The sequence below is a fragment of the Oncorhynchus nerka genome, linkage group LG13 (genome assembly GCF_034236695.1).
Source record: "Oncorhynchus nerka isolate Pitt River linkage group LG13, Oner_Uvic_2.0, whole genome shotgun sequence".
Taxonomy (NCBI): Eukaryota; Metazoa; Chordata; class Actinopteri; order Salmoniformes; family Salmonidae; genus Oncorhynchus; species Oncorhynchus nerka.
In genome coordinates this window covers 54,931,410-55,075,588 of record NC_088408.1, presented here as the reverse complement: position 1 = coordinate 55,075,588, position 144,179 = coordinate 54,931,410, and the positions used below count along the sequence as shown (strand labels likewise).

Below are 144,179 nucleotides of genomic sequence, written 5' to 3'. Positions count from 1 at the left end.
TGACAATGTCTTTACATGGTTGATATGTTCCTTTTTGCTTGGCAGTGGAGCGGTAATGTGATAATGTCAGCGTTTCACCATTTTGTGTTGCCTTTCCTTTCTCCATATCTTTTGCAGAACCGCACCTGTAAGACAGATACCTATTCAGTCCGGGTAGCATTCTTCAAGACAACTGTGTTTGAATGTGCGGGCATGGGCTATTCAGGGCTTTCTTTGGTGAACACACACCGCCTCTCATTCATCACATTAGTGTGACCTGGTTTCAAATAATGTGTCTGAAAACACTCTTTGTCAACCACATCGATGTGACCAGACAAGACATTAGAAGGTCATGGATTCTACTGTCATTACGGGAACTCATAAAGGACTTAGTGTTTTTCTATGCCACAATTTGCCTGGTCTTTGAAGACGTTCATACCCTAGAAATTCTTGACTACATGGCAATGAATTGACTATGAGCTAAATGGGTTAATTGTTTACACAGTTAGATGTATATGGCTCTGTAGGCTATTTGGCATGTCTGGGCTTGTGCAAAAAGTGTTCCCTTAACTCACAATTACTCCTGTGTTACTACTCTACATAGGCATTGGCATAAGTCAATTCCCTAACAAATCACCTTCTGCTGATGTTTGTTGAACAGCCAGTGGCTTGTTTAGGGTCATTCGCAGTTCATGGGAGCCCTTCTGACTGAAGAAGCAGATGCAACAGACAGAGAGCAAGGTTTAGCTTCCATCACTTGATTAAATTAACCGGAATCTAAAGACTAAACATGTACAGTGTTACTGTACTCTTTAATCTTTTCACATTGAGGATTCTATTGCCACTGCCTGCACCTGATTTCTGAGGTTAACAGTTCATTCACGTCAGTTGACGTGAAAATAAATGTTATATCGTATCGAAACGGTACAGGAAAAACTATAGAGGCATGGAAGTTCAGTTGCCAAGGCACATGTCACGGTAGCTCTAATCCAGTGCGGACCAGAGCTAATTTCATAGTATCTTGATGACAATACAACCAGCATATACTGTAGAATCAGGCTCTTTCAGAGAAATGATTGGATAAGCACTTAAGTTTTACGACATGCTCTGCTCTTAAGAAAGTAGTCTGTAAAACGTCTATGATTTGTGCTTCCTGTAAAGCTCGTGTCACCCCTTCATATTACGAACGGGCCCTTTGACAGCTAAAGGATCCCTGTGTCTCGGAACATCTTTCTCAGAAAAGGGACCCCCAGAAGCAAACTTCGCTGGGGTCACAGAGTCAGTGCTGTGTGAATGTAGGTCAACTTAGAGCTTTTACAACCCCACTGTGACGGGAAGGGACCGGCGCAGGATGAGAACCCACAGGTTGGTAGGAGACGAGTGGCTCTCTAAGTCTGCGACGTGCCTGTGTGTCTGCTCTCCCTGGGTGATTGATGTGTTCTGAAAGCAAGCAGGGCCTCATTAAGGCTATACGATCACAGGCTGTACTACCAATGCATTCCTTACCTCACAGTCACATGCCAATGGCTTTGAAAGCAGTTGAAAGAGCAGGTTAGAGGGGCGGTGGAGGATGTGAGGGGGAAGCATTAGTCCAAATGCACATCAAAATGAAGAGCACACAAATGTGAAAAGGACTGTGCTGTGTAGAGTACTGTTCTATCACGATGTCCCGTACACTGACATCATCACTAGAGTCTTTTCTCTTGCATGTCGTCTAGTTCTGGTCCTGGGGGTCGATCTCATTGGCCCTCAAGGACTCTGGTTGTCGCAGTGATCCACTAGGTCCTATTAACTAGATACCAGGTCAGCCAAGTCAACATGGTCATGCCTAGAATGGTGAGGGGGGGGGCAGTAAATAGGAATGTTGGCCATAATGGCGAGGATGGCTGAGCAGCAGAGGGATCTCAGTGAGCACTGGAAGACGAGGGTAGTCCAGCGAGGGTTTTCAGAGGAGAGGCTATGGGGCGGGGGGCTGTTATCCAGTGCTTACAAAGAGAGGGGGGTGCAGTATTGAAGGGGGTAGGTTTGATAGCAGGTTGGATGAGGAGAGAATAAAACAGGTGACAGAGGATAGGATATAGATCAGGCTATGATTTAGATGGTTCAGTACAGGCATCTGCATTTTTATGAGATGTGTAGTGGCCAATGTATTTACAGTCAGACAATACTATATAGTATGTATGTACCTCAGTCTGATAACGTGACCTTTAGGCACTTTACGTACCACCCCATCAAATGTCAAAGGGCTTTTTGATTGACATGCCTTGGTGAGGGCCAAAACGCCACAGACGCCCGTGAACGTCTTGAGCCATGTTGAAACACAACCCTCTCCGACATTGGCCTAATTGGAGGGGGTGGGGTCGGAATCTAGCCGAAGTCACTGGAACATATGGTGTGCGAAACCCACCGTCTGGTTGGCAGAAACCCACAGCGGTGTGTGACAGGGACTGGTTAACCCTTTCTCACACAGGAAGCCAGGGTCCTACATGGACAGCTTGGCTTTAATGTTTAACCCGTCCGCGGGCTGGGAATAGATACTAGGTTTGGCGGGCCTACACTATGAGTTGTATTGCTATAGCTGTTGACCTTAGCTCTTCGACTGAAGCGGTTCAACTTACTACTACCACACATGGCTCAGTCTATAAACAGTTGTGTTTCATCCGGCACTGCTTTAGGTTATGAGGACCCATAATGAATATATATTTTCAATGTGGCAGTACAGTGTATGCATGTCTCACTGCTATCATAGAGGACTGAACTGGCTTTACCCCTGGCCCTCTTGTATGATTGTGTCCTGCTCGTCTCCATGTGACACAGGGTGTGTGTGTGTGTGTGTGTGTGTGTGTGTGTGTGTGTGTGTGTGTGTGTGTGTGTGTGTGTGTGTGTGTGTGTGTGTGTGTGTGTGTGTGTGTGTGTGTGTGTGTGTGTGTGTGTGTGTGTGTGTGTGTGTGTGTGTATATATGTGTGTGTGTGTGCGTGTGTGCAGTCGCATAGTAGCAGATGACATGCAGGGCCCTGATAAAGCATTCCAACCCCAACAGCTATCTGTGCCAAGGAGAACACTGAGTCACAAAGTGGTCTCTAAGCGTGGTCATCGAGCCGGTCTCAACCAGTTTGGTTTATCATTCGCCACTTCTGCTGCCCGCGACAAGGAGAGACACGCCTTAAGGAACAGAGCTATTGATATGGAGGAGGAGAGACCCTGAGCAGACTGCACTGGGTTTGCACACCCTGATCCACTGTAAATAGGTGAGCGCAGGGGCTGAATATCTTTCACATATCTAGTTTGCTGCTTGGTTGGACTTCTAGGTAGAGTCAGTATTGCTCTTCCTCTGGGTGAAAGGAACAGACACTACTGGTTAGCATGATAGTGGGAAAAAATCAGCAGTGACCACAGTGAGAGGCCATGTGCAACAGGATGTGACACATCAAAGAGCCACTGTCACAATGACTCAGCTGTGTGCCAGACACAGCCGGTCTTACCCGGTTAGATCCAGCGGCTGCAACTGTGTCTCAGAAACCGGTCCAGTCACGTTTTTTTTCTGCAAGTTGGCCCACAACATTTCTTTTAAACACAAAAGGCATATCCCATCTAGGGCCTTAGGGTGGGTTGTTGACTGAGAACAAAGAAGCCAATGTGAAGTTAACAAGGAGAAGTAGCATGAAGTTCGGAGTTAGAGGCCTCCTGACATCAGAGCTGCAATGCCAGGCTCCTGAGAGTCACCTAAATAGTTTAAGGAGTGCACACAATCACATCCAGGTCATACTATAGACAAGTTTAGTACAGTTTATCCAGGGTAACGGTGCTGGTTTGCATAATCTTTGTTTCATAAGTCTCAAACACTAGGCCTTATTATTGAGTTTGCATATCAGGTCAATATTGGTCATCCTTAACTGCCTGTTGAAAAATAACGTTTTGCGCAATGAACATAACCCTGCTTCTCCAATAGCAATCCAGCTAACAATGAAGCTAACAACGAAAGAATGAGAGAGTGTTCTTTTAAGAGTCTCATTAGGTCATTTCCATATTAATGTTCCAGTGATATCCAAGGACTGTTTCCAAGAAACAATTCCCTCAATGTCAAACAGAACTTACCCAGAACGTGGTTACCATGTTCTCAGAATATTCCATGTTAAGGTTCTAGACATGTTTCATTGGAATGTTGCAAGAATATTCCAGTGTCCAGTCTTCCTGAGGGTTAGGAGAATTTCCCATCAATGTGACACCAAACAAACGCAGAACATGATTGCCATGTCCTCTGAAGAGAAGTTATTCATGCTCTAGTCACATTTCATGGGACGTGGCTAGAGCGCTAATGTGTTAACGTAGGTTTTTTTTTCGTCTGGAGGTTTTTGTCTAGTTCCCGGCATCCCTAAAGACATAGTGTTTCATTGCACATCACTCCTTGTTACTGTTGCTCAGCTCGACTTGAGCACCACAGAGGTATTTACCAGGAAGTGTTTTTCTATGCTAATGTGACCTTTTTATACTCTACATACTTCTTAGGTCAACCTGTTTGTAACGCACCACCCGTAGTGACATTCCAGCCGCGGTGGGAAAAGAAAGGGAACAGCTAACCCACTGGGCACCCACTGGTTGAATCGCTGTTTCCACGTCATTTCAATTAAATGACTTTGAACCAACTTGGAATAGACTGAATTAACATCTTTGCCCAGTGGGACATGCTTTAGCTTTGAGATAGTTAGCAGTTAGCTATCTGGCTATTCTGATGATGTCTGAGATCCTTATCAGAAAAAGGTGTTCATGGCTCAGGGTCCAAGCCAATAGCCTAAGGATCAGTCTCCTTTAACACATGGTGATTTGAAAGGTGTCTCAATATTGACTTAGGTTGTTGTTATTGTCTCCACAAGCAATCACACACTGACCTGCAGGATTACTGCAGTAAATTTGAAATGAATCATGCAAGGCCTCAAAGCTCAGCTAGAAACGTGGCAGAGGAAATGCGCAAATAACTGGGACACAGAACTTTAGGGTAGGCTTGAGTAAACCCAGATTCTGCAGTGGCCTACTTCTAGTAGGCCTACTTCTAGTAGTCCACTAGGCCTTCCCATCATGCTGGCTCTGAGGACCAGTATGGTGTCCTGTTGTACTCTCTATGACATATTCACATTCTGAACAGAATACGTTTAGGTTTCAACTCTATTGTTCTGCTTTGGTGCTGCTGCACTAGAACAAATGGCCTTGAAATGGATTTCAAAGTCCCACCCTGCCTCTTGTAGAATCACATCATCCTTTTCAGGGAAATCCTCCCCTCAAGAGTGTAACTAAGACATGGGCGAGTCCAAAATGGAAAAATATTTCTTTCTTTTGATCAGGGCCCTAGGGCTCTGGTAAAACGTGGTGCACTATATAAGGAATAGCGTGCCTTTTGGGACACCATGTAAATCTACCAGGCCAGCCATTATTAAATAACCTGCTCTATATAAATCAGAAAACTTGTAGAAGTATATTACACTGACTATAACGTGCATCAATCCACGTATTATCCATGTACAGTTCTTGACACAGCAAATAGTTTCACACATCATCACCCATCTGATTTAACTGTGTTAAGTAAATGGGTAGGATGAGAAACGCTTTTCTCAGAATCCCCAGTACAGTCATTCACAGTTCACCCACCCACACTAGCCTGAGTGCACTCAGTCAGTGGCGTGAAACGTGGTCTGGACTGGCACATGGACAGATTGAAGGTGTCTGGAGAGGATTGCACTGGTATGTGTAATACATTCCTCACAAGCAACTCAGCAAGCGATGATGTTTGAGCAAGCCTGCCAAAGTCTTTTGTCTATCTATTGTGGTCTCCTGAAACTGGCTGCCAAAAACTGAGTCAGATGAGAGGCTTTTTTTATTTGGCACTTCGTCCCAGTGCTCACAGTGAGTCACAGAACTGGAGTAAACTGGACTGCTCTTGTCCCAAAGTGACTCTAACTTTCACTTCTCACTGTGTGTGGGGATGGATAAAGACCATAGGAGACAGAGAGACAGATGGGTTCACAGATGGACAAATGTTACGTCCCCCAGTTTCTGTGTTGTTGTGGGTTTGTATGTGTGTGTATTTCAGGAAATGGCTTCCTGGAATCCTAAAGCGGCTGATTGGTCGGCCCCATCGCTGATTGGAGCTCTGACACCTCCCTCTCGTCAGGGATTCAGCTGTCTCTTCATTAGCAACTCCTTCTCCAGCTTGATAAAAGCCAGTGTTCCTTCGTCAGGGGAGAGCTTCTTTTTATGTCCTGTGTTGATTGTTGTGGTGGTCAGTAAAAGTTTTGTGAATACTATTTTGTAGCCGCTCCTTCGGAGGTATGTGTATGCCAATAGGACTTAGTGTTTTTGGTTATTGAACTTGTTAAAGTTAGGTAAGAAGTGGGAAGGCAGTTAAGGTAGGAGAGGGGACTCAACTGTTACTTTTACTTGCTTTGGTTCCGTCCAGACCCTTTCCCCCACATTACCGTGGTAAGGAATAATACATTCCCTGTAAATGGTATTTTTCTCTGCCTCTGTTGTTCACATACTTTTTTTCACTCCACGGGGAGTTGAGATGCAGCGGGGTGTTGCGTTCCCTCCTCCAAGAGATGTACGTAACAACAAAGACATGTATTACATAGAGGGGGGCCCTGAGAGAGAGAGAGAGAGAGGGGGAGAGAGAGAGAGAGAGAGAGCATTAGAGGCTAAACTCTGGTCTCGATGGCGCGCCATGGAGCTTCTGTCAGAAGACGGACTAGAGTTCCCCAGCCACATCATAATTCACACAAGCACAAACGACTAGACAGCCCAGCAGGAAAGGGTGGCCACAGCGCTCAAGGAAGTGATTGAAAAAGTTTCTTCCTCATTGTGTAGTCATCTCCACCCTGCAACCACGAAAATACATCCACCCTGCTACCACGTAAATACATCCACCCTGCTACCACGTAAATACATCCACCCTGCTACCACGAAAATACATCCACCCTGCTACCACGAAAATACATTCACCCTGCTACCACGAAAATACATTCACCCTGCCACCATATAGCGGGTGAATGAAAGAATTTCCCAGGACTGTACCTCAAAACCTAACGTCTGCCTGGCACACCACCCCACCCTGGACTTGAACTGCCTCTACAACCAGTCACAACTATACAAGTCAACAGTCCCCACCTTTGCCAGGACCCTGAAGGACATCAGCCTCACCTGGAGCCCCAGCACCTCACACAGGAGCAACAGAGAAATGGACACCCCGCCAACACCAGCAAGACACCCTCCCAGAGGACCTGCACCAAGTGGATCCACACCAAGAGTACCTACACCCAGACCACAGCACCACCAGCCACATCCCCACCCCAACCAGTTGACCCCCCCCCCCCCAAACAAACCCTAGCCACACCCTATATAGCCCTCCCAGATCAGGCCTATGCCCCTTCTGGAGGGTAGTGTAGAAACCTAAAAGAAAAAAATTAGCCAACAACAAATTCAATCCCTTTTAGACAACTTCCTGGACAAAATGTTTCACTGCAATAGTGATGGTGTAAACCTGGCAGTAGAAAGCCTAAACAGTACACCTCTCAGCTTCCCTATCAAATCTAAACATTTCAACCTGAAAAAATGTACATGATGATGAAGAATGCAAACACTTAAGAAATAAATTGAGGAACCTATCCAACCAAAAACGCAGAGACACAGAAAACCGCAGCCTATGCCTTCACTATGGTGAAACACTAAAACAGTACAGAAATACACTACGGAAAGAAAGAACAGCACATCAGAAATCAGCTCAATGTAATTTAAGAATCCACTGAATCTAACCACTTCTGGGAAAATTGGAACACAATAAACAAACAACAACATGAAGAGCTATCAATCCAAAATGGAGATGTATGGATAAACCACTTCTCCATTGGTTTCTGGCTCTATAACAAGAAGCTAGAACAAACAGCAAAAACCTATACATGATCAATTAAAAATCATAGAGTCCGCTGTTAAAGACTTCCAGAACCCACTGAATTTTCCAATTACATTGAATGAACTACAGGACAAAATACAAACCCTTCAACCCAAAAAGGGCTGTGGTATTTATGGTATCCTAAATGCAATAATAAAATATTCAGACCACAAATTCCAATTGGCTATACTTAAACTCTTTAACATCATCCTCAACTCTGGCATCTTCTCCAATACTTGGAACCAAGTGGATCACCCCGATCCACAAAATTGGAGACAAATTTGACCCCAATAAATACCATGGGATATGCGTCAACAGGAACCTTGGAAATATCCTCTGCACTTAGATTAAGAAAAGCTTTGACTATGTATAGACTCAGTGAGCATGGCCTTGCTATCAAGAGAGGCCACCATATGCAGACCTGGCTCTCAAGAGAAGCTGCACTTCCTAACCACCTGCCAAATGTATGACCATATTAGAGACACATATTTCCCTCAGAGGAAGCAGAGATCTGTGGGTTGGCAGCGCACTACATTGCTACCTGCCATAAAACAAAGGGACAAATGTCCTCTATGCTATTGTTATTTTTATCGTGCAATGTATGGTTATTTTGACCTTTGATTATTGTTGGTACTGTTGTCCTGTTGGCAATATTGATAATTATTATTTTAATTATGTTACTCCCTTTGGCAATATGTACATTGTTAGGTCATGCCGATAAAGCAAATTGAATTGAATTGAGAGAGGGTACAATGGAGTTTCAGCGACTGAGAAAACAAAAGAGCAATAAAGTGACTGAATGTATGTCAAATGAGACCATGTGGACTGGAACAGTACAGAGGAGAATGTCTGACTGAATAGATAACGCAAAGGAACAGTGTGTGTGTGTGTGTGTCGTTAGGGGACGCGTACATGTGTGAGTATGCAGAGGGGTGGAGCTGTAAGGGTGTGTGTGGCCAAGCCTCTCGCTGGTCATTGGCTTGGCTGAATCAGCTAAAGTAATTTGGTACACCCCCCCGCAATGGAGATTTCATGAGTCAGGGCCTAATCATTGCACAGAAGAGAGAGGGAGTGGAAGCATGAGAGGGTCATAAAGAGGACATTTAACTAGGCAAGTCAGTTAAGCGTAAATTCTTATTTACAGTGACAGCCTACACCGGCCAAACTGCACACCACCCTATGGGACTTCCAATCATGGCCAGTTGTAATACAGCCTAGATTTGAACCAGGGTGTCAGTAGTGACACCACTAGCATTGAGATTCAGTGCCTTCGACTGCTGCGCCACTCGGGAGCCCGATAAGAGAGAGGGAGGGAGGGAACGAGGGGGACAGAAAAGAGAGAGGCTTAAGAGAGAAAGTAAAAGGCAGGGCTGTGAGAAGAAAAGATAGAAAGAGAGAGAGTGGGAGTCGGTGGCTTCAGTACAGCAATGCTTGCAGTCAAAACTCCCATTTCTCTCTCCCTAACTCACCCTTTTTCTCTACGTGAGGTAGCTCTCACTTTCTTCACTGCAAACACCATTCTAATCATCCCCAAATCCTTGTTTAATCAGTGACAGCAAGAGCCCAAGAGCCTGGCAAGTACAGCCAAGTACAAGAAGAGCTGCAGTTTGCCCCAATTTCCTCCGCCTCCCTATCTTTTTCTCCCCTATTGACTCAATTATAGAACAAGGGAATACAGAAAATGAAAGTACCATGCTTGCTGTTAGGATTCGACACATGGGCAAGAAGAGATATTTTTTTTTTTAAATGGTGTGCATAAATCATAGCTAAATCAAAGGTTCTGGAGATAAACATTTAGCTGAAACACTTGTATAACATTGGCCTTTTGAGTTTGAAAACATCTTCCATCCGATCACCATCTCAAACACAAATTTTGTTTAGGATTCTGATCCCCTTGGTGGCTTTCATCAAATTGTAATTTAACCAAAACCAAGGTTGTTGCTGAGTGATTATGGGAAACACAAGCCACGGACTTACATAGTAGGCACAGTCCTGGGAGTTTACTGTGCATCACAATGAGGGCAAGATATCATGAATGTATTCATATATTCATGTGAGCAGCGCATTGCAATATACATGCTGAAGACGTATTTATACATTTTTATTTTGATGCGGCGTGTCTTGGGTGTTTTCCTATTGTGGATCTGACCCATCTGTTTAGTAAGGTGATATGGTGAGTACCCTAATTATTTTAGTGCAACAAGTAAATGATCAATGATGCTGATTCCCAGAAACAATTGTGTCCCTTGTTGTTTCTTTAAGGCATTTTACTTGCCTATTGTTCCCAGGCCATTCAGTACAGAGACAAAGAGCAGGTCATGTACAGGCCCTTTATGATCAGCTGATAAGCTGTGGTACCACACTTAGGAGTGTTTGCCTTTCGCTAAGGTTCATTCAGTTTCAGTCTCTCCACAGTGCCTCAATGAAACCCCATTGGCCAGTGGACACACTCCTCCACCATGCTTTCTTTTTTTTTTAGCTTTTGCATGTCGCCAGCATTAATGCTAGCCTAGTCCCAGATCTGTTTGGTCAACTCCATTGTCATTGCCTATTTGTCAAGTTGGTGAGAGAGCAGAAACAGACTGGCACCCAGGCTACATTAATGCAATGAAGGGACTGGAATGATTGGGGTTCAGATGTACTAGCTGGGTAAGCGACCAAACAATGCCTGCACAACTTTGAAATTGTCTCTCTGGTTCCATCAGCCTTTATTCAGGATGTCAACAGGCAGTGTCCCTGTCCTATTTCGGGCGAGGCCAGAGAGCTGGTTTTACCGCACCATAAAGGTTGCTAAATGCCTGGCAGAACAGGGGAGATTTACGGCGGTGTGTGTACAAACTGAGAGCAAGTGGCAGGAGAAAATATGGCCGATACACACCCCTAGCCTTTGGTCCATTTATCCCGCAGCTTTTAAGGCTGTGCTCTGCTATAGACAGGGATTGATTTTAATGGGTTTGTTATTGAGGGTTTTCCTGAGCAGTGTCCATAAAAGATGCATTTCCTGACAAATTCCTGGGCAGAGGAAATCTTAAAAGACATAGTTGTCAGCATGTGGGAATAGTGTGCCGTGTCCCATTTGCAGTGGGTCACCCTGCTATTTTAGACTGTGTCAGCTCTTCTAAGACGGTGTTGTACAGAGACCTGGAATAGAGATGTGGAGGCATGTGGTAGTGGTCTCCATACACAACACCCTGACCCCGACCTAGAGCTTGTTCAAGTTCACATTGCGCAAGTGGTGTTCAATACCAGATACCAGATTGTCACACACAGATGCATTTACAAATGCCTTATTTTATGTGAGGATAGCTAACAGAGAATGATAAGATAGAAAAGTAACTGACGGCTAGACGGACTGTAAAGGCACTAGAATGGAGAACGCTGCGATGTGCCATGAATCTCCAGTGGGACAGAAAGAGGGAATTGGTTAGTGGTCCACGTGGGGCCTTGCTAAGCATCTGCCACACGCTCTCAGATCCATAAAGCAGGCATGCTAGTGAGTGCTTTCTTTCAGAATATGTGCTGTTCGTGCTAATTTTTCACAGGCTGCAATCAGATAGAGGGGGAGGGGGGCAAGGTCTTTGTGACTAAGGGAGAAAAACATTTGTGCTGCCGAATGCCTGTGCGGTGGGGTGAGGAGTGAGAAATGGGGGGGATGTACTTGTCTGGGACTGGCAGGCAGATCACTCAGGTCCTGCTGCACCTGCCTTTTTGCTGTACTCAGCCACGGGTGGGGGTGGTGGGGGGTCATGGTTCATTGTGACTCAGGAAAATGATCGGGTAGAGAGGGCACGAGCCCAGAGGGGAGGCTGGGCACTGAGTCAGCCATGTCTAAAAAAGGAAGCTCACTCCCCCGGAGGGAGGAAGTTAAAAAAAGAAGTGAAGTACTCCCCAGTCTCCCTACCTTAGACTCTTTGAGCAGTTGTCAGTGTTAAGTGACACCATACTAACATTTAGGGCCTAATGAAAGCACAGCATGAGCAACTTAATGCCTGCCCTATGTAATCGTTTGCGTGTCATCCATCCCAAAGTGCACAGATTTGAAACAGAGCAACATATCCCACTCAAAATGACAAGGAAGGTAGTAGACACAAGCAACGCATTCCTTTGCGCAGCTTTTACCTTTGCTCCCAAAGGCCTTCGCGGAGAACAATTTTTTGAAAGGATGATTCCACGATTGTCATTTGTTTTAGTCATAATGATATGCCACCTGCAAGAAACACTCCCGAGAAATCTCTATGTTACGGTGCAAATCCTCATTAACCTAACAACCATAATACAGTGGGGTAAACCGCAATGTCTCCCCCTATCCAGATCAGAATAGACTTGACCCACCGTGGAGAAGCTAGGGTACACTAAAACATGAGTCGGGCAGACTGAAAGGGTACAGCGTGTTGCACCATATATTCCCACATACAGCAGCTATGTCAGCTTCGTGTCACACTGACACTGACTTTGTTTTGCTCTCTTAACCAAAATCAGAGAGTGCTGGGTCTGCCTGCCCCTCTCCTATTTACTCTGTTAATAACTCTCTGTTTGACTCCGTTATTTTGCAGAACACATCACTCTACCTAGGAACAGTTGTTTCTGGAGACATCAAAGTCCACAATGGACCAGTGTGGAACACATCTGCTCTGGAAGGAATGTTAAAAGAGAAACCCCTAAGAGAAGGTATCGCACAAGGTGCAAAGTAAGGGAAGGCATCTGTCCAAAATGCAATCTGTTCAAGTCAAAAATGAATTCTGGGTGACTTTTAATGGTGGCCTCCCATTAGGGATATTTAATCAGGCCTGATTAAGCCTTTTGTTTACCTCCAAGCCCTCCTACACCCGCCACTGGCAACCCACACTTATAATCCCTGCCTGCAAAACTACTGAAATCAAATCAAATCAAATTTATTTATATAGCCCTTCGTACATCAGCTGATATCTCAAAGTGCTGTACAGAAACCCAGCCTAAAACCCCAAACAGCAAACAATGCAGGTGTAAAAGCACGGAAATCAACACACGGCTAATCCACCAACAACAAACGTCATACCATATTAATCTCTGCTACATTATAGTGTGTGCGTGCGTGCGTGCACAAGTTTGTGTGCATGAATATATACGTGTGAAAGTCTGAGGGCATGATTACGAAACTACAGACAGGAATGGAGGAATTGTTGTTAGAGCTGTTATGTAAAGAAACATCATGACAGTTGTTGTAGTGAGTTGTCACAGTGAACCAAGGAGGAGAAAAGATTCACTAAATGCATTTCAGACTGGAACATGTTGATAAACTAAACCAGATATTCAGCGAAACCATTCTGCATCGTCCCCTTTTCAGGACCCTGTCTTTCAAAGATAATTTGTAAACATCCAAATAACTTCACAGATCTTCATTGTAAAGGGTTTAACCTCTCTGGGATATGTGGGATGTCCCACCTGGCCAAAAGCCAGGGAAAATGCAGAGCGCCAAATTCAAATAAATGACTATAAAAATCTAACTTTCATTAAATCATACATGCAAGATAGCAAATTAAAGCTACACTTGTTGTGAATCCAGCCAGCATGTCAGATTTCAAAAAGGCTTTTCGGCGAAAGCAAACAATGCTATTATCTGAGGATAGCACCTCCGTAAACAAAGAGAGAAAAGCATATTTCAATCCTGCAGGCGAGACACAAAACGCAGAAATAAAAATATAATTCATACCTTACCTTTGACGAGCTTCTTTTGTTGGCACTCCAATATGTCCCATAAACATCACAAATGGTCCTTTTGTTCGATTAATTCCGTCGATATATATCCAAAATCGGTTCCAACTTGCGCAACGTGACTACAAAATATCTCAAAAGTTACCTGTAAACTTCGCCAAAACATTTCAAACTACTTTTGTAATACAACTTTAGGTATTTTTTTACGTAAATAATCGATAAAATTGAAGATGGGATGATCTGTGTTCAATACAGGAGGAAAACAATCTGTAGCTAGCTTTCTGGTTACGCGTCTCTATCTAACAGTACACTTCAAGTGACCAACGCTCAAGATGGCCATACTTCTTCATTACACAAAGGAAAAACCTCAACCAATTTCTAAAGACTGTTGACATCCAGTGGAAGTGATAGGAACTGCAAGAAGGTCCCTTAGAAATCTGGATTCCCAATTAAATTCCATTGAAAAGAGAGTGACCTCAAATTAATTTTTAAAAATGGTATGTCCTTGGGGTTTCGCCTGCTAAATAAGTTCTGTTATACTCACAGACATGATTCAAACAGTTTTAGAAACTTCAGAGTGTTTTCCATCCAAATCTACTACTAATATGCATATCTTCTCTTCTAGGGATGAGTAGCAGGCAGTTGAATTTGGGCATGCATTTCATCCAGACGTGAAAATACTGCCCCCTGTCACCAAGAAGTTAAACACTGTTTCCCATGCATGTTCAATGAACCATAAACAGTGAATGAACATGCACCTGTGGAACGGTCATTAAGACACTTACAGCTTACAGACGGTAGGCAATTAAGGTCACAATTATGAAAACTTAGGACACTTTCTACTGACTCTGAAACACATCAAAAGAAAGATGCCTAGGGTCCCTGCTCATCTGCGTGAACGTGCTTTAGGGATGCTTCAATGAGGCATGAGGACTGCAGATGTGGCCAGGGCAATAAATTGCAATGTTTGTTCTGTGAGACGCCTAAGACAGCGCTACAGGGAGACAGGACAGACAGCTGATCGTCCTCGCAGCGGCAGACCATGTGTAACAACACCTGCACAGGATTGGTACATCCGAACATCACACCTGCGGGACAAGTACAGGATGGCAACAACAGCTGCCCGAGTTACACCAGGTACGTACAATCTCTCCATCAGTGCTCAGACTGTCCGCAAATAGGCTGAAAGAGTCTTGACTGAGACCTTGTAGGCCTGTTGTAAGGCAGGTCCTCACCAGAGATCACTGGTAACAATGTCGCCTATGGGCACAAATCCTCCGTTGCTGGACCAGACAGGACTGGAAAAAGGTGCTCTTCTCTGACAAGTCGCGGTTTTGTCTCACCAGGGGTGATTGTCGGATTCACGTTTACCGTCGATGGAATAAGCGTTACATCGAGGCCTGTACTCTGGAGCGGGATCGATTTGGAGTTGGAGGGTCCGTCATGGTCTGGGGCGATGTGTCACAGCATCATCAGACTGAGCTTGTTGTCATTGAAGGCAAACTCAACGCTATGCGTTACAGGGAAGACATCCTCCTCCCTCATGTGGTACTCTTCCTGCAGACTCATCCTGACATGACCCTCCAGCATGACAATGCCACCAGCCATATTGCTCGTTCTGTGCGTGATTTCCTGCAAGACAGGAATGTCAGTGTTCTGCCATGGCCAGCCCGGATCTCAATCCAATTCAGCACGTCTGGAACCTCTTGGATCGGAGGGCTAGAGCCATTGCCCCCAGAAATGTCCGGGAACTTGCAGGTGTCTTGGTGGAAGAGTGGGGTAACATCTCACAGCAAGAACTGGCAAATCTGGTGCAGTCCACGAGGAGGAGATGCACTGCAGTACTTAATGCAGCTGGTGGCCACACCAGATACGGACTGTTACCTTTGATTTTGACCCCCCCCTCTTTGTTCAAAGACACATTATTCCATTTCTGTTAGTCACATGTTTGTGGAACTTGTTTAGTTTATGTCTCAGTTGTTGAATCTTATGTTCATCCAAATATTTACACATGTTAAGTTTGCTGAAAGTAAATGCAGTTGACATTGAGAAGACGTTTCTCAGAGTTTATCTCAGTTGTCACTTAGTAAGATCAGTAGGCTATGCCTTCCTCCACTTGGCTCAGCCTGCCTGGTCTCATAGACAATACGTAACATAGTAAATGTAAATGTTGGACACTCAAATTAATATGATATGCTAATTTTGGTATGGTTACATGAGACAGATTGTTACTTAAGGCAAAACCAAAAGCTGGGTGGACGGATGGATGTATAACATGAATGTCTAGCAACCCAAAGGTTGCACCCTAACCTTAACTCTTTCAGCTAACCCTTCCCCTAACCCTAACCTTAACCCTTTAGCTAACCCTTCCCCTAACCCTTTAGCCATCTCTTCCCCTTCCCCTAACCCTTTAACCTAACTCCTAATCTTAACCCCAACCTTAACCCTTACCCCTAACCCTAAACCATGGCCTAGCTAACGTTAGCCAGGTAGCTAACCTTAGCTACCTAGCCACCTAGCTAGACTTCTTAACAAATCATACATTCAGCAAATTCATAACATAATGTAAGTTTAGCAAATTCTTAACATACGGTATGTTTTGCAATTTCATAACATTTCATATGAATTGTAATTCGTAACATGTCATATGAAATGGGTGATGGACATCCACAGATGTCCATACAAAATGTAACACATCATAAATGGCGTAGGTCAGATTTACGTAGAGACTAATACGAAATGCTCTGAGACCAGGTTGCTGGGCTTGCACAGTTTGATGCTTGCCTTTGAGCTTGTTATTTTTTCTTTTGAGGGGGGGTGCAAACACACACAACCCTAATACTATGCCTATTGCCTGTGTTAGTGAGAAGGGACTTGAACTTGTACTGCTTTGGCAGTGGTGCCGACAGGTCTATATGTGTGAAGGAATGCTGAACATGCTGGTCTTTACTGTAGAGTATAGAGCCCCAGCATGGGAACATGGCTTTGTGACTCGGGCTATCAGGTTCCTCCATAGCACACACAGGCCCAGTGTGGTCAGGGCAGGCATCAGCAGGTGTCCATTTCTCCCGCTTGCAGCTGTCACCTCTTCCTTAATGTGTTTTTCTCACGCATTGCCATGGTGACAGGTGTTGACGATGTGGCAGCAGAGGAGGAGTGTCTCACCAAGGTGCAACACTGTTTCAGTGTTTGACTGTTTTCCTGCGCCTGTTCTTCCTCAATGCCTACGCCACATCAAAGCTGACAAGGTGCACCAGGCTTCTGCTCTTTCTCCTGTCCTTCGCCGGCCGGTTCACTTCAACATATTGCATCGCGAAGGTAAACAACTTGTCCTTCGCAAGGTTGTTGAAAATCCCTTGCAGAGTACTTGTCACAAGTGACGTCTGTTGTAATAGCTGCACCTGGCAGAGAGAGTCAAAGGGCTTCAAACTGGAATGAGCCAGTCTTCTCTTTGTTGTGGAAGATGATGAAGAGCTCTTTCTCTCTAAAAGGTTTGGGAACATTATGGCCTCGCTGTCTAACAAACAAAACAGAGCAGAAAAACATGTGTATTTATGTCAGATATGAATAGCAGACTGCTAAGCATGGTTTTTGAAGGAGAGTGTTTGAGCTGAGGTGTGTGCAGTACGGATGGCAGAAAATAACAGCTCTGCGAAAATACATCTAAACACAATGACTCCTTGTAATAGACTATGCCTGCAGCCTTCTAACAAGGAGAGACTTGATCAGACTGGATTTATCCGTCGTAACTAGGGGCATGTGACCTAAGCAGGAAAAACTCCTGGCCCTTGTCATAATGTTAAAACAGAAAGGAAAACGCTGTGCACTGCTGCTCATGCTACTAGGTTTCGACCCTTAGGTCTTCATCAGGCATCCATATCCTTGTCATAATGTTGCCTTCTGGTCCCTATGCTCTTAGTCCATCAGGCTCTAAGACGCTATATTGTGCAAGCAATGTATTTGATGGAAATAAATACTTGGGGGAATTTAATTTATAAAGCACTTTGTCTTTTCTCTAGGTTGACAACAAAAATTTGGTTACTCAATGTTCCCTATCATAGATGAGGCCCTTTTAACTTTTAGTTTTCAATAGGAACATGCTACTGGGTATTGGAGTAATATGATATTAAGGGTTGGATTCAATCCCTGTCCCGGAGGTATCGCAGAAGAGCCGCGTTGTAGCTCTATTGAAATTTTTATGTTCCCATGTTCGCGGAGCCTGTATTCACGGACTAAGTTGCATATGTCGGCTCAATCAAAAATTACTTTTAAATGTCTATGTGGATCTTCCGCGATACTTCCACCCTACCGATTGAATCCAGTCGTTAGGCCCAATAGGCCTGATGACAGACAACTTAGAGCTTGAGGCCAATAGGTCAAGGCTCAAGAAGAAACAACCATTTGATAGTGACCTTTACTATTAACTTTACAAGGAGCAGCATGCTACAATCACAATGACTGTAACGATCCTCTTCGTCTGATGAAGAGTAGTCAAGATCGGACCAAAACGCAGCGTGGTAAGTGTCCATGTTAATATTTATTTAACTCAGAACACTAAGACAAAATAACAAAAATAGACCAACACGAAACAGTTCTGTCCGGTGCAGACACAGAGACAGAAAACAACTACCCACAAACACAGGTGGGAACAGGCTACCTAAGTATGGTTCTCAATCAGAGACAACGATTGATAGCTGCCTCTGATTGGCCAAACACATAGAAGTACAAAACATAGAATGCCCACCCCAACTCACGCCCTGACCAAACCAAAAGAGACATAAAAAATGAACTAAGGTCAGGACGTGACCCCCCCCCCCCCCTGAACCTGAACCTATAGGGGAGGGTCTGGGTGGGCATTTCTCTGCGGTGGCGGCTCTGGTGCGGGACGTAGACCCCACTCCACCTTAGTCTTGGCCCACTTAGGTGGCGCCTCTGGATTGACGGGCGGCTCTGGCGCTTCCGGACTGACGGGCGGCTCTGGCGCCTCCGGACTGACGGGTGGCTCTGGCGCCTCCGGACTGACGGGCGGCTCTGGCGCCTCCGGACTGACGGGCGGCTCTGGCGCCTCCGGACTGACGGGCGGCTCTGGCGCCTCCGGACTGACGGACGGCTCTCGTGCCTCTGGACTGACGGGCGGCTCTGGTGCCTCTGGACTGACGGGCGGCTCTGGCGCCTCCGGACTGACGGGCGGCTCTGGCGCCTCCGGACTGATGGGCGGCGATTGACAGCTGCCTCTGATTGGGAACCATACCAGGCCAAACACATAGAAGTACATAACATAGAACAAAACATAGAATGCCCACCCCAACTCACGCCCTGACCAAACCAAAATAGAGACATAAAAAAGGAACTATGGTCAGGATGTGACAATGACAACATAATTTCACTAGAAAATAGGATTAAAAAGAACAAAGTGGGCATGGGAACGGTAACCTCATGGCAGTCAGCCTATTAAAATCATAACAAAACCTCTTGCCAATGTTAACTTTCTTCTTGTTTCTATTCGACTGTGACAGACTTTCAACAATAATGTTGACTTTTCCGTCTGAAACGTGATTCACTTAGTTATGTCTCACATAAAAGCTGGCTGAAACAAGAGAAGCCAATAGACATGAAAGTAATTTACAGAGAGAGACATGTAAACCAAGACTTTGAAAACTAGTCATTGAAACCAAATCAGTAGTGAGCAGTCAGTAGGGTAAGAGGAGTCAACTTTCTTGCTGTTTTTTGCTCTGTTCCATTGAGCATTCCCATAAGGGCAGACAGGCACTTAAGATATTCAGACAGTTTTTGTTAAAGCATTGACCTAGCATAACTATTGTGAATGGTCATTTTCGCCAAACAACTACATTTTTAAACTTCATTTAATGGCTTCATTATCCTCTAATGCCAGACAAATCAGTATAATATTAATTTGTATTGTGCTTCTATTATGGCAACTAAGCTATTAGACTTTATTCACGATCTTAACACTTATCTCTCCATGTGGGCTGCAGACATCCGTATGAGAATTGGCTGACATTTTTTGGGATTATACAGCCAATTCAAGTAAGAAATTCCATCCTTCATTGCCTCCATTTGCATGAGCTTTTATCACCTCAATTGTTCTATTGGCTAAAAATTACATTCGCAAATCCCGTAGTTCAAGTTTCACACTATAAAACTGCTATGTAGCAACACCCGGGGAGGGGAATGCTGGTAACCTGATCCCACATCTGTTTGTCATGTCAACTCCTTGTTCCATGATTTGGGACCAGGCTAGAATGCTGGGGCCAGTGGGTTCTTCACTCTGGTTCTGTGCAGAAATGTATATGTGCATCTAACTGTGACAGTGACAGTGATGTCACTGTCACAGTGATGATGAGGCAGCTAAGTCTCTCCCATTGAGGCCTTGGACGTGCTTGGTCACAGGTCTCTATGGGCTGACTGACTGACTGGAGCAGTGGTTGCGGTGTCTGAATTAGCCTGTGAGAGGAAACAGCTGAGGCCTGCGTAGCGTCAGCACTAGCTAATCAGCGTGCTGCTCCCCCCAATAATCCCACCCTCCTTTATCCCTGTCCCAGGGGTCAGCCAGGCACAAAGGGCCAGACCCACAAGTGTCAAAGAGACCAGGCCAGGGGGAGCGGGGCCCAGGGGAGCGGGGACCGGGGGACACACACAAAGGGACACAAAAGTGCTAGGTCAAAGCTGAACAGGCCGCTGACTCATCATGGAAAAGAAACCTGGCACTTCTATGACAGTGATGCGTCAAATATGGTTAGCATCCATACTTTGAAGAGCAGAAAATCATTTGAAATGTTCTGCTGGAGGCCAGATTTATGTGCAGCTGGGTGTAATAAAACATACTGCCATAATCAGTTAACTTCACTCAGGCTCGAGTAGAGCCAATAGCCTTGCCTGAGAATAAGTGCATTTTTCATTGCTCAGAATGATCCCATCATTGTGCGTAATATTCTACACTCCTCTTCTTGCTTTGTAATCAATGATTACAAAACACAGCTGACGTAACGCAATGGATTGTCTACGTATTGCATTGATCGTTTTGTTACCTCACAGGTCATGTATCTCTCACCCATGCCAACCATGAAAGGCATTTGACTCCAGGACAGCGGAGTCAATCACCACCTTCCGGAGACACCTGAAACCCCACCTCTTTCAGGAATACCTAGGATAGGATAAAGTAATCCTTCTCACCCCCCTTAAAAGATTTAGATGCACTATTGTAAAGTGGCTGTTCCACTGGATGTCTTAAAATACTAATGGATCCAAACTTGCTTTGTTTCTTCTGAACTAACAAAAATAAATGTACTGATTTGTCTTTCTTCATTTTGCTCAGTACATTGTATGTCGAAAATACTAATGAATTAAAACTTGCTTTGTTTCTTCTGAACTCTGGATAAGAGCGTCTGCTAAATGACTTAAATGTAAATGTAAATGTAATTTAAAATGGATTCAATTTAGATTGTTTTGTTGTCACTGGCCTACACACAATACCCCATAATGTCAAAGTATAAAATATGTTTGACATTTCTACAAATTAATACAAATTAAAAGCTGAAATGTATTTAACCCGTTTGTTATGGCAAACCTGAATAAGTTCAGGAGTAAAAATGTACTTAACAAATCACATAAGTTACATGGACTCACTCTGCGTGCAATGATAGTGTTTAACATGATTTTTGAATGACTACCTCATCTCTGTACCCCACATATACAATTATCAGTAAGGTCTCTCAGTCGAGCAGTGCATTTCAAACAGATTCAACCACAAAGACCAGCGAGGATTTCCAATGCCTCGCAATGAAGGGAACCTTATTGGTAGATGGGTATAAAAAAAAAGCAGACATTGAATATCCCTTTGAGCATGGTGAAGTTATTAATTACACTTTGAACGGTGTATCAATACATCCAGTCACTACAAAGATACAGGCGTCCTTCCTAACTCACGTGCCGGGGAGGAAGGAAACCGCTCAGAGATTTCAACATGAGCCCAATGGTGACTTTAAAATATTTAGAGTTTAAAACTAACCTAAATGACAGAGTGAAAAGAAGGAAGCCTGTACAGCATCCAAATATTCCAAAACATGCATCCTGTTTGCAATAAGGCACTAAAGTAAAACCGCAAAACAAATGTGGCAAAGAAATGAACTTTGTGTCCTGAATACAAAGCATTTGTTGCAAATTCAACATTACATTTACATTTTACATTTAAATCATTTAGCAGACGCTCTTATCCAGAGCGACTCACAAATTGGTGCGTTCACCTTAAGACATCCAGTGGAACAGCCACTTTACAATAGTGCATCTAAATCTTTTAAGGGGGGTGAGAAGGATTACTTTATCCTATCCTAGGTATTCCTGAAAGAGGTGGGGTTTCAGGTGTCTCCGGAAGGTGGTGATTGACTCCGCTGTCCTGGCATCGTGAGGGAGTTTGTTCCACCATTGGGGGGCCAGAGCATCGAACAGTTTTGACTGGGCTGCGCGGGAACTGTACTTCCTCAGTGGTAGGGAGGCGAGCAGGCCAGAGGTGGATGAACGCAGTGCCCTTGTTTGGGTGTAGGGCCTGATCAGAGCCTGGAGGTACTGAGGTGCCGTTCCCCTCACAGCTCCATAGGCAAGCACCATGGTTTTGTAGCGGATGCGAGCTTCAACTGGAAGCCAGTGGAGAGAGCGGAGGAGCGGGGTGACGTGAGAGAACTTGGGAAGGTTGAACACCAGACGGGCTGCGGCGTTCTGGATGAGTTGTAGGGGTTTAATGGCACACCACCTTCCGGAGACAGGGAGCCCAGCCAACAGCGAGTTGCAGTAATCCAGACGGGAGATGACAAGTGCCTGGATTAGGACCTGCGCTGCTTCCTGTGTGAGGCAGGGTCGTACTCTGCGGATGTTGTAGAGCATGAACCTACAAGAACGGGCCACCGCCTTGATGTTAGTTGAGAACGACAGGGTGTTGTCCAGGATCACGCCAAGGTTCTTAGCGCTCTGGGAGGAGGACACAATGGAGTTGTCAACCGTGATGGCGAGATCATGGAACGGGCAGTCATTCCCCGGGAGGAAGAGCAGCTCCGTCTTGCCGAGGTTCAGCTTGAGGTGGTGATCCGTCATCCACACTGATATGTCTGCCAGACATGCAGAGATGCGATTCGCCACCTGGTCATCAGAAGGGGGAAAGGAGAAGATTAATTGTGTGTCGTCTGCATAGCAATGATAGGAGAGACCATGTGAGGTTATGACAGAGCCAAGTGACTTGGTGTATAGCGAGAATAGGAGAGGGCCTAGAACAGAGCCCTGGGGGACGCCAGTGGTGAGAGCGCGTGGTGAGGAGACAGATTCTCGCCACGCCACCTGGTAGGAGCGACCTGTCAGGTAGGACGCAATCCAAGCGTGGGCCGCGCCGGAGATGCCCAACTCGGAGAGGGTGGAGAGGAGGATCTGATGGTTCACAGTATCGAAGGCAGCCGATAGGTCTAGAAGGATGAGAGCAGAGGAGAGAGAGTTAGCTTTAGCAGTGCGGAGGGCCTCCGTGATACAGAGAAGAGCAGTCTCAGTTGAATGACTAGTCTTGAAACCTGACTGATTTGGATCAAGAAGGTCATTCTGAGAGAGATAGCGGGAGAGCTGGCCAAGGACGGCACGTTCAAGAGTTTTGGAGAGAAAAGAAAGAAGGGATACTGGTCTGTAGTTGTTGACATCGGAGGGATCGAGTGTAGGTTTTTTCAGAAGGGGTGCAACTCTCGCTCTCTTGAAGACAGAAGAAGAAGAAGAACATCACAGCATTGTATGAGATCTTCAGTTTCTTGGCAATTTCTCGCATGGAATAGCCTTCGTTTCTCAGAACAAGAATAGACTGACGAGTTTCAGAAGAAAGTTCTTTGTTTCTGGCCATTTTGAGCCTGTATTCGATCCCACAAATGCTGCTGCTCCAGATACTCAACTAGTCTAAATAAGGCCAGTTTTATTGCTTCTTTAATCAGGACAATAGTTTTCAGCTGTGCAAACATAATTGCAAATAAATGCTGATCAATTAGCCTTTTACAATTAGAAACTTGGATTAGCTAACACAGCGCGCCTTTGGAACACAGGAATGATGGTTGCTGATAATGGGCCTCTGTACGCCTATGTAGATATTCCATTAAAGATCAGCTGTTTCCAGCTACAATAGTCATTCACAACATTAGCAATGTCTACACTGTTTTTCTGATCCTTTTGATGTTATTTTAATGGATGAAAAATGTGCTTTTCTTTAAAAAACAAGGAAATATCCACTGTAAGTGACCCCACACTTTTGAATGGTAGTGTATGTAAATGAGAGATTTCTGTATTTCCTTTTCAGTAAATGTGCAAAAAATTCTAAAAACATGTTTTCACTTTCTCATTATGTGGTGTTTATAATGTGTCAATTGGTGAGAATTTTGGGGAGATTTACTCCAATTTGAATTCAGGCTGTAACACAACAAAACATGGAATAAGTCAAGGGGTTTGAATACTTTCTGAAGGCACTGTATGTTCTTCTGTGTTTCCATGCTGCTGTAGCCGTGTTGGGTGTCAGCGGCTGTTCTTGGAGAGTGGGGTCACCGTGACTTCGCAGTCCTATTGTACCTGTCCAATTTCTGTACTCAAACCACTGTGTGTGACCTATGACCTTCACATAGGTCATGACCCCTGGAGCTCCGAGAGAGGAAAGGTCATTGAGTAACTGGAGTCAGTGTCCCTGGTGTCTGTATGTCCAGCACCTCAGATATCAGCTTTGGCATGACCCCTGAGCCCTAATACCCTGCCAGAGGAACACATCCATGGTCTCTCTAGAAGATACAGCCCACGTCAGCATTTCACATCCCTATAAGTAAACACATTGTATTAGACTAGAGTAAGGCCGGGATTCAATCCAAGGCACATTATAAAGCCACGCTTCGAATTTGACTTTTAAAGGTAATTTACACTTGCAGCATTTACAGTGAATGAGAACATCAAGAAAAATGCCATTAAAAGGCGCCTCTGTTCAGCTCTATAACGTGGAGATAAGTTGGGTGGATATAAACTTCTGTTTTGGGTTGGGAGGCCTTACAACAAGCTCACTTTACAGTAACATACACAACTTTGACCAAGACAAGTAAAACCATGTACATGTGGATATAACCGTCATGCCTGCATTGGCATTCCTTATTTATTTTGATTGTTTATAGCTACTTCCTTGACATTTCTTTCTAGGAATCCACTAACAAGGGCTCTATTCAATTCGTAGCGCTGAACAGCGATTGAAATTTAAAGGCAATGTTCCCGCATTGGCAGAGACTGCATTCACGGTAGACGTTGCATATGTCGGCTCAATCGGAAATTGCCTTTACATTTCAATTCATTTCTTCAACATACGGATTGAATCGAGCCCCAAGTCTTGTGTCAGGCTCACACTATAAAATTGTAATAGTGGATGCAGTGTAGTGAAGTCTATGTTTTTAGGAACAACCAGCAGAGGCGCTGTTGCACTAGTTTATGGAAGCTTGGGCTGCGTGTGTAGTGACCATGCTAGTGATGTCTTGCCTTCATTCAAAATGTGGGACTGCTGTACTGATATTGAGCCCTTCATCTTTATATAGTCTATGGTTGGATGAGCCTAACTAAATTGATTTCAGATAACTTACCTGATCTAAGTTTTCCGATTTTTTTTAAACCCATATGCTGAAAGTTTAATTAGGTCTCATCAAGAAGAAATTACTGATTCCCACAACAATGTACATTTTTAACAAAAGTTTATTAAACTCAAAAGAAATACTAGACAGAAGGTTACAATCATTCAGGACATTCATACAATATCTATATATGATCGTGATTAAGAAACTATAAAAAGACAAAAGGAGAAATTAGACATACAAATAGTGAATGAAACTAATTCAAATGAGTAATATTGCACTTTGTTTCTAAAACATTTCAGATGCACTCTCCCATTTCTAATGTTTTAATTCCTCACTTTAGTAAGTCAGGAATTTAGCTTTTAAAAACTGGACTACACTGAGGCCCGAACAATGGACTATAGAATTGACCAACCTGAAACAGATTTAAGCTTATTCATTTGTACTTTAGCTTGATACATATTCCCCAAGATAAAAATCAAAACAAACAAAAGTGATTTTATCTTAGAATTAGCGGTCTATTCCATTTGTAAGCTAATTCGTTCTCTGTGGAAAGGGAGGGTTGCTGATCCACAGCTGTTCCCTGAAGCTGAAAGGTGAGTAGAAATGGGGTTGTCTGACTGGATAACAAACCATCAATGCCCAAGTACATAAACTAGCCCAGTCATCACTAAACACATTCAGAAAAACACACAAAGAGGCTTGTCCAGGGATCGTCATTAAAAAAAATATTTCTTTTCTTCCCTTTTTGTCCCTTTGAAAAGCATAAAAGGACTAATCACACATACAAAGAAAAGAAAATAGCTAAAAGAGTAAGGTTGTAAATTATATCGACACTTGATAATGAAGCATCATAATTATGTCAGTTGTGTCAAGGCCACTAAGATAAGATCACTTTAATTTGTAGTTTTTTCTGTCACTGTAAGCAATATTCTTATAGTTGCTAGCTAGATCTAAACAGAGCACACAAACACATACAAACTTGTCAACTAATTATAACTGTAAACTTTCAAAAAACGTCTTAGAAGATGAAATAATGCATTTATGTCCAACAAAAACACTGCTTGACTAAATGTCTCATCAAGAAATGATGTGGGATGCCCAACTTTTTACAGACCTTCACTGTCAATGCAATTTTAAAATGTTTTCCTTATCAAAAAGTGCCTCATGTTTAAGACAATGCCAAATCTCCACTATTACTGGTCTAGGTGTTGAATGAGTTTGAAAACCAATGTATTACTCATTTCAACCTACCACTACTTGTTCTGGCCAGTTTGAGCGGAGCTTTAGCAACGTCCAATTCTTCCCCAGCATTTAGCCAGGCTGGGTTTTTGTCTGCCCCATTATTTGAAGCATTTCATATCATGTAGTCTTACTTTTTTTAAAAAAAATTATATATAATTCTAGCATTTCAGGCTTCACTGGTCTGGAAAATAACACAGTTGGTGAATGAAGTTGGCAAGTGGAGCGATGGCAAAAAGGGAATGTCGTTCATTTTGGAAAGCTGCCTTGCTGCTCTGTGTGTATGTCTCTTCTCTCTTGTTATGGTAATATACTTTTTTTTTTTTTAAAGAAATCCTCCTTTCACTATTTCAAACAGTACAATTAAAACAAAACATTTTATTTTTCAACCGTTTGGCAAGTGAGAAGATCACCTGAGACAGTGCTTTTTTTATAGGCAGTATGTAAGCCTCTGTGTTATGAGTAAGAGGGGCTGCAGACACAGAGTGTGCGAATTCTGATATGTCCCACTCTTTCCGTCTCACTCACACACACACACACACACACACACACACACACAATTATCTGCGTTTCATGCTTTACTTGAGTGGCAAGCTCTAGCCTGTGGCTCCTCTACTCCAGAACAAGCACAACATAAACACGAAGCAAACAATGCTTGGCATAAAAGGCATTCTAAGTTTGGAACTAAATCAAAGGACAAAACATAGTACGGAACCAGAAAAAAGGATGCCACACTTTGAACCAAACTGAGGAGGCAATATCGAAAAAGAGCTTTTGGATGGAGAGTGTTCTGCTGCATTCAAGTCCAGTCTACAAGTCATTAAGGAAATGTAATAAGGAAAAATAACATCTTAAAACAGCTTAAACAAGGTCAGTGCATTGTTTTTGTCCAAATATGTTCTCTGCGTTGTTCGAAGTTGTGCGGATAAGGAGTTTATGAGTTAAGCCTGCAGTCTCTTTAGTCCAGCATTATTACTAGGCAGAAGAAAAACAATTAGTGCTGATTTTCTTCTTCTTAAAATGGAGCCACACAACTCAAGCAAAGAATAACATGTGCAAAAATCCCAAATGAGGCAGGAGGAGGCCAGTCTTGCTCCGTTGCCGACTGCCGCTGAACGCTTCAGACAGTGGTGGTTATATTGTATTCTCTTCTTCCTGTTTGTCTTTTTTTCCTGCTCAGGTCTCGACATGATAGTTCTGCTCTATGTGAAAGCCATGTCCACAAGTGCAGTGGTTACAGAAAAGATGAGGTCGATTAAGAGCCATAGGCAGAGATGGCCCTGGCGTGTCATCACTCACTCCACCAAGGCTGTCTCCACTAAAGATTTTTTCTTCTTCTCCCCCCTCACAGGTTAGGTGGATGTTCGACCGGCCTTTCCCCGGACCAGGCAGGAAGGCAGACTTCCTGTGCCTTTCTCTGTGGGAGGGGGCAGGGCTTTGTTCCCCTGTGGTATTTGTTTGTTTGTTTTTTCTCTCCTCTCGACGTCGCGGGCGGAGTGCGAACGCTGTCACCGGGGGGAAGAAAAATACAAAAACAGAGTTGACTTAGAAACGCCCAAAACGTCTCCGGGCGGGGGCTCTGTGTTTCCTTCAACGTGATGGACAAGTGTCAGGTCTCCGCTCCTCCGTCCGGCTGGCTTGATCGGGATTGGGATCAATCTAGAGGAAGAGGAGGAAACACTGCTTTAACGAAAACACCAAGACCTCTTGGCTACCAGTCTTTAGTGTGATCACTTACTGCAGTGTGTAAAAGCCGAGGGGTGTACGCTGTGCTGATGCATACCTCAGAGTAGAGCGGAGGAGGCTGGAAGCGGAACTCCTGGATGTAGGCAAAGAGTGGTCCCTCGAACTCATCCCTGGCTGAGGTCACCTCCAGGCTCCGTCTCTGCTCCTCTGTCACGACCTCTGAATAGCTTGGTGGGGCTTCAGGGCGCTCTGGCAGGGCCATGCCTAGCCAGCTCATGGTCATGCTGCACTGGCTGCTGACACTGGAGGTGCGGCTGCCGAAGGGGTGCAGCGGGATCGTGCCGATGACCAGTGGCAGGTTCAGAGACAGGTTCATAGCTCCGGGGATGTCCACGTACACCTGGAGAGGGTGAGCAGCACACAACAGAGGGTTAGAACTGAAGGTCCACCTTCATTGAACAACAAACCTGTGTGTTCAACAGTGTTAAAGACTTGGGCAAGGGGAAGTCGGATGACAGGGTAAAGAGGTCATTAGCACCTCTAAGACATGGCGTCGCCACTAATATTCTAGACTGATCCTCTTAACTGCGTATGGAGAGAACACAAGGTATGATGGGAGTGTCTTTGCCATGACTGCCTAGGTCACAGGCTTTTATGGGAACCATCGAGAGCTTTCTAGGAACCACTCAAGAAACCTATTAAAATGTGCCTAGTAACCATGTGGATCCTAATGACGCATATTCTCATTTTACAGCACACTATACTCCATATTTATATGGATGATAGCTACAGATTTCTCTCAACCTGTTTGAATTGGTTTACAAATGTCAGAGCGAGAAAGAGATGGTCTCTTCAGGGCAGTAGCTGTACTAACCATGAGAGAATACTCCACTCGGATGATGCTGCAGTCCAAGATGGAGGGAGAGATGGGGGGGATCTTCAGCATTTTGCCATTCCACGTCTCCGTCTTGCCCGAGGACAACGACTCTCCTCTGAGGTTGGCCACCAGCTGTTTTACCTCCTTCATTTTCCCTTTGGCGTAGAAGGTCTGCGTTTGGTAAATGGCTGCCTTTGGCACGACCATGCGAGACGAGCAATTCTCAATCTCAGCGAAGATCTGAATAGACTCTCCTGCAAAGACAAGTAAGAAGGGGTTCAGTTAAATCAGTTAAAGGATCCTTTGATTGAGATGGCATCAAACATAATACGGCAGTCATCTACAGTCATTCATCTACAAGAGTGCCAAATGACTAATCAATACGAGTGACAGAGTCAGGGTGTTCTCCTCACCTGGGGTATATCCTTTCCTTTCGATTTTGGCACTTAAGGAGATTGGACCTGAGGTGCAGAACCAGCAGCATAAAGTCTTGTCTTTTGTGCCTGCCTGGGGCGACTGAAACAGAGAGCGAAAACAAGGAAACGTAAGTGTTTGGAAAATACTTTATTCCTCTACCCAATCGTCCCTAGGGGGAAAATACATGTTATTGGCCCCCTGGCAGAAACTGCACCCTTGTGCAGCTAGCATAATGACATACAGTGCCTGAGGCCTGTCATTCAAATACAGGGAGATACCAGTTTCGCTTTCCATATACCCGGAAGGCATGTTTAGACAGCAGGTGGCTCTCACAGACAACCCAATACTTAAAATAATTTCCCACTCAGCAGTAATTTCACACACACATAAATCAACATCATCGCTTCATTTTAACCATGTGCTGTATGTCATCATTTTTCTACTATACCAACTGATCAGGAAATACTCTGTTAGGTATGGGGAAACCGTGTTTTTCACAACCAATGTCCACTGGTGTCCTCTGTGCTTTGTGTCAGTTGGTACAACAACATCAACAACATGTGGGACAAGCACATTCTGGGACCACAATAATAGGCACTGGCAGCCACTACACCAATCAGATTACAACGGATGAAAAGTAAGGGGCCTGAGTGCTGGTACTGGCTAATTCTTTCTATATATAGGCAACAATTGCGGCTAGAAATTAGTCATACTTCTGCCTTTAAGTCACTCTCTTGGCTGCCAATGACACTCGATCGCCGTTACCAAATGAACCATTGAACAATTCTAAAGACCCTGAAGAGATTAGGGGTAACCAAGGAAGTGCCTATAGTCTACTACACATACAAACACTGTACAGGAGAAAGATCCTTAAACTCACCAGCAGTAAGGGAGTGTTGATGTCGATGTGTTCGAAGACTGTGAATTCTTTCTTGGTCTTCATGGGCAGAAGCCATGGCCTGTGTAGCTCGGCCTTCACCCAGTAGCGCACACTGCCATGTTTCCCTTCGAACGAGGTAGCCAGGGGTCTGAGAGGAATAAGAGAGGGGAAAGAGACAAGTGTGGGGGGGAACAAAGCCAGACGCTATTTCAATCTTCAACTAAGGACAGACATACGGATATTTAATATAAGTATTTGTCCTTAAAAAAAAAAAAGATGTATTTTTATAGGTAAAGAGGAGGTACTTACATCTGTGGAAGCTCAAGGCTGAATGCATACTCATGTCTTCCTGAATGGATAGTGGTGAGTCCTTCTTCTGAGTTGTCATCATCTGAAACAAGAGAGGGACAATATTCCAACACGTATGCCATACCTGGAAAATATACAGTACGGTGTCACCTACGTATCAGAACACAGACATAAAAACAATACCGCCACAACAGAGGGGAACAGAGCACAATAGAACTTCATTTTTGGACACCAGGAAGGCACAGCTTGTAATGACAATGACAATGAGGAGAAGAAGAAAATGAAATTATGATCTCTGTGATTATTGACCCTTCTGGAAACACATTTTTACCCATGTATAAAAAAAAAACTTGAACCAAGAATAATTTGACACATTGTTTAAATCAGTATTGAAATTAAAATATTGTTTTTATAAAAGCACATAAAAGTGATATAATCTGTCCCAATCAATGATTAACTGCAAAATAGAGAATCTAATAATTATTTCTCACATTATGTATTATTATTGTGTGATAGGCGCAGGGGAGTGGGGGGGGGGGGGGCGTTGCGTTATTGAGCATTATGTGATCTGTAAGAAAATGTTGATTTTTTTTTTTCTTTACATAAACTCTACCCTGCTGTGTATTATTTAAAAGTTACGCGTTATGGAGCGGGAGCTCCGTTTCTGCCAGCTCAGCCTTAAGCAGCGGCAGAGTCGCGGTAAACAACTGCCGAACTGTCACTCAAAAGCAGACTGGAGCAGGAGAGGACCGGCCTAAACCGGAGCGAGCAGCTTCCCCAAGCCGGCTCTCTCATCACGCATTCACTGTGTGCAGCATTCAGTCCGTGGCTCAACCCAACGTGCTCACTATCAGGCACAGCCCTCTCAAGACCTGACGCGTGTACTGCACCGCGTCCCAGAGAGACTTCACCCACTCAATATTACACGTCAGAAAATATTGTAACTGATAGAATAGAGGAACACACACAGTTATTGAAAAAGAGGACAGACAAAGAAGTAAATTATATTACTTAAACCTTTATTAAATGCCACGGATACCCTTAAAAACTGCATACATGATTGCAATAGAGACACATAGTAAGGCTTTGACCATTTCAAGAAACTTAAAACTATTCAACAATTGATATAAAAACATGAGCAACATGCAAACATTAATTCCCCATACATAGACAGATCAAATACATTATTTTCACCATCAAGAAACATTCAAATCACAGCCAGTAACAAGGAAAAGGTAACTAAGGTACAAAATAGTTGATGGCATAAATTCCCACCCCACGTTAAATTAATCTACTTCAATTCTCGGACTGACCTTTCTATCCAATCAGTTGAACGATCAACTACCTCAGGAACAAGCTAACAAACCTGTTCTAGCGACTAGGACTACCAAGTTTCAGTGATGTGTAATTCTGAAGTGAACAAAAAGTAGTAGCCTACATTTATTATCCGCAAATAGGCTAAATTGTTATGCCTTCAGATAATCATATTCCAATATCTAGTTCATAGCCAATTGCAGGCCTTGTTATGCACCATTCATTAGGCTACACACAGTAGGCGATCACTAAATCACTAGATAAAAGCATAATAGAATAGGCTAAATGGAACGAATGACATTTCTTTTCATGCGACTTTGTAACATTGTGCTGACAGGTCCGATACAAAGTTGCCGACTTTTTTTTCTGTCATTTTCTGCAAAAGCATGAGGTCATTTGAAGACGCATGAGCACTTCAGCCAATCAACGGAGAGAAAGCCCAGTCCCTTCACCCCACACAACCAGTTTCTGAACAGGATTGAACCAGCTTCGAACAATGGTGGAAACTTAAGAATAGCTACACAACGTTCAACTTTACATGATCGCTCGATAACAATTTTTTGGATCAAACTGCACACATGTAGACAGACTGCTATGCACCTTCATGTACTGCGTTTTGAGAAAATAGTGTAATTCATATAATAGTTATATAGGCTAAAATGAAGGAAGGATAGAGAAGACTCCCATTCAGGATATGCAGCCTACAGCCGACTTGATAGGCTAAAGATACACTTTAGAATGATGTGTTCTATATGCCTACATGATTATGAAGTATCGTGCTTAAATACATTCCCATATGTCAAATATAAAAATTAATTGAAGAATACTGTAATTGACATGTCTCAAGACATAGCCTACAAAATGTGTTATAGACGGCTGTATAGCCAGTAGTAAACCAAATAAAAGGTATCGTTGTAAGCTGCTTCATAGATCGTTCCCAAATCGTTATCTGTTATACATTCAATTGTGTTTATTGTTAGCCTATAGTATAGGTTGACAACACAACAGCATTCTCTGTATGGAACCTCAAGAGCCACTATGACTAGACTACACCGAGCACGTCAATAACAAAGTTATTTCTTTACAGATAAGGTTGTATATTCTTACCTCTTTCATGTCCAATTAGGATGTCTCTATGGTTTAGATATTCTACTTCTTCAGTGTAATTTTGCGTATAGGCAGTGTTGGAGCCAGCATTTCGCGATTCAGTCCAACGAACTTTCGCAAATCCTTTTGCATGAATTTTAAGAGATTTCACACGGATTTCTCCAGTGACTTCGATGATCACCCTCCCTGAGACCGAGTCCCCACTTGCGAAAACGGGGACATTACTGTCATTGAGACAGTCGTAGCTGACTGTGAAGCTCTTCACCTTTCCTAGCACCATGGTGTAAAAAAAACACAGGTAGCCTACCGAAAAATGAAAGTATATGAAAAAATAATCTCATAAGAAAAAAAAATATGTATTTGAAACGCCGATCAATATCTTTGCCCTGCAAAAGCAGTGGGCATGATCAGGGCTTTCTTTGACAAAAGTTCATTTAGATGTAAAGGCTTAATAACAGCAGTGGATGCTGTTATCGTCCGCCCGTCTGCGCGTTGGTCTCTGGTCAAAGACAAGGAACTTTCGTCGCTCAGCTCACTTTAAGCGATGATTTTGTGGAAAACAACCTATAGAGCATGCGCAGAACTTTATCAGCCCCCTCCTTCCGCCTTATGGAACAAGGTAGAGAGTGGCAGTCAGCCAAATAACAAGTTTGGTTAAACAGCTGATGGTATTACAAAAGCAGGCGTGCATCCACCGTAAACAATTAGAGTTTAATGTTCACCCTACAAAACAATAGTCAAAGTCAAATAAGTAAAACAAACCTGTCACTACAGGCCTATATTATGTTGGTAGGCATTCAGTCTAGCCTACATTTTACAGGAGATTTCCACAGGGGATTATGCATCACATAGCCACACTGACTTCGCCCAGACAGCATGCTAGGTAATCAACAGCGAACCCACTCGTATTTAAAAAAATATTTTACTTAAATCGTTTTTGGGGGGGTATCTGTACTTTACTATTTAATTTTTTTTTTTTTACAACGTTTACTTTTACTCCACTACATTCTTAAAGAAAATAATGTACATTTTACTCAGTACATTTTCTCTGACGGCCAAAAGTACTTGATACATGTTGAATGCTTTTAGCAGGGCAGTAAAATGGTCCATTTCCTGCACTCGTCCAGAGATGATCCCTGGTCATCCCTACTGCCTCTGATCTGGAGGACTCACTAAACACAAATGCTTAGTTTGTAAATTATGTCTGTCTGAGTGTTGGAGCATGCCTCTGGCTACCCGTAAAGAAAAAAAAGTGCCGTCTGGTTTGCTCAATATAAGGAATTTGAAATTATTTATACTTTTACTTTTGATACTTAAGTATTTTTTGCAAGTACACTTACTTGTGATACTCAAGCATATTCGAAACTAAATTGTTTTAGACTTACTCAAGTAGTATTTTACTGGATTACTGTTACTGGAGTCATTTTCTATTAAAAGGTATCTTTACTTTTACTCAATTTGGCAATTGGGTACTTTTTCCACGGTTGGAAGCTATAGTGGGCTTCGATTGGTCAATAACGCCGTGATATCGCAGTGCTTTTGGATAAATTCGGTTTCCACAACTTTGGTCCCTCCCTGTTCACGCTCCCTCGCCTATGCTATAGCATTGTCGAATGAACCCGGCCCACCTCGCTTCCCTCTAATGAAAATGAATGTCTTCTGAAATGTAATCGCCTCTCGTCGTCTCCTGTGAAAATCCACTGTTAAATTTTACGCTATTATGTATTTATGGCTATAGTAGGGCCTACACACCTGTGCACAACTAAAAATAGGCCTAAACCCATTGCTGGTGGACATATAATCCTGATTCAAATCTAAATAATACACAAAGGCTGTGTTTACACAGGTTGCCCAATTCTGATCATTTTTTCCCACTAATTGGTATTTTAACATCATATCTTGTTCACAGCTGATCTGATTGGTCAAAATACCAATTAGTGAAAAAAATATCAGAATTGGGCTGCCTGTGTAAATACAGCCATAGATGCTTGGTTTGAGTCAAAAAATTGTGATCTGGCATCGCAGACTTTGAGGCTTGGGTCGCCATCTCGTGGCTATCTTGGATATTGTTGTCAATGGGTGCAAGTGAGCATGACACCTGTTGCATTTAGACTTCACATCAATTTCAAGGAGAGATAGAAGTGGCACAAGGCATATTTTTAAAATCCCTAATTAATAAATAAGATAATGGATCATTTAAGTAAAATGCCAACTGATGGAGGCGGCAAACATTATACTTCCACAAAGCAATGTACGATTAGACTTCTTGTAAATACTTCAATCCCGATACAACATATGATCAGTGGTGTAGTGGGAGCTATTTGCTGGTATATGCCGTAAACCCACTTTTTCTTTAGTGGGCATTATGTAGGCTATACTCACTTCTTAATCCTCACTGATGTGTATCAAAGTAGTATTAGTGGAGGTATACGCCATATCATTTTACTATCTGAACTAAATGCATGTAAAAATAAATAAATATATATATATACACACACACTTGAGCCTTTTTTTGCTGCAGCTCTCTGCCCCCCTGACTGCTGAATCATTAACCCATATTTTCTTACCTGATTATCTCTGGTACTAGCCCCAAGGTTTGGAAGGAGGTCCATGTACTCCCCCTTCACAGGGGTGGTGACTCTTGGGACCTTAATAATCAGCTGTCCGTGCTTCTACACCTGCATTGCTTGCTGTTTGGGGTTTTAGGCTGTGTTTCTGTACAGCACTTTGATATATCAGCTGAAGGGCTATATAAATACATTTGATTTGAATAATAAAATCGGCCTTCTTGCCTAGCTAAAATATTAGAATCCTTGATTAATTCTCAGCTAAGATCTTTCGTCTTTGAAATGTATTCTAAATGTACATCCGTCGAGGTTTAGACCAGGTCATAGCACTATCTCTGCTGCATCCCTAGTTAACTGTATGGATAAGAGGCAACATTGTGCTGCCCTCTTCAATGACCTGTCAAATGCTTTCAAAACTGTTGATCACTCACTGCTAATTCAGAGGCTTTCCTCAATTGGCCTAGACCTGGCTGCATGTAACTGGTTTAGATAGTACTCAATGTATATCTACTGATGGTGTTAAAAATCAGGTTTCCTGGATGTTACTAAAGGTGTCTCGCAGGGGTCATTTCTGGGTCCTGTACTTTTTACATTAACAATATCGACTTGTCTGTAAAAAAAATTTAACCTACACTTGTATGCTGATGATACTGTTGTGTATGCATGTCCCCACAGTTGACCAGGCTCTATCTGAACTACACTCTGCCTTCATTGTATTACAGAACAGCTTTACTAACCTGAAATTAGTACTGAATGCAGGTGAAACAAAGTATATGTTGTTTTCTAGAGCGCATAAAAATAAGTCTGATGATTGAAGCATATGTACTTTGGATGGTGTCCATATTGATCGTGTCCCTTGCTTACAAATATTTGGGCATCTGGATAGATGAAAATTTGAGAATAAAAAAGGCTTCTTCTATGGAAATAGTCCCTGCCTCTCGCTTAATGGTAGAAAGCAGATTATTCAGTCAACGTAACTTTCGGTCCTAGACTATGGCAACATCAAATCAAAAATCAAAATCAAATCAAATTTTATTTGTTACATACACATGGGTAGCAGATGTTAATACGAGTGTAGCGAAATGCTTGTGCTTCTAGTTCCGACAATGCAGTAATAACCAACGAGTAATCTAACCTAACAATTTCACAACTAACTTATACACACAAGTGTAAAGGAATGAAGAATATGTACATAAAAATATATGAATGAGTGATGGTAGAGAACGGCATAGGCAAGATGCAGTAGATGGTATCGAGTACATTATATACATACAGTATGAGATGAGTAATGTAGGTTATGTAAACATATAAAAGTGGCATTGTTTAAAGTGGCTAGTGATTCATGTACTATGGCAAGATGCAGTAGATGGTATAGAGTACAGTATATACATATGACATGAGTAATGTAGGTGTATGTAAACATTATATGAAGTGGCATTAAATGAAGAGGCATCATTTACATTTACATTTAAGTCATTTAGCAGACGCTCTTATCCAGAGCGACTTACAAATTGGTGCGTTCACCTTAAGACATCCAGTAGAACAGCCACTTTACAATAGTGCATCTAAATCTTTTAAGGGGGGGAGGGGTGAGAAGGATTACTTTATCCTATCCTAGCTATTCCTGAAAGAGGTGGGGTTTCAGGTGTCTCCGGAAGGTGGTGATTGACTCCGCTGTCCTGGCGTCGTGAGGGAGTTTGTTCCACCATTGGGGGGCCAGAGCAGCGAACAGTTTTGACTGGGCTGCGCGGGAACTGTACTTCCTCAGTGGTAGGGAGGCGAGCAGGCCAGAGGTGGATGAACGCAGTGCCCTTGTTTGGGTGTAGGGCCTGATCAGAGCCTGGAGGTACTGAGGTGCCGTTCCCCTCACAGCTCCGTAGGCAAGCACCATGGTTTTGTAGCGGATGCGAGCTTCAACTGGAAGCCAGTGGAGAGAGCGGAGGAGCGGGGTGACGTGAGAGAACTTGGGAAGGTTGAACACCAGACGGGCTGCGGCGTTCTGGATGAGTTGTAGGGGTTTAATGGCACAGGCAGGGAGCCCAGCCAACAGCGAGTTGCAGTAATCCAGACGGGAGATGACAAGTGCCTGGATTAGGACCTGCGCTGCTTCCTGTGTGAGGCAGGGTCGTACTCTGCGGATGTTGTAGAGCATGAACCTACAAGAACGGGCCACCGCCTTGATGTTAGTTGAGAACGACAGGGTGTTGTCCAGGATCACGCCAAGGTTCTTAGCACTCTGGGAGGAGGACACAATGGAGTTGTCAACCGTGATGGCGAGATCATGGAACGGGCAGTCCTTCCCGGGAGGAAGAGCAGCTCCGTCTTGCCGAGGTTCAGCTTGAGGTGGTGATCCGTCATCCACACTGATATGTCTGCCAGACATGCAGAGATGCGATTCGCCACCTGGTCATCAGAAGGGGGAAAGGAGAAGATTAATTGTGTGTCGTCTGCATAGCAATGATAGGAGAGACCATGTGAGGTTATGACAGAGCCAAGTGACTTGGTGTATAGCGAGAATAGGAGAGGGCCTAGAACAGAGCCCTGGGGGACGCCAGTGGTGAGAGCGCGTGGTGAGGAGACAGATTCTCGCCACGCCACCTGGTAGGAGCGACCTGTCAGGTAGGACGCAATCCAAGCGTGGGCCGCGCCGGAGATGCCCAACTCGGAGAGGGCCGGCCTGGAGGATAGGGGACATAGAGAATCAAGGGATGCAGAAAGGGAGGAGAGGAGGGTTGAGGAGGCAGAATCAGGAGATAGGTTGGAGAAGGTTTGAGCATCATCTATATGAATGAAGCTGCCACTTCATTAAAGCCATTAGATGTAGTTTATCATAGCGCACTGCGCTTTATTACCGGCGACAGTTTTAGTACTCATCACTGAATTCTCTACCAGAAAGTTGGTTGGCCCTCTTTGATGTCATGTAAACTCGGCAAAAAAAGAAATGTCCCCTTTTCAGGACCCTGTCTTTCAAAGATAATTCGTAAAAATCTAAATAACTTCACAGATCTTCATTGTAAAGGTTTTAAACACTGTTTCCCATGCTTGTTCAATGAACCATAAACAATTAATGAACATGCACCTGTGGAACAGTCGTTAAGACACTAACAGCTTACAGACGGTAGCCAATTTAGGTCACAGTTACGAAACCTTAGGACACTAAAGAGGCCTTTCTACTGAAAACACCAAAAGAAAGATGCCCAGGGTCCCTGCTCATCTGCGTGAACATGCCTTTGGCATGCTGCAAGGAGGCATGAGGACTGCAGATGTGGCCAGGGCAATAAATTGCAATGTTCGTACTGTGAGACGCCTAAGACAACACTACAGGGAGACAGAACAGACAGCTGATCGTCCTCGCAGCGGCAGACCACGTGTAACAACACTTGCACAGGATCGGGAACATCCAAACATCACACCTGCGGGACAAGTACAGGATGGCAACAACAACGGCCCGTGTTACACCAGGAACGCACAATCCCTCCATCAGTGCTCAGTCTGTCCGCAATAGGTTGAGAGAGGCTGGACTGAGGGCTTGTAGGCCTGTTGTAAGGCAGGTCCCTCACTAGACATCACTGGCAACAACGTCGCCTATGGGCACAAACTCACTATCGCTGGACCAGACATGACTGGCAAAAAGTGCTTTTATTTGACGAGTCGCGGTTTTGTCTCACCAGGGGTGATGGTCAGATTCACGCTTATCGTTACACCGAGGGCTGTACCCTGGAGAAGGATCGATTTGGAGGTGGAGGGCGGTGTGTCACAGCATCATCGGACTGAGCTTGTTGTCATTGTAGGCAATCTCAACGCTGTGCGTTACAGGGAAGACATCCTCCTCCCTCATGTGGTACCCTTCCTGCAGTCTCATCCTGACATGACCCTCCAGCGTGACAATGCCACCAGCCATACTGCTTGTTCTGTGCGTGACTTACTGCAAGCCAGCAATGTCAGTGTTCTGCCATGGCCAGCGAAGAGCCGGGATCTCAATCCCATTAAGCACGTTTGAGACCTGTTGGATCGGAGGGTGAGGGCTAGGGCCATTTCCCCCAGAAATGTCCGGGAACTTGCAGGTGCCTTGGTGGAAGAGTGGGGTAACATCTCACAGCAAGAACTGGCAAACCTGGTGCAGTCCATGAGGAGGAGATGCACTGCGGTACTTAATGCAGCTGGTGGCCACACCAGATACGGACTGTTACTTTTGATCCCCCCCCCCTTGTTCAGGGACACATTATTAAATTTTTGTTAGTCACATGTCTGTGGAACTTGTTCAGTTTATGTCTCAGTTGTTGAATCTTATGTTCATCCAAATATTTACACATGTTAAGTTTGCTGAAAATAAACACAGTTGACAGTGAGAGGACGTTTCTTTTTTTGCTGAGTTTAGGTTGATACATTGCTATGTTTTCATTTATAAAGTACTTTTACAAAAAGTCCCATTTGTACCTAACATCATTACTAAACTTTAGACATACGAGTTACCACACCCGAACTCAGGGCTGGCTAATTCTGGAAATTGCTTTGGTCTCTACTGAGTTAGGTAAATTAATTTTTAGTTTTCTTGCACCTTATTTGTGGAACAATCTTCAAAATGTTCTTAAACAAAATGTTCTGGTGCCTTGAAGGCAATTCAGAAAGTTGATTGAGGACTTTCTTACTGATGAATGTGATTCTTTTTTATTGTGTTTTTCTTTCTTCTTGCATTTATATTTTGCTGTGTGTATTTTCTGTAATTTATGTAATCCAGGGCTCATCTGTAAAATAGATTTTGGTCTCAGTAGGACTTCCTGATAAAATAAATGTTAAATAAATAAAATAAATAGTGTAGTACAATAGAGAAATCATGCACAAAGCCTACACAATCGCAAAGTACGTGAAATATATTAACATGCGCACTGCACACATACACAAATGGAAACCCTTTCATATTAGTGGATTCGGCTATTTTAGTCACACCCGTTGCTGACAGGTGTATAAAATCGAGCACATAGCCATAGACATTGTCCATTGTCAGTAGAATGGCCTTACTGAAGAGCTCAGTCAATTTCAACGTGGCACCGTGACAGGATGACACCTTTTCAACAAGTCAGTTCGTCAAATTTCTACCGCGCCAGAGCCGCCCCGGTCAACTGTAAATGCTGTCATTGTGAAGTGGAAAGTCGAGGAGCAACAATGGCTCAGCCGCAAAGTGGTAAGCCACACAAGCCCACAGAACAGGACACCTGAGTGCTGAAGCACGAAGCGCGTAAAATTAGCCTGTCCTTGGTTACAACACTCACTACAGAGTTCCAAACAGGGTTTGTCGAAATCAGTGTGGAAGAACTTGACTGGCATGCACAGAGCCCTGACCTCAACCCCATTGAACACCTTTGGGATGAATTGGTACGCCGACTGCGAGCCAGGCCTAATCACCCAAGATCAGTGACCGACCTCACTAATGCTCGTGGCTGAATGGAAGCAAGTCCCTGCAGCAATGTTCCAACATTTGGTGGAAAGATTTCACAGAATAGTGGAGGCTGTTATAGCGGCAAAGGGGGGACCAACTCCATATTAATGCCCATGATTTTGGAATGAAATGCTCAACGAGCAGGTGTCCACATTTTAGAACACCCACTCATTCAAGGGTTTTTCTTTATTTTTTATTATTTTCTACATTGTAGAATAATAGTGAAGACATCAAAACTGTGAAATAACACATATGGAATCATGTAGTAACCAAAAAAAGTGTTAAACAAATCAAAATATATCTTCAAATAGCCACCCTGTGCCTCGATGACAGCTTTGCACACTCTAGGCATTCTCTTACCCAGCTTCACCTGGAATGCTTTTCCAACAGTCTTGAAGGAGTTCCCACATATGATGAGCACTTGTTGGCTGCTTTTCCTTCACTCTGCAGTCCAACTCATCCCAAACCATCTCAATTTGGTTGAGGTCAGGGAATTGTGGAGGCCAGGTCATCTGATGCAGCACATCATCACTCTCCTTCTTGGTCAAATAGCCCTTACACTGCCTGGAGGTGTGTTGGGTCATTGTCCTGTTGAAAAACAAATGATAGTCCCACTAAGCCCAAACCAGAGGGGATGGCATATCGCTGCAGAATACTGTGGTAGCCATGCTGATTAAGTGTGCCTTGAATTCTAAATAAATCACAGACGGTGTCACCAGCAAAGCACCCCCACACCATAATACCTCTTTCCTCCATGCTTTATGGTGGGAAATACACGTGGAGATAATCTGTTCACCCACACCGCGTCACAAAGACATGGCGGTTGGAACCAAAAATCTCAAATTTGGACTCCAGACCAAAGGACAAATTTCCACCAGTCTAATGGCCATTGCTTGTGTTTCTTGGTTCAAGCAAGTCTCTTCTTATTATTTGTGTCTTTTAGTAGTAGTTTCTTTGCATCAATTCAACCATGAAGGAGTGATTCACACAGTCTCCTCTGAACATTTGATGTTGAGGTGTCTGTTACTTGAACTCTGTGAAGCATTTATTTGGGCTGCAATTTCTGAGGCTGGTAACTAATGAACTTATCCTCTGCAGCAGAGGTAACTCTGGGTCTTTCATTCCTGTGGCGGTCCTCATGAGAGCCAGTTTCATCAAAGTAATTGAAATGTTCCGTATTGACTGACTTCATGTCTTAAAGTAATGATGGACTGTTGTTTCTCTTTGCTTATTTGAGCTGTTCTTGCCATTATATGGACATGGTCTTTTACCAAATAGGGCTATTTCTGTATACCCCCCACCTTGTCACACACAACTGATTGGCTCAAACGCATTAAGGAAGTAAATTCCACAAATTAACTTTTAAGAAGGCACACCTATTAATTGAAATATATTCCAGGTGACTACCTCATGAAGCTGGTTGAGAGAATGCCAAGAGTGTGCAAAGCTGTCATCAAGGCAAAGGGTGGCTATTTGAAGAATCTCAAATAAAAAATATATTTTGATTTGTATTAACACTTTTTTGGTTACTACATGATTCCATGTGTAATTTCACAGTTTTGATGTCTTCACTATTATTCTACAATGTAGAAAACAGTAAAAAAAAAAGTAATACAACCCTTGAATGTGTAGGTGTTCTAAAACGCTGCAAGATTATAGCTTTTTTCTGTTTTGATGATAAGGTTATAAAACTGTCAAATAATGCACTGTGCCAAATTGTGATGTAAATGTGCATACTATGTACTGGTGCATTAAAATACATAACAAAGTTGACAATTTTCATTTGTTTATTTGTTTCCACTTTACCGACTATAGCTAGCTAAAGTAGGACAGCATGGAGTAGCTAAAGTGGGACAGTCTTATAGGCTTTTCCAATGGAGGAAATAGATCCATTGGGCTCTGGTTCTTGTAGTACTATATCCTGTATTTTTTTGTATTGTAGTACTGTTATTAGTTCTGTTATTTGAGTGAATTCAGTGTGGGACACTTATTGCATTTCTGTCTTCTGTAACCTTTTCAGACATCCTATCCCACATATTAGCCCAACACATGATACATTTATGAAATTCTCCGATGTTTCCTAAATCACACAAAGTTGAATTGTCATTGGGACTATAATAATGGTGTCCCAGTTTATCTAACCTGCTGTCCCAGTCTACAAAATGCAAACTGAAATTATGGTTTTGAGTCATGACTCCTGTGAATATGATTAAAAAATATATATATTTTGTGTTTGATTATGAAACATCTTGAGGATTTCAGAAATGTATTGTGTTGGGCTAATATGTTGGACAGATGTTGAAAGAGATCACAGAAGACGGAAATGCAATAATTGCCCTACTTATCCCGAATTCACCCTACAGAAGTAATGCTAGCTAGGTATCTTGCTAGGTGTGCAATTGAATTAAAGGCCAACTACACACTGTTACGTGGTTTAAATATTGTTGTGTACCTAATTTTTTTTGTCTTTCTATAAAAGAAAAGGTGTGGTTTTCAGAGTGAAAACCTGAAAAAAATATGGGAAAAGTCATAAAAAATGTATGGGAAAACAGGGCGTACAAAGTAACAATTTTAGAAAAAATTGAGGAGATTGAGGTAGATTGAAAATATTTTCTACAAACATGCACATCTTAGCCACCATTAAAAAAATGTTTCTAGGACATAGCAGTCGTTTACAATTCAACCAAAAGTGACAGACGTAAAATGGACTCCCCTATACTCACTACTACACCACTGATGATCAAGATACAACGTTGCAAATCAAATCTTATTGGTCACATACACATGGTTAGCAGATGTTAATGCAAGTGTTGCGAAATGTTCCGACAGTGCAATAATATCTAACAATTCCTCAACAACTACCTAATACACACAAATCTAAAGGGATGGAATAAGAATATGTACATATAAATATATGGATGAGTGACAGCCGAGCTCCATAGGCAAGATGCAATAGATGGCATAAGATACAATATATACTTCACATATGAGATGAGTAATGTAAGATATGTAAACATGATTAAAGTGCTATTGTTTAAAGTGACTAGTGAGTTTCTATGTAGGCAGCAGCCTCTCTGAATTAGTGATTGCTGTTTAGCAGTCTGATGGCCTTGAGATTGAAAAACAGCTTCGATCTCTCGATCCCAGCTTTGATGCACCTGTACTGACCTCGCTTTCTGGATGGTAACAGGGTGAACAGGCAGTGGCTCAGGTGGCTGTTGTCCTTGATCTTTTTGGCCTTCCTGTGGATGCTGTAGGTGCCCTGGAGAGACCACCCTCTGGAGAGCCTTGCTGTTGGGCGGTACAGGGCAGTACAGTTCCCGTACCAGGCGGTGATACAGCCCGATAGGATGCAATACGTCAGTGTCCGTGACGTGGCTGGTTTTCTTTTTGTAGTTTTTTTTGTAGTAATTGCCTGTAGACCCTGCCACATATGTCGTGTCTGAGCTGTTGAATTGCTGAGCTGTTGAATTGCGGCTCCACTTTGCCCCGACATTTGGCTTGTTTGATTACCTTGCGGAATGAATAACTACAGTGTTTATATTCAGCCATATTCCCAGTCCTCTTTCCATGGTTAAATGCAGTGATTCGCGCTTTCAGTTTTGCGCTAATGCCGCCATCCATCCACGGTTTCTGGTTAGGGTAGGTTTTAATAGTCACAGTGGGTACAACATCTCCAATGCACTTCCTTATAAACTCACTCACCGAGTCAGCGTATAGATCGATGTTATTCTCTGAGGCTACCCGGAACATTTCCCAGTCCGCGTGATCAAAACAATCCTAAAGTGTGGATTCCGATTGGTCAGACCAGCAGTCATACATACATTGTTACTTTTATAGCCCTTTCCAAAGAATCTGAAAGCGCATAAAAAGTAAAACAACAAAGGCAACAGTAAACATGACACCGCGCACGAGCGATGCTGCTCCCCCTGTGCTAATTAGTAACAAGTATTCAGTCTAATTTGCAGGAAATGTAATACGTTCTTATGGGAAACATACTGCACATGAGGAGCTGCATATCTGCACAGAATCTCATGACTGTAGCTCAAATGGGACAGGATATATGCTTGTTCAAATTTTGGAATTGCAGTTGATTACTATAGTGCCACCCTTGGGCCAACAAGTGTAATTGTGTAAATACGTTTCATTCAACCAAGTTTGTGCAAAATCGGGGCAGTGTTGTCTGAAATTTTGCGTGTGACTAATTTAAGAATGTATGGAGATAGATCCATAGTCCTCCTCGGATTTAATTGTGGGGGACAAAAAAAAAAGTACTATTAAATGATGTAAAGTCTCTTCAGATGAAGGGTTTCCGAGTGGTGCAGCGGTCTAAGGCACGGTATCTCAGTGCTAGAGGCGTCACTACAGACCCTGGTTCGATTCCAGGCTGTATCACAACCGGCCGTGATTGGGAGTCCCATAGTGTGGCACACAATTGGCCCAGCGTTGACCGGGTTTGGTCAGGGTAGGCCATCATTGTAAATAATAATTTGTTCTTAACTGACTTGCCTAGTTAAATAAAATAAATAAATAAAAGTTGAGGCAGTGATTGCTGTCATTACTACAGTGTTGCAAAAGTAGACCTCTGTCTCCCTCTACTGACGTGAACCCATTTGCATATGCCTTCCTGAGACCAGAGTTCGCCATCACCGGCCCGTTTTGTCTTGTAGAATATTTTTTTAGGCAACTGGGCCACCATAGTTACTTTGCCGACGGAAAGTGGTGAACGTGTGGTATCTAGCTAGCTAACTACTTGAACAGGTGAAAGTATGTTTTGAATTACATTTTTGGTTTATTAATATTTTCCCCTCAAACATTCTCAATGCAATATTTAATGAACTGATTTGATTTCCAAATTATAAAAGCATGAGTTTCATGTAAACGAACCATAATACGAGCTAGCTACTTAGCGGCGTTAGTTTACAGCTGCATATGGATATGGCTGCAATATATGTAGCTAGAGCTGTTTTATCGGACTTAGCTAGCTAGGCAACGACATTCGATGCTTTCTTTGAACCAAGCTAATCGGACGACACGGTTTCTTTCAGTAGCATAAGTTAATTTATCTAGCTAAAGTAACGTTTAGTTATCCAATTACCGAATGACCACTCCCCTCTGCGCCGAGTTATACATTTAGTTTGAAAGTGTCAACCGACTATAAAGGCAACCCAGTTAGCTAAATAAGTGACATGCCATTTACGAGACAGGTAGACCAGTAGTAGCCCTTCATCGTGACTCTGTTCCATTCCACATAGCTAAATCATTGGACGAAGTCGTCGTCTTTACGGGGGAGTTTTTTTTTAATCGCCCCGACGCTCTGTCTGAACATTAACACCATTTTCGGTACGGTTTTTGGAAGCATAAGGACCTTATTTAATATCAGCGAGAAATAATAATACAAAATAAAAAAAACGTTACACACCTTAATCGGGTTAGAGTTCCCACACGGTTTTATTTCCATGTTACAGCGCATGTTTACGGACAGTGGACTGACTACCTGTCTCCCCGAACAGCCTGCCCTCATAGACTAGACGTAACGTGGTCAACGTAAATCCGGTGTAATCAAATAGGTATGTTATGTTTGGTATGGTTACTTAAGGCGAAAGGGCGGTGGTTGGTCGGGCGTATAACGCAAACGTTCGAATCTCATCATGGACAATTTGATCAAATTAACACATTTTCAACTGCTTACCTACTTTTTAGATACTTTGCAACTACTTAGCATGTTAGCTAACCATAATCTTATCATTTTTAGCTAACCCTGAACTTCTAGCAACCCAATGATTTCTTCGAATCTCATCACGGACAACATTTGCATTTAGAGCAAATTAGCAACTTTTCAACTACTTACATTTTACTTACATTTTTTTTGCTACATTACAACTACTTAGCATGTTAGCTAACCTTAACTCTTTTAGCTAACCCTTTAACCTAATTCCCAAACTTAGCCCTAACCCCTAGGCTAGCTGATGTTAAGCTAGCGTATGTTCGCATTAGCCACAACAATATAGAATGTAACATATCATACATTTAGCAAACATACATTTTTCAAATTCGTAACATATAAGAATTGTAATTTTGTAATATATTATATGAAATGGTGATAGACATCCCCAAATGTAATACATACCATATCATACATTTAGATACATTTAAAGTGTTGGTAAATGGAGTGACACAGATTTTCATAAAGAAAAATTCAAAATGCTCTGAGACCAGGTTGCTCCGAATACCTGTGTGTTAACTGAAGACAGATGACACAAAAGTACTGTCGACTTTCACTGTGTTAAAACGGACTTAACTGTGTACATAAGTGTGTATTTAGCATTTGTGAAATTATTCTGATGTGATCTTTTTGTTTTTATTACAGCATTGATTCAAGTTTAGATGAAGTATTTGTCTGTTTTGGCTTCTAGAGCCAATTCACCTTCAGACAGAATATGTAAAGTCCTTGGACTATAAGGAGTAAGGGTTAGGCACCTTTAGTCCATTGGGCAAGTGCAGCAGCATCAAGTGATATGTAAAACGAATCTCCATCCAGCTAGCTAGCTAGCCAGCAAGTGTTTTACTACTTTGATTGCTCGCTATAATGTAGGCTCATAGGCTACATAACAAAAGTTGTCTTTTAGTTGAAGATCAGAAGTAGGCAGGCTAGCTAATTGTAGAACCAGGCATTCACATTGTATTGGGCATATAATTAGGAATTAGAATACTATACTGATCAAAAATATAAATGCAACATGTAAAGTGTTGGTCCTGTGTTTCATGAGCTGAAGTAAGATCTCAGAAATGTTCCATACACACACAAAGCTTATTTCTAATGAATTTAAGCAATTTATCTGCACTGTATGTTTGTTAGCTAGCTAGCCAGTTTTAGAATAATGATTCATTTGTTTTTACATTTGTATTACCTGCAAATACAGTGCATTTGGAAAGTATTCAGACCACTTCCATTTTTCCACATTTTGTTACGTTACAACTAGTGATGCACCAATATTACATTTTTGGCAGATACCAATATCCAATATTTTCCTTGACAAAAATAACGATACCGATATTTACAATTTTAGCGGCCTTTTAAGCATTCTAGTACAGTTAAATAGTTAACACACACACACACATGGATGCAACGGTCTAAGGCACTGCATCTAAGTGTAAGATCCAGCCATGTTTGGGAGTCCCATAGGGCGGCTCACAATTGGCTCCAGCATCGTCTGGGTTTAGCCGGGGTAGGGCGTCATTGTAAATAAAAAATGGTTCTTAACTGACTTGCCTAGTAAAATAAAGGTTACACACACACACACACACCACACAGGCCAAAAAGTAATTTTGTTGGCATTTACGTATGTCCCCATTACCAGTAAAACATAATCAAAACCTATTTCTTTCACTTATTTGCTGTTTCGTTGTTCATTTGTTCAGTCATTTCATTCTCAACCAGGATTTCTAAGGAACGGCGTTTGGTTCATTGCATGTCAAAAAAGATACAGGTCAAATAACACTATTCGACGTGTCAAATAATCTTGTTGACCAATCAGGACCTGAATATGACTGCACGTCACAATTTTTTACGTAGTTATTACACATTGATTACACTTGGATCACTCGTATTTCATATGTCACAACGATTCATCGATACATATGCTATGATGCTGGTAAAGTTGTCTCGCGCACCTACAGTGCTGGTCATAGAAAAAAAGCTAGCTAGCTGATGGATGCAAACAATATTCTTCCCCAAAAACATAGCAAAACGACAATCGGCTTTCAGTAGCTATAGTTAGCTAGCTAACGATATAGCTAGGTGTCATCTAAGTTAGCCGTCAAAATAAAAATGTAATTGACAGTGATGCAAACGCATACAAATAGTAGAATTATTCCATAATTGAATAGATCATGCTAAATGAGGTTGGATTGTTGTTGTATAGCGTCAACAAAAGACAATAATTTGTTAATTTGACAAATCTGTTGAAATCACAGTGGATGTATTATACTTTAGAATTGTATTGGGGGATACTTATTTTTGTGTACAGTCTTACCTATGGATTGTGGATCAATGACATGGGGTATCAGTCTACTCGGTGACACCCAGAGAACATTAGCATCATTGCTCTTATTGCAGGACTCTTAAACAATTGTGAATTGAGCCACATTTATTGTCAACCTATGTGTATTGAACACTATTTCAGAGGGAAAACAATACTGCGTGGATTAGAGGTCGACCGATTAATCGGCAATGCCGATTTAATTAGGGCTGATTTCATCGATTCATCCAGTCGATGCACTTTCGTTGCACAAATGTACCTAACCATAAACATCAATGCCTTTCTTAAAATCAATACACAAGTATAATGTTTTAAACCTGCATGTGTTGTTAAAATAAATTAATGTTAGCAGGCAATATTAACTAGGGAAACTATGGAAAATCTTGCGTTCAAGTGCAAGCAGAGTCAGGGTTTTTGCAGCAGTTTGGGCCGCCTGGCTCATTGCGAACTGTATAAAGACTAATTAATTTTCCAGAATTTTACATAATGATGACATAACGTTAAAGGTTGTGCAATGTAACAGCAATATTTAGACAATGGAACAGTTCCATATTTCACTGAAAGAATAAACGTTTTGTTTTCAAATGGATTGTTTCCAGATATGACCATCTAAGGCTCGCATTTCTGTGTGTTTATTATGTTATAATTAAGTATATGATTTGATAGAGCAGTCTGACTGAGCGGTGGTAGGCATTAGCAGGATCATAAGCATTCATTCAAACAGCACTGTACTGCATTTGCCAGCAGCTCTTAGCAATGCTTGAAGCACAGCGCTGTTTATGACTTCAAGCCTATCAACTCCCGAGATTAGGCTGGCAATACTGAAGTGCGTATAAGAACATCCAATAGTCAAAGGTATATGAAATACAAATGGTATAGAGAGAAATAGTCCTATAATTCCTATAATAACTACAACCTAAAACTTCTTAACTGGGAATATTGAAGACTCATGTTAAAAGGAACCACCAGCTTTCATATGTTCTCATGTTCTGAGCATGGAACCTAAACTCTAGCTTTTTTACATGGCACATATTGCACTTTTACTTTCTTCAACATTGTTTTGCATTATTCAAACCAAATTTAACATGTTTCATTATTTTTGAGACAAATTTTCTTTTTGTATTATATTAAGTTAAAATAAGTGTTCATTGTTCATTCAATTTTGTTGTAATTGTCATTATTACAAATACAGTTGAAGTCGGAAGTTTACATACAGTTAGATTGTAGTCGTTAAAACTCATTTTTCAACCACTCCGCAAATTTCTTGTTAAGAAACTATATTTTTGGCAAGTCGGTTAGGACATCTACTTTGTGCATGACAAGTACTTTTTCCAACAATTGTTTACAGACAGATTATTTCACTTATTCACTGTATCACAATTCCAGTGGGTCAGAAGTTTACAAACACTAAGATGACTGTGCCTTTAAACAGCTTGGAAAATTCCAGAAAATTATGTCATGGCTTTAGGAACTTTTGATAGGCTAATTGGCATAATTTGAGTCAATTGGAGGTGGACCTGTGGATGTATTTCAAGGTCTGCCTTCAAACTCGGTCCCTCTTTGCTTGACATCATGGAAAATTAAAAGAAATCAGCCAAGACCTCAGAAAAAAATTTGTCTGGTTCATCCTTGGGAGCAATTTCCAAATGCCTGAAGGTACCACGTTCATCTGTACAAAAATATTACGCAAGTATAAACACCATGGGACCACGCAGACGTCATACCACTCAGGAAGGAGACGCGTTCTTTCTCCTAGAGATTAACATAGTTTGGTGCGAAAAGTGCAAATCAATCCCAGAACAACAGCAAAGAACCCTGTGAAGATGTTGGAGGAAACGGGTACAGAAGTATCTATATCCACAGTAAAACGAGTCCTATATCAACATAACCTGAAAGGCCGCTCAGCAAGGAAGAAGTCACTGCTCCAAAACCACCATATAAAAGCCAGACTACGGTTTGCAACTGCACATGGGGACAAAGATCATACTTTTTGGAGAAATGTCCTCTGGTCTGATGAAACAAAAATAGAACTGTTTGGCCATAATGACCATCATTATGTTTGGAGGAAAAAGGGGGAGGCTTGCAAGCCGAAGAACACCATCCCAACCGTGAAGCACGGGGGTGGCAGCATCATGTTGTGGGGGTGCTTTGCTGCAGGCGGGACTGGTGCACTTCACAAAATAGATGACATCATGAGGTAGGGAAAGTATCTGGATATATTGAAGCAACATCTCAAGACATCAGTCAGGAAGTTACAGCTTGGCAGTAAATGGGTCTTCCAAATGGACAATGACCCCAAGCATACTTCCAAAGTTGTGGCAAAATGGCTTAAGGACAACAAAGGCAAGGTATTGGAGTGGCCATCACAAAGTCCTTACCTCAATCCTATCCTAAAAGTTTTGGGCAGATTTGAAAAAGCGTGTGCGAGCAAGGAGGCCTACAAACCTAACTCAGTTACACCAGCTCTGTCAGTAGGAATGGGCTAAAATTCACCCAACTTAACTTATTCACCCAGCTTGTCGAAGGCTACCCGCAACGTTTGACCCAAGTTAAACAATTTAAAGGCAATGCTACCAGACACTAATTGAGTGTATGTAAACTTCTGACCCACTGGGAACGTAGTGAAATAAATAAAAGCTGAAATAACTACTATTATTCTGACATTTCACATTCTTAAAATAAAGTCTTGATCCTAACTGACCTAAGACAGGGAAGTTTTACTAGTATTAAATGAAAAACCGAGTTTTAATGTATTTGGCTAAGGTGTATGTTAACTTAAACTGTGTGTGTGTGTGTGTATATATACACAGATCGGTTTTTTTGGTCCTCCAATAATCGGTATCAGCGTTAAAATCATAATCCAAGGACCAGAATCCTCTAGCGAGGATGTTTTGGAGTCTGATAACTCTGAATATCTTGGGTATTGAGTAGACTGTTACTCCATTTCATTGATCACCAATCCTTATGTAAAGCTGTACAGTGCAATATGATTGTCAATACACACAATAGGCTGTCTGGGAAGTTGATTTCACACAGTCGCAGTCTCGCGATAATATTTGCATAAACTCTAAACAGTTGTGTTCTGTGGGTGTCACTGAGTCGACTGATACCCCATTTCATTGCTTCACATTCCAACCTTGTTTAACATTATCTAGTCTAAATATGGCATTCCACCAATTATAACTTTCTGCATCACTTTCAAATAGGTACAATTATTTTGAAGGCAAACAGCAAATTCCGCTATTGTGCCTAATCCTTATTGTGGCTAACTTTACAACACAAGCCGGTCAGGTCGAGCCTCACTAGCCAGAAGAAGCTAGCTGGCTGCTTATAACGTTAGCTTTGGGCAACAGGGTTAAGTAGCTGGCTAGCTGTTCAATTTCAATAGGTGAACAACAAGTGGCTACCTAGCTAATACTTACTCACAAGCATTCCTAAATCATTGCTAAGAATAGTGAAAATGCCTGCAGTTTCTACTGGTCATTGTTTTCAGGCTTGTTGTATTGGTGCTAGCTAGCTACCCCAGAAGTTTCAGTCGAACAAATAATGCTTTATTACCAACGCGGTATTGTAAACGCATCGTTTGTTGCCGGTGTTTGCTTGTTTGCAGACTTTTTTTTGTACAGCTTTGACAGGGCTACTGATAGTAGTGGTGGCACTTGGCTTGCACGTGCAAATTCAGAACACACAACATGCAAAAATAGAACTGTGTTATTTGACGTGTCAAATGAAAAGCATATTTAACACGTTAAACAGTGTCATTGTCAAATTGTGTTATTTGACGTGTATCTTTTTTGACATTCAAAGACCCGTAGTATGTCTTGAAGCTAATAGCAGTGACACTATTACTGTGTAACTCCGGTAGGGCAACATCTGAACAATAACGTTAGTATGTACTGGCGCTCGATCAGTTGCCACCATCACCCAAGACAGAGAACGGTTGATTGTCAAGGGCAATGAATTCCATTATCTTGGCGTTAATGGATTTTGCATTTGAGTTATCTCGCAGAAATTCTTGCTCATTCAAATGACTGCTCAACTTGTTTGCTCGATCCACACAGCAGACATTGTGGCTAGGTTAGGAATGCCGTGTCGCAGGTGTAGTGCAAAATGTTACGCGTCATTACATCATGTACTTACATTATATAGGTATGCACATCAGCTTTGACATCAGTTTTTCACATCGGCATTGCACTAGACATTGGGCCGATACCGATCTTGGCATTTTTCACTAATATTGGCCAATTCTGATATATTCACCGATATATCGTGCATTCCTAGTTACAGCCTTATTCTAAAATGGATGAAATAAAAAAATACCCATCAATCTACAAACAATACACCATAATGACAAACCAAAAACAGGTTTTTAGACATTTTTGCAAATGTATTAAAAATGGAAACGGAGACCTTATTTACACAAGTATTCAGACTAGGGTTGCAAAATTCCAGGAACTTACAATAAATCCCCTGCATTCCTGGTTGGAGATTTCTGGATTTCCTGCTTATTCCCTTCTTATTCTGGGAATCCACCAACTGGGATTTCAGGAAGTATTGAAAATTCTCAGAATTTTGCAACCCTAATTCAGACCCTTTGCTATGAGATTTGAAATTGAGCTCCGGTGCATCCTGTTTCCATTGATCATCCTTGGGATGTTTCTACAATTTGATTGGACAAGGCCCACACCTGTCTATATAAGGTCTCACAGTTGACAGTCCATGTCAGAGTAAAAACCAAGCCATGAGGTCGAAGGAATTGTCCGTAGAGCTCCGAGACAGGATTGTGTTGAGGCATAGATCTGGGGAAGGGTACTAATACATTTTGGCAGTATTGAAGGTCCCCGAGAACACAGTGGCCTCCATCATTCTTTAATGGAAGAAGTTTGGAACCACCAAGACTCTTCCTAGAGCTGGCCGCTCAGCCAAACTGAGCAGTCAGGGGAGAATGGCCTTGGTCTGGGAGACGACCAAGAACCTGGTGGTCACATTGACAGAGCTCCAGAATTTCTCAGTGGAGATGGAAGAGACTTACAGAAGGACAACCATCTCTGCAGCACACCTCCAATCAGACCTTTATGATAGAGTGGCCAAACAGAAGCCACTCCTCAGTAAAAGGCACATGACAACCCACTTGGAGTTTGCCAAAAGACACCTAAAGGACTCTCAGGCCATGAGAAACAAGATTCTCTGGTCTGATGGAACCAAGATTGAACTCTTTGGCCTGAATGCCAACCGTCACATCTGGAGGAAATGTGGCACCATCCCTACGGTGAAGCATGGTGGTGGTAGCATTATGCTGTGGGGATGTTTTTCAGTGGCAGGGACTGGAAGACTAGTCCAGATCGAGGGAAAGATGAACGGACAAAGTACAGAGATTCTTGATGAAGACCTGCTCCAGAGCGCTCAGGACCTCAGACTGGTGTGAAGGTTCACCTTCCAACAGGACAATGAGAGAGGGAGAGAGAAACTAATCGCTGCCAAAGGCGCTTCAACAAAGTACTGAGTAACGGGTCTGAATACTTATGTCAATGTGATATTTCAGTTTTTTGTGTTTGTCATTATGGGGTATTGTGTGTCGATTGAGGAAAAAGTAAATGTCAGTTTTAGAATAAGGCTGTAATACGCAACCCAAACGGGCTGCGCGCGTGTGCCATAGTGCATACATTTATTTTGCCCCCCCCCACACAAAACACGATCACGACACGCAGGTTAAAATATCAAAACAAACTGAACCAATGACATTAATTTGGGGACAGGTCGAAAAGCATTGAACATGTATGGCAATTTAGCTAGCTAGCTTGCTGTTGCTAGCTAATTTGTCCTGGGATATAAACATTGAGTTGTTATTTTACCTGAAATGCACAAGGACCTCTACTCTGACAATTAATCCACACGTAAAACGGCCAACCGAATCGTTTCCAGTCATCTCTCCTCTTCCAGGCCTTTTCATCTTTGAACTTATTTGGTGATCGCATCTAAACTTTCATAGTATTACCACGACAACCGGCAACAAAGTTCGTCTTTCAATCACCCACGTGGGTACCTGCTTCTATAAACCAATGAGGAGATGGGAGAGGCAGGACTTTCAACGCGATCTGCGTCAGAAATAGGAATGACTTCAATTTTAGCCCTTGGAGTCGCAGACGCTCATTGACGCGCAATAATTGAATAACATGGATTTCTAAATTTATTTTGCGACGCTCACGCACGTGACGTGTCCGGTATGGTCAGCATGTTACATAACAAAATGTGGAAAAAGTCAATGGGTCTGAATACTTTCCGAATGTACTGTATGCCAAACAATCCATTCAAACAATCCATTCAAACAATGCATTCAGTTGATGATAGGACTTAGACAAGTTGTAAATGCAACAAGAACTGATATTATATCATCGTATTCACAGCTTTCTAAGAACCAAAATGTAGACATTTCTGGTCTGTTAAACTATATTTTAGAGGCTATTTACACATAATACCCCCTTGTATAATCTGTATTTATAAGTACAGTACCTTAAAAGTATTCACACCTCTTTACATTTTGTGTTAGTCTGAATTTGAAATTGATTGTCACTGGCCTACACAATAATCCATAATGTCAGTGGAATTATGTTTTTAGACATTTTTACAAATTAATTTTTATAATGAAAAGCTGAAATGTCTGGAGTCAATAAGTATAGTATTCAACTCCTTTTATGGTAAGCCATAATATGTTCAGTAGTAAAAAAAATAGTTTAAGTTGCATGCACTCTGTGTGCAATAATAGTGTTTAACATGATCTTTGAATGAGTACCCCATCTCTGTACCCCACACATACAATTATCTGTACGGTCCCTCAGTCTAGCAGTGAATTTCAACCAAAGACCAGGGAGCTTTTCCAATGCCTCGCAAATAAGGGCACCTATTGGTACATGGGTAAAAATATAAAAGCAGACATTGAATATCCCTTTGAGCATGTTTAAGTTATTAATTACACTTTGGGTGGTGTATCAGCACACCCAGTCACTACAAAGATACAGGCGTCCTTCCTAACTCAGTTGCCGGAGAGGATGTAAACTGCTCAGGGATTTCACCACGAGGCCACAGGTGACTAAAACTGACAAAAAACTGAGGATGGACCAACAACATTGTAGTTACTCCACAATACTAACCTAAATGATGAAGTGAAAAGAAGGAAGCCTGTACAGACTAAAAATATTCCAAAACTGCAAAAAAAGTGTCAAGGAAATGAACTTTATGTCCTGAACACAAAGTGTTATGTTTTGGGCAAACACTACACATCACTTAAGTACCACACTTCATATTTTCAGGCATGGTGGTGGCTGCACATGTTATGGGTATGTTTGTCATTGGCAAGGACTAGGAAGTTTTTTAAGATAAAAAGAAATGGAATAGAGCTAAGCGCAGGTAAAATCAGTCTGCTTTCCAACAGACATTGGGAGACAAATTCACCTTTCAGCAGGATAACTACATTAAACCCAGGGCCAGATATATGCTGGAGTTGTTTACCAAGACAACATTGAATGTTCCTGAGTGGCCTAGTTAAAGTTTTTATTTAAATCGGCTTGAAAATCTATGGCAAGACTTGAATGGCTGTTTAGCAAGGATCAACAATCAACTTGACAGCTTGAATGATGCAAATATTGTACAGTCCAGCTGTGCAAAGCACTTAAGAGACTTACCCAGAAAGACTCGCAGCTGTAATCGCTGCCAAAGGTGATTCTAACGTATTGACTCAGGGGTGTTAATACTTATGTAAATGAGGTATTCCTATATTTAATCTAAATAAAAAAAGGAGGGCAACAATTTCTAAAAACATGTTTTGGCTTTGTCATTATGGGGTATTGTATTCGGGCTACAACACAATGTAGATTAAGTCGAGGGATATAAATACTTTCTGAACGCTCTATTTGACAATATTATAGGTTAACAATAATTGTAATATACAATATATGTTACCTCACATGCCTGCCTTTTATTTTCCTACATCGGTAAAATCAGGATTATGCATCTACTGTCATTCTTTCCAATTAGACTGGTTTGGATTTCTTCCTGACCAATATGGCTGCAATTTTCATCCCATTCTGGAAGTTTGAGGCTTCATTACGTAGTCCTCTAGTAATTTAATAGGATCTCTATGGTATTGGGTCTGTTTTTATGGCTTTCTTTTTGTTTATTGTTAGGGTTGCACTGGAGAGGTTCAGATTAGAAAGGTTTTGTTATGCATTGCCTAATTTGACGTGTTTTCTTTCTGCGTGTATCTTGTTTGTTGTGCATAGGTCAGCAGATGGCATCAGCAATGATCTCCGTCCACACCACAGCTTCTCGCTTTGCCCTGCTTCAGGTTGACTCTGATTCGGACTCCGATTTGGAGTCAGGAAAGACCAGAGGTGGCCGGGACTCTGGAAAGGGTCGGCCTGGGAAGGCAACCGAGGGGAAATCCACCGCGAGCAACGGCAAGAAGGAGAAGAGGAAGAAGAAGCGAGAGCAGCAACAGAGCGAGGCCAATGAGGTGACTGGCAGGGGCATTTAACCTCCTCGCTGAACCCAACATCAGGTCTCAAAGGTTTCAGTTTTACTATTTCACCTGACCTTGTGGACTGATGATGACTCCTGTCTCCTGTCCCCAGTTAAGGAGTCTTGCCTTTAAGAAGCTCCCTCAGAAGTCCTCTGCCCCACCCCCCTCCCTGTCTCTGCAGGGTGTGGCCAATGAGCTACTCCATCCCGCAGCAGGGGACCAATCCATGCCCCCGGAAGGCTGGCAGCAATGGAAACAGAGGGACTACCAGGTAGAACCTGACAGATTCCCCCCCCCCCGATCTGAGAGGATCAAATAGGTTTTAGAGATATGGTGAAATATGGTCCTACAACTACATTTATTTTCTTCATATCTACATGATTGTTTAGGGATTGTTTCTGAAGAGGGCTCATGGTAACACCTGACATGGTGGGCATGAATGGGCATTATAATTTCTTATGGATGTTACCCTTACCTGATATCCCCCAGCTAATCCCATCCTTAATCTTCGTCTTTGTTTCTGACCAATGCAGTTAACGAGTGAGCTGTATGAGGCAGACCTGGAGAAGGCACTGATTATGAGTAAACTGGAGTTTGAGGAGCACAAACAGGTACCATACTGCCCCAATGCAGCACTAGAGCTCTGCTACCCGAGCCCGATGGACCCCGACATTATACAGTCGTGGCCAAAGGTTTTGAGAATGACACAAATATTAATTTTCACAAAGTCTGCTGCCTCAGTTTGTATGATGGCAATATGCATATACTCCAGAATGTTATGAAGAGTGATCAGATGAATTGCAATTAATTGCAAAGTCCCTCTTTGCTATGCAAATGAACTGAATCCCGCAAAAACATTTCCACTGCATTTCAGCCCTGCCACAAAAGGACCAGCTGACATCATGTCAGTGATTCTCTTGTTAACACAGGTGTGAGTGTTGATGAGGACAAGGCTGGAGATCACTCTGTCATGCTGATTGAGTTTGAATAACAGACCGGAAGCTTCAAAAGGAGGGTGGTGCTTGGAATCATTGTTCTTCCTCTGTCATCCATGGTTACCTGCAAGGAAACACGTGCCGTCATCATTGCTTTGAACAAAAAGGGCTTCACAGGAAGGATATTGCTGCTAGTAAGATTGCACCTAAATCAACCATTTATCGGATCATCAAGAACTTCAAGGAGAGCGGTTCAATTGTTGTGAAGAAGGCTTCAGGCCGCCACCAGTACAGAGCTTGCTCAGGAATGTCAGCAGGCAGGTGTGAGTGCATATGCATGCACAGTGAGGTGAAGACTTTTGGAGGATGGCCTGGTGTCAAGAAGGGCAGCAAAGAAGCCATTTCTCTCCAGGAAAAACATCAGGGACATACTGATATTCTGCAAAAGGTACAGGGATTGGACTGCTGAGGACTGGGGTAAAGTAATTTTCTCTGAATCCCCTTTTTCGATTGTTTGGGGCCATGGCCAGGAAACTCCCCAGACCTTAATCCCATTGAGAACTTGTGGTCAATCCTCAAGAGGCAGGTGGACAAAAAAAATTCTGACAAACTCCAAGCATTGATTATGCAAGAATTGGCTGCCATCAGGACGTGGCCCAGAAGTTAATTGACAGCATGCCAGAGCGGATTGCAGAGGTCTTGAAAAAGAAGGGTCAACACTGAAAATATTGACTCTTTGCATCAACTTCATGTAATTGTCACTAAAAGCCTTTGACACTTATGAAATGCTTGTAATTCTACTTCAGTATTCCATAGTAACCTCTGACAAAAATATCTAAAGACACTGAAGTAGCAAACTCTGAAAATTAATATTTGTGTCATTCTCAAAACTGTACATCGTGTTAGGGCCGGGGTAGTGCCTGTTTTTTCATCAATAACTAGGTTACTGGTATCACTAAAATGATCATTAACATTTTGAAGCCTAGCCATTTGGTTGTGCTGTGCTGCGCAGTACATGTCAGAACTTCAACCATGTCAAATATAAGACCAGAACATTGTCAGATTCCACAGGAGAGATTATTTTAATGAAAATAGTGATGTTTCGTTGGTTTAGAGTGATGAAAAGTAACTTGTTTTATCAGTAACTGTTCTCTGTCTCATCATTGAGCAGAACAGCAAGCAGAGGCGTTTCTATAGATACTCACACCATCAGAGATATGCACAGAGTGCATGTAGTGGAGGAAGCAAGGGACAGACAGATGAGCAGCTAATGGATACTAACAGAGGAAGTTATTTCAGGGTTCGGCCAGGGCCGGTCCTTAAATTTGTCAGTAGCAATCAGGCATGAGTATACAGCACCCTGTCACAAAACATCTGTCATTAAACAATTAACAGAAATCAGAACCATAGAGAGAGAACTACACACACATGGCTCGGACCAAAATGTTTATTTTTTGATGAGGAAATGAATGTTCCATTAAAGCAGATGCTGTTCTTTTAAATTGCCTCCTGTCAGGATGATGACGGAACAGATACTCCCTCTCCCAAGTCCAGAGGAGGAGGAGCAGCGGCAGGGAAGAAAGACAAGAAGAAGAGCCAGCAGGGAAAAGACAAGAAGATGACAGTGTCTCTGAAGGACTTCCAGGCAGAGGGGGGTGAGACCAGCAGTGGCTAGAGCTACACTTATGTTAAGGCCCACTGCAGTCAAAAAATTACTGATTTTCCTGTGTTTTATATATATTTCCACACTATGAGTTTGGAATAATACTGTGAAATTGTGAAAATTCTAATAATGCCATCTTAGTGTAAGAGCTGTTTGAAAAGACTGCTTGAAATTTCTGCCTGTTTTGGTGGGATGGAGTTTTGGCCTGCCTGGTGACATCAAGTGGTAAATTTGTTAATATATAACAATAACGTATTTGAACAAACAGTGAACTTTCTGTACCCCCTCGTCTCTCTCAGTAACTTTCCATACACATATTTCCTGTTCCCCTTAATCAATAAATGATTATATAGTGACAGTAATAAGTATAATTCAAGTTAGAACCCAACAAGACCAATAAGAAAGAGTTCCAAACCTCTGCCAATAATAATAATACATTCTAGTAAGAAATCATTAGGTGAGTGCTTATATTTGTCCTATTTCAGACATGTACAAGTGTGAATTGGAAATGTTTTTATTTTTTTACATACCACAACTCTCCCTGAGACAGCCTTTGGAGAGTGGGGTCACGACTAGGGTCTGTCATTATCAATGGCGACTTTGGAGCAATTGGGGTTAAGTGCCTTGCTCAAGGGCACTGTTTTTTCACCTTCGGTTCATGGCCCTCCACGCGCTAACTGCTAGGCTACCTGCCACACCAATAACCGCTAGTTTTCAGTTTTCCACTCCCCTCTCAGACCAGTACCAGACAGTCCTACCTACATTTTTGCTTAAGAAATTACACTTGTTTCTTTTTTTTACCATTTTAATTGAAAACCATCACAGTAAGGTACTAAATTGTTACCCAGAAAGGATTTGACATTCAGGGAAAAAAAGGCTGCATTGGGTCTTTAACATTGAGCACCGCCCCATTTCATCAATACAATACCAGCATAGCAGTAACACTAGGACTACTTGTTTAACAGTCAACTTTGAGCAGGTGCTGCGTATAATGTGCTATAATTGTCTGTTTTCTCAATGGCCTCACTCATGTTATTATTCTGTTTTTTAACGACGTTCACTTGACTTGTTGAATTCTCCTTAAAAACCACGATTCTCCGTTACAGATCAGCTTAGTAAGAAGCAGGAGAAAGAGGTGAGGTATGGCATCATTGTTGTATTCGGTGTTTGGCTTGCAGTGCTTCGGTCGAGGGTTTTAAACCCTGTAATGTAAGGATAAATGTAATGGACAGGTGGTGATATGACGTGAACTAGCGCAAATTGTGTAGGTTGTGTGTGTGATTTTAATAATTCAAATGCTGAATCCACTCTCCAGGAGACCAAACTGCCCACACCTCCAGAAGACAAGTTCTTCAACAAGCTTGAGGATGACGTTAGCAAAATTGTACAGCAGGAAAGAAGACGGGAGCAGTTTTCTAACAGCACTGACGCCGAGGTCACGAATTCAACAGAGCATGAACCGGTGAGACGGACGGCAAATCAGTTCATTCCAAGTATAATGGCTTTATGTTCAAATTATATTCGACCATTGAGTGACTGCTGATGAGACCATGGAGGAAAGGGTAACTCTATCTCTCAGAGCCTAACTGTGCCTCCCATCACACCTCCCAGGACCCCCGAACTGAGCAGCTAAAGGACGACTTGGAGAAGAAAGACCAAGAAATCGAGAAGTTAAAGAAGGTCATTTCACAATGGGAGGTGAGTCGTTGGATGGATACTGTACTGGGCTTTGGATGGAGCATGTCAAGAAGACAGAACAGCGCCATCTGGCATCTACAGTTGGTGTGAACGTGTTATTGTTCTCGATCCTCAGGTGAAGTACAAAGAAGTGAAAGCCAGAAACTCCCAGCTCCTGAAGATGTTGCAGCAGGGAGAGAGTACAGCTACTGCACTCCTAATTCAATCTGAGACGATACAGTAATCCATTACTGATGCATTAGGTAGGCCTACTTGTTCTCATTCATTCTCTTCCTCTCTCCACAGTGAAAGATAAAGCAGAGATCCTATTGCAGGTGGAAGAGCTTCTAAATATCAAAGAGGAGCTGTCTTCACAGGTGTGTGTGCTGTGCGTGTGTCTCAAACCATTAAAGCCATGCAAAGCTGTCATCCTGGTTGAATGACATTTATTTCTCTCTCCAGGTGACATCACTACATGCCTCACTTGAACAGGAGAAGTCGAAAGTGAAAGGTTTGCAAACAGATCAGCCAAAACACCATCAGGTAAGACGTCACATAAATACTCCTCGCACTTGCAAGTAAAACTCAATACAACACACATTTAGTGTATCTCATAAAGTGTCCCTGTCTAAAATCAAACCAACAGCTCACGCCTGGTTCAGAGAGAGGGGTAAAGGCTGCAGTGTAGAATGACCCCAGTTTGTTGTGCTGTTCAACCTGTGTAAAGCTGTGAGTCGAATGGGATGTCTTTTTAAATATAAGGTGTGTGTGCGTGCGTGCGTGTATGTTCCACTCTTAGATCAGGCAGGAACTCACCTCTAGGAAGATTACCAAGTTAACAGTGCAGCAGCAGTAGTCCTCACTCTCCAGAATAGTTCACAAAACGGAACCATTCACTCTGTCCAGCTCATTACTATATGAGTGATTGAACATTTTGTTTTTTTATTTAATGTATGAATATTGACAAATCTAATCATCATTATTGAAAACAAACCACCATTTTAGATTTGGAAATGTTTTCTATATATTGTTGAACATAATATACTCTATGATCATATCAAAGTTACAGAGTGGGATCTCTGCTACTTTTAGAGTTATGATCCAATTTGTAAGTGTTACCAACCGAGTGAATGTGAAAATAGATTTAAAATGATCGCCCTCTTCTGGTGATTTGCAGGATGTGCAATTATACAAGTTATTAAAGAAGGACTGTGATTGGTTACATTGCCTACCAATTTCGCTGTGAAGTATGGGCCAAATCTTTAAAAGTAGCAGATTTCCCACTCTGGAATGTTGATATACCTGTATAGTATATCATGTTTAGGGCTGTCAAACGATTCAAATAATTAATTGCGCTAATGGCATTAGTTAATTTGCTCAAATGTGTCCCTAAAGAAAGATTTTTCAATTTAAAAAGTAATGCATTGAGTTACAGGCATACTTTGATTTGATTGTAAGGGATGGAAACACTGAATTATCTAGGCTACATCAGAATGTTTTAATAGCATTTTCACCATAAACAACACAAGTCACTGTAACATACAGCTGGCTATTAATGCTCCCAATGTTTAAGTAGGCCTACTCCCGCTTATCAATGTTCTTGAAGGTTAACACTTGCTCACACACACACACAGCTTTAAGTTCTGTTAAATCTTCAGGCATTCTAAATGAGTGTGACTACAGGGGAAAAAAGGACTGGCTCTATGGATACAAAGAGCTATTAAACCATCTGTACGGTTCAGAGAACTTTACACACAGGCCTACACCCTCTCCCTCCTCACACCCACTCTCTCTCACTTATGACCTAAACTCACAAAATACGAGCGTGCAAGGCGTGCGTTTTAGAATGCATTGTTTTGTTTTGAATTATAATGTTCCAACCGAAGCTGGGTGGGCGGGTTGTCAGCTTTGATGCCTCAATTAGAACATGTCTAATTTTTTGCGTTTTGTCGCTGTAGGCACACACAACAATAAAAATGTCGTCATTTTCAAGCTCATTTGAATTGGAAAGGTAGGGAAGGGTTGACCACACATGCTAAATTAGACCAATTCATCCACTAATGGAAACAACATCGCTATGTGCAAAAGATTGGAGATATGGACTATCCTGCTAGCATACAGTCACTGTTCTGCCTGTCCCGTCTTTTCCACCCGCCTCACTCTTCTTGCGCCGCACAACACTTATGGTGAGTTTTTGAGAAGGGTGAAACTGCAGCCCACAATTTGGGGCGTTCCTGTATCTGCATAAACCCCTCTTTATACTTCCATTGGTCAATTTTTAAGCTATGACTCCAGTACATAGGCGTGAGGCATGGGCGATCTACTACCATAACTTTGGATGCCAACCGCCAATAAACCCCACAGAAGAAGAGGCAGGAACTTCAACGTTAGTAGGGGGGCTGGAATTTTGCGGGCTGCACACTATAGGAGTTTTACTGCCGCTTTACACCTGCTCTCACATGCATCCTTTAACACAGTGGTTCTCAACTGGTTTTGCCTGGAGACCCAAATTTGACCATGACTATTGAGTCGCGACCCAATATTATGGACTGTTACTTTTTATAATGTTGTGTTGCAGCTGCCTTCTTGGGCAGGTTTCACTTGCAAAATAGACTGTCTCAATTATGGTATTAAATAAAGTCATTACACAGCCATGTTAACTGAGAAAACACTTGTTATCAATTCAGGAGAATAAGCCATTTTAATTAGGAGACCAGTTCAGGAGTGGGGTGTAATAAATTATCAGACTCAGAACATAACATCAACACCAGTCCAATAATATTAATGAACAGTAACATGTACCAGTGTTTAAAATTGTTTTGTTTTTCTCCATTCATTAGGAATTCTTAATCATCAATTATCATGATAATCTTAGTGTTTGGCCTTGTAAAGTCATCAACAATAAGTGGTGCAGCGGTATCCTTTCAAAATAAGTTTCGGTGCGAAGGTTACCTTTTTAAAATCCCCCCCAGTTGAGAATCACTGCTCTAACACAAAATCATACACACCCCACTCTTACATATGCAGCCTACAGTACTTTGAAGCAGTAGCCTATTCGTTTTCAGTTCTTGCAATCAGAATGTGTGCATAGTCAATGGTCAAGTTATCATGTTGCTGGGTAACATGACTAGCTAAACAATGTAGTTTGTTATAAAACCAAAACATACTGACTCCAGAATAGTTTAAAACGACCTGCGACATGCACACGAATCCTAGGCAAAAAGAAATAGAAAATAGCTTTGGGAATATTGGGCAAAATTTTTACAATTATTTTGTAGAATAGCACATGGTCTTTAGTGATGTTAAAGGCGCCAGCATTGACTGGTAGGGCTGCTGTCCAAACTCCTATGAGACACACCCTCGTCCACTTACCCTCGCCTTATGCCCTTGGGGGAATCCCCATCGCCATCTTGGCGGGCGGTCCTACTGATAAGCCAAGCAAGGGAAGTTTGCAACGTAAGCCCCTCAACCCTAGTTTTTTGTTGCGTTTGCGAGTGTACAATTATGTTCACTCCGAAGGCCTGAAACTCCCCTTATTTCAAATTGCGACGATTGTACATCCGATTGAACTTAAAAACAACATCAATGGAGAAGTCAACAACAAGTGTAAGTAAAAACGAATGCAAATAAGTTGTGCAAATAATGTACATGACGGCACAAACACGTCTATAGCTGTACTCTCTCCCTGCTGCAACATCTTTTGGAAATTGTAGAAATAAAGCATTTTCCTTCTACAGAATTTCCAGCTAGGTTAGCTAATTAATTTGCTAGCTTTCATACAGTAGGTGTATATTATTCATTATGTATTTTAAAATAAGTAGACATGCACTCATAATTGACTGTAGTGCATTTAAAAAACACAATCGTCGCGGGATGAACGAGTGATGAATTTCCGGGCAAGGGCGGTCCATTTTTAAAAACCATTCCTTCCTCCCTCACCCCTTTTTCCTGCAAGTGTATACTTGTCATGATACCTCATCAGAAGTGTCTACTTACTTTGAGGGCTGAGGGGATAGGGTGTCTTTTAAATGTTTGGACTGTAGCCTAGATGTGTTCCGTGTTGGTGTTCTGCGCTTAAAGGGGGCTGTACGGATAACATGTGCTCTTGAAAGGTTCCATGCGGTGATGAAATGGAGAAGTGAATAACGGCATTTGGAAAAATTATGCCCATAAACAGGTCACGCCTTACCATGTTATTAGGGCTTTAACGCTATTCGTGTTTATTTGTCAATATTCTTCTTTGTTGTTTTTGAACTCAAAATGCTACTCATATTACCAAGTAAGCGGTAAAGCTTCATATAACACCAATTTTTGCTTTGTAACACCTACAGATGAAATATTATGGAGTCTTAAAGGAGGCCTGGGTAATGCCAAAATGTCATAAATATACCAACTTTGATTAATTACTTCTCAAGTATGCTGAACTGTTAGTGTATTTCAGTTGAAGGATATTGGGTTTGGTAACAAGTTATCATGAAATGTCAAATCTCCTGAGCTGTCTTAAGCCCTTGGAGACAGTCAAGCCCCAGACAAGCGGACCAACAAACTAACACTGTAAAACTTTCTGTACTCACTCCATACTTCCTGGTCTCCTCTGATTGGCAGGGAAACAGGAAGGGGAAAAAGGGTTCAGAGTCTGATCTATGAAGACTGCAGAGGGAAGAACATTGACTGCAAAATACAACGAAGCAAAGCACTCCTATTCTTCAGGGTCTATTTGTTTGTATGGTTACTCTTTACTCTCTTGTCTTCATGCACTATGCATGCCTTGTATACCACACACACCAACTCCTGGATGTGCCGCACTGCAGAAGTTATTAAAAGGCGTGTAAATGAAGGCTGTATGTTTTCTGTTGACTGACATCGCAGCTCCTCTTTTTGTTCTGGTCTGCCCCCCGCCTTCTCTGGGGTGATGCCAAATGACAGGTGTGATTTTTTTTTTTCACTGCAAGTTAAATAAACTACTTTTTCAGTGTAAAATCATGTCTCCTTTTGTGATATTACTATGTGCTAATGGTACACAAAAGATGTAAAACTGTTTTTGGTGCTGATGAGACTTTAGCATCTTTTAGTGGAGCCTCTTCATGACAAATCATATACAATTGAAATCTAAGTTTACATACACCTTAGCCAAATACATTTAAACTCAGTTTTTCACAATTCCTGACGTTTAATCCTAGTATAAATTCCCTGTCTTAGGTCAGTTAGGATCACCACTTTATTTTAACAATGTGAAAAGTCAGAATAATAGTAGAGAATGATGATTTATTTCAGCTTTTATTTCTTTCATCACATTCCCAGTGGGTCAGAAGTTTACAAACACTCAATTAGTATTCGGTAGCATTCATTGCCTTTAAATTGTTTATCTTGGGTCAAACGTTGCAGGTAGCCTTCCACAAGCTTCCCACACTACGCTGGGTGAATTTTGGCCCATTCGTCCTGACAGCTGGTGTAACCGCGTCAGGTTTGTAGGCCTCCATGCTCGCACATGCTTTTTCAGTTCTGCCCATACCTTTTCTATAGGATTGAGGTCAGGGCTTTGTGATGGCCACTCCAATATATTGACTTTGTTGTCCTTAAGCCATTTTGGATTTATGCTTGGGGTCATTGTCCATTTGGAAGACCCATTTGCGACCAAGCTGTAACTTTCTGACTGATGTCTTGAGATGTTGCTTCAATATATCCAGATAATTTTCCTACCTGTGAAGTGCACCAGTCCCGCCTGCAGCAAAGCACCCCCAAAACATGATGCTGCCACCCCCGTGCTTCACGGTTGGGATGGTGTTCTTCGGCTTGCAAGCCTCCCCCTTTTACCTCTAAACATAATGGTCATTATGGACCAAACAGTTCTATTTTTGTTTCATCAGACCAGAGGACATTTCTCTAAAACGTATGATCCATGTGCAGTTGCAAACGGAAGTCTGGCTTTTTTGTGGCTGTTTTGGAGCAGTGGCTTCTTCCTTGCTGAGCGGTCTTTCAGGTTATGTCGATATAGGACTCGTTTTACTGTGGATATAGATACTTTTGTACCCGTTTCCTCCAGCATCTTCACAAGGTCCTTTGCTGTTGTTCTGGGATTGATTTGCAGTTTTCGCATGCTGTTTATACTTGCGTACTATTGTTTGTACAGATGAACGTGAATACTTCAGGCGTTTGGAAATTGCTCCAAGGATGAACCAGACTTGTGGAGGTCAACATTTTTTTTCGGAGGTCTTGGCTGATTTCTTTTGATTTTCCCACGATGTCAAGTAAAGAGGCACTGAGTTTGAAGGTAAGACTTGAAATTCATCCACAGGTACACCTCCAACTGACTGTAATGATGCCTATCAGAAGCTTCTAAAGCCATGACAATTCCTGCAATTTTCCAAGCTGTTTAAAGGCACAGTCAACTTAGTGTATGTGAACTTCTGACCCACTGGAATTGTGATACAGTGAAATAATCTGTCTGTAAATAATTGTTGGACAAATTACTTGTGTCATGCACAAAGTAGATGTCCTAACCGACTTGCCAAAACTATAGTTTGTCGACAAGACATTTGTGGAGTCGTTGAAAAACGAGTTTTAATAACTCCAACCTAAGTGTATGTAAACTTCCGACTTCAACTGTATATGGGGCATACATCAATCTCAGCTCTGTAGATTTTGCTGCGAAGAGACGTAATCAATAGATCATATATTCTGGTATTGCCCCTATGTAGCTTGTTTCTGGTCAAAGGTTTAGGAATGGTTAAAAAATAATAATAATCACAACATGCATTTAAAATTAACCTTACAAATAGCAGTGTTGGGTGAGTTGCGAAAGCCATAGTCAGTCAAATGATACTCGTAGGGAAGGTTTTCATCTTAAGCTCACATTCTGTGGATACTATATGAATAGAAATATATAAATAATGTAAAACATCACAAATTAAAATTATATGGCACATGGAAACTAAACTAGGGTGGTCTATGGTGATAGGTGGGATGGGCTGAGGTTTGGGATTGAAGAGTTTGTTTGGTAATGTATTATTGTTATGACTGCTTTATATCAAAAGTACCATGTATGTATATGTAACAAAAGCTGTAAAACAAACAAAAAAAATGTATATTTGTCCTCTGAAGAGGGGGATGGGTTAATAAAAAAATAAGAGGCAGACAAAGGGTCATAATCCAAATCGGAGTCAGGCAGGTACAGGACTGCAGGTGGGATCAGGACAAGCAGGAAGGTCAGAACTGGGAAGACTAAGAAAAACTAGAGCACAGGGAACACGCTGGTAGGACTTGACGGGACAAGACAACTTGGCAACAAAACTCAGGTATAAATACACAGGGGATAATGATGGGAGACATCTGGTGGGGGGGTGGGGACAAGAACAAAGACTGGTGAAACATCAGGGTGTGACAGAAATCATTTCAACATTGCCTACAATGATGACTAAGATACTAATGAGGTAGACCTATATAAGCAATATAACAATTGAGATGTACAAACTACGGCATAAGGGAACGATGAGCGGATAAGAGGCAAGCCATAATTTCAAATAAGACAATGAGTGAGTAGTTCACTATTTGTTCAGCGTCAGTGAACTTCAGGTCGGAGCTCTGGAAAGCGGCCAGAGTTCCGGACTTGGAATTCCTAGTTGGATGACTGTTCGAAACCTATTTTCCCAGCCCGAGTTCCCAGTTATCTTGAACGCAGCAGACATTATGCTGGATTGACAGCATGGCCAATGTATTCAACTTTTTCTGGCCCATGGTGTTGCGTATGAATATTTATCATTTTAAGCTTGGAAAAGAGGCCCTTTCAGACAGAAGTTTTAAACCCAGACCTGGACCACACACCCTCGCCACCGAATAGGAGGCAGGGGAAGCAAAATAGTGATTGATTTGCCACGCTTGCAGTTAGCTAGGACATCTGGGTTGGCAGAGTGTGCTAAAGCAGTGAGTATAACAAACTTAGGAAGGAGGCTTCTAATGTTAACATGCATGAAACCAAGGCTTTTACGGCTACAGAAGTCATCAAATGAGAGCGCCTGGGGAATGGGAGTGGAGTTGGCACTGCAGGGCCTGGATTAACCTCTACATCAACAGAGGAGGAGTAAGATAAGGGTACAGCTAAAGGCTATAAAAACTGGTCGTCTAGTGCGTTCGGAACAGAGAGTAAAAGGAACAGGTTTCTGGGCGCAGAAGAATAGATTCAAGGCATAATGTACAGACAAGGGTATGGTAGGATGTGAATACAGTGGAGGAATACAACCTAGGCATTGAGTAATGATGAGAGGTTTTGTCTCTAGAGACATGATTTAGACCAGGTGAGGTCACCGCATATGTGGGAGGTGAAACAAAAGGCCTAGCTAAGGCATATTGAGCAGGGCTGGAGTCTACACTGACCAATAAGACAATCACAAACAGCAATGGACAAGACATATTGACATTAGGGAGAGGCATGCGTAGCCGAGTGATTATGGGGACCAGTGGGAGGGTAGGCGAGCTGGAGACAAAGTGAATCAGATAGCTCGCGGGCCGGTGCTAGCAGAAGGGCCTTAGTGGGATGTCGTGACGGAAGAGTCGTTTGTAGCCCCCTCTGAAGGTTATGTCTTTAGTGTTGGATTGGCAGGGCTCCGTGTAGGCAGTAAAAGGGTCCAGGTGTAACAGGGTTATATTGGTGATTCCTGTTGCATCTTGGTTAATAAGCCAATGGGTTTTTGGTTTTAGTTTTGTCTTGCCTTCACCTACTCAACATGGCATCTTATTGGCTGGTTTGCGTAGCTTGCTTACGAGGGAGGATGTTTCAGTTAGAATCGTGCCAGTGAACAAGCACCAAACCAGCATGCGTGAGTGCAGAGTTGGATGGTGAGCCGTGCATTGCATGACGTGCAATTTTGTGCTGTTTCTATCAGAATAAATCTCCATGGCTGGTGCTACAAGTTGGAGCTTGTGTCAATGATTGATTGTACACAACGCAAGAAGAGTAGTGTTACACAGGCCAATTGGTAAAATAGTTATTGTAGCCCAAGAAATTGGCTGATGGTCTTCTTCAGCTAACAGTCCGATATGCTCTAGACAGCTAGCGGGCCGCGGCTAGCAGGCTAGCGGATGGGCCTTCAGGGGACGTCGCAATGGAGGAGCCTGTTGAAACCCCTTGGGCGGGTTACGTTGGTAGACAAACGTAATTGGCGGGGCTCCATGTCGGCAGTAAAAGGGGTCCAGGCGAATTGGCAAAATATATATTGTAGCCCAAAGAGTGGCTGATGGACCTCTTCAGCTAGACGGGAGTTGGGCCTAGCACAAGGCTACTTCCAGGCTCACTGGTGCTTGCTTCGGACAGAGACGTTAGCCAGGGGGTAGCCACTCGGATAGCAGCTTGCTAGCTGCCAGGATCCAGGTGAAAAGGATCAGAGTTTGTGGTAGGAAACCGGAGATGTGGAGAAGAAGCAATCTGGTATGCTCTTGGTTGAATCGCGCTGTGCAGACTGGCAGGACTTGACCGGGCTATGGTTAGCTGATGATCGCTAACTGGCTATTAGCTAGTTAGCTGGCTAGCTTCTGTTGGGGGTTCCGGTTCTAAAGTATAGAAAATAGCAGATCCATACCACATTGGGTGAGGTGGGTTGCAAGAGAGAATGTTGAAACTGAGGTAAAAAATATGAAAGAATATATACGAAGGCGGAAAAAATTATATACACGGGACACGACGAAGACAAAGACGTCTGAACTGCTACGCCATCGTGAAATCAAGGCGAGCAATGTCATAAATACTTGAGCAGAACCTTTCGTCCGAGAGTTTTGCCTCCTCCCTGGAAGACATGGAACGGTGCACATCCCTGTCATTGCCGTTGGCTGTGTTGATCAAACTCTGTCAAACTTTTGGTAAACTAACTTCTGTGTCATTCTCTGTGAATGTTTTAACCCTTACTCGCGTTAACAACAGCCATGTAAGACAATGATTTGTGTTTCAGTGACGTGTTTTATGCAGTTTGGGAGAGGCGTTCAATGCTGTCGGAGACTGCATTGATTCCATATGATAGTTGTGTAGGCCAGAAAAGAGTATGGCTTACCAACTGTAAAGGTACAGTGGCTTGCGAAAGTATTCACCCCTTTGGCATGTTTCCTATTTTGTTGCCTTACAACCTGGAAATAAAATATATTTATTTCTTTGGGGGGGGGGGGGGGGGGAGAATTTTGTATCATTTAGCACCCTCAAGATTAACACAACATGGCTACCACTTTGAAGATACTTTTTCTTGTGAAACAAACAAGAAATGACAGAACTTGAGGGTGCATAACTATTCACCCCCCCCCAGCTGCAAGTCTCTTGGGGTATGTCTCCATAAACTTGGCACATCTAGCCACTGGGATTTTTGCCCAATCTTCAATTCAAAACTGCTCCAGCTCCTTCAAGTTGGATGGGTTCTGCTGGTGTACAGCAATCTTTAAGTCATACCACATATTATCAATTGGATTTAGGTCTGGGCTTTGAATAGGCCATTCCAAGACATTTAAATGTTTCCCCTTAAACCACTCGGGAGTTGCTTTGGCAGTATGCTTAGGGTCATTGTCCTGCTGGAAGGTGAAACTCCGTCCCAGTCTCAAATCTCTGGAAGACAGAAACAGGTTTCCCCCAAGAATTTTCCTATATTTAGCGCCATCATTCCTTCAATTCTGACCAGTTTCCCAGTCCCTGACAATGGAAAAACATCCCCACAGCATGATGCTGCCACCACCATGCTTCACTGTGGGGATGAGGTTCTTGGGGTGACGGGAGGTGTTGGATTTGCACCAGACATAGAGTTTTCCATTATGGCCAAAAAGCTACATTTTAGTCTCATCTGACCTTCTTCCATATGTTTGGGGAGTCTCCCACATGCCTTTTGGCGAACACCAAACGTGTTTGCTTATTTTTTTCTTTAAGCAATGGCTTTTTTTCTGGCCACTCTTCCATAAAGCCCATCTCTGTGGAGTGTACAGCTTAAAGTGGTCCTATGGACAGATACTTCAATCCACTGTGGAACTTTGCAGCTCCTTCAGTGTTATCGTTGGTCTCTTTGTTGCCTCTGATTAACACCATCCTTGCCTGGTCTGTGAGTTTTGGTGGACAGCCCACTCTTGGCAGGTTTGTTGTGGTGCCATATTCTTTCAATTTTTTAATAATGGATTTAATGGTGCACCGTTTTATAACACAATCCTGATCTGTACTTCTCCACAGCTCCTTGGTCTTCATGGTGCCATTTCTTGGTGGTACCCCTTGCTTAGTGGTGTTGCAGACTCTGTGGCTTTTCAGAACAGGTGTATGTATACTGAGATCATGTGACAGATCATGTGACACTTAGATTGCACACATATGGACTTTATTTAACTAATTATGTGACTTCTGAAGGTAATTGGTTGCAGCAGATCTTATTTAGGGGCTTCATGGCAAAGGGGGTGAATATTTATGCACGCACCACTTTTCCGTTTTTAATTGTAATTGTAGTTTTTTTTCTTCTTTTTTTTCACCTCATCAATTTGGACTATTTTGTGTATGTCCATTACATGAAATCCAAATAAAAATATATTTAAATTACAGGTTGTAATGCAACAAAATAAGAAAAACACCAAGGGGGATGAATACTTTTGCATTTACATTTACATTTAAGTCATTTAGCAGACGCTCTTATCCAGAGCGACTTACAAATTGGTGCATTCACCTTATGACATCCAGTGGAACAGTAGTGCATCTAAATCTTTTAAGGGGGTGAGAGGGATTACTTTATCCTATCCTAGGTATTCCTGAAAGAGGTGGGGTTTCAGGTGTCTCCGGAAGGTGGTGATTGACTCCGCTGTCCTGGCGTCGTGAGGGAGTTTGTTCCACCATTGGGGGGCCAGAGCAGCGAACAGTTTTGACTGGGCTGAGCGGGAACTGTACTTCCTCAGTGGTAGGGAGGCGAGCAGGCCAGAGGTGGATGAACGCAGTGCCCTTGTTTGGGTGTAGGGCCTGATCAGAGCCTGGAGGTACTGAGGTGCCGTTCCCCTCACAGCTCCGTAGGCAAGCACCATGGTCTTGTAGCGGATGCGAGCTTCAACTGGAAGCCAGTGGAGAGAGCGGAGGAGCGGGGTGACGTGAGAGAACTTGGGAAGGTTGAACACCAGACGGGCTGCGGCGTTCTGGATGAGTTGTAGGGGTTTAATGGCACAGGCAGGGAGCCCAGCCAACAGCGAGTTGCAGTAATCCAGACGGGAGATGACGAGTGCCTGGATTAGGACCTGCGCCGCTTCCTGTGTGAGGCAGGGTCGTACTCTGCGGATGTTGTAGAGCATGAACCTACAGGAACGGGCCACCGCCTTGATGTTAGTTGAGAACGACAGGGTGTTGTCCAGGATCACGCCAAGGTTCTTAGCGCTCTGGGAGGAGGACACAATGGAGTTGTCAACCGTGATGGCGAGATCATGGAACGGGCAGTCCTTCCCCGGGAGGAAGAGCAGCTCCGTCTTGCCGAGGTTCAGCTTGAGGTGGTGATCTGTCATCCACACTGATATGTCTGCCAGACATGCAGAGATGCGATTCGCCACCTGATCATCAGAAGGGGGAAAGGAGAAGATTAATTGTGTGTCGTCTGCATAGCAATGATAGGAGAGACCATGTGAGGTTATGACAGAGCCCTGGGGGACACCAGTGGTGAGAGCACGTGGTGTGGAGACGGATTCTCGCCACGCCACCTGGTAGGAGCGACCTGTCAGGTAGGACGCAATCCAAGCATACAGTGCTTTTGCAAGGCACTGTATGCACTTTTAACTTTGTAATTGGAATCAAATCTGTTTGATAATGTATTTTAATAAAGTATTCAAGTTTTGATATAGCTGTTGCATAAATGAACCAGTGTTGTAATTATGCTTGTGTTTTTCAGATAAAGCCTTTGTATGCTTTTTCTGATTTAGTTTGTGAAAGCTTAGCTTTCTGCCAAAAGAGCTTGCTAAGACTAATATGTATATGACATAAATACAATGGGAGATGGCTGACTCTCATAGCCATGGTCCTGGGCAACCGCACCCTATTTCACAAGTGAACAGGGTTTAGGTAGGTTAGGCCTAAATATGGGAAGATGAAGTGTTTTCTTTCCAAACCCCATCAAATGTTTCATATTTTTCCATGTCAAGTTTAATTGAGATTAAGGCTATTAATTGTGTGTATCGCTGAAACTGCCAAGAGTGCACCTGGCCTGTGACAAAAACAATGTGCTCTGTCCACCACTGGAGGGGGGGCACTGTTGACTAAACTCTCTTCTGCCTAGAGAGAAAATTGAAAATTCAGGAGCCATTGAAGTACATGTGAAACTTAAGCAGGGATCTCAGGGCTCGGTTAAATCCGTAATGCTGAAGTTCAGATTCAATCAGTAAAGCCTAAGCTCAGCATTGTAGAGTGGTTGAAATGTAAAGGTCATTTTCGATTGAGCCGACATAGCCTTTGCAGTATTTACCGTGAATGCGGTCTTCCCAAGCACCGAAACATTGCTTTTAAATTTCAATCACGCCACATCACTGATCTTCTGCGTTATGGAATAAATCCAACCCTAGTCAGGAAAGCACTTGTTTTGTATCAGATAGGTGTTACTTGAGGAGGATGTTTGTGTATGAGAGAGAGTCATGAGCCTTGGAGTGTTCATTCCCTCTCTGTGTCCTCCCTTACATGCTGACTACACCGCTCTCATTGCGTGTGTGAGCGTTGCAAAATAAATTTAAACATACATGTTATTAAATTATTGCACCCACACTGCTCGCGCGCGCCAACGAGCATCTGTGTTGCCAAGCACTAAAATAGAAGTCGGTTCTATTTGTGACGCTGAACGCGGTGCAAGTTCTGCCCCTCCCATCTCCTCATTGGTTTATAGAAGCAGATACCCACGTGACATCTCCTCATTGGTTATACCCACGTGGGTGATTGAAAGATGAACTGAGTTCGGTCGGTCGTCGTGTTAACTATGAAAGTTATATGCCAATCGCCATATATAGTCCAAAAAATAAAAAGCCTGGAGGAGAGATGACTAGAAATATGTGTGGATTAATTGTCAGAGTAGAGGACCTTGTGCATTTCAGGTAAAATAACTCAGCTAATTTGTCCTGGAATATAAACGTTAGCAGCAAGCTAGCTAGCTAAATTGCCATAAATGGTTAATGCTTTTCGACCTGTCCCCAAATAAATATAGTTGGTTCAGAGTTTGTTTTCATATTTCAACCTGCGTGTCGTGTATAAAGTTACCCCTAGATGAGGGCCGTGGGTCAGTTTTGCATTTCACCCACTATGATTGGGGGAGAGGGGACGTCAAGTAGGGGAACCTTCAGTCCAGAGCTGATGAAATACTGCGAAACTGTCATTTATGGACACAGTCAGAGTTGATGTTTGACTTTGAGTCACAGTCCAATATTTGCATCCCCCGGTGTGCCGGAGCACATAACAGAGGATTTATGTTGATATCAGCAGCAAAGGAAAAGGGGATTTAAAAAACACCCTCCACAAAATGTTTAGTAAACTTTTATTTTTAGTTGATCAGCAAAAGAGGAACTGCAAAAGGGATCGTGTAAATTGATTTCAGCTGTGAAAGCTGCAGATTCTACCATATGTGATACAACCAAAACATCCTCAAATAAAGATAGTTAAAATAATTTGATAGTTTTCATCAAGGATCAAGCCATGCAAAACTATTTACATTCAGCGAGCTGGAAGCCTAGGCCTATTTGGGTGTGCAAAAGCCTGTAGGCCTATTCTGAGGCACATTCATAACCCGACTCCCAGACTAAAAGGAACATAATTCCGTCTCAACAAGCACATTGGATCTAATAAGATATTTCTGATATTATTGCGGACTCCTATTTTACCAATAAAATAACATGGACTTGCCCAGATAACATCTGACACTGCACATGAAGCCTAGTTGGCCTTTAAGAACCTGGTCCCTGGCAGTGTCTGTCCAATGTGCTTTTTTTTTGTATGTTAAAATGACAATGCACTGCTCTGAAAACAGTTTGCACCCTGCAATTTCCAGACTTGACTATGGTGCCAGGTGATATTGTGCAATGAGATGAATTGCTCATGACTCAAGAGTATAATATCATTGTGACATTTTGGAACGTTCGCCGTCATTGACTAGTAGGAACAATGGTAAAAAGCAGGAGACGAGGGCTATGTCCCAAACGGAACCTTACAAAGGTCCAATGCAGCCATGTTTATCTCAATATCAAATCATTTATGGGTAACAATTAAGGGTCCTTACTGTGATTTATTTTCTGACCATTTTTAATTGAAAACAAACAAAGGTAGCTTCTTAGCAAGAATTGTGCTAGACTGTCTGGTAGTGGGGAGGGGAAAACTGGAAACTAGCTGTTATTGGCAGAGAGGTTTGCAACTCTTTCAGGTGGTCTTTTCAAACTGCTCTTACCCTAAAAGAGCATCATCATAATGTTCACAATTTCACAGTATTATTCCAACCTCATATTGTAGAAATATATATAAAACACAGACAATTCCCATTTTTCACCATACCGAGCCTTTAATCCCCAAAGGGCTTTGGTCAAAAGGTAATAGGGAATAATAGGGTGTAGTTTGGGACCCTACCACGGAGTTTAGAGTGCTTGATGAGTGTGTGACCTTTTAGCTGTTGCTCCCTGTGCATGACTATTCCGAAGGCTTTCTGACGTCAGCTTGGTGATGATAATCAGCTACAGGCTGACTACAGTGTTGTCACTGTTCTGTTTATATCTCCCTGCCATGAGAACATGGGTGTGCAAAAGCTAGACAGATATCTTACTGTGGAGGCGCTCATGGATTGGCGAAGGAATCGGAGGAGAAGAGGGCAACAGAGAGGGAGGAGAGCGGGATGAGGCAGATGGGCTGAGTGTTTCGTCCTCGTCCAGTCCAGCTGAGGGCCGTACGGCCGGCGAACAGCAGTGGAAGAGGGGAGCGGGGAGGGAAGTGGGAGAGAGGGGCAGCGGGGGTGAACTGGAGTAGGGCAGGGGTTCCTGGGGCAGGCTGGGAGAGTGGAGGAGAGACTGAGTGCTCTCCACCCACCGAGATATCTCCTGGAACAGGTCCCCAGGCGGCTCCTCGACAGGCAGCTCCTCCAAACTGGCCCCTCTAGGCTCAGGCACCTGTCTGTTCCTCTTCCAGTGAGACAGGTCTAGGATCAGTTTGGGTTCGGAGTAGTGCTGCGGTTTGTCTTCCCTCCACGCAATCTTATCGAGATAGGAAGGAGAGCCCACTTTGTAGTCACAGGAATGGTCACAGTCCAGCTCAGTATAGGCCCCGCCCCCACAAGCACGCTCCAGAGAGGAGTGGGAGTGGTCCAGGAAGCGTTCGGCGGAGCTGCTGTGGGAATACTTGCGAGGGTCCACCTGGGCCTCCTCCAACAAGGGGTTAGAGCCTGCCTTGGGATCCCTCAGGACCTCCTCCTCCTCTGGGTCAACCACCTCCGAGACCCCAGGCAAGCACTGACACCCACCCTGCTGCTGCCAGCACAAGTCTGATGACAGGCTGGTCTCATACCTGCACAGTGGAAACAAAGTGCTTGTCAATGAAACAACTAAGTTGCCATTTCGATCGATTGTTGTGAAGTAAATATTTGTTACCTTTATACCCGTTACATTTGCTCCTAATTTGTCTACATACACGTACACACACACACACACACACACACACAAAATGAAAGATAAATGAATACGAAACTGAAACCACCTGGTAGACACTACAACTTATATTGAACAAAAATATAAAACTCAACATGTAAAGTACTGGTTCCATGTTTCATGAGCTGAAATAAAAAATCCCAGAAATGTTTCATATGCACAAAAGGCTTATTTCTCTAATTTTGTGCGCAATTTTGTTTACATCCCTGTTAGTGAGCATTTCTCCTTTGCCAAGATAATCCTTGACAGGTGTGGCATTTCAAGAAGCAGATTAAATAGCATGATCATTAAAGGTGCACCTTGTCCTGGGGACAATAAAAGGCCATTCTAAAATGTGCAGTTTTGTCACACAACAGAATGCCACAGATGTGCAATTGGCATGCTGACTGCAGGAATGTCTACCAGAGCTGTTGCAAGATAATCAAATTTTAATTTCTCTACCATGAGCCACCTCCATTGTTTTAGAGAATTTGGCAGTGCGTCCGACCGGACTCAACCACAGACCACATGTAACCACGCCAGCCCAGGACCTCCACACCCGGCTTCTTTACCTGCGGGATTGTCTGTGCACAAATGGCCAGAAACTGTCTCAGGGAAACTCATCTGCATGCTTGACCTGGCTGCAGTTCTGCGTCGTAACCGCCTTCTGTCGGCAAATGCGCACCTTCGATGGCCATTGGCATGTTGGACAAGTGTGCTCTTCACGGCTGAATCCCAGATTCAACTGTACTGGGCAGATGGCAGACCGTGCATGGCGTCGTGTGGGCGAGCAGTTCTTCCATGGCCTGCATACTCAGACATTTCACCCATTGAGCATGTTTGGGATGCTTCGGATCACGTGGACGACAGCGTGTTGCAGTTCCCGCTAATATCCAGCAAATTCACACAGCCATTGAAGAGGAGTGGGACATTCCACAGGCCAAAATCAACAGCCTGATCAACTCTATGCAAAGGAGATGTGTCGCACTGCAAGAGGCAATGGTGGTCACACCAGATACTGACAGGGGCGTGGATCAGATTTTTTCTTTTTACTTTTTAATGTATCCAACAGATGCATATCTGTATTCACAGTCAAGTGAAATCCATAGATTAGGGATTAATTTATTTATTTAAATTGGCTGATTTTCTAACATGAACTGTAAAATCAGTGAAATTGTTGCAGGTTGCGTTTCTATTTTTGTTTAATGTACTATGACAGAATAAACAACAGCGGGATGCAGGTGAAGTGTCTGCCAGGAGATTTGATTAAGAGTAAGAATGAATTAGCTTCTATATATAACATCCATGCAACATTTTATTCGGCTTCATCTTACTCAACTTTATTTCTACTTTTCTTTGGTGTATTTATTGTGCACAGCATGTCACAGTTCCTTTCATAATCTCTTTCTGTTGCTTTGCTGTGTTATTTTTCACTAAGTCTGTTTGCGGCTATGTCTCTCTGTGTGAACGTTAGCTGACACCACAGACTTGTCACTAACAGAAATTGAATAATGTGTCCCTGAACAAAGGCGGGTAAATCAAAAGTAACAGGGCCTCCCAGGTGGCACAGTGGTTCAGGGCGCTGTACTGCAGTGCCAGCTGTGCCATCAGAGACTCTGGGTTCGCGCCCAGGCTCTGTCGTAACCGGCCGCGACCAGGAGGTCCGTGGGGCGATGCACAATTGACCTAGCATCGTCCAGGTTAGGTAGGGCTTGGCCAGTAGGGATGTCCTTGTCTCATCGCTCACCAGCGACTCCTGTGGCGGGCCGGGCGCGGTGCACGCTAACCCAGGTTGCCAGGTGCACAGTGTTTCCTCCGACACATTGGTGCGGCTGGCTTCCGGGTTGGATGCGCGCTGTGTTAAGAAGCAGTGCGGCTAGGTTGGGTTGTGTATCGGAGGATGCATGACTTTCAACCTTCGTCTCTCCCGAGCCCGTACAGGAGTTGTAGTGATGAGACGAGATAGTAGCTACTAAAAAACTATTGGATACCACGAAATTGGGGAGAAAAAGGGGTAAAAATAATTTTAAAAAATCAATTTAAAAAAGTAACAGTCAGTATCTGGTGTGGCCACCAGCTGCATTAAGTACTGCAGTGCATCTCCTCCTCATGGACTGCACCATATTTGCCAGTTCTTGCTGTGAGATGTTACCCCACTCTTCCTTCAAGACACCTGCAAGTTCCAGGACATTTCTGGGGGGAATGGCCCTAGCCTTCATCCTCCGATCCAACAGGTCCCAGACGTGCTCAATGGGATTGAGATCCGGGCACTGCGCTGGCCATGGCTGACATTCCTGTCTTGCAGGAAATCACGCACAAAACAAGCAGGTGGCATTGCTGGAGGGTCATGTCAGGATGAGCCTGCAGGAAGGGGAGGAGGATGAGGGAGGAGGATGTCTTCCCTGTAACGCACAGCGTTGAGATTGCCTGCAATGACAACAAGCTCAGTCCAATCAATGATGCGTGACACATCGCTCCAGACCATGACGGACCCTCCACCTCCAAATCGATCCTGCTCCAGAATAGGCCTCGGTGTAACGCTCAGGCCTCGGTGTAACGCTCATTCCTTCGACGATAAACGCAAATCTGACTATCACCCCTGGTGAGATAAAACCGTGACTCGTCAGTGAAGAGCACTTTTTGCCAGTCCTGTCTGGTCCAGCAACGGTGGGTTTGTGCCTATAGTCGACGTTGTTGCCAGTGATCTCTGTGAGGACCTGCCTTACAACAGGCCTACAAGCCCTCAGTCCAGCTTCTCACAGCCTATTGCGGACAGTCTGAGCACTGATGGAGGGATTGTGCGTTCCTGTTGTAACTCGGGCAGTTTTTGTTGCCATCCTGTACCTGTCCCGCAGGTGTGATGTTCGGATGTACCGATCCTGTGCAGGTGTTGTTACACATGGTCTGTCACTGCCAGGACGATCAGCTGATAGTCCTGTCTACTTGTAGCGCTGTCTTAGGCGTCTCACAGTACGGACATTGCAATTTATTGCCCTGGCCACATCTGCAGTCCTCATGTCTCCAGAGTCAGTAGAAAGGCTTCTTTAGTGTCCTAAGGTTTCATAACTGTGACCTTAATTGCCTACCGTCTGTAAGCTGTTAGTGTCTTAACAACCGTTCCACAGGTGCATGTTCATTAATTGTTTATGGTTCATTGAACAAGCATTGGAAACAGTGTTTAAACCCTTTACAATGAAGATCTGTGAAGTTATTTGGATTTTTATGAATTATCTTTGAAAGACATGGTCCTGAAAAAGGGATGTTTCTTTCTTTTGCTGAGTTTAGATGAATCTCTATGGCTGACACACACTAGCCTGGTCCCAGATCTGTTTGTGCTATCATGTCAACTCCTTGTTGCTAGTTGACATGACAGCACAAACAGATCTGGGACCAGGCTAGACACACACCTGTCCCAATGAGAGCTAAAGGCCTGGCTGTGACTGTGGCCAGGCTCCGTGATTAGGCTATCATCCAGCTCGTCCTCTATGCGGAAGGGCTGGGGCGACATGGGCTCGTCCTGAGGAAATGAGTACTGCTGCAGGAAGGGATGAGACAGGGCCGCTTCTGCCGTCAGCCGGTCCATGGGGTTAAAGGTCAAGATACGCTCCAGAAAATCAATGGCTAGTGGAGAAAGAGACGTGAACGGAGAATAGAAAATGGTTTCAAATGATGAGCATACGTGGCTGCAAGTAATGCCATATCGAATCAGGAATAAATCTTTTTTTCTCTGGGAATAGTAGGCAACAAGTTAATTAGACACGTGTGTTCATGATTTTTAGCATAAAACAGTTATCGTTTAAGAGAGAACAAAGGCTCCATCTAATTCTCCACCCTCCATCCCGCTCACCATCCGCCTCCACCTCCACCTCAGGGATCAGCTCCCTAAATGACCTCTTGATCTTCCAGCCATGGCTGACATAAGTGGGCATGACCTGCAGAAGGTCCAGGCGGTCCTCTTCCCTCAACACAGGCACCGTGTCCAGGATCAGCTGCATCTGTTCCAGTTCATGGGCTCCTGCAGAGCAGCCAGGAGGAACCAGCCAGGAGGAACCAGGCAGGAAGACGCAGAGTACCAGGAGTAAAGAAGCATATCAATCAAATCATGATTCCAAAACTAGAAAAGGCCATTTTCATGAAGAAAAAATTAGGTGCCTTGTTTAACTGTCCAAAAGTATTTCTGTGGTACATTTACATTACATTTACATTTAAGTAATTTAGCAGACGCTCTTATCCAGAGCGACTTACAAATTGGTGCTTTCACCTTATGACATCCAGTGGAACAGCCACTTTGCAATAGTGCATCTAGGTCTTTTAAGGGGGGGGGGGGGGGAGTTAAGAAATTGTTAAAGGCTAGTGTTGAAATTTTGAAGACTGTAATTTTTAAAGACTGGTATTAAGATGGTTGGAGCAGGCTACTGGGAAAAGAAAAGCTGCGCCCTCATGACTAATGACAAGGTCATGGACCACATACTGAATAAATTAGGTCTGGATAAAAGTATCTGTACGTGATATTAAACAATGACACCAAAATCCTAAAGAAACTGCCTTAAAAATGCTTATATAATGTGAGCACAAAAAGCATTTTTTTCTGTTTTGTTTCTGTTCAAGTCTCCAAATGATCTGTTTTTTGTTTTTTTACTTCAGCCAGTGTAATCGTAACAACAGTGGGAGTTATAATGACACTGTCACTGCGAGACAACATAAAAGCTCAGCTCTGTCCCAACTGGCACCCTATTTCCTATAGTGCACTACTTTTAACCAAAGCCCTATGGGCCCTGGTAAAAGAATGTGTGCACTACATAGGAAGTAGGGTGCCATTTGGAAGACACCCCATATCATTTTGCTTCTAATAATTACACTTATTGACACTGTTAAGCAGGTCGGATAGAGAACAGACAGGCAAATGGACATGTCTGTATTATGCATCCTGGTAAACAAAGTATACTATCTCTTCACTACATCAAAAAGATCCTGGACAGACAAATAGACTGTACTGCCCAACAGCATTAAAAACAAAATGGGCACAACCCAGTTTATCTGAATCATTAAATCCATATCTCTCATATCATATTCATACCCACACCTCTCCACCTCAATAGACCTCTTACCTGCAAAGAGCATGCGTCCTGTTAGCATCTCTGCGAGGATGCAGCCAGCTGACCACATATCAATGGCCTTGGTGTAGTTGTTGGGAGAGAGCAACAGGCGTGGAGACCGATACCATTTAGTCACCAAGCCCTCTGACAGGTAGCCCTGGCCAATACACACAGACGACAGCACACACAGGGTAAGCATAACAAGTCAATTAATACGTAGAAGGTTCTCTAACTTTGTTGTCTAACTTTTTAATGGCTCTTTCGCTAAGATATTTTGAGGGCATTTTTACAGCTGCCCCCATTTCTTTACGCTCACACTTTACAGGCTTATAGAAGACAGTATTCTTCTCCATGTCAGTTACAATGTTGAGAAATATATCTAAGTATGGTGGAACAGAATGTCAGAGAAAAAGCATTTGTGAAAATGTATTCCTGCACCTTCCTCCTTTGGAAGTGGCCATCTTTCACTATTCTGCCTAATGACACACCGGCTTCATCTCGTTAGGATAGCACGACTTGACCACTTTATCTCCTCTTTTTTTTATTTAGAACATCCTTTACACCCACACAAAGCCGATGCTTTACTATCATTGTGGGGACATAACATTGATTTCCATTCAAAATCCTATCTTCGCTAACCCCTAACCCTAAAATAGCCTTCGTCTTCATGGCGACCAGGGAAATGTCCCCATGAGGGAGAATTTTCCTTGTTTTACCATCCTTGTGGGGACTTTTCCGGTACCCACCCACCCAGCCACACCTGATAGATGTAGAGAGATGAGATTATGAAACACACAGCCACTGGACTGAGACCAACATCCACTGCGACCAACCTCTGCAGGATCTTGAATTGAATTCAATGATTGCATTACACAACCCCCAGTGCAAGGCAAGCATCCCCTGTCCTCTCTGTCCCTCCCCTCCACTCTCTGCCAATGGATAACGGAGCACTGTTCAATGATTGATGAGAAGCAGCCAAGACAGCCTTAGGACCACACAACCTCCCCCTCTCTCGTCAACTGTCCTTCGTTTCACTCCCTCCCCACTCTCCAGGTGATTAATAATTGAATAGGGTTAGCTCAGCAGCCGGAGAGATTCAGTTAGGCCTCCTCCTGTCACCTTTGCTGCAGCCTCTCTTCTGTGACTAAGCAACCTGTCAAATCTCTGCTTATTGTCCAAAAGCACAGTTGAGTCAGTCACTGATGGTTCCAAGAGTCAGATTTACAATTATAGGTGCATTGTTGCGTTACTATGGGCCCTGGTCAAAAGTAGTCCACTTAATAGGGAATACGATGCCATTTGGGACACATCCTGTGTCTATCAGTAATGTTGTTTGGCATTGTTAGCACTTCAAATCAAAGCATCCGTCATTATGACAAATTCTGCACAAAAAAAAATTGGTATAGCACCATTGAGGAGAGATTGGCACTGATAATGAAAACCGACGCAATGCTCAAGGAAACCTGCCAACACTCTGTCACAGGCTGACATGCTTACTTTCACGAGCGCAGCAGCACACTCACAGGTCAATTGAAACGATATGAACAATGCAAACAGCCTGTCAACTTCCTCTCCACGACAGAGGCTGACGACAAAATACCTGACGTCTTCTCGTTGCTGTGTCTGCTGCTAAGGCCTTTGTAACTTTACATTTAGGATGAAATGTCATGTATCCTCCACATTTACCAAGCAAGGACTATCCCAGCAGCTGTAGTGAGCATTGGCCTGTTAGCCTCTCTCTAAGTAAGCATGGCATAGGAAGAACCGGAGACGGTAAGGTTGCGAAAATGACACCCTATTCCCGATATAGCGCACTACTTTTGACCAGTCACATATGACTAAAGCCTAAGTAATACACTACAGGGAATAGTTGTGCTGCACTACTGTACTATAACGGTGTTGAAGTCTAGCTTGAAATACACTTATTCATGTTAACATAATATAATGTATTGATTCCTTTACATGTATAATGAATGTACAGTTGAAGTCGGAAGTTTACATACACCTCAGCCAAATACTTTTAAACTCAGTTTTTCACAATTCCTGACATTTAATCCTAGTAAAATGTATTTGTCTTAGGTCAGTTAGAATCATCACTTTATTCTAAGAATGTGAAATGTCAGAAAAATAGTAGAGTGATTTATTTCAGCTTTTATTTCTTTCATCACATTCCCAGTGGGTCAGAAGTTTACATACTCAATTAGTGTCTGGTAGCATTGCCTTTAAATAGTTTAACTTGTGTCAAATGTTTCGGATAGCATTCCACAAGCTTCCCACAATTAAGTTGGGTAAATGGCCCATTCCTCCTGACAGAGCTGCTGTAACTGAGTCAGGTTTGTAGGCCTCCTTGCTCACACACGCTTTTTCAGTTCTGCCCACAAATTTTCTATAGAATTGAGGTCAGGGCTTTGTGATGGCCACTCAAATACCTTGCCTTTGTTGTCCTTAACTTCTTTGGGACTGGGGGGCAGTATGGAGTAGCTTGGATAAAAAGGTGCCCAAACTGCCTATATGCATATAATTAGTAGATTTGGATGGAAAACACTCTGAAGTATCTAAAACTGTTTGAATGATGTCTGAGTATAACAGAAATCATATGGCAGGCAAAAACCTGAGAAAAAATGCAACCAGGAAGTGGGAAATCTGAGGTTCTTAGTTTTTCAAGTCAATGCCTATTGAATATACAGTGTCTATGGGGTCATATTGCACTTCCTAAGGCTTCCACTAGATGTCAACAGTCTTTAGAACCTTGTTTCAGGCTTCTACTGTGAAGGGGGAGAGAATGAGAGCTGTTTGAGTCAGGTGTCTGGTAGAGTGCCATGAGCTAAATCATGCGTGTGGCTGTGATAGGTAGCTGGGTTCCTTTTAATTTCTAAAGACAGGAATTGTCCGGTTGAAACATCATTGAAGATTTATGATAAAAACATCCTAAAGATTGATTCTATACATCGTTTGACATGTTTCTACGAACTGTAATATAACTTTTTGGACTCGTCTGAACTTTCACCTGGACTTGCCCGCGCTTCGTGAGTTTGGATTTGTGAACTAAACGCGCAAACAAAAAGGAGGTATTTGGACATAAATTATGGACTTTATCTGACACAGCGGTTGCATTAAGGAGAAGTTTATCTATATTTCCATGCATTACCCTTGTATCTTTTATCAATGTTTATTATGAGTATTTCTGTAATTTGATGTGGCTCTCTGCACTTTCACCGGATGTTTGTTTGAGACAATGCATAACACACCAATTTTAAATGAGGTTTTTGGACATAAAGATTAACATAAAGACAAAGTTTGTGGACATAAAGATTAACTTTATCGAACAAAACACACATTTATTGTGTAACGAAGTCCTGATCATCAAAGGTTAGTGATGAATTTAAAATCGCTATTTCTGACTTTTGTGAGCCCTCTCCTTGGCTGGAAAATGGCTGTGTAGTTCTGTGACTAGGTGCGGACCTAACATAATCGTTTGGTGTGCCTTTCGCCGTAAAGCCTATTTGAAAACGGACACTGTGGCTGGATTTACATGAAGTTTATCTTTAAAATGGTGTAAAATACCTGTATATTTGAGGAATTGGAATTATGGGATTTATGTTGTTTTGAATTTGGCGCCCTGCAATTTCACTGGCTGTTGGCGAGGTGGGACGCTAGAAGTTAAGCCATTTTGCCACAACTTTGGAAGTATGCTTGGGGTCATTGTCCATTTGGAAGACCCATTTGCGACCGAGCTTTAACTTCCTGACTGACGTCTTGAGATGTTGCTTATGGTATAGGGGACCGCTTGCGTTCCACTTGGCCAAAAGCCAGGGAAAATGCAGCACGGCAAATTCAAATAAAATGATATAAAAATCTAACTTTCATTAAATCACACATGTAAGATACTAAATTAAAGCTACACTCGTTGTGAATCCAGTCAACATGTCAGATTTTTAAAAGGCTTTTCGGCGAAAGCAGAAGATACTTTTGTACCTATTTCCTCCAGCATCTTCACAAGGTCCTTTGCTGTAGTTCTGGGATTGATTGGCACCAAAGTTTTTTATTTTTTTTATTTCACCTTTATTTAACCAGGTAGGCTAGTTGAGAACAAGTTCTCATTTGCAACTGCGACCTGGCCAAGATAAAGCATAGCAGTGTGAACAGACAACACAGAGTTACACATGGAGTAAAAAATTAACAAGTCAATAACACAGTAGAAAAAAAGAGAGTCTATATACATTGTGTGCAAAAGGCATGAGGAGGTAGGCGAATAATTACAATTTTGCAGATTAACACTGGAGTGATAAATGATCAGATGGTCATGTACAGGTAGAGATACTGGTGTGCAAAAGAGCAGAAAAGTAAATAAATGTAAACAGTATGGGGATGAGGTAGGTAAAATTGGGTGGGCTATTTACCGATAGACTATGTAGGGCTGCAGCGATCGGTTAGCTGCTCAGATAGCAGATGTTTGAAGTTGGTGAGGGAGATAAAAGTCTCCAACTTCAACGATTTTTGCAATTCGTTCCAGTCACAGGCAGTAGCGAACTGGAACGAAAGGCGGCCAAATTAGGTGTTGGCTTTAGGGATGATCCGTGAGATACAGCTGCTGGAGCGCGTGCTACAGGTGGGTGTTGCCATCGTAACCAGTGAACTGAGATTACCTAGCATGGACTTGTAGATGACTTGGAGCCAGTGGGTCTGGCGACGAATATGTAGCGAGGGCCAGCCGACTAGAGCATACAGGTCGCAGTGGTGGGTGGTATAAGGTGCTTTAGTAACAAAACGGATGGCACTGTGATAAACTGCATCCAGTTTGCTGAGTAGAGTATTGGAAGCTATTTTGTAGATGACATCGCCGAAGTCGAGGATCGGTAGGATAGTCAGTTTTACTAGGGTAAGTTTGGCGGCGTGAGTGAAGGAGGCTTTGTTGTGGAATAGAAAGCCGATTCTAGATTTGATTTTAGATTGGAGGTTTGATATGAGTCTGGAAGGAGAGTTTACAGTCTAGCCAGACACCTAGGTACTTATAGGTGTCCACATATTCTAGGTTGGAACCATCCAGGGTGGTGATGCTAGTCGGGCGTGCGGGTGCAGGCAGCGAACGGTTGAAAAGCATGCATTTGGTTTTACTAGCGTTTAAGAGCAGTTGGAGGCCACGAAGGAGTGTTGTATGGCATTGAAGCTCGTTTGGAGGTTAGATAGCACAGTGTCCAAGGACGGGCCGGAAGTATACAGAATGGTGTCGTCTGCGTAGAGGTGGATCAGGGAATCGCCCGCAGCAAGAGCAACATCATTGATATATACAGAGAAAAGAGTCAGCCCGAGAATTTAACCCTGTGGCACCCCCATAGAGACTGCAAGAGGACCGGAGAGCATGCCCTCCGATTTGACACACTGAACTCTATCTGCAAAGTAGTTGGTGAAACAGGCAAGGCAGTCCTCAGAAAAACCGAGGCTACTGAGTCTGCCGATAAGAATATGGTGATTGACAGAGTCGAAAGCCTTGGCAAGGTCGATGAAGATGGCTGCACAGTACTGTCTTTTATCAATGGCGGTTATGATATCGTTTAGTACCTTGAGCGTGGCTGAGGTGCACCCGTGACCGGCTCGGAAACCAGATTGCACAGCGGAGAAGGTACGGTGGGATTCGAGATGGTCAGTGATCTGTTTGTTGACTTGGCTTTCGAAGACCTTAGATAGGCAGGGCAGGATGGATATAGCAGCTTTCCAATCCTTGGGGATCTCAGACGATATGAAAAAGAGGTTGAACAGGCTGGTAATAGGGGTTGCGACAATGGCGGCGGATAGTTTCAGAAATAGAGGGTCCAGATTGTCAAGCCCAGCTGGTCCAGGTTTTGCAGCTCTTTCAGAACATCTGCTATCTGGATTTGGGTAAAAGAGAACCTGGAGAGGCTTGGGCGAGTAGCTGCGGGGGGGTGGGGGGGGGGTGGAGCTGTTGGCCGAGGTTGCAGTAGCCAGGAGGAAGGCATGGCCAGCCGTTGAGAAATGCTTGTTGAAGTTTTCGATAATCATGGATTTATCGGTGGTGACCAGCTGGGCAGCTGGGAGGAGATGCTCTTGTTCTCCATGGACCAACATTTTCACTAGGTTTAAATAGTGCAGGAGGTTTGAATGTGGAATCTAATTCCACTCACTTAGCAGCCGTGCGTGCGTGCGGTTAATACAGCCACAGTGGAGGTCACTAACAGTGGTTTAACTAGAGGTCGACCTAGGCATGGCCGATTAATTAGGGCCAATATCAAGTTTTCATAACAAATCGGTAATCTGCCTTTTTGGATGCCGATTACATTGCAATCCATGAGGAAACATGTGGCAAGCTGACCACCGGTTACGCAAGTGCAGCGTCAAAAGGACCTTGTGGCTGCAATGAGCCAAGGTAAGTTGCAAGCTGGCATTAAACTTATCTCATAAAAAACAATCAATCTTCACATAATGACTAGTTAACTACACATTACCATGTGATGATTGATGATATTACTAGGTTAACTAGCTTGTCCTGCGTTGCATATAATCAATGCGGTGCCTGTTAATTTATCATCAAATCACAGCCTACTTCAACTTTTCCAAACGGGTGATGATTTAACAAATGCGCATTTGAGAAACAAACACATTTGTTGCACAAATGTACCCAACCATAATATCAATACACAAGTATAATGTTTTAAACCTGCATATATTTATTTAAAATAAATGTTAGCAGGCAATATTAACTAGGGAAACTGTGTCACTTCTCTTGCGTTCAGTGCAAGCAGAGCCAGGGTATATGCAGCAGTTTGGGCCGCCTGGCTCGTTGCGAAATGTGTAAAGACTAATTAATTTTACATAATTATGACATAACATTGAAGGTTGTGCAATGTAACAGCAATATTTAGACTTAGGGTTGCCACCCGTTCGATAAAATACGGAACGATTCCGTATTTCACTGAAAGAATAAACATTTTGTTTTTGAAATGATAGGTCATTAATATGGTCAAATCCGGAAACTAAGGCTCGTATTTCTGTGTGCTTATTATGATTAAGTATATGATTTGATATGATATTTGCTTTTGATAGAGCAGCCAGACTGAGCGGTGGTGGGCAGGAGCAGGCTCGTAAGCATTCATTCAAACAGCACTTTGCTGCGTTTGCCAGCTTATAGCCAGGCTGGCAATACTATAGTGCCTGTAAGAACTTTCAATAGTCAAAGGTGTAAGAAATACAAATGGTATAGAGAGAAATAGTCCTATAATAACTACAACATAAAACTTCTTAACTGGGAATATTGAAGACTCGTGTTAAAAGGAACCACCAGCTTTCATATGTTCTCATGTTCTGAGCAAGGAACTTAAACGTTAGCTTTTTTACCTGGCACATATTGCACTTTTACTTTCTTCTCCAACACTGTGTTTTTGCATTATTTAAACCAAATTGAACATGTTTCATTATTTATTTGAGACTAAATTGATTTTATGTATATTAAGTTCAAATAAGTGTTCATTGTTCATTCAGTATTGTTGTAATTTTCATTATTACAAATACATATATAAAAAAAAGCCTTTTTTTGGGCCTCCAAATAATCGATATCGGCGTTCAAAAATCATAATCGGTCGACCTCTAATTGAGACACTGATCGGTCATGAACAATCTAAGACGGGGACAAACGGTGGCTGTGATGAGAAGTTAATGCTGGTAATATAAGTAGCACATACTGTAAATATATTTTCTCCTGTCTGTAAATGTACATTCTGCCAGTGTCGGTGTGTGCGAAGTTGTGGGTCTTAAAATGATAGACTCAACGTGAAACACTTAGGACTGTCATTCTAAATTTGGGATGGATCATTTATCAATAGTTCTAATTATGATTCGGAAAGGCGAGAAGGAGAGAGAGCGCTGCCCCTAAACTGTGAGGAGAGCACAGATTGAGGGGAGGGTGTACTGCTCATCCTGCATGTGGCTTCTGAAACTAATTCATATTGAGTCTAAGGAGGGTTTACTCGCAGGAAACCTGATCTTTTCCTTTTCCTCCAAGAGAGATTTTATGAAAGAACGCACTAGATTTGACCTTGGGCTAACCGTAATAGTACATTGATAGCAGGGGTTGTGTTTTACCATGCCACCAGTATATATGGCTTTTTGGATGATACAGTACACCTAATTACGTACAAGGCTCATAGTTCGTCTTGCTGTGACACCCAAGGATGAGGATGAAGACGACTGGGTAAAAGGGAGCGGGATAACCAACAGGGAACTCATTTTCATAGGGGCCCAGTGAAGATCCAGCATCCATTGGCATAGAACAGAACGGATTAAAGGTCCTTGCCCCAATCTCATCAAGGGTGGTGTGAAAGTAATAAACACCTATTCTCTCTCTTCACTGTTCAAGTCAATATGTTTTCTAGGTGGCGCGGAACATGTGAGTGATCATTGTTCCAGAAAAGGGATTGTTGGAAACGGACTAATTGAATTGAGCCCGTTTTAGTATGTTTATAAGTGGACTAGCAGTAGTTATTAACGTGTATTGGTTAGATGGAATGTGCTATGTGCAAATGTATTTGTGGCCAGAGGAAAAGTACAGTACCAGTCAAAAGTTTGGACACACCTACTCATTTAAGGGTTTTTCTTTATTTTTACTATTTTCTACATTGTAGAATAATAGTGAAGACATCCAAACTATGAAATAACACATATGGAATCATGTAGTAACCAATTTTTTTTTTTTTTTTACAAATCAACATTTGTTTTATATTTGATATTCTTCAAAGTAGACACCCTTTGTCTTGATAACAGCTTTGCACACTCTTGGAATTCTCTCAACCCGCTTCATGAGGTAGTCACCTGGAATGCATTTCAATTAACAGTTGTGGCTTGTTAAAAGTTCATTTGTGGAATTTCTTTCCTTCTTAATGCATTTGAGCAAAATCAGTTGTGTTGTGACAAGGTAGGGGTGGTATCCAGAAGACAGCCCTATTATGGCAAGAACAGCTCAAATAAGCAAAGAGAAACGACAGTCCTTCCCTTACTTTAAGAAATTAAAGTGTCAATGCGGAAAATTTAAAGAACTTTGAAAGGATCTTCAAGTGCAGTCGCAAAAACCATCAAGCGCTATGATGAAACTGGCTCTCATGAGGACCGCCACGGGAATCGAAGACTCAGAGTTCCCTCCTGCAGAGGAGAAGTTCATTTGAGTTAACTGCACCTCAGATTGCAGCCAAAATAAATGCTTCAGAGTTCAAGTAACAGACACATCTCAACATCAACTTTTCAGAGGACACTGCGTGAATCAGGCCTTCATTGTTGAATTGCTGCAAAGAAACCACTACTAAAGGACAACAAAAATAAGAAGAGACTTGCGTGGGCCAAGAAACACGAGCAATGGACATTAGACGGGTGGAAATCTGTCCTTTGTCTGAGGAGTCCAAATTTGAGATTTTTGGTTCCAACCGCTGTCTTTGTGAGACGCAGAGTAGGTGAACGGATTATCTCCGCATGTGTGGTTCCCACCGCGAAGCATGGAGGAGGTGGTGTGATGGTGCTTTGCTGGTGACACTGTCAGTGATTTATTTAGAATTCAAGGCACACAGCATTCTGCAGCGATGTTTGATCCCATCTAGGTTGCGCTTAGTGGGACTATCATTTGTTTTTCAACAGGACAATGACCCAAAACACACCTCCAGGCTGTGTATGGGCTATTTGACCAAGAAGGAGAGTGATGGAGTTCTGCAGCGGATGACCTGGCCTCCACAATCACACGACCGCAAACCAATTGAGATGGTTTGGGATAAGTTGGGCCGCAGAGTGAAGGAAAAGCAGCCAACAAGTGCTCAGCATATGTGGGAACTCTTTCAAGACTGTTGGAAAAGCATTCCTCATGAAGTTGGTTGAGAGAATGCCAAGAGAGTGCAAAGCTGTCATCAAGGCAAAGGGTGGCTACTTTCAAGAATCTAAAATATATTTTGATTTGTTTAACACTTTTTGGGGTTACTATGTGATTCCATGTGTTATTTCATATTTTTGATGTCTTCACTATTGTTCTACAATGTAGAAAATAGGACAAATAAAGAAAAATACTTGAATGAGTGGGTGTGTCCAAAGTTTTCACTGATACTGTACATAGGGGGCCTGTGTCTGAGAATGTTTCCATAACGGTTTAAGTTTCAGATTCTGGCAGGACCGATATCAGTGCAAAAACCAAAGTCCCAAAAACCAAGGCGTTAACATTATAGGGAATTGGGAAAGCAGAATTGAATATGACTGGGGCGGAGATTTGTGAGGCTCATAAATTAAGGAAGTGGGTAACTCTGGGTAATGATACCACTCCTCTGTGTATAGTGATACAGGGGATAGCTTGTAGTAGATGAAAGGAAATCTAACTGTGCACAATTTAGAGACTACTATGAAGACAAGTTGAACGTCACGCATACCCAGATCATGGTGGGAGTAGCAGAGATAGTGGTATGATTTCAGACTCTATTGTCAACTTTTAGTGAGGGGTTCATGGAAGGTACAACTCTTGAAAGACTAGCTACAGTTCCCTGTATACAGGAAGCCACCTAACCAGAAGGGAGTTTCGCTGTGATAATAGCGTCTCGAGCAGTGTGATTAAGAAACATGTGACTCATGGTTTAGAGTCCAGGCTATGTCGCAGCCGGCCATGACCGGGAGACCCATGGGGCGGCACACAATTGGCCCAGCGTCGTCCGGGTTAGGGGAGAGTTTGGCCAGCAGGGATGTCCTTGTCCCATCACGCACTAGCGATTCCTGTGGTGGGCCGGGTGCAGTGCACGCTAACACGGTCGCCAGGTGCACGGGGTTTCCTCCGACACATTGGTGCGGCTGGCTTCTGGGTTAAGTGGGCATTGTGTCAAGAAGCAGTGTGACTTGGTTGGGTTGTTTTTCGGAAGACGCACAGCTCTCGACCTTTGCCTCTCCCGATAGGTAAGCAGCTTGGTTTGAAGAAATCAACTGTGGGAGCAATTATTAGGAAATGGACGACATACAAGACCACTGATAATCTCCCTCGATCTGGGGCTCCACGCAAGATGATGATCACAAGAACGGTGAGCAAAAATCGAAGAACCACATAGGGGGACCTAGTGACTGACCTGCAGAGAGCTGGGACCAAAGTAACAAAGCCTACTATCAGTAACACACTACGCCGCCAGGGACTCAAATCCTGCAGTGCCAGACGTGTCCCCCTGCTTAAGCCAGTACATGTCCAGGCCCGTCTGAAGTTTGCTAGAGAGCATTTGGATGATCCAGAAGAAGATTGGGAGAATGTCATATGGTCAGATGAAACCAAAATATAACTTTTTGGTAAAAACTCAACTCGTCGTGTTTGGAGGACAAAGAATGCTGAGTTGCATCCAAAGAACACCATACCTACTGTGAAGCATGGGGGTGGAAACATCATGCTTTGGGGCTGTTTTTCTGCAAAGGGACCAGGACGACTGATCCGTGTAAAGGAAAGAATGAAAGGGGTCATGTATCGTGAGATTTTGAGTGAAAACCTCCTTCCATCAGCAAGGGCATTGAAGATGAAACGTGGCTGGGTCTTTCAGCATGACAATGATCCCAAACACACCGCCCGGGCAACGAAGGAGTGGCTTCGTAAGAAGCATTTCAAGGTCCTGGAGTGGCCTAGCCAGTCTCCAGATCTCAACCCCATAGAAAATCTTTGGAGGGAGTTGAAAGTCCGTGTTGCCCAGCAACAGCCCCAAAACATCACTGCTCTAGGAGATCTGCATGGAGGAATGGGCCAAAATACCAGCAACAGTGTGTGAAAACCTTGTGAAGACTTACAGAAAACGTTTGACCTCGGTCATTGCCAACAAAGGATATAACAAAGTATTGAGATAAACTTTTGTTATTGACCAAATACTAATTTTCCACCCTAATTTGCAAATAAATTCATTAAAAAAATGTGATTTTCCAGATTTTTTTTTCTCATTTTGTCTGTCATAGTTGAAGTGTACCTATGATGAAAATTACAGGCCTCTCATCTTTTTAAGTGGGAGAACTTGCACAATTGGTGGCTGACTAAATACTTTTTTCCCCCACTGTATAATGAAGGTATTTGTTGGGGTCAATGAAGAGGGGATAAGAACTAGGTGTATGGAAAGTTACTGAGTGAGGAAGGGGGAGTGCAGAAAGTTTACATTCTGTTAAAACATGGTATTGTTAAATCTCATGGCTTCTAAAGAGGGGGGGGGGGGGCAACAATCTGGTTTCAGTCTGATAAGGTAGGACAGCCGGAGTAGGGAGGAGTGAGGAATTTGGGCCAAGGTCAGGACAGATGCTGTGAGGAGAAACAGTCAGTCCTGTCACACACATACATTTCCACACCCATGTATGTTCTAGCAGGAGGCTACACCAATGAGAGGAACCAATTAAGTTCCTGACGAGCAACAGAGATGCATTGGCTGTATAGAAGTGCAAGGAGTTGACTCCGGCTCGTAGGAGGGTATAAATATATGTGTTTGTGTAAACATGTCTTTGTATTTGCAGCTGTTTGACCCAGTGGGGAATACACTTGGTTTGAGCTTTGTCTTCGTCATCTGTTTGAATTTTGACACTGTGTTTGTTTAGAACCTAACAAAGGGAATAGGGTGCCATTTAGGACACGCCCTGTATCTCTCTCCTCTGAATCAACACAGGCCTGTCAGAGGAGTTCAGTGCTGAACATGCTGTTCCACTCAGAGAAAGAGAGGTAGCTAGATACACATTATGTACAATGGTTGTCTGGACCGAGGAGTAGCTACGGTGCATTCAGAAAGCATTGACCCCTTGACTTTTTCCAAATCTTGTTACGTTACAGCCTTATTCTAAAATGTTTTAAATATTTTTTTCCCGTCATCAATCTACACACAATAACCCATAATGATGAAGCAAAAGGAAACCACTTTTTTTTTTAAAATCTTTGCAAAATTAGAAATCACATTTACATAAGTATTCATACTTTTACTCAGTACTTTGTTGAAGTACCTTTGGCAGCGATTACAGCCTAGAATCTTCTTGTGTATGACGCTACAAGCTTGGCACACTTGTATTTGGGGAGTTTATCCCATTCTTCTCTGCAGAGCCTTTCAAGCTCTGTCAGGTTGGATGGGGTTCGTCGCTGCACAGCTTTCAGGTCTCTCCAGAGATGTTAGATCGGGTTCAAGTCCGGGCTCTGGCTGGGCCACTCAGGGACATTCAGAGACTTGTCCCGAAGCCACTCATGCGTTGTCTTGGCTGTGTGCTTAGGGTTATTGTCCTGTTGGAAGGTGAACCTTCGCCCCAGTCTGAGGTAGAGGTCGACCGATTAACCGGAATGGCCGATTAATTAGGGCCGTTTTCAAGTTTTCATAACAAATCGGAAATCTGTATTTTTGGGCGCAGATTTAAAAAAATATATATATTTTTTTTATATAACTTTATTTAACTAGGCAAGTCAGTTAAGAACACATTCTTATTTTCAATGACGGGTTAGGAACGGTGGGTTAACTGCCTTGTTCAGGGGCAGAACGACAGATTTTCACCTCGTCAGCTCGGGGGATCCAACCTTACAGATAACTGGTCCAACGCAATAACGACCTGCCTCTCTCTCGTTGCACTCCACAAGGAGACTGCCTGTTACGCGAATGCAGTAAGCCAAGGTAAGTTGCTATAGCTAGCATTAAACTTATCTTATAAAAAACAATCATAAATCACTAGTTAACTACACATGGTTGATGATATTACTAAATATGATCTAGCGTGTCCTGCGTTACATATAATCTGACTGAGCATACAAGTATCTAAGTATCTGACTGAGCGGTGGTAGGCAGAAGCAGGCGTGTAAACATTCATTCAAACAGCACTTTCGTGCGTTTTGCCAGCAGCTCTTCGTTGTGCGTCAAGCATTGCGCTGTTTATGACTTTAAGCCTATCAACTCCCGAGATGAGGCTGGTGTAACCGAAGTGGCATGGCTAGCTAGTTAGCGCGTGCTAATTGCGTTTCAAACGTCACTCGCTCTGAGCCTTGGGGTGGTTGTTTCCCTTGCTCTGCATGGGTAACGCTGCTTCGATGGTGGCTGCTGTCGTTGTGTTGCTGGTTCGAGCCCAGGGAGGAGTGAGGAGAAGGACGGAAGCTATACTGTTACACTGGCAATACTAAAGTGCCTATATGAACATCCAATAGTCAAAGGTTAATGAAATACAAATGATCGAGGGAAATAGTCTTATAATTACTATAATAACTACAACCTAAAACTTCTTACCTGGGAATATTGAAGACTCATGTTAAAAGGAACCACCACCTTTCACAACCCCCCTTGGGTTGTGCCGTGGCGGAGATCTTTGTGGGCTATACTCGGCCTTGTCTCAGGATGGTAAGTTGGTGGTTGAAAATATCCCTCTAGTGGTGTGGGGGCTGTGCTTTGGCAAAGTGGGTGGGGTTATATCCTTCCTGTTTGGCCCTGTCCGGGGGTGTCCTCAGATGGGGCCACAGTGTCTCCTGACCCCTCCTGTCTCAGCCTCCAGTATTTATGCTGCAGTAGTTTATGTGTCGGGGGGCTAGGGTCAGTTTGTTATATCTGGAGTACTTCTCCTGTCCTATTCGGTGTCCTGTGTGAATTTGTGTGCTCTCTCTAATTCTCTCTTTCTTTCTCTTTCTCGGAGGACCTGAGCCCTAGGACCATGCCTCAGGACTACCTGACATGATGACTCCTTGCTGTCCCCAGTCCACCTGGCCGTGCTGCTGCTCCAGTTTCAACTGTTCTGCCTTATTATTGGACCATGCTGGTCATTTATGAACATTTGAACATCTTGGCCATGTTCTGTTATAATCTCCACTCGGCACAGACAGAAGAGGACTGGCCACCCCACATAGCCTGGTTCCTCTCTAGGTTTTGGCCTTTCTAGGGAGTTTTTCCTAGCCACCGTGCTTCTACACCTGCATTGCTTGCCGTTTGGAGTTTTAGGCTGGGTTTCTGTACAGCACTTTGAGATATCAGCTGATGTACGAAGGGCTATATAAATACATTTGATTTGATATGTTCTTATGTCCTGAGCAAGGAACTGAAACGTTAGCTTTCTTACATAGCACATATTGCACTTTTACTTTCTTCTCCAACACTTTGTTTTTGCATTATTTAAACCAAATTGAAGATGTTTCATTATTTACTTGAGGCTAAATTGATTTTATTGATGTACTGTATTATATTAAGTTAAAATAAGTGTTCATTCAGTATTGTTGTAATTGTCATTATTACAAATAAATAAATAAATAAATAAAAATTGGCCGATTAATCGGTATCGGCTTTTTTGGTCCTCCAATAATCGGTATCGTGTTGAAAAATCATAATCGGTCGACCTCTAGTCTGAGGTCCTGAGTGCTCTGGAGCAGGTTGTAATCAAGGATCTCTCTGTACTTTGCTCCGTTCATCTGTCCCTCGATCCTGACTAGTCTCCCAGTCCCTGCCGCTGAAAAACATCCCCACAGCATGATGCTACCACCACCACCATGCTTCACAGTAGGGATGGTGCCAGGTTTCCTCCAGACGTGATGCTTGGCATTCAGGCCAAAGAGTTCAATCTTGGTTTCATCAGACCAGAGAATCTTGTTTCTCATGGTCTGAGAGTCTTTGTGCCTTTTGGCAAATTCCAAGTGGGCTGTCATGTGCCTTTTACTGAGGAGTGGCTTCCGTCTGGCTACTCTATCATAACGGCCTGATTGGTGGAGTGCTGCAGAGATGCTTGTCCTTCTGGAAGGGTTTCCCATCTTCACAGAGGAATTCTGGAGCTTTGTCAGAGTGCCAATTGTGTTTTTGGTCACCTACCTGGCCAAGGCCCTTCTCCCCCAATTACGTATTTTGGGCAGGCTGCCAGTTCTAGTCTTGCAGGTTCCAAACTGCTTAAATTTAAGAATGATTGAGGCCACTGTGTTTTTGGGACCTTCAATGCTACAGAAATGTTTTGGTACCCTTCCCCAAATCTGTGCCTAAGCATACTGCTAAAGCAACACTCGAGTGGTTTAAGGGGAAACATTTAAATGTCTTGGAATGGTCAAAGCCCAGACCTCAATCCATTTGAAAATCTTTTTTTGTCTTATTTATTGTTTGTTTCACAATAACAAATGTTTAGCATCTTCAAAGTGGTATGTTGTGTAAATCAAATGATACAAACCCCCCAAAAATATATTTTAATTACAGGTTCTAAGGCAACAAAATAGGAAAAAATGCCAAGGGGGTGAATACTTTCGCGAGGCACTGTATAGACAGGCGTGCGCCTTTCCAAATCATGTCCAATCAATTGAATTCACCACAGGTGGACTCCAGCCAAGTTGTACAAACATCTCAAGGATGATCAAAGGAAACAGGATGCACCTGAGCTCAATTTCGAGTTTTTTTTATTTATTTTATTTTACCTTTATTTAACCAGGCAAGTCAGTTAAGAACAAATTCTTATTTTCAATGACGGCCTAGGAACAGCGGGTTAACTGCCTGTTCAGGGGCAGAACGACAGATTTGTACCTTGTCAGCTCGGGGGTTTGAACTTGCAACCTTCCGGTTACTAGTCCAACGCTCTAACCACTAGGCTACCCTGCCGCCCCAGTCTCAAAGCAAAGGGTCTGAATACTTTCCGAATGCACTGTATGTGAATAGACGTTTGGACATGAGGGAACGAGGGCAGGCTGAATGGAACAGGGAGAACAAAGTTGTGTCCCAAATGACACCCCATTCCCTATACAGTGCATTACTTTGGACCAGGATCCAAAGGGCACTTATGTAGGTATTGGGGTGCCATTTGGAACACAACCTTGCTCTTCCTGTTCCATTCAGCCTGCCCTCGTTCCCTCATGTCCGAACAACGTCTATTCACATAGCTACTCTGAACTCCCCTGACAGGCCTGTGTTGATTCAGAGGAGAGACATACAAGGTTTTTTTCCTGCTTCCTAATAGGAATCGTCCCAGGTTATTCCTTCTTTTCACTCTAGCATCCATACAACCTGATTTTTATCCTGACAAAGGCGTGAAAGTTTGATGTCCAAGTCAGCTGTTGCAACTAACACATTTCATCCATACGCTGATGATGGGTAAGGGAGGCCAGATGTGTAGTTGACACACAGAATACTCTATAGCTGGCCTGTCTCAGCCCAACTATGCACAATCCACTGCGTAAGAGCAGCATAGATGCTTTTTTTTTCTCTCGACTTCACGCAGAGCACAGCACTGCCCATTGGTATTTTGGCTACACTCCTGCTCACAGCCTGAGCCATCTCTTTCCCCTGTCTACACCGTGCTGCCCCGAGATCAGATCTCTGGGTCTGGGCCCGGCCAGGACAAAGCTCCCCTTCCACTGGGCCCTCGCTGGGCTACTAGTGTTACAGTGTTCCACCACAATAATAAAGCAGTACAATAAATCAGTCCATTGTCACATGAATCTCCCAGAATGCTTATCCCAAAAACAAAACAGACAGGGAAATCATTCAATTTGATTACTGGGTAACTTAGATCGGGTTAGGTTATGAAAGCGCGTCTCTAGCACTAGCTATAGACGGACGATAATGCAGTCATTTCCATTTATGCAAAGCAGAGAATCATCAAAGTCTACACAAGGCAACAGAGTTGATGCATGTGACTTGGTGCAAGGATATATTCATACACGCACCACGACCACACAGAAGCATGCACAAAGAGGCATCTTAATATGGGTAGAATGCTGTATCGTTTGGAAATGCAGTACAATTGTCGTTTTTTTATGTCTCCGCCTTACATGTAGGACAGGAGTTTTTCCCTAGCACTAAGGACTACGCTTTTTCTGGTCAGGTCACATGGTTAGGAAAAAAATCCTGGGCCCTGACTCATGAAGCGTCTTAAGAGTGCTGATCTAGGATACATTTTGCATTTCAGATAATGAATACAACACGGACAGCTGGGACCTGATCCTAGACCAGAACTCCTACTCTGATGCTTCATGAATACTGATCCCGAGCTAGCTGTTCCCTTCTAACTGCAGCCCACTTTAACTATAGTCTCACCTTATGGGAGTAGTGTGGGTCAACGATTCTGGCCAGGCCAAAGTCGCCGATCTTGAGCAGTAACTGGTCTGTGTTGAGGAAGATGTTGGCTGGTTTGAGGTCGCGGTGCAGCACGTTGGCTGAGTGGATGAACTTAAGTCCTCGAAGGAGCTGGTAGAAGAGCAGAGTGGTGTGCCCGCTAGGAAGTGGCCCCTGCTCCAGCAGGTGAGCTAGGTCCATCTCCATGCACTCCTGGACGATGTACAGGGCGCTCAGCTGGGCTGGGTCGCGATGAAGCGGGCGGCCATAGGGGCCCAACACCTCGTGCACGCGCACCACGTTCTCGTGCTGCAGGCGCCGCGTGATCTTGACCTCCCGCAGGGCGTGCTTCACGCTGACCACGTCACGCATCACCAGCTTCTTCACAGCCACCCGTTGGCCGCTGCGCTTGTCCACAGCGGACAGAACCAGACCAGTGGTCCCGCTGCCCAGGGGCTGGGGGTCTATGAAGATATCCCCCAGGTCAAAGCCGTGGAGGAACAGTGGGGAGTCCTGTTTGGCCATGGCTCCTGTGACCTCCACCAGTTATTGCATGACGAGGTAAAAAAATCTGAAAGGATGGTACATGATTTGACAAAGCAAATAAAAGGAACTAGAGTCATACATAAACATAAGTAAATAATCCAATCTGTAAAATTGTCATTATTTCAAATAGAAATGTGTTTTATAATAGCAGAGATCAACATGCATGGATTTGATTGCTTTTCCTGGAATAGGCTCCATAGAATTTCAAGTGTATCACTCTTCAACAAAGTGAATATAACAACGTGTACAGTAGTCAAGCTTGTTCCATCTACCTCAGGTATCAGAGATAGTAGAGCAAGTGATGAGACAACTCTACACCCCGGTGCAGGGCAAGTGTTGCCATAGCAACGCCCCAACTGTGCCTGCTACAGATAGAAGCACGGGATGACAGAGGCAGACACTCGGCACTGGTTTCTAATCCTAGCTGAGCGATCCCAGCTCAACTCCCCCTGGGGAAATGAGCCGAGAGTTACATTCACAGAGATTCTAGTGGATCTCGCTCCTTCCATAGCAGTCTATCAGTCAGTTAGTGACCCGCCCACTCAGTCCTCCCCTGGCCGATATTCCCAAACTTCCCACTCAATCCCGGTTTTGTGGCATTGAGTTAATGAGTGTCCATGGAATCCCTCAGCCTGTGGCTAGAGCTGTAGCCTGGCCCTGCCTGCCCCTGGACTCTGGATACTGCCGTTTGCCACCATTGCCACCTGCTGCTTCTGCGACAGAGGGGGGAGATGAAGCAAGTTATGCATGAAATACAAAGATGATATCCTACCTGCTGCATTTTAATGTGGACTGCATGGTGATAACACACAATTCACTTTTTTGGCCTCTCATTCACACAGAACTCCTACTTGGTGTCATGTTATCCCTACCTAATATAATAGATGCAAGGAACAGATAGCATAGCTTATGTATAGGCCTACCTGATGCTTATATGGGATGTCAGAGCCCCTCTATTGCATACCATAGTCTAGTGGAAGAACAATCTAGACATCACCACATTCTAATGACTATTTTTAACATTAAAATGACTTAATGGTTAGATATATAATTATAACAAGGTGTACTAGGCAATTACTGGAGTACAAATATCACAGCACAATAACAGACACACACAAAAGTATGTGGACACCCCTTCAAATGAGTGGATTCAGCTATTTCCGCCACACCCGTTGCTGACAGGTGTATAAAGCATACAGCCATGCAATCTCCATAGACAAACATTGGCAGTAGAATGGCTTTACTGAAGAGCTCAGTGACTTTCAACGTGGCACCGTCATAGGATGCCACCTTACCAACTAGTCAGTTTGTCAAATTTCTGCCCTGCTATAGCTGCCCCGGTCAACTGTAAGTGCTGTTATTGTGAAGTGGAAACATCTAGAAGCAACAACGGCTCAGCCGCAAAGTGGTAGGCCACACAAGCTCATAGAACGGGACCGTCAAGTGCTGAAGCACGTAAAAAAATTGTCTGTCCCCGGTTGCAACACTCACTACCGAGTTCCAAACTTCCCTCTGGAAGCAACATCGGCACAACAACTGTTCATCGGGAGCTTCATGAAATATGTTTCCATGGCCGAGCAGCCGCACACAAGCCTAAGATCACCATGCCGCAATGCCAAGCATCGGCTGGAGTGGTAGAAAGCTCGCAGCCATTGGTCTCTGGAGCAGTGGAAACGCATTCTCTGGAGTGGTGAATTATGCTTCACCATCTGGCAGTCAGATGGACAAATCTGGTTTGGCAGATGCCAGAAGAACGCTACCTGCCCCAATGCATAGCGCCAACTATAAAGTTTGATGAGCGAGGAATAATGGTCTGGGGCTGTTTTTCATGGTTCGGGCTAAGCCCCTTAGTTCATTCTAGACGATTCTGTGCTACCAACTTTATGGCAACAGTTTGGGGAAGCCCCTTTACTGTTTCAGTATGACAACGCCCCCGTGCACAATGCCAGGTCCATACAGAAATGACCTCAACTCCATCGAACACCTTTTGGGATGAATTGGAACCGACTGTGAGCCAGGCCTAATTGCCCAACAGCAGTGCCCGACCTCACTAATACTATTGTGGCTGAACGGAAGCAAGTCCCCGCAGCAATGATCCAACATTTAGTGGAAAGCCTTCCCAGAAGAATGGAAGCTGTTGGCAGCAAATGGGAGACCAACTGCCTATCAATGCCCATTTTGGAATGAGATGTTCGACGAGCAGGTGTCCACATACTTTTGGTCATGTAGTGTATTTTCGGTGGTTATAGGCTAGGCTACTGATCATTGTGTGTGGTGGTGGCGGCTACAGTGTAACGCCCTTATCGCAACAAGAAACATTCAAAACCTCGAAAGGTGAAAAGAAAAGATTCAGTAAAAGTGTCATTCCCAAATGTCTTGGGACGTGAAAACATCTGATGAACATGGCCAGTGGCCAGCCTTTTGCTCAGCGAGCATAGCGTTATCTTTATCTATCGGCCCATCCATTGAAAACTAGAAAGGCACAAGCAAGATATCACAACACAGCGAGAGCACTCACCACACAGCATATGCTAGGATGAACATCGCAGACTGTCGCAAGAGATGGGAAGGGGGAAAAAATAATCTATGCGTGTTTTCGACAATAATCCTAGTCTATTTGACTGTCGAAAAGAAAGTATGGAATCGGTCAGCGGGACTGTGCCCAAGATTGTGGTTACTGTAGGTATCCGCTAATTGCAAAAAAGTATTTATTTAGGAATATGATACCTGTTCCGGTAGTCTGCGCACAGGCTGGTGAAGGCTACACTATGAATTATTGAGTGCTGCTCTCTTCCTTTCGATACTTCCCACACCGAGCGTTGCAACCTCTTCTAAAACACAAACTCCACCACGGCGCCCCCCGGTATGACGTCACGTTCGCAGCTGTCAACCACTGTCTCTGACACCTGCTGAAGCGCCATCCCACAGCCCTAGCAGAAAAACCTCTTCTCTGATATAGCCTAGCTATATCTAACTAAATATAATTACGAAATGGTTTATGTTTGCACGCTATGCAATGGCTATGTGTATCCTTAATCCAAACCCAATTCCACCAAGAACAGAAGTGTCACTCATGGTTCTCATATGATCTCACTTAGATCACAGCCCTTCAGTCCACCATTCAGTCCTAATGTTTTGTATACTGGATTTCATCTTAAGGACATCATGAGTTGAGCATCTAGAGTGACCTACTGGTCTCATAAGGACAATAAATAGAGGCCCTAGCCCCATCCACTCTGTCTAGGGAGAGGGGGGAGTTTCCCCTAGGTACAGATTTAGAATCAGCTTCCCCTCCCCAATCCTACTCTAAACAGTAATCAAGAAAACACTTAACTGACCCAAGATCGGTGTCAAGAGACAACTTCACCCTACACCCGTTCTTTGGGCTGCCGAAACCCCTCAACAGCTGCCTCACAGTGGACGTTGGGAGCCCAGATTATCAATGGGGTGGGGAGGAGCTCTCATGGAAGGAGTCTTCATGGAGGTGAGGTGTCTTCCAATCTCAGTGGAGGGGAATCCTGAGAGCAGTCAGTGCGCTATTACCCACGTTTTCACGGACACTGAACATCTCGCTCCCCTTAAAACATATATGTCAAATAGGGAAATATGAATAATATGTTATAGGCCTGTAGGATACACTCCTTATTAGATTGTAGGGGCACCCAGACTATGCCTACAAGAGTTACCTTGTTAATTAAAAAATGTAGTTTAAGATTATTTTTTTTTCAAAAGTGCAATTAACTTTAAAGTACTTACCACTTTCCTTGGAAAACACTGGTAAGAACGTTAACATTTTATATAGCTACATATGTTACAATGTAATTAGTGTGCTTTCTAAAGGCAATAACATTTCTTTAAGACAGCTAAAGCAAGTACACATTTTCTTCAGGAAACACTTTTTCTACTTACCTTATTCCCCTACCTTGGAGTAATGCCTATGCAATGTTAAGTTTTGTCAAACGTACACAGATCCTGTTGTACAACAGTATTCTACTAGTGTGGTGTGCCTTTTTTGAGGGATTTTGCATTTACAACGAATTAAAGTGAAACATTTCCATGTTGCGCTCTCTCTCTCTCTCTCTCTCTCGCTCCTGGTCTCTGAGGTTCCTCTTCCTAATGATGTCCAATTACTGTTTGTTTCTGGTGTGTGTATGAGCCTAAAAGGGACTGAGAAATCACTTGCTCCAACTGAATCACAAAAATAAATGTCCAACTGCTCATGAGCATATAGACAAAAGTAGGATTGTGCATGCACAAATGATGGTTCCCAACATTTCATCCAGTATAGTTTTTTATATTACACATTCCCATTTCTGCGGTATAGTTGATGACCATTGCTATGCACGCTAAGAAGCCAACCTTACTGAAGCATAAATCACTCGTTGCCCTATCCGTCTGTGCTGGCACAAATCTACTACTCACTGGAATCCTCTCAGGATCCTTCGCTCTTGACCCGTCCTCTATTTTCTTAAATGCCTCCGCATATGACACCTTCTGCACAACTCTTAACTCTGGCCACTTCAAACTGCCTCACTTACACCGGACACTTCCAATCCCCAGCAACATGGGCACCCCTACAGTTGACCCACCCAACTTTATACACAATCCTCTGTCCAATGCCCTCCTGCACACTTCCCACATCTTGGAATCTCCCCCCTAAACACTACGGCAACATGACCATAAACGTTGCACCTGAAACAGAACAGTGGAGTCTGCACAAAAGCTCTAACAGGATAACTGATATATGCTAACATGACATAGTCCTTTTGAGTCAGAGACTCTACCAGACAAAACAGTGACACCTCTGTTTCACCATGCCCCCCGGGTCTGCGTCGCACCAAACGACAGAGTCACAAACACCAGGAATTTTACATTTCAATCACTCCACCTCCACACTACCCTAGAAATCACTCCATTCAATGGTGCCCTGTTCCTAGGAGCAAAGCAAGAAACAGATCTTGACCCAAGTTACATGACGCCTGCTCCCTCAGGTCAGAAGAAACAAACATCACATGTCCACGACAGTTACCGTCACTGATTCAACTGCACCAAACTCCTTTCCCACACACCCTGAAACCACAAATGGATCCATCAAAAGGCAAGGGTCCACTTTCTCCAAAAATGTCACCCCTATTTGTCCAGATTCTTCTTTATCATGTCTGGTGAGCCAGGCCTAATTCCTCAACACACATCTTCCCACTATACTAGACTCTTCTTCCTCGTGGTCCATAACCACGTCTATCTGTTCACCCCGCTCTGGACGCGCCTTCATCCACTGCATTGCTCGCAGAGCACGCATTGATGGCATTTCTCCAAAACCCAACTTCTGTTCCTTGGCACAATTTACAAATCTGGCTCTCTCAGACATTTCCATGCTTCCTTCACCTCACCTCACTCTCTATGAACAGTGGCCACTCCAGTGTGGCTCGGTCCACGACACCATCTTTACCCATAACCCCTTAAAATGCTGTCCTACAAGTAAACCCAAACGGTGGCCACCAGGTGTCACAATAGCAGTAAAGGGATGTTCCATGCAAATAAACAGCTTCTCGGGGACAAACCATTCTATATTTTCTTTTATACATATAAAATGTCTCTTAAAACACCGACCCCATCATTGTGACAGCATGAAGCTAAACAATAAAACAACTTTAGTTTTAATAAGTAGCTCAAAAGAAAATGACATAATATACTATACACAGTGTACTGAGTTTGTGTGAGTTATTCGTATGCAAGTGCATGTATTGATCTTCATGTACGAACGAGGGATTGAGTGTCTCTTCGTGTAGATGTGCATGATTGATCTTTACGTAAAAATGTGTGCATGGTATAAGTGTGTTCTTGAGCTGAAAGGAAAAAAGAAAGGTTAAGACGGGAACTGTCATGCCTGCTCCCGCTCTCCCTCCTTGGCGCTCCAGGGCGCCAGGCTACCCAGCATTACGCACTCCTGCCGCCATAATTACGCACACCTGCCTGCCTAGTCACGTGCATCAACGATTCATTGGACTCACCTGGACTCAATCACCTGTGTTGTTACCTCCACCATATCTGTCTGTTCCCCAGCTCTGTTCCCCGCTTCAGCATTATTGTTCCCCTTGTTCTGACACTGCTCCTGTCTTGTTCCATGTCCGTTCATTAAATGTTCAACTCCCCGTACATGCTTCTCATCTCTAGTGTCGGTTCTTACAGGAACAGACAAACTGGTGTGCCAGGTCAGTCATGTAGTTGTTCAGTGTCTTAAAGTCTTTCAGTCAAGTCTTAATTCTAGTAAGTGTTCTTTGGTACAGGATGGTTGCTTCTTCTGGCATTAACTTCCTGTTCCATCTTTCATTCTCTCTTATTCTAAGACTTTCCTTGTTTTTACTTTGGGTTTGACTTGTATGTGGGCTGTCTCTTCTGACATCCACATTCCTGCTTATCTTTAGCAATTGAACTCCTTTGTTCTGGTTTGTTCAGAATTATTTTTCCATTCCTTACCCAGCTTAGGTGGGTTATTTTTGTTTTCGTGGATGTCTGTGTGAAATGAGGTGAAATTGAGTTTGACTAAAGGCGTAGGTCGTTCCTTCTCCTGTGAGGAAGACTAGACCAATGCTCTGAGCTTTGGGTTTCAGTAAAACAGCATCTGTCAGACTTCTGTTACATTGACTCCAATGCTTGACATCAGAAGTTTCTTTGCTGGTACCAACACGGATTGCCAGCATCTTTTTAATGCACCCTTGAACTCCCAGGGCACTGTCAGCGGGAGGGTGTTCTTTGTCCAAGGATACATCCTTGGTTCCTTCTGTCTCAGGAATGGAGGCCAATACAGCTTGGCTGTTAAATCCTATGTTCACTAGGGACATCTCTGTCCTTAGCCACGTCTTCCATTCTGCAGAGTGTTAGGCCAGTGTCAATGGTGCTACTGAACGGTTTCTCCTGGTCCACAGTGTGTTCCTACAGCGTTCAACGACTTCTTCAAAGCTTCTGCACAAACCCTGCCAGAGCTTCCTGCATGATGAAAAGTGTGTGTGAACAACTGTGTTTACGTTTGAGGTTTGAACCTTTGAGTGTGTGTGACTGTCACCGGCCCTTTTTGCCGTTCCATGGCCAACTTTTCTTTCCTAGCTTGCAATTCCGCGTGCTCCTTTTCCAATGCGTTTTTTTGCTTCAGCTTACATTTGAGATATAAACTCAGCAAAAAAAGAAACATCCTCTCAGTCAACTGCGTTTTATTTTCAGCAAACCACGTGTAAATATTTGTATGAACATAAGAATCAACAACTGAGACAAACTGAACAAGTTCCACAGACATGTGACGAACAGAAATTAATGTGTGCACAAGGGGGGTTAACAGTAACAGTCAATGTAGCTGGTGGCTACACCAGATGCTAAGTACTGCAGTACATCTCCTCCTCATGGACTGCACCAGATTTGCCAGTTCTTGCTGTGAGATGTTAACCCACTCGTCCACCAAGGCACCTGCAAATTTATGGGGGGAATGGCCCTAGCCCTCACCCTCCGATCCAACAGGTCCCAGACGTGCTCAATGGGATTGAGATCCGGGCTCTTCGCTGGCCATTGCAGAACACTGACATTCCTGTCTTGCAGGAAATCATGCACAGAATGAGCGATATGGCTGGTGGCATTGTCATGCTGGAGGGTCATGTCAGGATGAGCCTGCAGGAAGGGTACCACATGAGGGAGGAGGATGTCTTCCCTGTAATGCACAACATTGAGATTGCCTGCAATGACAACAAGCTCAGTCCAATGATGCTGTGACACACCGCCCCAGACCATGACGGACCCTCCACCTCCAAATCGATTCCGCTCCAGAGTACAGGCCTCGGTGTAACGCTCATTCCTTCGACGATAAACGCGAATCCGACCATCATCCCTGGTGAGACAAAACCGCGACTCGTCAGTGAAGAGCACATTTTGCCAGTCCTGTCTGGTCCAGCGACGGTGAGCCTGTACCCCGCACATTGACTCGGTACCCCCTGTATATAGCATCGTTATTGTTATTGTGTTACTTTTAAGTTTGATTTGATATGTAAACAAATCCAATGTGCAGGTGTTGACATGAACAACACAAAATATGTAAACAAATCAAATGAACAGCACTGATTGTATATGCGTTCTCTCCTTCATAAAGAAATAAGGTGCTGCTGGCCTAACATCCTGTATGTCTGCATTTTTGTTCCCTTGAGATTGAAATGTAAAACTGTCAGCATATTTACTTTGTCCGGTTTAAGTAGTAATCTGCGAGGCGAGACAGTGTGCCTGCTGGCACTGAATACTCTCTTTGATGGCACACTGGTTGCTGGGATGCACAAAAGCTTCCTGGCAACCCTGGCAAGGTGAGGCAGCTCTGATACATGGCCCCTCCATCACACCAGTGGATCCTCTTCTGCTGGAATGGGTGGCAGAGACAGATAGAACTTAATCTCTTCTTCCACTCTGTCTTCTGGGGTGGTCAGAATCTGACCCTCTTCGCCTCTGCTGCTTTGTTGAGGTAGTCTCTCTCAGCAACCCAGCCAGGCCTTTCCCCTCCCAATTCCCCACAATGCCGCTGTGGGGGTGTTATAGGTCCTGCTGGTGCTTTGTGGTTCTTCCCTGACTTGTGCAGCTGCCAGCTTCAAGGCCTCCTGGACACAGCTGTCAGTGTCAATTTTTGTAGCCTCTGGCCCATCTAAAAAGCTCCTTTTGAAGCGGGGGTCAATGAAACAAGCCGTGGGCATGACTTTTTGCCTTCTCTGTGTATCTCTTAAGGTCTTCTCTCATTACCCTTTTAATCTCCTTGGTCAGGGATGGCTCCGTATCCTTTTCATCTCCTTGGATAGGGATGGCTCCGTGTCCTTTTCCACCAGAACATCACGTGTGATGTGGTACAGGACAGACTTGATGGCTGACAGTGTCACTCGTGTCTCTGAGGCATCTGTAAACCTGCTCAGAGGTTCAAGGAGCTGGCACAGTTGGTCCATGATACTTATGTCGGCATCCTTGGGCATCAGATGCCATGATCCTCTTTCTCCAGCCTGTGTCGCACAGACTGGCTGCTGTTGGCTGAGGAAACGCTCAAGCATCTTGTGTGTCGATCCCCACCGGGTCACCACATCATGGATCAGAGCTTTCTGTGGCATGTTGAGGGCAGCTTGCTTTTTCTCTCAGTTCTCTCCTTCTCTTCCAGCTCTGTGAGAAGCCTTGGACCAGTTGACGGCAGGCCTTGACTGCTGTGTCAACGCTCTGTATTTTCAGAGCCTTTGAGATGGCCAGGTTCAAATGATGGCCAAAGCACCCAAGCCACAGATCTAGGAACTCTTCAAAAGCCTTGATGATGTTTGTTGCATTGTCTGTGGTTATGCAGACCAGGTCTTTCTTGTTGATCCCCCAGCATATCCTCAAAATATTCTGATGTTGTGAGCCGAGTGATCTTCTGGGAAGAACTGTGTTTTCTGGCAGTTTGATTCCAGTTGCCAGTCTGGGGTGAGGTAATGGATAGTGAAGCTGATGTAGGGTCGACCACCCCCGCTTTCACTAGTCCAGAGGTCAGTAGTTGCAGCAAACTGCTGACCTCGTGCCTTGAGACAGACTTTTTCCAACATCAGCTTTAACCTCGTTGTACAGGTTTGGGATTTCAGTCTTGGAAAATAATGCTTGTGATGGCACTTTGTAGTGAGGCACGGCAACCTTCAGCCTCAGAAAGCCAGGCCTCTCAACAATTTGAAATGGCGTCATGTCCTTGTGCAGACACACAATGCAATACAGCAGCAGAACAACGTGTAGTGTTTTTACTAGAGTAGGTAACACTGAAAGCTTCAGATTACATTGACAAGCTATTTACAAAGTTAGACAGACAAACCATGACATTCTCCCCCATATCATGCATTGAGCTAAAAGTTAACATACCTTTTATTCGCTAGCTTTTTCAAACAAAAATTTGCATCATATAGTACAATCTCAATAAAGATCTGGGACACTGTAAAGTCCATGGAGAATAAGAGCACGTCCTCCCAGCTGCCCACTGCACTGAGGCTAGGAAACACAGTCACTACCGATAAATCCACAATAATTGAGAATTTCAATAAGCATTTTTCTACTGGTTGGCCATGCTTTCCACCTGGCTACCCATACCCCCGTCAACAGGCCTGCGCTCCCCACAGTAACGCGCCCAAACTTCCCCCACTTCTCCTTCACCCAAATCCAGATAGCTGATGTTCTGAAAGAGCTGCAAAATCTGGACCCCTACAAATCAGCTGGGCTAGACAATCTGGACCCTCTCTTTCTAAAATGATCTGCCGAAATTATTGCAACCACTATTACTAGACTGTTCAACCTCTCTTTCGTATCGTCTTAGATTCCCAAAGATTGGAAAGCTGCCACGGTCATCCCGCTCTTCAAATGGGGAGACACTCTAGACCCAAACTGCTACAGACCTATATCTATTCTACCCTGCCTTTCTAAGGTCTTTGAAAGCCAAGTTAACAAACAGATTACTGACCATTTCGAATCTCAATCAAATCAGCTCTGATCAGCTCTGCTAGAACTTATGTTGATATTCTAATATTGGGGGTGATACTGGTTTCATTCACAATTAAAATGCATGGACTGCTATAAATGTTTTCTCGTTCTTGAATTGTTTTGTTTATATTGAACTGTTTATAAATGACACAACATAATGCCTTTATACTGCAAAACATAATTTTTATGCATTGCTTAATAAAAGTACTAAGGGGTGGCAAATTGTCTTGTCCCAGTAGTGATGTGTGGAGCTGTATTGAGATCTTTTGGGGATTTAGAAATATCTATTATTTTGAAATACTCGAAAGTGATCCAAAGTAGTTCATGTACAGTACAGATAGATAAAAACAAAGAAGGCTATTCAAATGAAAATAAATGTTGTTTTGCTAAGTTGTATCTGTTGGTGTTTACCGCCTTGAAAATCAATCATTACAAAGAAATACAAAGACCTTAAGCATTCCCTCCAGCGGCACTGTTATCGCAGGAGGGTTCTATAGAAATAAAGGACTGGCTATTCACACCTAAATTTGAGGATTCCATTGATCATTTTGTGTGTCTAAATCCAATGTGTCATTGGTGTTACTCAATTTAAATGAATTTAAATCGTGAACAGAGTGGTTAATCATATCACTTCAGTAGAATATCTTTAAAGGGTTTAATGACCTTAGAATTGAGCATCTGTGGCCTCCATTTAAGATAATCCTCAGTAACCTAAAATATGTCATTGGGGTTACCATCATTGGTGTTACTACTACACAATTATTTCAAATCGTTAAGCTACCAAGTTGATTTAGAATGGGAAGAGGTACCCAAATACATTACAATAATAATAAGAAAAATATATATATATATACATAGAAACACCAGCCCTTTCCATGACATAGACTTGACTAGGTGAATCCAGGTGAAATAATCCCTTATTGATGTAAACGGTTAAAATCCACTTGAATCATTTGTCGATGAAGGGAAAGAGACAGGTTAAATAATGATTTTCAAGCCTAGAGACAATTGAGACATAGATTGCGACATGGACCCCTGCTGTTTCCACATAATATGTTGCGTTGGTGCTGCAGATGCAAATGTACATGCCAGGTCACCCTCGAAAGAGGTCTCCAATACTGTGTTCATAACCATGTGGGAAGATGGTAATTACAAGTTGTGAAGTCATAAAAACCAGTTGGAGGCGTTCATGTGCTTCGAACCTTTTGAGAAATGCAGATTGGCTAATGGATAACAAGTTGTGTCAACCGTAAACTGAAAGTACAGCTATCATGCTTGTAAACAAATGATGGCGTTTTAAAATCTTAATAGATTGCTTTTTACAAATGTTTTGTTACAATTAACTGCCGAAAATACTGTTTTCGAGGTAATTTCCTTAGTAGATGACGTCAGAAGTCAGCATGTTGGAAAAGTTGGAGCTCAGGGATGATAGACAAGTTGTTGTACAGTAAATACCACCTCCCCATTTGGTTATGAATGCAATATAACCTCAAGGGTCTTTCGTGGTTAAATAAATACATAAAACATTTTAACTTACAGAATGATGCATGGGGCGCTATCTTTGTATATACTCTACTTAGAAGTGCATAGGGAATTATTGTCAAATATTAACATCCTATCTTGAGCATTTACACCACAGGAGGTTGATGGCACTTTAATTGGGGAGTACGGGCTCCTGGTAATGGCCGAGTGGAATCAGTGGAATGGTATCAAATATTAAACACATGGTTTCCATGTGTGTGATACCATTCCATTTTATCTCTGTTCCAGTCATTATTATGAGCTGTCCTCCCTTCAACAGCCTCAACTGATTTGCATGCGTCTTTTTCAAATATGTTCCTAAACAAGTGTCGCCCTCTTTTCCGAATGACCTGGGTTCCTATCAGTTTGGACCTAAGAACTAGGTGTGTGGCAATAATAAACTATATGGAACAAAAATATAAATGCAACATGAAACAATTTCAGTTACAGTTCAGATAAGGAAATCAGTCAACTGAAATAAATTCATTCGGCCCTAATCTATAGATTTCACATAACTGGGCAGGTGCGCAGCCAATCAGAATATTTTTCCCCCACAAAAAAGCTTTATTAGACAGAAATACTCCTGTTTCATCAGCTGTCTGGGTGTCTGGTCTTAGACGATCAGGTGAAGAAGCCGGATGTGGAGATCCTGGGCTGGCGTGGTTACACGTGGTCTGCGGTTGTGAGGCCGATTTGTTCTTGTGGAACATTTCTGGGACCCTTTATTTTAGTTCAGCTCATGAAACATGGGAACCACACTTTACATCTTGCATTTATATTTTTGTTCAGTGCATATACTCTAATTAGAATTGGAATTCCCGTCAAGTATTAATATGCTACCTTGTGCATTTACAAACATCTTTAAAAAAAAAAGCCCCTAACCAAGAGATAACCACTACACTCAATGCCTACAATTTCTCAGAATTTGGGGACAGTGCATTTTTTCCATTCACCATTTTGCAGGTTTTACTAGCCTATACAATTTCTTCCATTCCAGCCAAATGTCCTGCTTGCATGCGCCTACCCGATATCAAGGTGTTTTGGTACTTCCCTTATGCACTACGCTTTTCCAGGTGCTAACTTTTACTATACCACAGGTCAATATAGTTAGTCTAACTGTCTATCCTGCCCTCTAGCCAGCATTCAGTGGCACCTAGCGGTAGGTGGATCGTTTGTCCAGATTTGCAATAGTCTAACTAGCAATCATACCACACATAGAAGCATTCAACACTGCATCCATTTTCAGGACAAACAGGAATAGCTGATGGCAGCGGGGAGGCCAGCTGCATCATTGGACATGAAAGAACTCCCCTACTGATCTTGTTTGGGGACAATACAATTACCCTACCTAGACTAGCCAACAACACTACAATGCAATGAGCAATGGCATTATTGTTTTCAGGTGAGTACAAAATTAAACTCTAGGCTGCAGTGGAAATGTCATTTGAATAACGTTGCAAAAGCCCTGAGATTTGAACGTTTCATATGCTCCTGGCAGGCCCAGTTATTCAGGAAAGCTTAACGCAAGCTTAATGCCGGCTATTCCTCGCTCACCTCGAACCTAAAGCTTCATTATAGTCAAAATATTTGTCATTGAACTTTTAAAATGTATGACCTTTTATATGTGGCATAAACACAACCAGTCACAATGCTTTAATCTGATTAGGCTACTTCAAAAGTCTCCTGCAGGAAAATAGAATTCCAGCATCCTCAACATTAACCAGGTTTTCAACAAACCTTTTTATGCAAGTAAAATACATGTTGGATAAAAATGTAGACAAAATACAATACACTAAACAAGGTGGGATCTGTTTGTGTGTAAAATGTATTATGCGAAAAATGGCGGTAGAAACGCTTATGCGCAAATACTGATAAATAAACTTGTAGTCACATGATATGTTGTGTCGTCTCCCAGTACGACTCGGGAAAGCATGGAGTTTATTAGGCTACAGCTTAAATAAATTATGATCAACTTCACAGGGTGGTGGTGAAAGTGCAAGGTGATGGAGTTTGATGCTCCTTTCAATAAATATCAACGGTCTTTCTCTGGTGACAATATGATGATCGATGCTTGACTGCCATTTGACAAATAACAATTCTCACACTTTCGTCCATAATAATCATGTAGCCTATACCCTCAATGTATCTGCGATACCAGAGTAGGCACATTCGCTATAACTATGCAAAGAAATGTGACAAAACAAGGCCTAGAGTTAAAAATGCAATGGAAACCCATTTAACTTGTAGTGTTTTATTTTGGTACATGGGAATTTAACCGCAACATTTATTTGTTATGTGCACTACGTATTTACGCAAAGACGTATCGGCAACAAGTCAATTACATAGAAAAACAACTCTGATGGGAAAATGCGCATATTATTTTTATGCAGATTATAGAATATTCGCATGAAAATCTTTCCCCAATTGGATGGAATTGACACCCTAGACTGTGGCAAGTGCACTAATCCAGTGGCAAACAACCTTTTAAGAATTGTACTTAAAACTGTTAGATATTTCCACCAGCATAATACCAGAGCCGGACCCTCATTGTTTTAAATCTAAAAGTCTATCTGGTAAGAACACATTTTTATATACCTGTGTTATTGAGTGGAACAAACTACCACAGCAACTCAAAGCCATACCAACAATAAACACTTCTAAAAAAAGTCAAAAAAGCTGGCTAATGTGTGAAAAGTATAACCTTTTGCCTGCATCTATGTAAGTGTATATGTAGTTGTGTAAAAATAGGGACCACATTGCAACCCGGGTCACTTTTTTACTGCCAAATAAAATCAATGAATCCAAAATGTGCAACAGCCAATTGATGAATGGAAAGAGACATGTTACAAAACGCCAAAATGTTTAATGACATTCTGAGATTGTCAAGCCAACTTTTTGATTCTCCATCGGCCTACAAGGTAGGGAGGGATTTATTTTCTGTTTGTCGAGATTGACAGTATTTACTGCGGTGTTGAAAATGCAAACCATGATACTGAAACGCCCAAAGTCGGTATGCTTTGTTTATTGGTTGTGTGGTGCATTGGCACAGAAACCTGTCGGTGGAAAATTCATTCCATATATTTTAATATACTGAGAAATATGGCATCAAAATGTTTTTAAAAAATCAGATTCCTCTTGTTGATCATTGTCTGCAGCTGGCTCCGATCATAGTGTAAGCCCTAATGAAACAGGCAGGGAGCTAAGCTAGTCCGTGGTGGTCGACAAACACTCAACCTTCAAGGCCTGTAGCCCTGTGTGGCAGCGACAGTGCCACAAAAGCTTGCTGAAGTGGCAAAGTCAATATCCACGTTTATAAACACAGGGTCACTACACAGGTCATTTGAAAATATTTTTACTTTGTGGAGGGGGGTGCATTTTCTTTATGACACCACCCACCCTCTAAGTACATTTCAAACTGTCCCTTAGTTTTATCAAATAATTTCCCAAATAATCTTGACAGTCCTTTCGTAACGTAATAATACTGTATATCCAAGACAATCCAGTCTTGATTAAACAGAGCCTACTACCCTGATGTGTTGAAGTATTAAAAACGTCCTTGGCCGTTTCAACATAACATTTCAAGCCTTAAAAAAAGGGGCATTCTGGGAGTGGCACATACATTTTTGGTCAACAAATTAATGATATATAGCAATTGATTATTGAAAAATATTACTTAAAAGCCTCATGAGCTTAGTTAAACTGTCTTACCCAATCAGAACCCAAAATATAAGCCTTTTTACTCCATTGTTTGTAAACAATGTGATTGCAAACAAACACTGTACCATTTTTTTTTAAGGAAAACATTCATTTTGATCTAATATATGGTTAGTCTCTGTATCCATAGATCAGTCTATGAATTTGAGAATGGTTACATTTCTCCAGCACAATCCATCAACAGTTTATCCAAAACAATTGCATGGTTAGACGTTTTGTTATTGTTTGAGTCCCAGATTGCCTCTTTAAAATGGAGTGTACCCCATATACTGATGTCACTGAGCAAACCCTTTCTTATTTTTTCAGTATGCACAGCAGGAAATTACAAAACCAACTTCCATTGTTTAAAAGTTTGAGTGGTAATTCCTATTTGCAACTATCTTAAAAAAAAAAAATGGCATCTTGTGGTTTCCAAATGCTTCAAATGATGACAGTGGTTTGCCCAACGTTTGGTGGGCTGACAACTACATAGGAAAGCTGAATGAAAACTGTAAGAATGTTCCTGAAAGGTTGCTACAATCTTGGAGTGGGGAACATAAGTCCTAAGGCTCTATAGTCTCAGTGCTAGAGAAAGGGGAGAGGAGTCAGGGGCCAGGAGAGAGTGCAAGACAAGCCTCAGAAGTATACTTCAAGCCAACAGGATCAGGCATCCAGGGACTGGTAGCCACCTCTCCTGACTTTACACGTGATCACACACACACTGAGCGTCCCAAAAATCTGAAAGGAAAGGACAAAGAAATGCAGTAAAATTCAGTACAGAGTAAATTGTCTGGCACCAAAGATTAAAGTAGATTCACACATCTCAGAAAAGTCCCACTATCCCAATTCTGTCCCCAAGACTTTCACAGCCCAAGAATATTGGGGTGGAAGGGGGGGGTTGTGCCTGGCCTCAAGAGGTGGAAACACAAAAGCATGTAGCTTCAGGCCAAACACCGGTGCAAAGCCTGATATTGGAAATGCAACATAATAACTTAAATGTTAAGTCAGAGGACAGCCAGGTACAGTACCTTGAAGATGGCAAATCCAAGGATGACCAGCAAGGCATAACTCATCACATCCTGAAGGAGCTGTTCCAGCATACCCTCACAACCCTAGAGACACACACACATATACACACACGAGTGTAAGGACTAACAAATATAAATACAGAAAAATTGAAGAAATGATCACGCTCTCCTCAGCCGATGTGAGCAAGACCTTTAAACAGGTCAACATTCACAAGGCCGCAGGGCCAGATGAATTACGACACATACTTTGAGCAAGCGCTGACCAAATGGCAAGTGTCTTCACTGACATTTTCAATATCTCCCTGTCTAAGTCTGTAATACCAACATGTTCCAAGCAGACCACCCAAGAACACTAAGGTAACCTGCCTAATTGACTATCGACCATTAGCACTCACGAGATGCTTTGAAAGGCTGGTCATGGCTCACATCAACACCATTATCCCAGAAACCCTAGACCCACTCCAATTTGCACAACGTTCTAACAGATCCACAGGTGATGCAATCTTTATTTCACCCCACACTGCCCTTTCCCACCTGGACAAAAGGAACACCTATGTGAGAATGATATTCATTGACTACAGCTCAACACCATAGTGCCCTCAAAGCTCATCACTAAGCTAAGGACCCTGGAACTAAACACCTCCCTCTGCATCTGGATCCTGGACTTCCTGACGGGTCGCCCCCAGATGGTAAAGGGAGGTAACAACACATCCGCCATACTGATCCTCAACACGGGAGCCCCTCAGGGGTGCGTGCTCAGTCCCCTCCTGTACTCCCTGTTCACTCATGACTGCAAGGCCAGGCACAATTCCAACACCATCATTAAGTTTGCCAATGACACAACAGTGGTAGGCCTGATCACCAACAACGAGACAGCCTAGAGAGGAGGTCAGAGACCTGGCCGTGTGGTGCCAGGACAACAACCTCTCCCTCAATGTGATCAAGACTAAGGAAATTATTGTGGATTACAGGAAAAGGAGGACCGAGCACGTCTCCATTCTCAAGGACGGGGCTGTAGTTGAGCAGGTTGAGAGCTTCAAGTTCCTTGGTGTCCACATCACCAACAAACTAACATGGTCCAAGCACACCAAGACAGTCGTGAAGAGGGCACGACAAAACCTATTCCCCTTCAGGAGACCGAAAAGATTTGGCATGGGTCCTCAGATCCTCAAAAAGGTTCTACAGCTGCACCATCGAAAGCATCCTGACGGGTTGCATCACTGCCTGGTATGGCAACTGCTCGGCCTCCGACCGCAAGGCACTACAGAGGGTAGTGCGTATGGCCCAGTACATCACTGGGGCCAAGCTTCCAGCCATCCAGGACCTCTATACCAGGCAGTGTCATAGGAAGGCCCTTAAAATTGTCAAAGACTCCAGCCACCCTAGTCATAGACGGTTCTCTCTGCTACCGCATGGCAAGAGGTACCCAGAGCACCAAGTCTAGGTCCAAGAGGCTTCCAAACAGCTACTACCCCCAAGCCATAAGACTCCTGAACATCTAAACAAATGGCGAAACCCCCCCCCCCCATCCCTTTTATACTGCTGCTACTCTGTTATTATCTATGCATAGTCACTTTAATAACTACTTACATGTGCATATTACCTCAATTACCTTGACACCGGTGCCCCCACACATTGAATCTGTACCGGTACCCCCTGTATATAACCTTGCTATTGTTATTTTACTGCTGCTCTTTAATTATTTGTTACTTTTATAATGTTTTTTTTTTTTTTAAGGTATTTTCTATTTTTAACTGCATTGTTGGCTAAGGGCTTGTAAGTAAGCATTTCAATTTAAGGTCTACTACACCTGTTGTATTCGGCACATGTGACAAATACAATTTGATTTGATATGAATAAGACAGACTATCAAAAATTGATCAAAGGCCAGTCATGCTTTGCATTTTTGTAAAGTAAGGTTTTGGGGAGGGCAAACTGATCCTAGATCTCTGCCTAAAGGCTACATCTCCCCAGTGAGTTAAGTTAGCTTAAGAGGTAGCATTAGTTAGACATTTACTGAATTGATCCATACCCGGGTATTGAGCAGGTCTAGCTGGTCCAGTTTGCCTGTACACTCTGTGTTGTTCCCTTTACAACAGGAGACGGGCACAGCGTTGTTAATGCTGCTGAACCAGGGGTTGGTGGTCCAGTTCAGGTAGGTCTGCACTCCACAGCACTGCAACTGTATACAGAGAGAAGAAGAATGCTTGGTAGTTTCATACCATAGCGACTTAATGTGGTTCATGTGTAGATTTATTTATAGGTTCTAAACCAGCTCCAAGCTGGCAAAAGCCTAGTTTCCTGTATCATGTAATCTTTGTCCAAGCCAATTATTTATACAGTATATATATATATATACACACACACACACACACACACACACAATAGGCACGGTTTTAAAGCCACTCAACTTCCATTTTAGTGCTCCCCCACCATTGTAAAAAAGCCACAGAAATGCATTTATTAATGTCTACATTCGTTTTTGTCACATTTATTATATTACAGACACCTTAATGCATCATTTTTTATTATATTATGAGAGCTAAAAACACATGTATTTTTAAAGCATTTTCCTTAATGTATCATTTTTTAGAGAGTACTAATGTTACCGTCAACAAACAAAAAAAATACTTAAATGCATGTAATTCTGTCCTTGAGACATTTAATTGAAATACAGTAGAATTCCATTCATTCCTAGCAGGTTGACATTTATTGTCATGAGTCTTGCCCTGGATGCAGAACAGAGCAGTTTCCACTAGATAGGCCAGCAGCAAAGTCAAAATTGGCCATATCATAAAAATGTATGAAAACAAAAATTCACTTTTTGATCTTAATTTAAGGCATTAGGGTTAGCAGTGTGGTTAAGTTTAGGGTTACAGTTCAAATCAGATTTTATGACTGTGGCTCTGCCAGCTAGTGACCACTCTGCAGAGCTGCCTCCAGTACACGAGTCATCTCAATAAATGCCAACCTGCTTATACCTATGGGGGACTGCCCCTTCTGAGGAGTACCAACACGGTTGACCGGTGTCTTCAAAACCTCTCATTAGCCAATACATAGACAGCATCAGCAATCTAGTGTATACATTATTGGTGCCAACCGGTGCTTGCTAGCACCAGAGAGGTTTAAAAATCGAGAGACTGAACATGCGATTTCTTCTTGTAACGCCCACAACAAAGACTCAGACCACCATCAACGGGAGAGTGGCAAATTTCTCCACGAGGTCGGCCTATTTACAGGATGTAGTCGCACATTGAGAATCTTGGTTTCAATCCTAGTAAGCCTCTGCTCGCTCAGAGATGGCATGATACTGACCTGAGACTGCAAGTAATCCACAGCCTGGGTGTCAGAGTTCTGACCATCATACTTCAGGAACACATCACTCATTGACCGCTCCAAGTCCCCTTTTATCTGTAAAGATGAGGTATACAAACCTAAATCTATGTCTATTCAAATACTGCGCTGATACTCCACACATGTAATACACCTACACAAATTGAATACGCAGTGTATTATTTTATTGTAACCTATGAGACAAATGTGGAATTCACTCACCCTTCTTTGGTAGATGATCCCATACACTAGAGCAGCGACCTCTGCTGCAAAGATAGCCAGGATAACCAGCAGGAACTGGAAGGAGAGAGACAATAAATCAGCAAGGAGAACGAGAACAAGGGGCGCAGCAGGACTTCAACACAAAGATCCACAAAGAGCGTATAATGTATCAGGGTTGGGGTCAATTCCAAATGTAAACAAAATTGCAATTAAAAAAATGAATTGAAAAGAATTGAAGAGTCTTGGAATTACAGTGTATGTCCTGAAATGACCGCAATTCTAATAGAATTGACCCCAACCCTGCAGTGTATGCCTCCCAAATGGCACCCTATTCCATATGTAGGACATAGGGTGCCATTTGGCACACACCCACACACCAGTGTTATTACGAAAGGCCTGGCTGGCTGCACCACCAGTCTCTCCTTTCACCGTCACCAACAGTGTCTGAGGCTTATACTCACAAAGCTAAGGCCCACTTTGGATTCTCTCAGGGTGGCGTAGCAGCCCACAGTCCCGATGATGAACATCACCACTCCCACAGGTATGATGATGCCTGCCGAGATGAACGTGTACTTATCCTGCAGGAAGTTGTCAAAGTTGTTGTAGCTCTTGATCACATAAGAGCCTACATAGACAAGGGCACCCCCCGCAGCCTAGAGTGAAGAACACAACAACATGAGCACTTTATACAGCTAATCAAGGTAGTGTTGCCTATTTTCCACACGTCGCCAGAATTGTGCACGTGCACACTCCCAATCATGGATTTAAAAGCATAGGATTGGTGTAAGCATTGGCTGAAGGGAGTTTCCACCATTGTTAAATCCATTTCACAAAGTATGAAAGCGCACTCTTCAGGAGAAGGGTGGACAATTGGGACGCAACATGGGTGAGGCCAACTCATACAGCTTCAGAATTGTCCTACGAATTGCAGTGTATATAGTCAACTCTCAGGTCATTATAGAAGTCATCTCTAAAAAAAATCATTGAATATTTGGTTATTGCACAAGGTATCTAAAGAGAGAGATTTTTTCAAAAACAAGGGATTCAGAATGCCCTTGGTGACTGCCTTTAGCAGTTCTCTTTAGCTTGCTTTCTCTCAAACCCACTGGAGGTTTATTCAGAGTTTAAATTAACATTTCATCCACATTACATATTGGTTTCCTTACGCTGTAAGCAGTCGAAGGACAAGGTAAGACAGGAATCCATGCTTTGGTTTTGTTCACCTGACCACTGTCTCCACATTTTTGTGATCAGGTGGTGAGCTGCTCATTGCCTAATATTCCTTTAGATTCAAAGCTCCAGGGCACATGACCCGTTTTCCCTCACAATGAGTCATGAGATCCACCACCAGCCCACCCCGAGTAGAACGCACACACTCCACCACCACCACCCCCTAATCCTTCCAGGGACATGTGCCTCAGATGAGTGGAAAAAATAAAAAGAACCACAGACTAGGTTTCAATTTCTTGTTATTTTGTAAAATCGTCAACGTCTAACTAACATTCAATCAGATTACCTTCTGCATTGGCCGCATTGCTTGATTTAGGAATTCTATAGAATTAGATTTGAACAACGGGGGGGGCACAAGGACCGGAAAACATCCAGGGCATTTTTTCTAACACATAGGCCCATTTTTTTTTACCCTTGAGGCAAAAAGGTAAAATGGTAATTCTGCATTAAAATAACAAACTATTTAGACAGGCCCACTTGGCTAAAGATGGACCTGCCCATCTGACATTTGCCAGAACTCACCTAGCTAGTCTGTCCCTGGATTAATCTCCAATTGACAATTGTGGTGTGGTTGGTGTCACTTATGTGCAGTGTCGATCAACCTCATCTCAGAGGATTTCGTAACTTTCTGTACGTAAATCAAGACACTACATTTTTTATGAAATCTTAGGTTTGGTATAGTATGTATTAATTTGTGGAAGTCCATCACTCATTTCGTAGGACTTCCTGAATTACAATTCATATTATGTTACACATTTGCAAAAGGTACAATATGCTACGAATTTGCAAAACAGATTATGTGTTATGAATTCTAGGTTAAAGGTTAGGGTTTGCTAACATGCTAAGTAGTTGTAAATAGTGGAAAAAATGCTAATTAGCTAAAATTGGCCGTGATGAGATCAGAACTCATGCCTTTGGGTTGCTAGACGTTTGTACCCACCCTTCCCGCCAACCAACCACCCTACTTTCGTTTTTGCCTTATGTAACCATACCAAAGGTAACATATCATACAAATGTGGATGTCCCGGATTTACGTTTACTATATTTCGTTTATGAGACCAAGCTGTGTTGATATGCACCTGGAAGTAGGTCCACTTCAGAGACTTTTGAGAATGAGTATACTGCGAGTAAGGAGATGTTGAAATTTACGCATAAATACAAACCAATAAGAATAATTCCTTCCTCTAACCTGTTGGTAATGTTCAATAAGTCATGCACATTATTTAATCACGATTTGAAATCGATATTAGATACCGTACAGGCCATAACATTCAACAACCTACCATGTCCATTGCCCAACCAGAGGTTTCGTTTCACCAAAAACTGCTCCCATAGAGGAATTTAGATCAGTGGAAAGAAGTCGACACAGAAATCAAAGGAGCAACAAAAAGTCGACCAAACACTTACCCAAAATATTAAACTTAGAAGCAAAATGACTATTTTCGATGTAACAATTCCGCAATCCATGTTGATATGGTGGTGGGGAGCCTTTCAGCTGGTCTCTGTTCTGATTATAAGGGGGTTCTGACTGCTTTGAGCATGAGTGGCTTGCTGACACATGATCACATGCGTGTAGAAGAACATACCGCGCACAGTTCATGTAGGGGTCCTAATGCCGACCCTTACAATTGTATTGCTCCATGGCTACGTTTAGACAGGCAGCCCCAATTCTATTCTTTTTTTTCGACTAATTGGTATTTTATCACATCAGATCTTTTCCGGGGCTGATCTAAATGGTCAAAAGACAGGAATTTCAGTCAGGTGTATTTTATTTGAACTGTAGTTATGTGCATTAATTTAATTTTGATCATCTAAAATTAAACATATATTCCATGCACATGATTGTTTGGGGTCCAGATTATGGTTCGATTACATCCTTTGCAACGACTTCCCTAATAATTATGTTCACATGGACATATCTGATATGCAGAAAGTCGCCAAACAAAAGACACGTTCTACCAAAGTGACCATGTTATTTTTGTGAAGACGATTTGATTCTGAGTTCGGACATATAAAGCTTCTATATGAAAACTATTTCTAAAATGCATACTTTCAGTTTTTCCGGAACTCACTTCACTCCGCAAAAGAAGCGCGCTACTAGAGTGCAAGCACATCCACAGAAATAATTACCGAGTACCCATTCCATGGCACATGGTTTATGAATTGTTATGCAAAACAACGCCGGATGTAAAACTTTGAATTTTTCAATTTAGATTACTATGCAAAATTCTTGCAACTAATAGAATGTTATATATATGGGGGATACAATCTTCCCAGCTCTGCAGATTCTGCTGTGAGGAGGCAGAGTCATTAGATCATTTATTTTGGTATTGTCCATATGGTGCTCGTTTTTGGTCACAGGTCCAGGAATGGCTGAAGAATTGCAACATTTGCCTAGAACTAACGCTGCAGATAGCAATACTGGGTGATTTGAAAAGCCATAGTCAATCAATCAATAAATAATATTATTATTATTTTAGCAAAAATGTTTATTTTTAATATACAATCAGTAAAAGCTATGAGAATAGAAATGTTCAATTATTTTGTGAAGCATCACAGCACAGTTGAAAAACATATGGCAAATAGAAATCCAAAATGGATGATGTTGAGAGATAGATGGGAGGGGTTGAATGGAGCTGAAGGGTGAGAGTAATAGCAAGATAAACCATGTAAAACATACAGGGTCTGTAAAGTGTATATAGGTTCAGAACTGTTGTGAAATAGCACAGTTACAAATAGAAATCAAACTGGATGGACATCAGAAATAGAGGAAGTCAAAACAAACAAAAAATATTGTAAAATAGACTGTGTCTGTAAAATGTGTATCAGATGTATAAATTGAAGGTAAAAGCAGAAGTGTTTATTAGTTTACTCCAATTGGGGGATCGTGGTAGGTTTTGCGGGAAATAAAATAAAGGTATATTCTTTAAAAAGGTATGTATGTCTATATAGGTATGTGTATGTATATATGTGTATATGTATGCCTGCGTGTATGGATATATATATTTACCCCAAAAATATATGGGGGATAGGAAATGATGAAGACAATTACATTGATGGAAGCAACATTCTTTCTGCAATGTTAAGCTGATCCACCCCTTAAAATAAAAATAATTGTAAACATTTTTTTTTCAAAGAATTACAGAGCAGCAGTAAGATCACAATAGCGAGGCTATATACAGGGGGTACCGGTACAGAGTCAATATGCCGGGACACCGGTTTCCATAGCCGCAGGCAGAACAGTTGAAACTGGAGCAGTAGCACTACCCGGTGGAATGGGGATAGCAAGGAGTCATCCTTAACCAGTCATGTTTAACTAGTGAAGAAGTTTTTGGTGCTCCTGGCTGTTAGTACATTACGATGTTCCCATTAATGTTTTACTACTGCCATCTAGTGGTGATGTAGTTTAAGCCTTTAATCAAATTCAATTGTATTTCAAATCAAATTAAAGTTTATTTGTCACGTGCGCCGAATACAACAGACCTTACAGTGAAATGCTTACTTACAGGCTCTAACCAATAGTGCAAAAAAGGTATTAGGTGAACAATAGGTAAGTAAAGGAATAAAACAACAGTCAAAAGACAGGCTATATACAGTAGCGAGGCTATAAAAGTAGCGAGGCTACATACAGACACCGGTTAGTCAGGCTGATTGAGGTAGTATGTACATGTAGATATGGTTAAAGTGACTATGCATATATGATGAACAGAGAGTAGCAGTAGCGAGGGTTTGGCGGGTGGTGGGTGGCGGGTTGCGGGACACAATGCAGATAGCCCGGTTAGCCAATGTGTGGGAGCACTGGTTGGTCGGCCCAATTGAGGTAGTATGTACATGATTGTATAGTTAAAGTGAATATGCATATATGATAAACAGAGAGTAGCAGCAGCATAAAAAAGAGGGGTTGTGCCTTTTTGTCCTAGACTTGGCACTCCAGTACCGCTTGCCATGCGGTAGTAGAGAGAACAGTCTATGACTGGGGTCTTTGACAATTTTTAGGGCCTTCCTCTGACACCGCCTGGTGTAGAGGTCCTGAACGGCAGGCTGCTTAGCCCCAGTGATGTACTGGGCCGTACGCACTGCCCTTTGTAGTGCCTTGCGGTCAGAGGCCAAGCAATTGCCGTACCAGTGATGCAACCAGTCAGGATGCTCTCTATGTTGCAGCTGTAGAACCTTTTGAGGATCTCAGGACCCATGCCAAATCATTTTAGTTTCCTGAGGGGGAATAGGCTTTGTCGTGCCCTCTTCACGACTGTCTTGGTGTGTTTGGACCATTATAGTTTGTTGTTGATGTGGACACCAAGGAACCTCAAGCTCTCAACCTGCTCCACTACAGCCCCGTCGATGAGAATGGGGGCGTGCTCAGTCTTCCTTTTCCTGTAGTCCACAATCATCTCCTTAGTCTTGGGTACTATGAAGGATAGGTTGTTATTCTGGCACCACCTGGCCAGGTCTCTGACTTCCTCCCTATAGGCTGTCTCATCGTTGTCGGTGATCAGGCCTACAACCGTTGTGTAGTCTGCAAACTTAATGATGGTGTTGGAGTCGTGCCTGGCCATGCAGGAGGGGACTGAGCACGCACCCCTGATGGGCCCCCGTCTTGAGGATCAGTGTGGCGGCTGTGTTGTTACCTCCCCTTACCACCTGGGGGCGGCCAGTCAGGAAGTCCAGGATCCAGTTGCAGAGGGAGGTGTTTAGTCCCAGGATCCTTAGCTTGGTGATGAGCTTGGAGGGCACTATGGTGTTGAACGCTGAGCTGTAGTCAATGAATAGCATTTTCACATAAGTGTTCATTTTGTGCAGGTGGGAAAGGGCAGTGTGGAATGCAATGGAGATTACATCATCTGTGGATCTGTTTGGGCGTTATGCAAATTGGAGTGGGTCTAGGGTTTCTGGGATAATGGTGTTGATGTGAGCCATTACCAACCTTTCAAAGCACTTCATGGCTACAGACGTGAGTGCTACGGGTCTGTAAGTCATTTAGGCAGGTTGCCTTTGTGTTCTTGGGCACAGGGACTATAGTGGTCTGCTTGAAACATGTTGCTATTACAGACTCAATCAGGGACATGTTGAAAATGTCAGTGAAGACACCTGCCAGTTGGTCAGCACATGACCGGAGCACACGTCCTGGTAATCAGTCTGGCCCCGCAGCCTTGTGTATGTTGACCTGTCTTACTCACGTCGGCTACGGAGAGCGTGATCACACAGTCGTCCGGTACAGCTGATGCTCTCATGTATGCCTCAGTATTGCTTGCCTCGAAGCGAGCATAGAAGTGGTTTAGCTCGTCTGGTAGGCTCGTGTCACTGGGCAGTTTCGCGGCTGTGCTTCCCTTTGTAGTCTGTAATAGTTTGCAAGCCCTGCCACATAAGACGGGTGTCGGAGCCGGTGTAGTATGATTCAATCTTAGCCCTGTATTGACACTTTTCCTGGTTGATGGTTCGTCGCAGGGCAGAGTAGGATTTCTTGTAAGCTTCCGGGTTAGAGTCCGCACCTTGAAAGCGGCAGCTCTACCCTTTAGTTCAGTGCGAATCTTGCCTGTAATCCATGGCTTCTGGTTGGGGTATGTACGTACAGTCACTGTGGGGACGACGTCCTCAGTGCACTTATTGTTAAAGCCAGTGACTAATGTGTTGTACTCCTCAATGCCATCGGAAGAATCCCGGAACATGTTCCCTTCTGTGATAGCAAAACAGTCCTGTAGTTTGGCATCTGCTTCATCTGACCACTTTTTTATAGACCAAGTCACTGGTGCTTCCCGCTATAATTTTTGCTTGTAAGCAGGAATCAGGAGGATAGAGTTGTGGTCGGATTTACCAAATGGAGGGCGAAGGAGAGCTTTGTATGTGTCTCTGTGTGTGGAGTAAAGGTGGTCTAGATTTTTTTCCCTCTGGATGCACATTTAACATGTTGATAGAAATTTGGTAGAACTGATTTAAGTCTCCCTGCATTAAAGTCTCCGGCCTCGGAGCACCGCCTCTGGGTGAACGGTTTCCTGTTTGCTTATTTCCTTATACAGCTGACTGAGTGCAGTCTTAATGCCAGTATCTGTCTGTGGTGGTAAATAAACAGCCACGAAAAGTATAGCTGAAAATTCTCTAGGCAGGTAGTGTGGCCTGTAATTTATCACAATATACTCTACTGCAGGTGAGCAAAATCTAGAGACTTCCTTAGATTTCGTGCACCAGCTGTTGTTTACAAATATGCACAGATCGCGCTCCCCACCCCCTTAACGAAAAAGCCCTTAACAAAAAATCCACAATAAAATAACGAGGCTATATACAGGGGTCAATGTGCGGGGGTACTATATTATAGTGCTGCCCTTATAGCTTATATTGTCAGTGTGTCACGCAATGTAATTGTGTAATAGCTGTATATTTTTCCTGATATTGATTCCACTTTTGTTATCTGCTTCCTCCTATAGGAAAAACACACCACATCCACACACACCTTCACACCCAAGTGTGCCTTGTACAAGCAGTAGCCTTCTCAGTGTCAAACCATTGCTCTGTAATGCTGTGCTGCCTTCATACTGTGCTGTTATATACTATCTATCTTTTCAAGTAAAAGTCAACCGTTCACTTTGTCTGTCTTCCCATCAATGCCCTTTTGAAAAAAGATTGCCGTCAGAGTGCAGTTTAACCACAGTACAATACAGTTTAACTGCAGTAAGTGCAGTACATCTGCAGTAGGCTGCAAATACTGTGTCCAAATAACACTCTTTTTTTACTACAGTAATTTTGCAGTGTAACTGCAGTTACAGTGCAGTAAAACTGCAGTTAAATTCTGCAATTTCTGCATCTAAAAAACAACACTTTTACTTCAGTTTTAAAACTGGTATTCTTTTTTTGCGGTCTGACTGACAGCCAGAGGCGAAAACACCTATACCAAACCAGCAACGATTTTTACACACAATGACTGAGGTTAAAGTGTAGACTGTCAGCTTAAATTTGAGTGTATTTTCATCTATACTGGGTGAACCGTTTATAAATTACAGTACTTTTTGTACATAGTCCGCCCATTTTAGGGAACCAAAAGTATTGGGACGAATACACTTATATGTGTATTAAGGTAGTAAAAAGTTAAGTATTTGTCCCATAAGAATAGAATATGTTTCTAAACACATCTACATTAATGTGGATGCTACCATGATTATGGATAATCCTGAATGAATCGTGGATAATGATGAAATATCACAAATATCATACGCCCCCAAAAATGCTAACCTCCCCTGTTATTGTAATGGTGAGAGGTTATTGTAATCTTGAGAGGTATGATATTTGTGTGTCTGTAACTTTCTCACTCATCATTATTCACGATTAATTCATGATTATCCGTAATCGTGGTAGCATCCACATTAATGTATAATTGTTTAGAAACATTTTATTCTTATTTACAATAAAAGTCACTCCAAAATGACACAATACATTATTTACCATTCATTTTTATTGGGCACAAAATAATCTTAAACGCAACCAACACAAACAGAAAATTCATCCCAAAAATGTGTAGTCACTGTGCGCTACAAATATTGAATCAAACACTTCACTTTTTACATCTTTAGTACACATAAGTGGATTTGTCCCAATACTTTTGGTCCCCTAAAATGGGGGATTATGTACAAAAAGTGCTCTAATTTCTAACAAACTTTACAGTATATATTTAATTTAGTAGAGATGGAGTCAAGACTGAAAGCAGGACTAGACCCTTTGTAACCCAGACCAAGATATATCCTCTTTAAACCCAGACCCAGGGTATCCAGACTAAGACTCCATATCATTTGTTGACAATAACCTGCAAATCCAATGCTGGAGAGGGATTGTGAGCGTACTCTCGGGATCCAAGGTAGCTGTCCAGACCATGGGATGTCATTTCTTCCCCAAGCACCACTGCTACATTCCAGTAGTGGCGGTCAGTGCCATTTAAGATGAAGGAGGATACATTTTTTTCTTGAGCATGGCCTTATTTCTATTACAGCATATTGGATGACTGTCATTCATATTCCATTCACCCAGTTGAATGTAACAGCATTTTCTCTATACCCATCATGAGGTTGATACAACCTAGCCCATGAATGAAAGTTTACAATGTAGGTGCACACAGGTCGAGAGACAAATATGAGGTGACAGACAGTGACACATGGACAGGCAGTGACATTCAATACCGCCTTGCACACTCTTGCCTGCATCTAGCTGATTTAGGATGTAATCATTAGTCTAACAGTTGCAAACGAGAGTGTCTATTGGACAAATTCAAGTATGTTTATATTCCGTTTAAGAAATGTTTTTCAACAGAATTGGTGGAATGAATATACCCCAGATCACGAGTAAACAATCAGCCACGTTTTATTCCTTCTAGCCTCCATGCACTCTCCTCCTCTCACCTCTTCCTTTCGCTTGTGAACTTCAATGCACAACACATCAGCTGCATGTGACCTGGAGAAAAAACCTTTCCAAGCCAAACCACTACACACACCCTACATGTTGTCACCATATTAGCTAAAGTAACGTCATAGTCAGCATAGCTAATAGAACTAATGTGTTAGTAAACCTGCTACAATCATGCAGTAACTTTACAATGTACAGTCAGTAAGCAGTTACACCGGTAGGCCCCGGTGGCAATAAATTACCTTGAGTTGGAAAAGTTCCAGTTTGTGTTGGATAGTCATAGCTAGCAAGTGCAACTAGCTACACTGAGAAATTGAAACTGAAAAAAACTGACAATCTCTCTCTATAAATATTTAGTCAACTACTAACCACATGCGCTGCAGTGCTAGCTAGCTGGAGCTTATGCCTTCAGTACTAGATTAATGATCTGATCCTTTGATTGGGCGGACAACATGTCAGTTCACACTGCAAGAGCTCTGTTAGGTTGGAGGACATCCTCCGGAAGTTGTCATAATTATTGTGTAAGTTTATGGAAGGGGGTGAGAACCATGAGCCTCCTAGGTTTTGAATTGAAGTCAATGTACACAGAAGAGGACGGAAGCTAGCTGTCCTCCGGCTACACCATGATGCTACACTACAAAGTGCTGTTGAGGCTTCTGTAGACCTTCTTTGCAAAATAGTGTGTTTTAATCAATTATTTGGTGACGTGATTATATTTAGTATAGTTTTACCTAAAAATTCTAACTTTTAAAATGTTTTATCATTTTTATGAAATTCACTGAGGAGAATGGTCCTCTCCTTCCTCCTCTGAGGAGCCTCCATTGCATTCCAGTGTTCTTCAAAGTCACCAATTTTGTCTTACACGGTATCTACAGTGATGGACAGTCAGGCATCAGATCCTCCCCAAATGTAGCCTGCAAAGCACAAGTGTCAGAGACTGGGATGGCATGTATTGGGACGTCTCTTGTGTCTTCGCATTGTGGCTCTGTGCTTCATAAGCATGTGTTGTTTGACTGCTCCCAGCATTGCCTCATCTGGTGTTTTTTGGCCAGTGTCTATGCAATGTTCTTGTAATTGGAGATAACGTAAAAATTCTCTTGAAATACTGATGCTTTGCTTCAATGCACATACACAACAGATAAATAAGTGGGCCATATGCTATCAGCAGTCGGGGATAATGGATCAGAAAGTGAATCTTTGGTATTTGCTTGTCTGGGAAGACCTTGACAAATAGCATGAAATGCCACAATTTCCTCCTCCAGGTAAGGTACCCAAGTTCTGATGGTAGATGCCATGATAATGTCCTCGATTTCTCTCAGTAATAGGTACGTCCCATGCATCACAGGTGATAATTTGGGTCCCAATGATTTGGGGAAGTAACCCGAAGACGGTGGATTTCTCAGATGCACCTCCACCCAGATGCCCATTGGTCCACAAAGCATGCTCCGAGAGTGGTGGTGGTCTGGATGATCTGCAGTGGTTGCCATAGGGGAAGTTGTTGATCCCATAATTTAGCTGGGCCACAGTGATGTGTCTTTTCTTGGTCCTGTAACACCAACCTCAGCACTGCAGGTATGACGCCCTCAAGGAAGTCATGCATCACATCAAGGGGAAATAAGTACACAATGGGTGAAGGTGCATATAACATCTCAGAGAAGCAGCATGGACTTCTGACACCATGGACTACGGCCAATTCTGTTTTTTGGGGGGGGCTGCCTGCAGTTGGTAGTTGTAATTTGTTGAGTCACGCTTGGTGAACTCCCCCTCTGTAAACTTCAAACAGATCCCTTCCTTGGTTGCTGTGCAAAAGCGACAGGTCCTTCCTGAACTGAAGTTTTAGATGAACCAGCAACATCATGGGCAGAGAGGTTGCCATTGGAGATTGTGGCAATGGTGCCACGCAATATATTTCTTTCTCCGTTGCACTCCAAAGAAACACCTGGTGTCTCCAACATCCTGATATCATCAAGCATAGGCTGGAAGACCTCTTTGTAACAAGTTACTACTTTCTGAATTATCTTGTGTTGTATCAAGGTGGAGGTATGTGTCTTGAGGCTGGGATATGTGTTTCTACTCAATATTGCCCATTTTTAAATACGCAGCTTGTGTTTTCCTTTTTTGGGTCCAAGAGGAAGTCGGATGTTTACATACACCTTAGCCAAATAGATTCAAACTCAGTTTTTTACAATTCCTGACATTTAATCCTAGTAAAATTTCTCTGTCTTAGGTCAGTTAGGATCACCACTTTATTTTAAGAATGTGAAATGTCAGAATAATAGTAGAAAGAATGATTTATTTCAGCTTCTATTTCTTTCATCACATTCCCAGTGGGTCAGAAGTTTATATGCACTCAATTAGTATTTGGTAGCATTGCCTTTAAATTGTCTAACTTGGGTCAAACACAGCCTTCCACAAGCTTCCCACAATAAGTTGGGTGAATTTTGGCCCATTCCTCCTGACAGAGCTGATGTAAATGAGTCAGGTTTGCAGGCCTCCTTGCTGGCAAGCGCTTTTTCAGTTCTGCCCACAAATATTCTATAGGATTGATGTCAGGACTTTGTGATGGTCACTTCAATACCTTGACTTTGTTGTCCTTAAGCCATTTTGCCACAACTTTGGAAGTATGCTTGGGGTCATTGTCCATTTGGAAGACCCATTTGCGACCAAGCTTCAACTTCCTGACTGATGTCTTGAGATGTTGCTTCAATATATCCACATTATTTTCCTACCTCATGATGCCATCTAGTTTGTGAAAGGCACCAGTCCCTCCTGCAGCAAAGCACCCCCACAACATGATGCTGCCACCCCTGTGCTTCACGGATGGGATGGTGTTCTTCGGCTTGCAAGCCTCCCCCTTTTTCCTCCAAACATAATGATGGTCATTATGGCCAAACAGTTCTATTTTTGTTTCATCAGACCAGAGGACATTTTTCCAAAAAGTACAATCTTTGTCCCCATGTGCAGTTGCAAACCATAGTCTGGCTTTTTTATGGCGGTTTTGGAGCAGTGGCTTCTTCCTTGCTGAGCGGCCTTTCAGGTTATGTCGATATAGGACTCGTTTTACTGTGGATATAGATACTTTTTGTACCCGTTTCCTCCAGCATCTTCACAAGGTCCTTTGCTGTTGTTCTGGGATTGATTTGCACTTTTCACACCAAACTACGTTCATCTCTAGAAGACAGAACGCGTCTCCTTCCTGAGCGGTATGATGGCTGCGTGGTCCCAGGGTGTTTATACTTGCGTACTATTGTTTGTACAGATGAGCATGGTACCTTCAGGCATTTGGAAATTGCTCCCAAGGATGAACCAGACTTGTGGAGATCTCCAAAACATTTTCTGAATTCTTGACTGATTTCTTTTGATTTTCCCATGATGTCAAGCAAAGAGGCAATAAGTTTGAAGGTAGTCCTTGAAATACATCCACAGGTACACCTCCAATTGACTCAAATGATGTCAATTAGCCTATCAGAAGCTTCTAAAGCCATGACATCATTTTCTGGAATGTATGTAAACCTCTGTCCCTCTGGAATTGTGATACAGTGAATTATAAGTGAAATAATCTGTCTGAAAACAATTGTTGGAAAAATTACTTGTGTCATGCACAAAGTAGATGTCCTAACCGACTTGCCAAAACTATAGTTTGTTAATAAGAAATTTGTGGAGTGGTTGAAAAACGAGTTAATGAGTCAAACGTAAGTGTATGTAAACGTCCGACTTCAACTGTACAGTATATCAAAATTAAACCGGACCATTTGCGATAATAAACGGTTGCTCTTGAAGAAATCCCTGTCTGTGAAATCATTCAAGATTTAATAGTTTGCAGGTTCTTCTTCTTCTCCATTTAAGCTTTCACAGACATCTCCATTTTGTGCCACCTTAAAAACGTACGGTAGTGGGATGTATTGGAAACTGGCTCTGTCCTGTTCTTCACCACTCAGATGTATCTCTCTCTGTCTTGCCATTCCTATTTCTCTGCAGCAGTATTGCTCCCGCATCCACTATGTACTGATGCTTTGCATACACTCTTCAAAAATGGTTCAAAACCTCACACAAGTCATTGCCCTCATCTACATTGATATGAATCTTCCCGAAGGTGGATTTTAAAGGCCTCGCTGTAGTGGGACAGGAATTAATCAAAAATGGAATGAAGGTCCTCCACTAGAATATTCTGCACAGTCGCAGGACCACAATGCTTCTCTCAGATCTTCAACATAGGAAGGCAGAGGTTTCTCTTAAGGCTTTTAACCAGGTCCTCAGTTTTGCAGTCCACGGACTCAATAACATTATAGTTGCAGGCGGCCAAGCGAGATCAGGATCATCATCTTCCTCGTCGAAGTCAGACACAGGGGTAACAGAACCATTAGACGTATCTTTCGGCACATCTTTGTGATTTCTGTATAAATGCAAAGCATTTACAGCTTTTCATGCGACCTCCAAGTCCACATGTTAACAGGAACACTGGATCACTCTGGTGATGTAGACCAATGTGGTGAATCTGTTTAATGAGGGAGAAGAAATGCTTGTTGCATTATTGGGCGGTTAAACAAAGCAGGCCTTTTGACAGGTGTTTAAAAAAAAATTAAACTTGGAAAAGAGAGGTGTAGTCCTTCAATTGATTCTCCTGAAGCCACTGGAAGACAACCTCCAGAGACCATCCAGATACTTCAGCATTTCTGAAAATTAACAATGAAATGAGGTTAGTAAATGTCATAGTGGGCCCCATTTGTTCTAATGTTTGTTGGTGAGATTTATAACAAGGATTGGGTGATCAAAACACTGCTTCGCTGCCACCTGGATGAAGAAATACATAACTCTTTATTTTTAGGAACACTTTTCATCTCGAGGGTAGACTCAGGTACATGCATCACCCTGCAAAAGGCCACTCCAGCTTGTCACAGCTCGGGCAAGCAGCACTATCCTAGGAGGATACTTCAGTTAGGATATACAGAGGCACTTACATACCCTGTCCCCACCCTGGCTCCATGAACAAAGGATAGTTATGTGCCGACTTTGCGGTCAGCCTCAACTCCCCTTTCATAGATTGGCTAACCCCTCCTGACTGGAGCAAAGTAACGGGCAGGAACACCCATGACCAAAACCATTTCACCAAAGACAATTTAGATGCCATTTGAATGACATTTGTATGCTTATGGATTTCAGTTTGTATTGACTGTTATGTGGGTGTAATTCAACTTAAAAATGTAAATGCAGCAATCCTACAACACATTCTTACCTCCTTCTTGATCCCAATTGAATTGTGTCCATGTTCTGTCCTAAGAATAATTCCAAAGGGGGGCGTGTCATAGAAAAGTTGTACAAACATTGAGATTAAGATATTCAAATAATATTGAAAGACACATGACATCATCAAACAATTACATAGTTGAATTGTTTATAAACAAAACAGCACCATATTATAAACCTTAACTCTTTACATTTCATAGATCCTTCCAATTTTGCAGCCCTCCTGCTAAAACCGAGTAGAACACACAGGGGAAAGGCCTCGCCTAACCTTCATGTTGTGAAATAACTGCCATACAAGCCTAACATCTAAGTTCTATTTTATCTGACTAGAAAGATTCCTAGGCAACATTTTACTGGATGACAATGTTTGGGGTTTCTGCATACAATACATGTACCATATAAAGAAGGTATGGTGGTACATGTACCATATAAAGAAGGTATGGTGGTACATGTACCATATAAAGAAGGTATGGTGGTACATGTACCATATAAAGAAGGTATGGTAGTACATGTACCATATAAAGAAGGTATGGTGGTACATGTACCATATAAAGAAAGTGTGGTGGTACATGTACCATATAAAGAAAGTATGGTGGTACATGTACCATATAAAGAAGGTGTGGTGGTACATGTACCATATAAAGAAGGTATGGTGGTACATGTACCATATAAAGAAGGTATGGTGGTACATGTATGCCGTAGCAGGCTATATAAACATGAAGCCCTCCGTTTTCAGATTTAGTTCGTCATGACATCTCAGGATAGGTCCTCTTACTTTGGCTAGCTAAGCTAACTTAGCTGTCTCTCAAAAGTTAACTCTAAATTGGACACTAATGGGAGTGTTGAAGCCATGTTAGCTTTATGAAAGCATTATTAGAATATATGGGGCAGAATATCGTTTTGTAAACACTACAACCTGCGAATTTGCACAGGAGGTTCGAGGCAGATGGGCTTTGGAATTTTTAGAACGGTATCAAACACATCGTTCCCATGTGTTTGACACCATTCCGTTTGCTCCGTTCTGGGCATTATTATGAGCCGTCCTCCCCTCAGCAGCCTCCTGTGGAGTTGCCTAGTTAGCTAGGAAATTAAAGTTAGTAAACTGACGTTACTTAACGGTCATTAAGTTACTCGGTTTGGCTAAAGGTAATTCTAACGTAGCGTTACTAGACATGGAAGCTGTTCACAGAAAACCATATTGTCGTTCATTACAGTACACCGGTATGAGTTAAAGTTATCATATTTCAGTATATATTCGGAGCCAAACATCAACCCAATTGACCTGTTTTACTGATGTCTCATTTCAAATTTCGTCATGAGCGTTTTCAGTTGTAATTATGAAGTTCCCTCAAGAACCCCACCTCCTAAGAGGTTCTTGGAAGAACCTTTTTTTTTAATTGCCAAGAACTCTAAGGTTCTTCGAGGAGCTTTGAGGATCTTAGAAGAACTCCTGTCTAACTCCAACATTTTTTTAGTATAGGCCTACTGAAACATGAGTCATTTGTGAACTTGGCCTAGGTATCCTTCACCATCATGTGCAATCAGAACAGGCCATATTGTCTAACTGTTTTTCAAAAGGTTCTTTAGGGCCTCCAGTCAACATTACTTGGGATTGCACGCATGCACATGACTGTGTGTAGACTATCATTTCTGTAATAGGCCTAATCTTGGGACGGTTTTGTTCCTTAATGGTTATGTAGTGCTTAGGGTGAACTCTTTCAATGTTTAGGAATATGTGCATCACTATGACAGCAACTTGACACACTATTGAGTCCCCAGGAAATATAAAAGGCTACTCTTATCTCCCTTAACCAACCAATTGGTTTGTGCTTGTTTAGGGTCATGCAAGGACACACAAATGCAAGTCAGGGAGATACAGTGCATTCGGGAAAGTATTCAGACCCCTTCACTTTTTCCACATTTTGTTACGTTACAGCCAGATTGTGTTTTCCTCAACAATCTACACACAATTTTTTATTTTTTTATTTCACCTTTATTTAACCAGGTAGGCAAGTTGAGAACAAGTTCTCATTTACAATTGCGACCTGGCCAAGATAAAGCAAAGCAGTTCGACAGATACAACGACACAGAGTTACACATGGAGTAAAACAAACATACAGTCAATAATACAGTATAAACAAGTCTATATACAATGTGAGCAAATGAGGAGAGAAGGGAGGTAAAGGCAAAAAAGGCCATGGTGGCAAAGTAAATACAATATAGCAAGTAAAACACTGGAATGGTAGTTTTGCAATGGAAGAATGTGCAAAGTAGAAATAAAAGTAATGGGGTGCAAAGGAGCAAAATAAATAAATAAATTAAATACAGTTGGGAAAGAGGTAGTTGTTTGGGCTAAATTATAGGTGGGCTATGTAAAGGTGCAGTAATCTGTAAGATGCTCTGACAGTTGGTGCTTAAAGCTAGTGAGGGAGATAAGTGTTTCCAGTTTCAGAGATTTTTGTAGTTCGTTCCAGTCATTGGCAGCAGAGAACTGGAAGGAGAGGCGGCCAAAGAAAGAATTGGTTTTGGGGGTGACTAGAGAGATATACCTGCTGGAGCGTGTGCTACAGGTGGGAGATGCTATGGTGACCAGCGAGCTGAGATAAGGGGGACTTTACCTAGCAGGGTCTTGTAGATGACATGGAGCCAGTGGGTTTGGCGACGAGTATGAAGCGAGGGCCAGCCAACGAGAGCGTACAGGTCGCAATGGTGGGTAGTATATGGGGCTTTGGTGACAAAACGGATTGCACTGTGATAGACTGCATCCAATTTGTTGAGTAGGGTATTGGAGGCTATTTTGTAAATGACATCGCCAAAGTCGAGGATTGGTAGGATGGTCAGTTTTACAAGGGTATGTTTGGCAGCATGAGTGAAGGATGCTTTGTTGCGAAATAGGAAGCCAATTCTAGATTTAACTTTGGATTGGAGATGTTTGATATGGGTCTGGAAGGAGAGTTTACAGTCTAACCAGACACCTAAGTATTTGTAGTTGTCCACGTATTCTAAGTCAGAGCCGTCCAGAGTAGTGATGTTGGACAGGCGGGTAGGTGCAGGTAGCGATCGGTTGGAGAGCAAGCATTTAGTTTTACTTGTATTTAAGAGCAATTGGAGGCCACGGAAGGAGAGTTGTATGACATTGAAGCTTGCCTGGAGGGTTGTTAACACAGTGTCCAAAGAAGGGCCGGAAGTATACAGAATGGTGTCGTCTGCGTAGAGGTGGATCAGAGACTCACCAGCAGCAAGAGCGACCTCATTGATGTATATAGAGAAGAGAGTCGGTCCAAGAATTTAACCCTGTGGCACCCCCATAGAGACTGCCAGAGGTCCGGACAGCAGACCCTCCGATTTGACACACTGAAATCTATCAGAGAAGTAGTTGGTGAACCAGGCGAGGCAATCATTTGAGAAACCAAGGCTGTCGAGTCTGCCGATGAGGATGTGGTGATTGACAGAGTCGAAAGCCTTGGCCAGATCAATGAATACGGCTGCACAGTAATGTTTCTTATCGATGGCGGTTAAGATATCATTTAGGACCTTGAGCGTGGCTGAGGTGCACCCATGACCAGCTCTGAAACCAGATTGCATAGCAGAGAAGGTATGGTGAGATTTGAAATGGTCGGTAATCTGTTTGTTGACTTGGCTTTCGAAGACCTTAGAAAGGCATGGTAGGATAGATATAGGTCTATAGCAGTTTGGGTCAAGAGTGTCCCCCCCTTTGAAGAGGGGGATGACCGCAGCTGCTTTCCAATCTTTGGGAATCTCAGACGACACGAAAGAGAGGTTGAACAGGCTAGTAATAGGGGTGGCAACAATTTCGGCAGATAATTTTAGAAAGAAAGGGACCAGATTGTCTAGCCCGGCTGATTTGTAGGGGTCCAGATTTTTCAGCTCTTTCAGAACATCAGCTGAACGGATTTGTGAGAAGGAGAAATGGGGAAGGCTTGGGCGAGTTGCTGTTGGGGGTGCAGTGCTGTTGACCGAGGTAGGAGTAGCCAGGTGGAAAGCATGGCCAGCCGTAGAAAAATGCTTATTGAAATTCTCAATTATGGTGGATTTATCAGTGGTGACAGTGTTTCCTATCTTCAGTGCAGTGGGCAGCTGGGAGGAGGTGTTCTTATTCTCCATGGACTTTACAGTGTCCCAGAACTTTTTTGAGTTAGTGTTGCAGGAAGCAAATTTCTGCTTGAAAAAGCTAGCCTTGGCTTTTCTAACTGCCTGTGTATAACGGTTTCTAGCTTCCCTGAACAGCTGCATATCACGGGGGCTGTTCGATGCTAATGCAGAACGCCATAGGATGTTTTTGTGTTGGTTAAGGGCAGTCAGGTCTGGGGAGAACCATGGGCTATATCTGTTCCTGGTTCTAAATTTCTTGAATGGGGCATGTTTATTTAAGATGGTTAGGAAGGCATTTAAAAAATATCCAGGCATCCTCTACTGACGGGATGAGATCAATATCCTTCCAGGATACCCCGGCCAGGTCGATTAGAAAGGCCTGCTCGCTGAAGTGTTTCAGGGAGCGTTTTACAGTGATGAGTGGAGGTCGTTTGACCGCTGACCCATTACGGATGCAGGCAATGAGGCAGTGATCGCTGAGATCTTGGTTGAAGACAGCAGAGGTGTATTTAGAGGGGAAGTTGGTTAGGATGATATCTATGAGGGTGCCCGTGTTCAAGGCTTTGGGGGGTACCTGGTAGGTTCATTGATAATTTGTGTGAGATTGAGGGCATCAAGTTTAGATTGTAGGATGGCTGGGGTGTTAAGCATGTTCCAGTTTAGGTCGCCTAGCAGCACGAGCTCTGAAGATAGATGGGGGCAATCAGTTCACATATGGTGTCCAGAGCACAGCTGGGGGCAGAGGGTGGTCTATAGCAGGCGGCAACGGTGAGAGACTTGTTTTTAGAGAGGTGGATTTTTAAAAGTAGAAGTTCAAATTGTTTGGGTACAGACCTGGATAGTAGGACAGAACTCTGCAGGCTATCTTTGCAGTAGATTGCAACACCGCCCCCTTTGGCAGTTCTATCTTGTCTGAAAATGTTGTAGTTTGGAATTAAAATTTCGGAATTTTTGGTGGTCTTCCTAAGCCAGGATTCAGACACAGCTAGAACATCCGGGTTGGCAGAGTGTGCTAAAGCAGTGAATAGAACAAACTTAGGGAGGAGGCTTCTAATGTTAACATGCATGAAACCAAGGCTATTACGGTTACAGAAGTCATCAAAAGAGAGCGCCTGGGGAATAGGAGTGGAGCTAGGCACTGCAGGGCCTGGATTCACCTCTACATCGCCAGAGGAACATAGGAAGAGAAGAATAAGGGTGCGGCTAAAAGCAATAAGAATTGGTCGTCTAGAACGTCTGGAACAGAGAGTAAAAGGAGGTTTCTGGGGGTGATAAAATAGCTTCAAGGTATAATGTACAGACAAAGGTATGGTAGGATGTGAATACAGTGGAGGGAAACCTAGGTATTGAGTGATGAAGAGAGAGATAGTGTCTCTAGAAACATCATTGAAACCAGGAGATGTCATAGCATGTGTGGGTGGTGGAACTAATAAATTGGATAAGGTATAGTGAGCAGGACTAGAGGCTCTACAGTGAAATAAGCCAATAAACACTAACCAGAACAGCAATGGACAATACATATTGACATTAAGGAGAGGCATCCTTAGTCGAGTGATCAAAAGGGTCCAGTGAGTGGAGAGGTTGGTTGGGGGTCACAGCGATTTAAACAGCTAGCCAGGCCATCGGTAGCAAGCTAGCATAGGATGGAGGTCTGTTGTTAGCCACCTCTTGCGTTCCGTCAGTAGATTAGTGAGGTTCCGTGTGGTAGAGGGGATTAATCCAAATCACACAAAAAAATATATAAAAAATAAACAACAAATAAATAAATAAAATAAACATTAGATATAGTTATAGAGGCCCAAGAAGAAACATAATAATAATAATACAAATAAATTGCCCGATTGTCTATTCTGAGAGCAGCCGGTAAGACAGCTAACGGTTAGCAGGCCGCAGATGGGCGTCCAGGTAACGTCGCGACGGAGGAGCCAGCCGGATCTCCTTCGGGTAGATAACGTCGGCAGTCCAGTTGTGAAGGCCCGGTGGGGCTCCGCGTAGGCAGTAAAACGGGTCCGGATAGGTGACTGCAGCCCAGGAGTGATTGATGGAACTCAGGAGTGATTGACGGAGCTGGCTAGCTCCGGAGTAATTGATGTTTGCTCCGGAATCGACGAAAGCAGGATAGCAGCTAGCTAGCTGTGAGATCCGGATATGAATGGTCCAGAGAGCAGTTGAAATCCAGGGACATGGAGAGAAAAATTGGTCCGGTATGTTCCGTTCCGAGCCGCGTTGCGCCGTACAAAACTGGCGATAGATTTTCGAGCTAAAGGATAGCTGATGACCACAAACCGTGGTTAGCTGAATACTAACGATTTGCCAGTAAAGAAGCTAACTAGCTTCTGAACTAGCTTCTGATTAGCTTCTGGATTAGCTTCTGGCTAGTTTCTGGCTAGCTTCTTTGAGTTTCTGGCTAGCTTCTTGGAGGATTGCAGATTTGAGGTAAATAATACTTATATATAAATATAAATTGGTGAGGCGGGTTGCAGGAGAGTGTTTTGAAGATGAGTTGATGGAAAATAAAAATAAAATGTATGTGAAAAAAGTTGTAAATATATATATATATATACAGGACACGACAAGACGAGGACAAAAGACGTCTGAACTGCTATGCCATCTCGGAAGAGATGGCCATAATGACCAAGCAAAAAAGTTATAAAAAAATAATACACATTTAGTAATAATAAAAAACTGAAATATCACATTAAAATACGTTTTCAGAACCTTTGCTATGAGACTCGAAATTGAGCTCAGGCGCATCCTGT

At 42.9% G+C, this 144,179-nt stretch overlaps 4 protein-coding genes and 1 long non-coding RNA gene across 8 annotated transcripts; 1 reads left to right on the top strand and 4 right to left on the bottom strand.

Moving 5' to 3' along the window:
* Positions 1-5,828: 5,828 nt before the first annotated feature.
* LOC115140536 (uncharacterized) lies at positions 5,829-7,274 on the bottom strand. The gene is made up of 2 exons (XR_003865252.2): positions 7,169-7,274; positions 5,829-6,612 (listed from the first exon to the last, which is right to left on the bottom strand). It is a non-coding gene; the product is annotated as an uncharacterized LOC115140536 (long non-coding RNA).
* A 20,573-nt stretch (positions 7,275-27,847) lies between these two features.
* arrdc3a (arrestin domain containing 3a) lies at positions 27,848-33,586 on the bottom strand. Its single transcript, XM_029677400.2, has 7 exons — positions 33,067-33,586; positions 30,646-30,727; positions 30,337-30,484; positions 29,453-29,555; positions 29,037-29,293; positions 28,260-28,562; positions 27,848-28,135 (listed from the first exon to the last, which is right to left on the bottom strand). The coding sequence occupies exons 1-7, from the start codon at positions 33,344-33,346 to the stop codon at positions 28,067-28,069; spliced, it is 1,242 nt and encodes a 413-aa protein (XP_029533260.1). The 5' UTR covers positions 33,347-33,586; the 3' UTR covers positions 27,848-28,066.
* A 12,158-nt stretch (positions 33,587-45,744) lies between these two features.
* LOC115139709 (G kinase-anchoring protein 1-like) lies at positions 45,745-66,882 on the top strand. 3 transcript variants are annotated; one of them, XM_029677398.2, is made up of 12 exons: positions 45,745-45,831; positions 57,389-57,621; positions 57,740-57,898; positions 58,161-58,238; positions 60,079-60,217; positions 61,332-61,360; positions 61,541-61,687; positions 61,837-61,923; positions 62,039-62,102; positions 62,209-62,279; positions 62,365-62,445; positions 66,508-66,882. In XM_029677398.2, the coding sequence occupies exons 2-12, from the start codon at positions 57,397-57,399 to the stop codon at positions 66,547-66,549; spliced, it is 1,122 nt and encodes a 373-aa protein (XP_029533258.1). In that variant the 5' UTR covers positions 45,745-45,831; positions 57,389-57,396; the 3' UTR covers positions 66,550-66,882. The 3 variants fall into 3 exon arrangements, with proteins under 3 accessions (XP_029533258.1, XP_029533259.1, XP_064882559.1); XM_029677399.2 differs by having other exon boundaries at positions 45,759-45,837; XM_065026487.1 differs by lacking the exon at positions 45,745-45,831 and adding an exon at positions 46,622-46,640.
* A 9,511-nt stretch (positions 66,883-76,393) lies between these two features.
* On the bottom strand, positions 76,394-105,027 carry LOC115139708 (mitogen-activated protein kinase 4-like). Of its 2 annotated transcripts, none has more exons than XM_029677396.2 (7): positions 104,676-105,027; positions 102,430-102,870; positions 101,594-102,182; positions 83,622-83,766; positions 82,361-82,528; positions 81,921-82,134; positions 76,394-78,394 (listed from the first exon to the last, which is right to left on the bottom strand). In XM_029677396.2, exons 3-7 carry the CDS (start codon positions 102,134-102,136, stop codon positions 77,644-77,646), a joined length of 1,821 nt encoding a protein of 606 aa, XP_029533256.1. In that variant the 5' UTR covers positions 102,137-102,182; positions 102,430-102,870; positions 104,676-105,027; the 3' UTR covers positions 76,394-77,643. The 2 variants fall into 2 exon arrangements, with proteins under 2 accessions (XP_029533256.1, XP_029533257.1); XM_029677397.2 differs by having other exon boundaries at positions 104,885-105,027.
* An 11,383-nt stretch (positions 105,028-116,410) lies between these two features.
* LOC115139707 (tetraspanin-36-like) lies at positions 116,411-125,259 on the bottom strand. Its single transcript, XM_029677395.2, has 7 exons — positions 125,089-125,259; positions 122,913-123,104; positions 122,452-122,526; positions 122,212-122,307; positions 120,929-121,078; positions 118,897-118,980; positions 116,411-118,606 (listed from the first exon to the last, which is right to left on the bottom strand). Exons 1-7 carry the CDS (start codon positions 125,146-125,148, stop codon positions 118,532-118,534), a joined length of 732 nt encoding a protein of 243 aa, XP_029533255.1. The 5' UTR covers positions 125,149-125,259; the 3' UTR covers positions 116,411-118,531.
* Positions 125,260-144,179: the final 18,920 nt, after the last annotated feature.

Coding starts and splice junctions, on each gene's coding strand:
- arrdc3a (XM_029677400.2), bottom strand. CDS start 33,346: ATGGTGCTAGGAAAGGTGAAGAGCTTCACAGTCAGCTACGACTGTCTC. Junction 29,294..29,452: donor AAGGAAAGGATATACCCCAG/GTGAGGAGAACA, acceptor TTGTCTTTGCAG/GAGAGTCTATTCAGATCTTC. Junction 28,563..29,036: donor GAGTGGAGTATTCTCTCATG/GTTAGTACAGCT, acceptor CACCCTCTCCAG/GTGTACGTGGACATCCCCGG.
- LOC115139707 (XM_029677395.2), bottom strand. CDS start 125,148: ATGGATTGCGGAATTGTTACATCGAAAATAGTCATTTTGCTTCTAAGT. Junction 122,308..122,451: donor GGATCATCTACCAAAGAAGG/GTGAGTGAATTC, acceptor TCATCTTTACAG/ATAAAAGGGGACTTGGAGCG. Junction 118,607..118,896: donor TTGGATTTGCCATCTTCAAG/GTACTGTACCTG, acceptor CTTTCCTTTCAG/ATTTTTGGGACGCTCAGTGT.
- LOC115139709 (XM_029677398.2), top strand. CDS start 57,397: ATGGCATCAGCAATGATCTCCGTCCACACCACAGCTTCTCGCTTTGCC. Junction 61,924..62,038: donor AGGTCATTTCACAATGGGAG/GTGAGTCGTTGG, acceptor CTCGATCCTCAG/GTGAAGTACAAAGAAGTGAA. Junction 62,446..66,507: donor ATCAGCCAAAACACCATCAG/GTAAGACGTCAC, acceptor TCTGATTGGCAG/GGAAACAGGAAGGGGAAAAA.
- LOC115139708 (XM_029677396.2), bottom strand. CDS start 102,136: ATGGCCAAACAGGACTCCCCACTGTTCCTCCACGGCTTTGACCTGGGG. Junction 83,767..101,593: donor ACCCACACTACTCCCATAAG/GTGAGACTATAG, acceptor TGTATTGGCCAG/GGCTACCTGTCAGAGGGCTT. Junction 82,529..83,621: donor AGGACGCATGCTCTTTGCAG/GTAAGAGGTCTA, acceptor GCTGCTCTGCAG/GAGCCCATGAACTGGAACAG.